Raw genomic sequence first — 144,179 nt, forward strand, 5'->3', positions numbered from 1 at the left:
ACTAAGTGGCTACTAAGAAAGACTGGACATACCCCACTTGCAATACCTCGGGTTGTCTACTTTTGCAAATGGTATGCCATCATGGGGGTAATTCTCATTCCTGGGCTACCATACGCTCTCAAAGGCAACATAACCAATCTAGCAAATTTCAATGTGAAAAAAATGAAACGCAAGCCTTATATGTGACTCTCTAACTTTCCAAAACACCATAAAACCTGTACATGGGGGATACTGTTATTCTCGGGAGACTTCACTAAACACAAATATTAGTGTTTTAAAACAGTAAAACATATTACAACAATAATATAGTCCATAAAAGTGCCGTTCATTTGTAAAAAAATGCAAAAAACTTCACTTTTACTTAAAATATCATCGTTGTAATACAATTTACCAGTTTGAAACACTAATATTTGAGTTCAGCAAAGTCTCCCGAGTAAAACAGTACCCCATATGTACAGGTTTTATGGTGTCATGGAGAATTACAGGGTCAAATATAGTGCTTGCAAATTAAATTCTCTGCACTTTCTCCCTGTGTTGTCAGGCATGTCAATCAAATTTTAATTAATCAAATCACATAATTATGTTAAACGATTACTTAAATATACATGTAGAATTTTAATATATATACATATATATGTATTTAAATTCTACGTGTATACTAATATAATCTTTTATGTAATTATATGTATTTATCTATATATATATATATATATTTGCGGTTATTTGTATTTTATATATAGATAGATATATATATAGAATATACATCTATTATATATATAATATATATATACATATTATATATATGTAACGTCATTCTAAGTGTATTTTAATGCTAATATATATACTTATATTAGTATTAAAATACACTTTGTATGACGTTACATATATATAATATGTATATATATTATTTATATAATATATATACATATTATATATATATAAAAATATTTTCAATTTATTTTTTAACATTTTTAATTTCTTTTTTTATACTTTCTTAACAGCAGGGGGACTGTCTGATATTTTAGACAGTCCCCCTGCTGGCAGATCCATAGCCAGCTATAGGGGGCCATGTGATCACTCTTTGAGAGCGATCACATGGCCCCCGGGGGCCTCATTTGCCGTGTGAGGGCTGGCTGGGCTGTCAGGCACCCCCCCAGAAGAGGATCGTGGCGGAGGTAAGTATAACTTACCTCCTGGGGCTCAAAGCCGTAACGGCGTTCCATGCCGCCGCAACGGCTTTAAAGCCCATTATAATGGGGACGGCATGGAACGCCGTAACGGCGTTAACGGGTTAATAATAATAAAAATAATAATAATATTTCAGTTTTATTCCAATGGAGATGCTTACAAACCCTGGACTGTGCTGGGACTTGAGGACTGGTTCGGGAAACACTGCCTTAGAAAATACATTACAGGATAATTTAAGGAGTCAAAAATCATAAACCATGAAAATATGGTAGCTTGTCAAGAATTAAAAGTTTTTAAATATTCCCAAGTATAGTCTAATGTGTAAAAGAGGTCACAGGATTGTCAAAATTAACATGGCAATATCAGCAAATTGTAATTGCTTGTAAACGGTAGATGGATCAGCTCTAAGTGACCAATAGATAATAAAAATATCTAAAGAAGGGGCAGCAATCTAAAAATGTAATGTTCCCTCAAAACACATCAGTAAGGAGTACAAATGTAAAAACAGAATATTAGGTCGCGCCAGAAAGAAAATATATAATCAATGCGTACTTACATAAAATGAGTAAAATTGAATAAAGTCCTGATAAAAGGTATGAAATAGAGGAAGTCAAAGTTTGATTGTAGAGATGAAAAGGTTCAGTGGGCTTTATGGAATCCAAGGGAGTTCGATGTCCAGATAGCGTAGACGCATGTAGATAAAATAAAAATTTAAATAGCGTAAAACTGTGGTGCAGAGATGGAGATATTTGTAGTAGTAGTACTCCTACTCACCTATAATAGAGCTATGACCAGCTCAGGAGTGGATCGCATTCAGTGGCATTTATCCCCCACTGGTAGGATACAGGTGCAGGTTGGTAGTACAGGTCCTTGGTGCGGGGAGAGAGAAAATAAAAACAAAAACAAATAGTGCTCTCTGTATGCAGCGGTAAAGGTAAGTATTTGAGAGGTATAGTACTCACATGAGAGTGAGCAGGATAATACTGCTCACTATAATAGCGTTATGCCACTTGATGAAGCCTTATATTGGTGAAATGCTTTTGGCTGCTTTTTAATGTATTTTATCATATTTTATTAAATGAATATTGGCCCCTTAATTTGTGCTTGTGCCATATACCTTTATATATATATATATATATATATATATATATATATATATATATATATATATATATAGCATTTTTATTTACTTTTTATTTACCTTTTACACTGAAATTCTCTGGATTATTGACTCACCCAAGAATCTTAGGTGGGGATTATACCACCCACGCTATTATAGTCAGGGCCGGTGCAAGGATTTTTAGCTACACAGGCGAAGATGCATTTTGCCACCCCCCTTGCATCCACCTGCAAAACAAAGTGCGTCTTCACCTGTGTGTCTTGCAACCGCGCCCCCCCTTTTGAATTTCTTGCTTTCTTACCCTCTTTACTGTTTCATATCCCCTCTTTAGTGCCTCCTCTGTTTGTCTCTTACTTACACCCATCCCCTTTTTGTGTCTCTTACCCCAGCCCCTTTCTTAGTTTTTTTCTCCACCACAGTCCCTCTATGTGGCTATTTCTCCCTTTAGTCCATTTTGTGTGTCCCTCCCCTCCAGATCCCTTTGTGTGTCTTATCTTCCAAGCCATGTAGACATAGATATGCAGGCAAACATACATACATACATACTTACACGATCATAGAGGCACACAGACATTGTTTTTCAGGCACACAATTAAACAATGTCATACAGGTACACTGTCATACAAACACAGACATAATCATACAGATACATACAGACAGAGTGATACAGACATACAGAAACAGTCACACAGAGACATACAGACAGTCACACGGAGACATACAGGCAGAGACATGCACACATACAGAGACATACACATATACATACAGACACATACATGCGTACAGAGGCATACATACAGAGACAGACATACAGAGACAGACATGCACACAGAGACATCCATACAATACATACATACACGCACAGAGAGACATACATACATACAGGCACACAGAGACATACATACATACATACATACAAGCACACAGAGACATACATACATACATACAGGCACACAGAGACATACATACATACATACACAGAGACATACATACATACATACACAGAGACATACATACATACATGCACACAGAGACATACATACAATACATACACAAATGCACACAAAGACACACATACAATACATGCACACAGAGACATACACGCACAGAGATGCATACATACATACAGGCACACATAGAAATGCATACATACACACAGACACATACACATACATGCGTACAGAGGCATACATACATACATGTGTGCAGAGACATACATACAGAGACAGACATACAGTGACATACATGCACACAGAGACAGCCATACAATACATGCACACAGAGACATACATACATACATGCACAGAGACACACACATACACACACAATACATGCACACAGAGACATACACACAATACATGCACAGAGAGGCATACATACATACAGGCAAACAGAGAAATACATACATACATACACAAATGCACACAGAGACATACATAGAATACATACACAAATGCACACAAAGACACACATACAATACATGCACACAGATACATACATACAATACATACATACTGTAACGGAACGCAGTATTATTAGTCCACGATATCCGTTGGTATCCTCAGGAAATCCACAGTCAAGACAGAAAGCACGGCCATATTCCCCATCCTCCCAATAACCGGACGAAACACAGTTTGGGAGTCAACTAACTCGCTTTATTCACAGACTTCCGTATTTATGCAGTTCCCCGTGCAAGGGGTTTCCTTACAGTTATTACAGGGGATTTCTCCCATCAGGCATTGCAATTATCCCAACAGGCATTGCTGCACAAGAGGGATACTCCCACTAAAATGGACGACTAAGTGGATTATCCCCTCGTGGAGCAAAACCGACAATTTATACAGAAATCCATATTTTATCCATTACTGCTCGCTTTTAGATGAATAACCGTTCGGTAGATAGCTGGGGTCGGCGGGCACATTTAGTGAGAATACCGCTCCGATCCCAGCTAAACTAACCGAACGCCGCACAAAATACATCCAAACATGGAGTTCGGTCTAAAAGTACCGAATATGTATGGGGCACACAATGTACCAAACGCGGCACTCCCAACTGCTCTGGAAGTCCAGCGGTGTTCGAATCATTGAGTAGCCGTTTTCGGCTCCAGGCTCTCGACGACCGAACACCGCTGCAGAGACAAAGGATCCAAGATGGCCGACCGCCGCATGGTCGGTAGCCGATCGGCGGCCACCTAGGAGAGCCTTGAAATACCGATTGCAACCGGGGTGCACTCGGTTACTTGGTGCCACACGACTGGTGAAGGTGTGGTCTACCTGGGGAGCCCACGTTCGTACGGCGAACGGCTGTAACATAGCATTATCACAGGTAAAGACTTGCATTATACATTCAGCCTATGGACAACCTACGATACATATAAGTCAGAAGTGGCTAGGTTTGCCACAATGCTCCCCCAGAACCAAGCCGGCATACACAGTCTGATCCCAACGGATCGGCTTGGGGATGTCCGGGGGAGTACTCACAGATCATTTTTCTAATTCCGTCTGTCTGGATAACCCGTCGGCGTTACCGTTTTGTTTTCCTGGCCGGTAGTGGATGGTAAAGTCAAAGGGCTGCAGCGCCAAACTCCAGCGCAACAGCCGGGCATTGTCTCCAGATACACGGTTTAGCCACACCAACGGGTTGTGATCTGTGAGTAAGGAAAAAGGTTGTCCATACAAATACGGCTGTAACTTTTTAAGGGCCCACACCACGGCCAGGCATTCTTTCTCAATGGCGGCGTAGCTTACTTCGCGGGGTAATAACTTGCGGCTTAAGTAGGCTACGGGATGCTCTCCGCCATCGGTTCCCACTTGGCTCAGCACTGCCCCCAATCCAAACATTGAAGCGTCTGTGTGGACAAGAAATCTTTTAGTTGGATCAGGAGCCATTAACACAGGAGCATTAGTTAGGGCGGTCTTGAGCTGTTGGAATGCCTGCTCACACTCTGGGGCCCAGACAACCAGTCGAGGAAGGTTCTTTTTGGTCAGGTCCGTCAGGGGTTTGGCCAGGGTACTGTAGTCGGGTACAAATTTCCTATAATACCCTGCAGTCCCTAGGAATGCTAGCACCTGGGTTTTGGTCCTGGGGGTAGGCCACTTGGCCACGGCCTCAATTTTGGCTGGCTCGGGTCTCTGCTGCCCACACCCTACTCGGTGTCACTTACTTGGTTTTAGCGTTAACCCAGCTTCCCCAATACGATCTAGGATCGCCCCTATATGTTGGAGGTGATCTTCCCAAGTCTGGCTGAAGATGGCTATGTCGTCCAGGTAGGCACAGGCATAGTCCTGGAAGCCGTCCAGTAGTCGATCTACCATCCGCTGAAAAGTAGCCGGAGCGTTTTTCATCCCGAAGGGCATGACCTTGAACTGGTACAGGCCAAACGGGGTGACAAACGCCGACTTGGGGATGGCATCATCGGCTAAAGGAATCTGCCAGTATCCCTTACATAAGTCAATGGTAGTGAGATACTGGCCCCGTGCCATCTTATCTAGCAGTTCGTCTATACGGGGCATCGGGTAGGCATCAGACACGGTCTTGTCATTCAGCCTCCGGTAGTCAACGCAGAATCGGGTCGTGCCGTCCTTTTTAGGCACCAGGACTACCGGCGATGCCCAGGGGCTATCTGAGGGTTCGATAACCCCTAACTGCAGCATTTCATCTAGCTCGGCCTTCATATGAGTCCGGACTGATTCCGGGACCCTATATGGTGCCTGTTGCATAGGTAGCTGTCCCGGGGTTTCAACTCGGTGGGTGGCCAGCGGAGTGTACCCAGGTAAATTAGAGAACGTAGCCCCTTTAGCTACGATCAGCGCCTGTATCTGGGCACGCTCGCGAGGGCTTAGCCGCTCCCCCAGTTGAACCCCCCGGGAGGGCTCTACCGGCTCTTCCTGTTCTAGCAGATCAGGTAGTGGCAAGTTCTCCTGATCTTCTATGGCGGAGGCACAGATTGCCGTCACATCCTCTATCCGCTCGTGGTAGGGTTTGAGCATGTTGACGTGAAGCATGCGTCTCTTCCCTACCCCGGAGCAGGGGCCAATCACATAGGTAGTGTCGCATCGCCTGCAGCTTATCTGTGCGGACAGGTTTTAAAATTAAAACCTTCTGCCCCACTTGAAAGCTGCGGTCCCTGGCTCCCCTATCGTACCATCGCCGCTGACGTTGTTGGGCCGCCTGGAGGTTGGTGTGTACAGCCTGGGTTAGCGCCTCCAGTCGGTCTCGGAACTCCAGTACATACGATACGATAGGGGTTTCGCTAGCGATACTCTCCCCCTCCCAGTGCTCCCTAATTAAGTTTAAAGGTCCCCGTACTCTTCTCCCGAACAGTAGTTCGAATGGGGAGAACCCGGTCGATTCTTGGGGAACCTCTCTATACGCAAAGAGCAGGTGGGGTAGAAACCTCTCCCAGTCTTTGTGGGTTTCCCCGAACGTCCGAAGCATCTGCTTCAGCGTCCCATTGAATCGTTCACATAGTCCATTGGACTGGGGGTGGTAGGCTGAATTGACTATGGGCTTAATGCCACACACCTTCCACATCTGTTGGGTAACCTCAGCAGTAAATTGGGTGCCCCGGTCAGATATTATCTCCTGGGGAAACCCTACTCGGGAAAATACTTTTATTAGAGCTTCCGCCACGGTTTCAGCGTGAATGTTAGAGAGGGCTACCGCTTCGGGATATCGGGTGGCGTAGTCCACCACGGTTAAAATGTATTTCTTCCCAGAGGGACTGGGTTTTGGCAGGGGCCCTACTATATCTACTGCTACCCTGCTGAAGGGCTCGGCGATAATGGGAAGGGGGCATAATTTGGCCTTGTGGCGGTCCCCTCGTTTTCCTACTCTCTGGCAGACGTCGCAGGACGTGCAATATTGTCGTACATCCTGTGAGATTCCGGGCCAGAAAAATGCGTGCGTTAGGCGGTACCGGGTACGGGTCATCCCTAGGTGTCCTGACAAGGGGATATCGTGAGCAATCCTGAGCAGCTCCTGCCTATACTTCCGTGGTACCACTAGCTGTTTGTTAGTCAAAGTGACGGACCCTCCCACGTCTTTGGCCGTGATACGGTACAGTAACTCTTTTTCCCACGTGTAATGCTCCCCCTCTAGCCCGGCCTGGTCAGCTTGTGCCCGGTCCCTATAGACTTGTAGAGTGGGATCGGTCTGTACTTCAGTGATAAAGGTAGTCGGGGTATCCCAGGATATGGAAGTCGGGTGAGGGTCGTGGTCTCTTACCTGAGCCTCAGAGTGTATCGGTGTAGCCGTGGTGCGTGCCTGTTGCCGTGTGGTTACTGGATGGGCTTCCTGGTAGGGTGCCTGTGGAACAAAGGCAGAGGTCATCTGACCCAAATCATTCCCTAACACAACATCTGCTGGTAAATTCTGCATTAGTCCCACTTCTACTGTCCCCTCTCCCGCACCCCAGTTCAAATGTACTTTCGCCGTGGGTAGTCGGTATACAGCTCCCCCGGCTACCCGAACAGCCACAGATCCGCCGGTATGCGTGCCCTCTGAAACCAAATGGGGGGCTATCAGGGTTAAGGTAGCTCCCGAATCTCGCAGTCCCTGCACTTCGTTTCCCTCAAGGGTTACCAGTTGTCGGTGATGTTGCCGGTTATCAGTGGCTCGGACCGACATGACTTCGTGTAATATGCCCAGAGGTTCCTCCGCCTGCACACTCCATAAATCCTGAGTGGCGGGGTCCCTCTGGTAATGGTGAGCAGCCGCCCTGGGTGCGGGGTTTGGACGGCCCTGATTCCAGGTGGGCCTGCTGCGATTCTGGGTGCATTCTCGGGCCATATGCCCCCATTGTTTACAGGAATGGCATTGGATGTTGGCCCGCCCGTTGTATCTGGAAGGTGGCGGTATCTGTCCTGGTGAGGGACGGAACGGGGCAGCGGTGGGCGCTAGAGGTGTTGTAGCGCTAGGTAGTCCTGGGGGTCGGGAGTAGCTTTTGGCTACGGGTCCCTGGGGTCTCCGGGCATCAAAGTGTTGATCGGCCAATCTAGCCGCTTCCGTTAGGGTAAGGGGTTTCCTGTCCCGTACCCATTCTTGCGTCTCCGGGGATAATCCATTAAAAAATTGTTCCAGCAACATCAGCTGGCGCAATTCCTCCATGGTGGTGGCGTTGCTGGCCTGGATCCACCCTTGGGAGGCCTGATCCAATTTGTGTGCCCATTCTGCGTGCGAATCTCGCTCTGGTTTGCGTAAGTGTCGGAACTTGCGCCGGTATGCCTCTGGGGTAATGGCATACCTCTCCAAGATTGCGCGTTTTACTTTGGCATAATCTTTGCTGTCCTCACTGGGTACAGCACGGTACGCTTCGGCTGCCCGACCTGCTAGTTTGCTTGCTAGCAGTTGCACCCATACGGACCGTTCTAGCTCATGCAGGTCACACAGTCTTTCAAAGTCCTGCAAGTACCCGTCTATCTCGTCCTTTTCCTCGCAAAAAGCCCTGAAGGCCTGGTACGGGATCTTGGGCTTTACTGGGTTGTAGAGGGACCCTGTGTTTGACTCGGTTCGAGCCAGGGTGTGTTGCGGGCTGTGTGCCATAACATATTCCTGCACATTTGCCATTACCATATTCAACATGGCATCTGATATCGGTTGCGGCAAAAACGCTAGCCTGGTCCTCATTTCTCTTTCATAGAGCGTTTCCTCCATAACTACTGGGGGGGTAGCGCTGCGGGCTTGGTCTCCCTCCATCAGCTCGGCAATGATTGTCGCCTTGTTTTTGCTGCTGGCTACCTTCCCTCTGGCTTCCAGTAGTTCCTTTAAAGTCTGTCGCTTCAGTATGGTATAATCAATCTCCATACGAATTGCCTTTGCTTTCCTCGTTCGGTAGTTCCAGTTACACGAACTCCGTTTTTCGGCTGTAAGGTTCGGATCCCACCGCTGCCACCAATTGTAACGGAACGCAGTATATTAGTCCACGATATCCGTTGGTATCCTCAGGAAATCCACAGTCAAGACAGAAAGCACGGCCATATTCCCCATCCTCCCAATAACTGGACGAAACACAGTTTGGGAGTCAACTAACTCGCTTTATTCACAGACTTCCGTATTTATGCAGTTCCCCGTGCAAGGGGTTTCCTTACAGTTATTACAGGGGATTTCTCCCATCAGGCATTGCAATTATCCCAACAGGCATTGCTGCACAAGAGGGATACTCCCACTAAAATGGACGACTAAGTGGATTATCCCCTCGTGGAGCAAAACCGACAATTTATACAGAAATCCATATTTTATCCATTACTGCTCGCTTTTAGATGAATAACCGTTCGGTAGATAGCTGGGGTCGGCGGGCACATTTAGTGAGAATACCGCTCCGATCCCAGCTAAACTAACCGAACGCCGCACAAAATACATCCAAACATGGAGTTCGGTCTAAAAGTACCGAATATGTATGGGGCACACAATGTACCAAACGCGGCACTCCCAACTGCTCTGGAAGTCCAGCGGTGTTCGAATCATTGAGTAGCCGTTTTCGGCTCCAGGCTCTCGACGACCGAACACCGCTGCAGAGACAAAGGATCCAAGATGGCCGACCGCCGCATGGTCGGTAGCCGATCGGCGGCCACCTAGGAGAGCCTTGAAATACCGATTGCAACCGGGATGCACTCGGTTACTTGGTGCCACACGACTGGTGAAGGTGTGGTCTACCTGGGGAGCCCACGTTCGTACGGCGAACGGCTGTAACATAGCATTATCACAGGTAAAGACTTGCATTATACATTCAGCCTATGGACAACCTACGATACATATAAGTCAGAAGTGGCTAGGTTTGCCACACATACATGCAAACAGAGACATACATACAATACATACACACACAGACAGTCACAATGACATACCTAGTGTACATAGAGGTCCTTGAGGTGCATGCTGACAGGTGACCGGCTCTGTGGAGTCCTGACTTGTAGCCCAGTCATCTCAGGACAGGGCGCCAGCCCCGCTGTGTGATACACAGGGAGCAGGGATACGATGTCATTCATATCCCCGCCCCCTCCACACAGCTTACAGCAGACACCAGTGAAGGAGGTTCCTCGGGCGGCAGTAAGCTGGGCAGGTGGTAAGAGGCTGCGCTGAGGGGAGGGGAGGCACTTGCTCTCGGCTTAATAAAGTAACCGGCTGGAGGGGAGCGCTCCCCTCCAGCCGGACAGCCTGACATTGCGCCCCCACCGCCGGTGCGCCCTAAGGCGGCCGCCTGGGCCGCCTTATGGTAGCGCCGGCCCTGATTATAGTGAGCAGTATTATCCTGCTCACTCTCATGTGAGTACTATACCTCTTAAATACTTACCTTTACCGCTGCATACAGAGAGCACTATTTGTTTTTGTTTTTATTTTCTCTCTCCCTGCACCAAGGAACTGTACTACCAACCTGCCCCTATATCCTACCAGTGGGGGATAAACGCCACTCAATGCGATCCACTCCTGAGCTGGCCATTGCTCTATTATAGGTGAGTAGGAGTACTACTACTACGAATGTCTCTCCACCACAGTTTTACGCTGTTTGAATTTTTCTTTTATCTACATGCGTCTACGCTATCTGGACATCGAACTAGCTTGGATTCCATAAAGCCCACTGAACCTTTTCATCTCTACAATCAAACTTGGACTTCATCTATTTCATACCTTTTATCAGGACTTTATTCTATTTTATTCATTTTATGTAAGTACGCATTGTTTATAAAAAATGTTCTGGTGCGACCTAATATTCTGTTTTTAAATTTTAATTGCTTGGCTGCATTCTTAAATAGTAGACTGTGGCTGGTGTCAGGGTAGTAAAACATTTTATACATCTCTTTACCACTATCTCAGCTCAGGGAGTGTATTCTGATGGTGATGTATGGACTCATTAAATAAACTACACATTGTAACTAAACTTTAGCCATCTTTCTGGGAGCCTACATTTAATGGACTTGTGATTTTCTACTTGCAGTTTTTTTTCTTCAAAGGTATTTTATCATTTTAATAAAAAGTTTGGCAATTATTTATTTTACTAATTTAATGAAAATCAGGAAGCTGTTCAGAATAATTTATTGCCTTAATGTCATTAAAATTGTCTGAAAATGCTATTTTTTTAAGTACCGTGTAGAGAAAATGAATGTCATTCTTCCCTTAAATACATTTCTGTCCCTATTCAGGTTTGGCATCATGGAACAAATTGGATAAGTATTCTATATATATTACAGAACAAACTGAATTAATAAAAAATAATCACAGCCTTAACAACCATATGATTATCTTTAATAATGTATAATCTTTTGAATATTATTTTATATTAACATTATTTGAATAGAATTGATAAAAATCACATTTTAAATAATGACAAAATGAGCTATATACTAGCAAAATGTTTAATAATCACAGACTGTTATAGTAATAGTAACAGATTCTAAGAAATATAAACTAATAAGTGAATAAAGTGGACATGTCAGTGAATTTTGAGAACTGTATGAACGCCTCTCTGCAATAACTGGAAATGTTAAAGGGAGGTTTTTGATAAAAATCAGCATCAAAGCGTAACGTTTTGTGAAGGACCTTTAACCTTTGATATTTTGGTCTCAATAAATTTACATTTAGAAACTTATTAAACATTGTGGGTTTGCTTTTCAGAACGTGTAATCACGAGTAGCTACGTACATTTTCCTACTTTACTGAAAACTACAAAACTAAGGAGATACAGTTACACTTACACTCCAGTTATCCCTGGGTAAAATATAAAGAATAAATATAATTATAATGAAATGACGTTTAAAATTAAATGACATTTAATTATTGTTTATAATTAAATGACAAATTAATATAAATACATTAACAATGTGGCATGATCCACGGCGTGACAATAGGCACCACAGAGTACAAAGCAAATCTGTTTGCGAATGATGTGCGGTTCACCCTTACACAACCACACGTCTCCCTACCGAATCTTTTAAAGAAAATCACAACATATGGGACACACTCATATTATAAATTAAATGTCACAAAGACACAAGCTATGGGGTTAGGAATACCTCACAGAACATTAGAGACCCTACAGTCCAATTTCCCTTTAGATTGGAGAGAGGAATACGTTACGTTTCTGGGTCTAAAGATCCCTGGGAATCAGTCGAATTTGTTTACCCTAAATAATGTAGCATTGTAGAGAGATATCTCTGATAGTGATGTCGCAAACATAACATTTTCCATTGGCTAACGGCAAACGCGAACTTCCGCAAATGTTCGCGAACGGGCGAACCCGGCGAACCGCCATAGACTTCAATAGGCAGGCGAATTTTAAAACCCACAGGGACTCTTTCTGGCCACAATAGTGATGGAAAAGTTGATTCAAGGGGACTAACACCTGGACTGTGGCATGCCGGAGGGGGATCCATGGAAAATGACATAGTTGATGCAGAGTCTGGTTTTAATCCATAAAGGGCATAAATCACCTAACATTCCTAAATTGTTTGGAATAACGTGCTTTAAAACATCAGGTATGATGTTGTATAAATCAGGTAGTGTAAGGGTTACGCCCGCTTCACAGTGACAGACCAAACTCCCCGTTTAACGCACCGTAAACAACGACAAACAGTCCATTTGCACAACCGCAAACTCCCCATTTGCACAAGGTTGGATACCAAGCTAGCCATGTCCCGTTCCTTGTCCTCACTGATGTCATTGAAGGTCTCTTCCTCCACCCAGCCACGTACAACACCAAGAGTCCCCGAAAGGTGACAACAAGCCCCCTGTATTTTTTTTTTTAAATGTACACTACTGTTACACCAGATATGAGTTGCAATGGTGTGACACTGTGCCTTGGCAGGCCCTGAAATGCACACGTGTGAAGGAAACTGACTGCTATTATTTCACAGTCAAATTTCTAGTTTTTTTTTTTTTTTAATGTACACTACTGTTACACCAGATATGAGTTGCACTGGTGTGACACTGTGCCCTGGCAGGCCCTGAAATGCACACGTGTGAAGGAAACTGACTGCTATTATATTACAGTCAAAAAAGTTTTTGTTTTTAAATGCAAGCTATTGTGACACCAGATATGAGTGGTGGCATTGGGCAAGTGGGCACAGTATACGCTGTGAGCCTAACACACACGCTGGCAGACAGGCAACTGCAATTAGATTACACAGGGGGAAAAAAATGATGTTCTAGCCCTAAAAAGGGCTTTTTGGGGTGCTGTCCTTACAGCAGAGATCAGATGAGTCCTTCAGGACTGTAGTGGACACTGAATACACTAGCCTAGCTATCGATTTCCCTATTAAATCAGCAGCAGCTACACTGTCCCTCCTCTCACTAAGAATGCAGCTTCCGGGGGGCGGGGCCTAGCTGTCATGGAGGAAAGACGCACTTCATGTGAGCTCCCTCAATATCTCACTTTAAGCAGCTATCAACAAGCGAATTTCACCCCAGAAAGGGGATGACCCAGCAATGTTGCTCCTACCTGACCGACCCGACATGCTTAATAGCGGTCAGGTAGATGGTAATCAGTCACACGGGCAAACAAGACAGGAAAGGGTTAAAGATAAATTCAGAGTCAAGAACAAAGCCATGGTCAATACCAAAATAAAGAAAATAGATCAAGGAACGCACCAAAGGGTACTGACACAGAAACCACGATAGGACAAAGTGCATAGGGCTAGGGAAGTTTAAATATCCTTTAACATTTGATTGGCCCACGTCATGCCTACGCCCCCAAAACTTTTGTGTGTGGGGGTGCTGGAATGACGTGGGCCAATGGGAGCCTGAATCAACTTTTGGCTCCCACTGCCCCTTTAAGAGCGAGCTCGTGACTCGAGCCGTGCTCCTAGTGCCAGGCGGGCCATAGAAACATAGAAACATAGAATGTGACGGCAGATAAGAACCATTCCGCCCATCTAGTCTGCCCAGTTTTCTAAATACTTTCATTAGTCCATGGCCTTATCTTATAGTAAGGATAGCCTTATGCCTATCCCACGCATGCTTAAACTCCTTTACTGTGTTAACCTCTACCACTTCAGCTGGAAGGCTATTCCATGCATCCACTACCCTCTCAGTAAAGTAATACTTCCTGATATTATTTTTAAACCTTTGTCCCTCTAATTTAAGACGATGTCCTCTTGTTGTGGTATTTTTTCTTCTTTTAAATATGGTCTCCTCCTTTACTCTGTTGATTCCCTTTATGTATTTAAATGTTTCTATCATATCCCCCCTGTCTCGTCTTTCCTCCAAGCTATACATGTTCAGACCCTTTAACCTTTCCTGGTGAGTTTTATCCTGCAATCCATGAACCAGTTTAGTAGCCCTTCTTTGAACTCTCTCTAAGGTATCAATATCCTTCAGAAGATATGGTCTCCAGTACTGTGTACAGTACTCCAAGTGAGGTCTCACCAGTGTTCTGTACAATGGCATGAGCACTTCCCTCTTTCTACTGCTAATACCTCTCCCTATACAACCAAGCATTCTGCTAGCATTTCCTGCTGCTCTATTACATTGTCTGCCTACCTTTAAGTCATCAGAAATAATCACCCCTAAATCCCTTTCCTCAGATGTTGAGGTTAGGACTCTATCAAATATTCTGTACTCTGCCCTTGGTTTTTAAGTCCAATATGCATTATCTTGCACTTATCCACATTAAATGTCAGTTGCCACAACTCTGACCATTTTTCTAGTTTACCTAAATCATTTGACATTTGGCTTATCCCTCCTGGAACATCAACCCTGTTACATATCTTAGTATCATCGCAAAAAGACACACCTTACCATCAAGACCTTCTGCAATATCACTAATAAAAATATTAAAGAGAATGGGTCCAAGTACAGATCCCTGAGGTACCCCACTGGTGACAAGCCCAAGCTTTGAATATACTCCATTGACTACAAACCTCTGTTGCCTGTCACTCAGCCACTGCCTTACCCATTCAACAATATTGGAATCCAAACTCAAAGATTGCAGTTTATTGATAAGCCTTCTATGTGCAACAGTGTCAAAAGCCTTACTGAAATCTAGGTAAGCAAGGTCTACTGCACCAACCTGATCTATAATTTTAGTTACCCAATCAAAAAAATCAATAAGATTAGTTTGGCATGATCTCCCTGAAGTAAACCCATGTTGTCTCTGATCTTGAAATCCATGTGTTTTTAGATGTTCAACAATCCTATCCTTTAACATGGTTTCCATCACTTTCCCCACTACTGAAGTAAGGCTTACTGGTTTATAGTTGCCCGACTCCTCCCTATTACCTTTCTTGTGAATGGGCACAACATTCGCTAACTTCCAATCTTCTGGGACTACTCCTGTTAACAATGATTGGTTAAATAAATCTGTTAATGGTTTTGCTAGTACACCACTGAGCTCTTTTAATAGCTTTGGGTGTATTCCATCAGGTCCCATTGACTTATTTTTCTTTACTTTTGACAATTGAAATAGAACCTCTTCCTCTGTAAACTCACGTGTAATAAATGACTAATTTATCCTTTTTCTTAACTGAAGTCCCTCTCTTTCATTTTCATCTGTAAATACCGAACAAAAATATTCATTGAGGCAGTCAGCTAGACCTATATCCTCATCTACATACCTTCCTTCTTTTGTTTTTAATCTAACTAATCCTTGTTTTACTTTTCTTTTCTCATTTATGTATCTAAATAAGTTTTGTCCCCCTTTTTTACTGACTGTGCTATTTTCTCTTCTGTGTGTGATTTGGAAGCTCTTATAACTTGCTTAGCCTCTTTCTGCCTAATCTTATAGGTCATTCTGTCTTCCTTACTCTGGGTTTTCTTATAATTACTAAATGCTAACTTTGTTTTTTACTATTTTGGCCACATCTGCAGAGTACCACAGTGGTTTCTTGAATTTTTTTCTTTTACTGACAAGCCTAATGCAATTTTCTGTTGCCTTCCGTAGTGCAACTTTTAAATAATCCCATTTCTCTTGGACTCCATTTAAATTGCTCCAGTCTGATAATGACTCATTTACACATATTCTAATTTTAGAAAAGTCTGTTATTCTAAAGTCTAAAACTTTTGTTTTTGTGTGGTGTGACTCAGTCACTGTTCTTATATTAAACCACACTGACTGATGATCACTGGATCCTAAACTTTCACCTACAGTAATATCTGATACCAAATCTCCATTTGTTAACACTAAATCTAGTATGGCCTCTTTACGAGTTGGCTCCTCAACGACTTGTTTTAGAGACAATCCCAGTAGGGAGTTTAGAATATGTGTGCTCATGGCACAAGTAGCTATTTTTGTTTTCCAATTCACATCAGGAAGATTAAAGTCACCCATGATGATAACTTCCCCCTTCATTGTCATTTTAGCTATTTCTTCAACTAGTAGATTATCTAACTCTTCAATTTGTCCTGGGGGCCTATAAATCACACCTACACGAGTTACTGTGTGATTACCAAATTCTAACGTAACCCAAACGGACTCTATGTTAGCCTCACTAACCTTTATTAGGCTTGATTTTATGCTATCCTTCACATACAGGGCCACCCCTCCCCCTTTCTTGCCTTCCCTGTCTTTTCTATATAAAGAGTACCCTGGTATTGCTATGTCCCAGTCATTTTTCTCATTATACCATGTCTCAGTAACAGCGACTAAACAACTAAAACAACTAAATCTACACTATCAGTTGCCATTATTGCCACAAGTTCATGGATCTTATTCCCTAAACTGTGAGCATTTGTAGACATGACTCTAAGCTTATAATTTTTTAACACACTTGCTACAGGCACCTTCTGTCCTTGTTTTGGGGGACAATTGGATTGATGTTTTATCACCCTTTTGCCCCCCCTCCTAGTTTAAATACATCCTAGCAAAACCTCTGAACTGCTCACTGAGAACATTTGTTCCCTTTTGAGAAAGATGCAAACTATCTTTTTTTGTACAGTTTATTTCCATTCCAAACAGAGCTACCATGAGAAATTAAGCCAAATCCTTACTCCCGACACCATTCACCAAGCCACAAGTTAAAGTCCCTAATACGCATCCGCCTGTCATTCTGAGTGTTATGCACAGGCAGAACTTCAGAGAATGACAGTGTGGAAGCAACCTGCCGGATATCATTGGCAAAAACATTAAAAACTTCCATAACCTCTGAAACCTCATTGCAAGCCAAGTAATTTGTCCCTAAATGGACAAGTACATCCAATTCCCCTTCCTGCTTTGCTTGCTTAACAATATTACAGATACGTCTCCTGTCTCTGTGAGCAGTAGCTCCGGGAAGACACCTCACAAGACCACCATTGTCCATCTCCACACCTCTTATGATGGAATCCCCCAACAACAACTGCTTTCTATTAGGCCTCACTATAGTCTTCAAGCCTCTCTGCACAACAACACTAGAATCAGTGCATCTCTGCACAACACCACTAGCCTCAGTGCCTCTCTGCACAACACCACTAGCCTCAGTGCCTCTCTGCACAACACCACTAGCCTCAGTGCCTCTCTGCACAACACCTCTACCCTCAGTGCCTCTCTGCACAACACCACTAGCCTCAGTGCCTCTCTGCACAACACCACTAGCCTCAGTGCCTCTCTGCACAACACCACTAGCCTCAGTGCCTCTCTGCACAACACCTCTACCCTCAGTGCCTCTCTGCACAACAACACTAGCCTCAGTGCCTCTCTGCACAGCAACACTAACCTCAGTGCCTCTCTGCACAACACCACTAGCCTCAGTGCCTCTCTGCACAACACCACTAGCCTCAGTGCCTCTCTGCACAACACCACTAGCCTCAGTGCCTCTCTGCACAACACCACTAGCCTCAGTGCCTCTCTGCACAACACCACTAGCCTCAGTGCCTCTCTGCACAACACCACTACCCTCGGTGCCTGTCTCCATGACACCATTACACTCTGAAAGTGCAGAAAATGAATTATGTAGAGCAACAGACTGTGCAATATGCCTTTTGTCCACAATTCTAAGTCTACCAGATCCTACAGTGATCCATCTGCCATTCCTATTATGTCTCTGCGGCAGTGGCTTTGCAGCAGTACCTGCCTGAGGTTGTTTACCAGATAATTTACAAATCCCAGACTTCAAAAATAAAATCTCCTGCCGCAAAATAGAGAACTGTCTAAAGATTACACAACAACCAAACCTCCAAAAAGTGGAACGTGAAACAAATTCATAGCAACTATTACACTGAACTAAGTCTGCCATTCCAATGAGGTGAATACTTTAAATCAAACGAATTTTTACTTTTTATTTATCCTCCTGAATACCTCAGATTACCTCCATGTTATCTCCAGAATATCTCCAAACACACACTTAGAAGCAACACTCTCCAGAATATCTCCAACCACACACACTTAGAAGCAACACTCTCCAGAATATCTCCAACCACACACACTTAGAAGCAACACTTAGATGAAGCAACCAAGCTATATTAGCCAAGCTAATGACACCAACACTTATATACTCCTAAAATCACCACCCACTAGGAATGTTTAACACCTGGGTAGGCCTCTGCTTATTTGCAAACAATAGCTAATTTAAACAGCAATCAATAGCAAGTAGCTAACTAATCAAATCAAATGCCTTATAATTACCAACAGGAAATCAAACCTTGTCCAATCAGTAACCTTTTCCTACAGATGAATCTTACCTGTAACAGTAAAAAAGAAAACTCTTAGCACAAATCTTAGACAGTTGAAGCTTCTGTAGAACTCTCCAGAATATCTCCAACCACACACACTTAGAAGCAACACTTAGTCAGTGCACACGGCTAAGTCAGAAGAGGAGATCAAGCTGCATGCGGCTCGTGTGGAGGCAGGAGTGATCCAGCCACGCGCGGCTCAAGCTTAGGAGCCAGGTCGGTCCCTGGATAAGGTAAATACAGCCACAACCACTTATCCCAATCACACACCTTTCCTAACGTCCTATCCCATTAAAAGCATATTACCGCGTATTTAATAAAACAGATAGACCCCCTACTTCATCCAGGTTACCGATCGATGGTTCGATATTCTGAGCCCTCTCTGATTTACTGTACACGACTATTCGATATTCCCACAAATTTTATATAGCATTTTATGTTTGTTTGAGACCACCTTAAAAATATTGGATATCGCTAAAAATCATGATCACTATATACTTTCTCTACAGACCTCTAAAATGAACCAAACTACTCATCCATCCGCTATACCACTTTATCCCACCTAGAACTAGTGCCCAGTTAAAATATTTGACTCTTACTTACCCACACTCAGTCATGCCACACACATTTCACCACTACTCTCACTGAATCCCTCTGACTACGGCTAAATTCATCTTCTACATCAGAACACTACTCCTAAGATTGTGTTGTATCCATGTCTCGGGTCTTTCATTTAGAATAGGGGCAGCTTCGGTCTCCTTCAACACTGACACTCCAGTGCATATTATTAAAAGATTGGGCAGATGGAAATCCTCAGTCTACAACCGATATATTCCTCATCCCGAGAAAGAAATGAGGAAAGCTTTTAAAAGTTTGGCTTTGCAAATTTGATGCAATAAGTGTGTTTTTCTTTAATACCTTTTCACCCTCTTTGCATGAACCCGATTTACATATATTACTAATATGTTTCTGAACATATATATTATATTATTCACTCACTCACTCACTCTCTGGGCCAGCCTAAGACATCATGCTGCCTAGGTCCAACGATAAATTACTATGGGGGATAATGTATAATAAACACAGGTTACTGGCTATGGGGGGATAATGTATAATAAACACAGGTTACTGGCTATGGGAGGGATAATGTATAATAAACACAGGTTACTGCCTATGGGAGGATACTGTTTAATAAACACAGGTTACTGGCTATGGGGGATACTGTATAATAAACACAGGTTACTGGCTATGGGGGGATAATGTATTATAAATACAGGTTACTGGCTATGGGGAGATAATGTATAATAAACACAGGTTACTGGCTATGGGGGGATAATGTATGATAAACACAGGTTACTAGCTATGGGAGGATAATGTATAATAAACACAGGTTACTGGATATGGGAGGATAATGTATAATAAACACAGGTTACTGGCTATGGGGGATAATGTATAATAAGCACAGGTTACTGGCTATGGGAGGATGATGTATAATAAACACAGGTTACTGGCTATGGGGGATAATGTATAATACACACAGGTTACTGGTTGTGGGGGGATAATGTATAATAAACACAGGTTACTGGTTGTGGGGGGATAATGTATAATAAACACAGGTTACTGGTTGTGGGGGGATAATGTATAATAAACACAGGTTACTGGCTATGGGGGATAATGTATAATAAGCACAGGTTACTGGCTATGGGGGGATAATGTATAATAAACACAGGTTGCTGGTTGTGAGGGGATAATGTATAATAAACACAGGTTACTGGCTATGGGGAGGATAATGTATAATAAACACAGGTTACTGGCTATGGGGGGTAATGTATAATAAACACAGGTTACTGGCTATGGGGGATAATGTATAATAAACACAGGTTACTGGCTATGGAGGGATAATGTATAATAAACACAGGTTACTGGCTATGGGGGGCATAATGTATAATAAACACAGGTTACTGGCTATGGGAGGATAATGTACAATAAACACAGGTTACTGGCTATGGGGGGATAATGTATAATAAACACAGGTTACTGGCTATGGGGAGGATAATGTATAATAAACACAGGTTACTGGCTATGGGGGTATAATGTATAATAAACACAGGTTACTGGCTATGGGAGGATAATGTATAATAAACATAGGTTACTGGCTATGGTGGGATAATGTATAATAAACACAGGTTACTGGCTATGGGGGATAATGTATAATACACACAGGTTACTGGTTGTGGGGGATAATGTATAATAAACACAGGTTACTGGTTGTGGGGGGATAATGTATAATAAACACAGGTTACTGGTTGTGGGGGGATAATGTATAATAAACACAGGTTACTGGCTATGGGGGATAATGTATAATAAGCACAGGTTACTGGCTATGGGGGGATAATGTATAATAAACACAGGTTGCTGGTTGTGAGGGGATAATGTATAATAAACACAGGTTACTGGCTATGGGGAGGATAATGTATAATAAACACAGGTTACTGGCTATGGGGGGTAATGTATAATAAACACAGGTTACTGGCTATGGGGGGATAATGTATAATAAACACAGGTTACTGGCTATGGAGGGATAATGTATAATAAACACAGGTTACTGGCTATGGGGGGCATAATGTATAATAAACACAGGTTACTGGCTATGGGAGGATAATGTACAATAAACACAGGTTACTGGCTATGGGGGGATAATGTATAATAAACACAGGTTACTGGCTATGGGGAGGATAATGTATAATAAACACAGGTTACTGGCTATGGGGGTATAATGTATAATAAACACAGGTTACTGGCTATGGGAGGATAATGTATAATAAACATAGGTTACTGGCTATGGTGGGATAATGTATAATAAACACAGGTTATTGGCTATGGGGGGGATAATGTATAATAAACACAGGTTACTGGCTATGGGAGGATAATGTATAATAAACACAGGTTACTGGTTGTGGGGGGATAATGTATAATAAACACAGGTTACTGGCTATGGGGGTATAATGTATAATAAACACAGGTTACTGGTTGTGGGGGGATAATGTATAATAAACAAAGGTTACTGGTTTTGGGGGATTATGTATAATAAACACAGGTTACTGGCTATGGGAGGATAATGTATAATATACACAGGTTACTGGCTATGGGAGGATAATGTATAATAAACACAGGTTACTGGCTATGGGGAGGATAATGTATAATAAACACAGGTTACTGGCTATGGGAGGATAATGTATAATAAACACAGGTTACTGGCTATGGGGAATAATGTATAATAAACACAGGTTACTGGCTATGGGGGGATAATGTATAATAAACACAGGTTACTGCCTATGGGGGATAATGTATAATAAACACAGGTTACTGGCTATGGAGGATAATGTATAATAAACACACAAAAAAAATAATGCAGCTTCAGAATTAATCTAAATTGCATGCTGTCTAGGAGGTGGAAGGGTCTGGGAGGGAGGGTCTGCTGCTGATTGGCTGGAATATGTCTGCTGACTGTGAGGTATAGGGTCAAAGTTTACTCAATGATGACGAATAGGGGTCGGACCGAACATCGCATATGTTCGCCATCTGTGGTGAATGCGAAAAAGCGATGTTCGCCAGGAACTATTCGCCAGCGAACCGTTCGGGACATCACTAATCTCTGACAAATTACACTCATGGGAAAACAAACTTCTAACCTGGTTGGGGAGAATGGCAGCTGTAAAGATGTCCCTGCTCCCCAAATTCCAGTACCTCTTGCGGACATTACAAATATATCTCCCTAAATCATATCTAGAAAAAGCTTCAAAAAATGTTCACACACTTAGAAACATAGAAACATAGATTGTGACGGCAGATAAGAACCATTCGGCCGATCTAGTCTGCCCAATTTTCTAAATATTTTCATTAGTCCTTGGCCTTATCTTATAGTTAGGATAGCTTTATGCCTATCCCACGCATGCTTAAACTCATTTACTGTGTTAACCTCTACCACTTCAGCTGGAAGGCTCTTCCATGCATGCACTACCCTCTCAGTAAAGTCATACTTCCTGATATTATTTTTAAACCTTTGTCCCTCTAATTTAAGACAATGTCCTCTTGTTGTGGTTGTTTTTCTTCTTTTAAATATAGTCTCCTTCTTTACTGTGTTGATTCCCTTTATGTATTTAAATGTTTCTATCATATCCCCCCTGTCTCGTCTTTCCTCCAAGCTATACATGTTAAGATCCTTTAACCTTTCCTGGTAAGTTTAATCCTGCAATCTGAACTCTTTCTAAGGTATCAATATCCTTCTGAAGATACTGTCTCCAGTACTGCGTACAATACTCCAAGTGAGGTCTCACCAGTGTTCTGTACAATGGCATGAGAACTTCCCTCTTTCTACTGCTAATACCTCTCCCTATACAACCATTCATTCTGCTAGCATTTCCTGCTGCTCTATTACATTGTCTGCCTACCTTTAAGTCATCAGAAATAATCACCTCTAAATCCCTTTCTTCAGATGTTGAGGTTAGGACTCTATCAAATATTCTGTACTCTGCCCTTGAGTTTTGACGTCCAAGATGCATTATCTTGCACTTATCCACATTAAATGTCAGTTGCCACAACTTTGACCATTTTTCTAGTTTACCTAAATCATTAGCCATTTGGCTTATCCCTCCTGGAACATCAACCCTGTTACATATCTTAGTATCATCAGCAAAAAGACACACCTTACCATCAAGACCTTCTGCAATATCACTAATAAAAACATTAAAGAGAATGGGTCCAAGTACAGATCCGTGAGGTACCCCACTGGTGACAAGCCCAAGCTTTGAATATACTCCATTGACTACAACCCTCTGTTGCCTGTCACTCAGCCACTGCCTTACCCATTCAACAATATTGGAATCCAAACTTAAAGATTGCAGTTTATTTATAAGCCTTCTATGTGCAACAGTGTCAAAAGCCTTACTGAAATCAAGGTAAGCAATGTCTACTGCACCACCCTGATCTATAATTTTAGTTACCCAATCAAAAAAATCAATAAGATGAGTGTTGCATGATCTCCCTGAGGTAAACCCATGTTGTCTCTGATCTCGAAATCCATGTGTTTTTAGATGTTCAACAATCCTATCCTTTAACATGGTTTCCATCACTTTCCCCACTACATTATATGGAACAATCACAAAGTCAGAGTAGCCACAATAATCTTACACAAACCCATACAAGAAGGACGTCTAAACCTAACTAATATAAAATAATAATAATGATAACTAGTATTTATATGGCGCCTCTCTCCCAGTAGGACTTAAAACACTTTTCAGTGCATGCTCTTGGAATCAGACCAAATCGACAACTGAATAGTAATAGATGTTATTATTACCCAATTGATGGTACTCATTTTATCGACCTTGGAAGGATGATGGGCTGAGTTGACCCTGCCAGGATTTGAACTTGTGACCTTGCATTTTTGAACAGGCTTTGTAGTCAGGGAATTTTCCAACTGAGCTGCCTCACTATACTTCCAGGCCGCACTTTCATCCACTATAGTCTTAGCACATAGTACAGTAAGTCCTCCACAATGGATCAAACTCAAATCCCGAAGGGTATGAAATACCTATTCTGGGTGCTGGGATCCAAACGACACAAGACAACAAGCACTTTAGAAACGACAGACCTGCTCCTGACAATGTGAGACAACTTGAGAAAACATACGGGAAGTTTACACTATTGGGCGATAGACACCCCACTTTACAGCATACACATCACCAATCGAACATTTAACTATCAGCTGTGGATCCAGGGAGGGTGTACTACAATTGGCCAACTCTTTGAAAATCAAACCATACTTACCTTCCCCGCCCTCCAAACCAAATGTAAACTACTCTCAAGAGCTCTCCAGCTAAAAGCCCTGCTATTGCCTGCAGTGGAATACACTGCCTTGCAGATAATCTCATATGTTGCACAGCTGTGCAGACATCCTCATACTCCCAAAAAGATCCTATCCTCCATATACCACACACTAAACAAAACACAGCCGTCTGAAGCCAAAAGACACCAGGTAGCATCGCACTCAGAGCTGAACATGACCTTCACCAACGACCAATGGACCAGAGCATTTGTAGCACACAAATGTAGAACGAGCTACGCCTCCCACCTAGAGCTCATACGTAAACTTCAATACCAATGGTACATGGTGCCTGCCAGACTGTCCCGCATCTACCCAAACACCTCTTATGTTGGAGATGCCAAAACGGAATTGGCACTAGGCGCCATATAAGGTGGTCATGTGAAAAAATGCAGCCTTACTGGTGCATGATAGAAGAGGAATTAGCACACATAATCACACCTAAAATAAAAATCACACCAGTAGTAGGCTTTTTTTCATGTTGCTGGACCAATTCCCCATTAAAGTCTTTAGCCTGATATTCCAGATTCGTACAGCGGCAAATCTCCTAATAGCTAGAGCTTGGAAAACAGACACGACACGTACGAAATCTGCCCATAGACAACAGGTATCTCTGAACTTAGATTATAAAGCCATGGCCCATAAGCATCTCTAACCTAAGAAACATTTAATAAAAGCAAAAAGAAAATGGGAGGAACATATAAAGGACCCGAACAACCAGTAGAGCTGGTGGAGAGAGGTGGTGTACGATAGGGAGAAAGGGAATACCGAGAGGAAGAAGGGAGAATGAAAATAAAAATCACACACATGGCTCCCAAATCACAATGTCAGAGGGGTCCACCATCCCATCACCCCATTGGGGGTATGGTGTCTCAAAGATAGAAAAATAAGCTGGGTAAATTAGAAGACAAGAATAAATAAAGGGAATTATAGCTCTAATATTCCCACCTCAACAGGCAAGGGCGCCAAAGTGTTTTATAGTATTACATGATTGGACTACTGCAAAAAAGAAAGAATATTGTAGATGAGGACCAAATAATAAAAATAAAATAAAAAATCATGGTGTTTCTGTTGAATTACTCAGAAAGAACAACTAGGTCCTCCAAACCTTCAGTTACGTCACCATCCTACCTTTTTTTTAGAGTAGCGGTCTACTCCTCCATCTGGCAGATCACCACATAGCCCAACCAAATGTGATATGTTGGTACAGGTTATTGCATCTGGAGAGCAGGGTTTAAAGAATTGCATGTAGTGAGCACATTCTTAAATAGCATTTTATATATATATATAGTTTGATATGGGAGGCTTAGTGTTGTTAAATAGCATGCTTGCTTGGTGGTACTTCACTTTTGTTTATCTACTATAGAAGTCATGACATCATATACCCATCTTCAGAACCAAACTATAATAATGGACACTCCCAAAATAAATGCAAATGTGATCTGATCGCACACTGCATCTACAGTACTGATCAGAATTCTCATTCTGTTTACTTTTTGAGGGATTTCATACCAATTAATCAACTGAAGTTTAGATGAAGATTCATAGATCATTCTTGGTCCAAAAAGGTTGACTGCAAGTAGACTTGTGTGCACCAAGAATATTTATCTTGGCCAAATTAAGTTGTCTAAAAGGGAAACATCTTTAAGTACACCTGAATTTCAGCCATATATTGGTTTGGCTTTGACGAATTTCAATACCAAAAACAGGTCAGAAACTGAATCAGAAAAACCTAAATGATTCAAAGATTAACCAACCATTAAGTATGATTATGAATTAATTTTAATTATATATTTTGCAGTACACTAACAGGAGCACTTAGATGCCATATGGTTCACTTATATGAGAAACAGGAGGTGTAGTAAAAAATTCTATATTATAAAGCAGCGGTAAAACATCTGGAGGGTTGAAGGTTGCCTCTCCCTGTTATACAGTATATATTTTATATATATATATATATATATATATATATATGTTTAAGGCTGTAAGGCCTGTATTTTTGGGAGGAGTTAGCGTTCCTATATAAACGCTACTCCCCCCCTTCCTACCTTGCCGTACGCACGCTGTTCACGCTGTCTGTGACAGCCGAACTTCCGGTCCTCGCTCTTTCGGTCCTCACTCTTCCGGTCCTGCGTCTTCTACGTTCCCCTGCTCCTCCTTTCGGGCAACGAAACATACAAATGCAAAGGTGATCTGCAAATAGCCGCGTTCAGGCTATTTACCGTTCGACAATTGCCAACCAAATGTGGATATATTGTGCCATTTACCATAATTCGTATAAATTGCTGCAAACTAGAGCATTAACCTCCCAGCTGCCATTCCTTTAACCCTTTACTTGGCATGATGTTCCAAATGCCTGAAGCCTCGCTATGGAGCTGCTTGCTAATTACAGATCACTGGGTACCTTAGTGGGGTATCTGAAATTTAAATGGTTCCTCTACTTCATACAATCATAAATCCACTAAGTTTGTGACATAATGCAATTACTATGTTGGCTGGAGACCATTCCTTTTTAAATTTGCTTAACATCACGTCCTGTTTTCAGGTTCGTTAAAGGTGTATCTACAATTGGTGCATCCCATGTAATACTACTCAATGTCTGACATTGCACTGTATATCGATTGTTCAATATATTATTTTTCATATCATCTTAGTGATATTTTGCATAGTAACAATACTACCTCTAACTCCTGGCACACAAGTTCCTTTCCTCCTTTTCTGCTACCTCAATTAGATTTCACAAAGGTATTTACTACAACCCGGTCATTACTCCCATAGGTTTCGTGTTTTTCAGGTACTAATCTATCCAAATTCACGTCTCTATGTACTGCCTTCAAGACCACACATCATTATAAGGGGTTCTTAACATATAAGGGGCTTGATTTCTCGCCTTGCCTCATCAGGCCACAGCTACACACTACTACTCTACTACACTACTACATGCGGTACCAACATCTCACTATCTCGCTATAACCATCCTAGACTCCCTTAACTCCTTTTATTTCTTCACCATTGTCAACCATTAAATCCTACCACGCTTTAGCACATAATCCTCAAAGATAACCTTATAGGGGAATAGTTACTATCCTTAGTCTCTTCAGCACACTCAGGAGCTATGATTATAATTCTATAGGCAATATCACGGTATTCACTAAATAGATATTACCTACTATTGTCTACTAGTACAACCAACTGTGTTGCCCTTCTACATGTCTGCGTAATCTGATACTGTTTAGAAGCCACTTATATTTTAAGGTTGTCTTTTCCTTTTTTAAACTGCACCTAGTGGCACGAGCCCCACGCCTAAATCATAGGTAGAGCCTCTCACCAGCTGCTTGGCAACTAGCAGGGCCTCACCTGTCACGGGGTAGAGAGCTTTTCGCTTCAGCACTAGTTAGCCAGCAAGTTCTACGCTTATTCAACTGTTTTGTTATTAATCAATTCTTTGTTGCTGTGATGGTTTTTTTTTAGCACGTCCCAAGAAGGTAATATGGGAGACAAACCATTCCTCCCTTGTACGACTACTGAACCAAACCCGGAGGATTCTGTGTTGGGGATCGGCTCACAAGGAGAAATTTCTGCCATAATAGGAAGTCTAAACATCATTCTGGCCAATCTTCAGTCCTTCAACGATAGACTAGCCATCTTAGAGAACACCAGCCCGGCTCGTATAGGCCCTCCACACACGCTCATTCCCTCCACCCCACAGAGTTGGCCCCCCGCATCACCTTTCACACCCCCTCGGGGTACTCACCCGCTTATTTGCAATGATTTCAACTCTGGCAAATGTAGGTCTACTAACTGTGGGTTACTTCACGTATGTGCTATATGCCTCAGGACTCATGTCAAGACCGTCTGCCCATACACATTGTATCGAAGATCATGAGTTCAGAACTTTCAAATTAACGTTGTCGGGAGTCACGTCCGTCCGGCACTTGGTGGTATATTCATTACATGGGTTCTACACTAGGTGGGGGTCACTCTCACTGTGCACCCTTAATGTCCATATCTCCTCAGATAATAACGTATTTAATGTGCACCACCGGATATACTAATAAACATCGCCTCAGCATTATTCTGTCTGCTCCGCTTTCAGTCGCATCCTCTGCCTTAAATATCATCACCCAATTCTCTCAATACTATATCACTAGGGATTGTAGCAATTATGGGCAGGCATAACTACTTGGAGTAGCAGCTAGCAGGACGGAGATCTCCAACTCCTCCACGTGACCATTCATCCCTACAAACTATTGGTTGGAGACTGCCGGTTAAGTGGCGCTCAGTCTATTGCAATACCGGCCTTAGTCGAGCTTACCAATAGCGGTAGCTGCATTAACGGACAGACCCCCAGTCAAGCAGGCTAGTTGAAGGTTAGGCCGACTGCATGGCGGTCTGCAACATATTCAATACAATCATTCACCTTCTTAACCTTTGGGTAGATGGTTCACAGACTGATGGAAACAGGGTTAGAAGGTCCTTCGGCATGGCAGTCCTGGTCAGGTAGAGGGAGTCAATAGAGCTCAGAATTGGGCTTATGAGTTCATCTGCCTGGTTCCGACCAACTCCCAATTTGTACAGTTAAACCACTATCCTGGGTGGAAGCATCCACATAGCTATTAGGGATTCCTGGTCAAGAGTCAATTGGCCTAGTACCTCACCCAACTTACACCACCAGATTCCTTGTCATCACACGGTTACTTTCCGCATTTCATTATCTGCATTTTAACGTCCTCATTCGGTCACCCGGCTATTGGGACTCGACAACAAGTTATCACATATAGCGTTTTTGATTGCACTAAGAATACGTACGACAGAACGTGACATTCTTCCAAGACTCAGTGGTACACAACATTCACAGGCATACCGTACAATTGTAGTCTATTCTGCTTTTTGCTACCTTTTATTCAAACCTTCATACAACACTATTGCACTATACCGAACTGACATACAATAACACGTTCTGGCAAGCCTTTCAAATCATACCCAGTCTTAACATAAGATATCAAAAGAAAAATAATTGGTTTATCACTATACAGTAACGTACATCCACAGATGGCAATTCCGGGCAGTATCAGACTCCCTAAGCAGCATCCGCACCACACAACCAGGTCTTAAACCTCTGTGCCTGCAACCGTACAAGGGTTCCGGAACCCTACAACTCCTTGATCACAACTAATCAGACTGGCAAATCATGTCTCCTCTTGAAAAGCCGCTCACAGGCGAAACGCGCGTCGGGGCTTTGTTTCGTGTAGCTGAACTTGACAAGCTGTATAAATTCCACTGAGCCAGATTAATTGAGCTGATCTTTAGAAATCTCTAGAAATCGTTAGAAATCTTTAGCAATCGCTGCAGTATGTACTAGCGGGTCTTCCGACTTTGATTCATTGTTGAGAAGTTATTTAGCTCGTGTTAAGCATTATACCAGTGGTTTCTCACAGCCAGATGCTGACAAGCTGTATAATCCTACCGAGCCAGACTAGTTGATCTGCATTTGAGTAATCTGCTGGGGTGCTAGCCAGATTAGTTGATCTGGACTTTAGTAATCTGAAAGAAACCTTAGAACTCTTTGCAGTATGTACTAGTGAGTCTTTAGACCCTCATTTATTGCAGACCCGCTAACTAGCAGGAGTTAGTATTACACTAACGGACTCCCACAGACAGACGCTCTGCTCAGCTCTCCCTATCTGTATCTATATATTGTGGGGACTTCTATGCTCTTATATACTTGTCCACATTACCAGATGCTGTTAGGCAGAGGCAGGGACTTCTAGCCTATAAAGTTACACCATTAAGAGTCAGTACAGGCCAGTCCAGAGTATTGGTATGATCTGCCTGTTCTGGACAATGTATGTGGTCCAGACTTGATACTTATCAGAATATCCCAACCCCTTTGGGATTTAGACAGAATACTTACCTAGCTATACCTTTGGCTTAACCTTTCTGACTATCTATTTGTACATATTATCTGTATATATTTTTTCTTTCTCTGTCCCTATTATTATCTCAGTACTGGCTGGTGCCCGTTATTCTGACACTCTCCAGGGAGCTTCCCTGCTCGAGTTTCTGCCAGTACTCTGTATGTCTCTCCTATTAGACTCAGTCACTCTGCTCAGATGATTCTGTGTCACTACTACATTGAGACCAGATATCATCTCTCAGCGTAACCATTCAGTATAAGTCTGCACCTGCAGTCCGAGAGACTTATTATCCTAGTAGAGACATATACGTTTATTGACGTTTTCTTTCTCTCTTTCTTTTATGTTACGTCCGTCTAGAGCTCGATATCTCTCCAGCTCTTATTAAATTGAGAACTCATTAAAAGTTATATTTTATTACATCTAAGGTCACTGGACAGTCCAGTTCTTTGTTTCTCCTCAAGGAAGATTTAAAAAGGTACAGACACTACCTCATGTCACGCCAACATTTAAACCAGACAATCAAGACACTTGACCTACTAATCATTCCCTAACTACTTCTAAATGTGGTTCTACATTCATACTTCTGGCCAGGGCCGGCCTTAGGGGTGTGCGAGCTGTGCGGCCGCACAGGGCGCCATGGAGCAGTGGGCGCCGTGCGGCCGCACAGCCGGCCGGGTTTAAAAAAAAAAAAAAATATATATATATTTTTTTTTTTTTTTTAAATTTGCAGCGGGGGCGGAGCTTACCGTGCGGCGGGGGCGGAGCTAAAAGCGCCGGAAAACTGCTGCAGGGGAAGCAGGAAGGAGTCCCTGCTTCCCCACCAGTCACCAGGAGCTGCACTGCCTCCACAGGTAACTGTGATTGTCAGGTGAGTGTGACTCTCTGCCTGTGTGTATTACTGTCTGTGTGTGTGTGTGTGTGTGTGTATGACTGTCTGCCTCTGTGTGTCTGTGTGTGTGTGTGTATGACTGTCTGCCTCTGTGTGTGTATTACTGTCTGTGTGTGTATGACTGTCTGCCTCTGTGTGTCTGTGTGTGTGTGTATGACTGTCTGCCTCTGTGTGTCTGTGTATGACTGTCTGCCTGTGTGTGTCTGTGTGTATGACTGTCTGCCTGCATAGGCGTGCGCACGGGGTGTGCCTGGGCACACCCTAATCCCCGCAGCACGCCTATGTATTGAGACCGGCAGGGGAGATCTCAGGATCTCCGCTGTCGGCTCATGCAGAGCCGGCGCTATCCGAGCGCCGGCTCTGCTCTCAGCCTTCCTCCCCACCGACCCACAGGCAGGGAGGGAGGCAGGAGAGGACCGGCGGAGCTCTTGCCAGCAGCTCCGCCGGGTTCCTCTCGCGAGATTTGAGCGTTGCCGCAGCAACGCTCAAATCTCGCGAGAGTGAACTCTAGCCCCGCAGGGTAGAGTTCACTCTCCACTGGACCACCAGGGATGGCGGTAGCATGGTCCCCCCTCCCTACATAAGGTAACAAGGGAGGGGGGATATTAACTAAACGGCACCTCACCTCCACTGGACCACCAGGGAAGGCAGCAGGAACAAGAATCCCCCCTCCCTACATAAGGTAAGAAGGGAGGGGGGATATTGAGTCATGTACCCCCACCTCCACCCCCCACAATCACCCACACACATACAGCACACACACCCACACACACAGCACCTACACACATACAGCACCCTCACACAGCACACACACACATACAGCACCTTCACACATACAGCACACACATACACAGCACACACACACACACAGGACCTACACACATACAGCACACACACATACAGCACCCACACATACAGCACCCACACACACATACAGCACCCACACACACATACAGCACCCACACACATACAGCACCCACACACATACAGCACCCACACACATACAGCAAACACACACATACAGCACCTACACACATACAGCACCCTCACACAGCGCACACACACACATACAGCACCTACACACACAGCACCTACACACACATATAGCACCCCCACACACACAGCACACATACAGCACACACACAGCACCCACACCCACATACAGCACCCACACACATAGCGCCCTTACACGCACACACACACACACACACACACACACACACACAGCAGTGTGTGTGTGTGTATAAATAAATATATATATATATATATATATATACACACACATACATATACACGCGGCGTGTGTTTGTGCTTTAGGGTGCACACCCTAATGCATGGGTCGTCAACCTGGTCCTTACCGCCCACTAGTGGGCGTTTCAGGATTCCAGGTGGGCGGTAGGGATTTTCAAATTTTTTTTACAGATTGGGTGATTGATTGATTGGGCAGGCAGGCGGGCGGGAGCCGGCGGTACCCCTGTGACTAGGTACCGCCATCACCACTTGCGGCCCCGGCGGCAAACCGCCGGGGCCGCATATGGAGGGGTCTATCGGGTGGCCCATGCTGTCAGGGCCACCCGATGGATGTGGATTGTGAGTGGGCCTGGTCAGCGCTGTGCGCTTTAACAGCGTGACCGGGCCCCCTGTGATGACATCATCTCTGCTGGGAGGAAGTGATTCCCGGTCACTCCTCCCAGCATACTGAGAGCCGCGCGGGAGGAAAGAGGAGGAGGGAGTCAGAGTGGGAACTCTGACTCCCATCCACCTGAGCCACCACTGGACCCCAGGGAAAGTCACCCTCCTGCACTTTAAAGGTAGGAAACAGGAGGGTGACTTAAATATAATGTGTGTTTGTGTCTTTGTATGTATGTCTTGTGTATGTCTGTATGTATGTGTCTTGTGTGTGTATGTCTGTATACATGTGTGTCTTGTCTTTGTATGTATGTCTTGTGTGTGTCTGTATGTGTGTCTTGTGTGTGTGTGTGTATGTCTGTATGTCTTGTGTGTGTCTGTATGTGTGTCTTATGTATGTGTATGTCTGTATATATGTGTGTCTTGTCTTTGTATGTATGTCTTGTGTGTGTCTGTATGTGTGTCTTATGTATGTGTATGTCTGTATATATGTGTGTCTTGTTTGTGTCTGTATGTGTGTCTTATGTATGTGTCTTGTGTGTGTGTGTATGTCTGTATATATGTGTGTCTTGTTTGTGTCTGTATGTGTGTCTTATGTATGTGTATGTCTGTATATGTGTGTCTTGTCTTTGTATGTATGTCTTGTGTGTGTGTGTGTCTTTGTATGTATGTCTTGTGTGTGTTTCTTTGTATGTATGTCTTGTGTGTGTGTCTTTGTATGCATGTCTTGTGTGTGTGTCTTTGTATGTATGTCTTGTGTGTGTGTGTGTCTTTGTATGTATGTCTTGTGTGTGTGTGTGTCTTTGTATGTATGTCTTGTGTGTGTGTGTGTCTTTGTATGTATGTCCTGTGTGTGTCTGTATGTATGTCTTTGTATGTGTCGTGTGTGTGTCTGTCTGTATATATGTGTGCATGTATGTGTGTCTGTTTCTTGTGTCTGTCTGTATGTCTTGTGTGTGTGCCTGTCTGTCTGTATGTATGTCTTGTGTGTCTGTATGTATGTATGTATGTGTGCCAGTCTGTTATAGTGGGATACCTAGCTCAGCCTTCCTACTGGGCATTGCTATAAGGAAGGTTAAAAAAAAGGGGAAAAAAAGGTGGGGAGGGGAATTGAGGAGGGAGAAGAGGGGAGCTGACGCACAGATGAGAAATCATATTATGCGCAAACAGAGAAGTCGTCTGAATATCACCGAAAGAGGAGACCTTCGTTTGTTCCTTAAGAAAATCGAACCAGATATCAAATATTTAGCCTTGCAGCATCAACCTCAAGGATCTCATTTATCACTAGTAAAGGTAATTTCAATTTACTTTATTGTTTTCTCATTAAACTTTATAAAGTTAAAAACATTATGAACATGCATTAATTGGAAATAAAAAGATAAATGTACGTACATTTTTTTTAAAACACCCTCCTTTCGAAAAAAATATTCCGCACTTGCGCGAAAACTGGTGGGCGGTAAGGACATTTTTTTCAACCAAAAAGATGCATTAGTGGGCGGTAGTTAGAAAAAGGTTGACTACCACTGCCCTAATGCAATAGGCTGCGCACGCCTATGTCTGCCTGTGTGTGTCTGTGTGTATGACTGTCTGCGTGTGTGTATGACTGTCTGCCTCTGTGTGTGTCTGTGTGTATGACTGTGTGTGTGTCTGTGTGTATTACTGTCTGCCTCTGTGTGTGTGTGTGTCTGTGTGTATTACTGTCTGCCTCTGTGTGTGTCTGTGTGTATTACTGTCTGTATGACTGACTGCCTCTGTGTGTGTCTGTGTGTATTACTGTCTGTGTCTGTGTGTATGACTGTCTGTGTCTGTGTGTATGACTGACTGTCTGCCTGTGTGTGTGTGTGAGACTGTCTGCCTTTGTGTGTGTGTGTGTGTGTGTGTGTATGACTGTCTGCCTGTGTGTGTGTGTGTGGCCGTCTGACTCTGCGTGTGTCACATACAACCAATACACGCATATCACACACTGTTAATACACCCATTACAAATATCACACATAGCATACATATCACACACAGTCATCACACCTACTATCACATACACAGACAACACAAACATTACAGCATACATGGATGACGGGGGGGGGGGGGGGGCGCTGTGAAGATTTTTCGCACAGGGCGTCTAAATGCCTAAGGCCGGCCCTGCTTCTGGCATTAGAGTAGGTTGGGACCACTGGCTCATATTTAGAACATCCTTTCAATAAGCACGGCATCCAGTAGCAGTACCCCGGTACACATACTAATAAGAGTCACTAGAACTCTAGTTCTATTATACAGGAACATTCCTAATGCATAAGAAGTAAGGCAAACAGATTTTATGTGATAATTATATTGAAATAAGTGTGTTTTTCTTGCATTTCCTTTTGCCCTCTTTTACAGGCTTTGGCTTTTTACGATAAAGAGGTATGAACACTCAGACTCAAAAGTGTGAGTGTCCTAGCATTACGATGTAATCTACTTTTGAGGGTAATATAGTCAACTTTTATATTTTTCCAACCAATCAATTAAACTTTACTTCTACTATAAAATTCAAAGTGACCTCATATCTGTCTAAATGTAAATTTTGCCAACAATTCCATTTCTGTTTAAGCCAAACCTTTTCAGAGTAAAGTTTATCCATTTTTGTTTTATATGTCTGCATAATGCAATAATTTCATGTCTTTACAAGTTTTCTCCATAGAGCAGATTTTCTCAGTTCTTGATAATGCATTTCATATTTAAAGTAATTTAACTATGAACAAACCTGCCAAGCTTTCTACTGTAAAGTCATCAATGGATTGCATAGCTTTTTGAAGCCACATATGCATTCTTGACACTTAATGTAACATTATTGCTTTAAAATAGGTAGTATATGCATGGAATAGCCTCCCAGTACTTATAGTACACGTAATAAAGGCTAACTCAGTAAAATAATTGAAGAATCTTGGGTAGTGCACAATCCTATACTGAAGAACAACTTGTGGCAGAACATACTATATTTTCGTGGAGTTTACTTTTACCGCTGCCCGTCCTACTTCTCGACCAACTATGTGAACGACGTCCGGGAGATGGGAACTACCGAATGGAGGGAGCATTCAATCCCTGAAATCAAGAGAATCCCTTGTATGGTTTTCGCACAGGAACCCACGAACAGAGACCAGCCGGGGCACCTATTTCCCTGAAACTGTTTTAGGCCATCGCCTCATGTCCAGAAGGTAAAAAAAAAAGTTTACCCCGGTGGCAATGCAATTCTGCCAAACGAATCTGAGTGAGATTTCGCCAATTTGGACAATTAGATCAGAGCTATCCAGGGATGTAACTTTTGTGGAATTCCTGATTATAATTGGGGTACTTTTGGGCTATTGTATATTTTGTGCATGTTTTACTGTACCTGAGAGATGATTGAGTTACAGTTTTCTCACACAATTTTCTCTCAGGCACAGAGGACCCCTGGAAGGAAAATCCGGTAATTTTGTGTTGGAGACCCCATATTAGGGATCAGTGCATAAAACCATGGGTGTAAAGAATAAAATCATCATGTCTTGTCTAGTTACTGGGGAAATGGATGCTTAAGTGTTTAATGGTTCCAGTCTGACTGAGAGGAGAAATTAGCAGAGGTAACCAGTCGGGTGGATCAAATGGTTCTTGTCTTCTGGCATTATGTATTCTTCTGATGATTTTTTATCTTAACATATCTATTTTATTTACATCAAATAGTGTATTTTTATTATTGTATAAACATTAGTCAGTAGACATTTGTCCTCTGATGCGCACAAAAATGAAAATAATTGATTAGCCTAGCCTTGGTGAATATTTGCAAATCAACACAATGTACAGTAATACAGTATGTACTGAAAGTCCCATGGTCACCATCTTGAAATGACAATACACCACAAATGCATTGAGGCATCTTAAAGTGATGATTATAGACTGTAAGCTCGTTTCAGCAGGGCCCTCTTCAACCTATTGTTCCTTTAAGTTTTTGTAATTCTCTCATTTATTGTTAAATCTAATCCTTTGTTAATGTAGAACATTGGCTTAAGGATAGAGTACAGCGAGTTGTCATAAATGGTAAATTTTCAAGCTGGACAAAAGTGGTAAGTTGTGTCCCTCAGGGTTCTGTTTTGGGACCGCTTCTATTTAACATATTTATAAATGATCTTGAAATGGGCATTGAAAGCCATGTATCAGTGTTTGCAGATGACACAAAACTTTATAAAGTAATAAAATGTGAGCAGGATATTTCCCTGCTGCAGAAGTATTTGGATAGATTGGGGGACTGGGCACTAAAATGGCAGATGAAATTTAACGTAGAAAAATGCAAAGTTATGCACTTCGGGGTTAAGAATGCACAAGCAATTTACACTCTAAATGGTAGTGAACTAGGGATAACCACACACGAGAAGGATTTGGGAATTATAGACAACAAATTAGGTAGCAATATGCAATGGCAATCTGCCGTTGCTACGGCCAGTAAAGTTTTGTCATGTATAAATAGGGGCATAAATTCTCAAGATGAAAATATAATTTTGCCTCTTTATAAATCGCTGGTAAGACCACACCTTGAATATGCTGTGCAATTTTGGGAACCTGTTCTAAAGAAAGATATCATGGTACTAGAAAAAGTGCAGAGACGAGCTACAAAATTGATCAAAGGAATGGAGCATTTTAGTTATGAAGAAAGGTTAAAAAAATTTAAATCTCTTCAGTTTGGAAAAACGGTGCCTGAGAGGGGATATGATAACATTATACAAATATATTCGGGGCCAGTACAAACCATTATCTGTAAATCTATTCATAAACAGGGCTATACATAGGACACGAGGTCACACATTTAGGCTTGAAGACAGGAGATTTCATCTAAGGCAAAGAAAAGGTTTTTTTTACAGTAAGAGCAATAAGGATATGGAAATCATTGCCTGAAGAAGTGGTTTTGTCAGAGTCTATACAGATGTTTAAACTGCAATTGGATAAATACTTGCAAAAACATAACATACAGGGATTTAATTTCTAATTAGTGGGGTAATAGCTGCTTGATCCAAGGAGACATCTGCCTGCTATTTTGGGGTCAAGAAGGAATTTTTTCCTAGTTTAAGCAAAATTGGAAGCGCTTCAGACTGGGTTTTTTGCCTTCTTTTGGATCAACAGCAAAAGCATATATGAGGAAGGCTGAACTTGATGGACGCAAGTCTCTTTTCAGCTATGTAACTATGTAACTATGTAATGTTATAAAGCGCTGCGCAATATGCTGGCACTATATACCGTATATACTCGAGTATAAGCCGACCCGAATATAAGCCGAGGCCCCTAATTTTACCCCAAAAAACTGGGAAAACTTATTGACTCGAGTATAAGACTAGGGTGGGAAATGCAGCAGCTACTGGTAAATTTCTAAATAAAATTAGATCCTAAAAAAATTATATTAATTGAATATTTATTTACAGTGTGTGTATATAATGAATGCAGTGTGTGTGTGTGAGTGCAGTGTGTATGAGTGCAGTGTGTGTGTGAGTGCAGTGTGTGTGTATGAGTGCAGTGTGTATGAGTGCAGTGTGTATGAGTGCAGTGTGTATGAGTGCATGCAGTGTGTGTGAGTGCGTGCAGTGTGTGTGTGTATGAGCGCAGTGTGTGAGTGCAGTGTGTGTGTGTGTGTGTGCAGTGTGTGAATGCAGTGTGTGTGTATGAGTGCAGTGTGTGTGTATGAGTGCAGTGTGTGTATGAGTGCAGTGTGTGTGAGTGCAGTGTTTATGAGTGCAGTGTGTGTATGAATGCAGTGTGTGTGTGTGTGTGTGTGTGCAGTGTGTTGCAGAGCCTTGGTGGGGGGTGGGCATTTTTATTATTTTTTATTAATTATAATGGTAATATTTTTTTTTGTTAGATTAAATTTTTTATTATTTTAATTTATTTTATTATTATTTATTATAATTTATTATTATTATTATTTTAAAAATATATTTAAAATATTATTTTTAAAATATAATTTTTTATTTTATTATTATTATATTTTTTTTCGTCCCCCCTCCCTGCTTGATACATGGCAGGGAGGGGGGCTCTCCTTCCCTGGTGGTCCAGTGTCATTGGTAGTTCAATGGGGGGGAGAGGGGGGCTGTCAGAGCTGTAACTTACCTTCACAGCAGCTCCTGTCAGCTCCCTTCTCCTCCACGCCGTCCATTCAGTTCTTCTGTCAGCTCACAGTGTAAGTCTCGCGAGAGCCGCGGCTCTCGCGAGACTTACACTGGGAGCTGACCGAGGTGCTGAACGGACGGCGCGGAGGAGGAGAGAGCTGACAGGAGCTGCTGTGAAGGTAAGTAAACTCTCTGACAGCCCCCCTCTCCCCCCTGTCTGTATTATGGCAATGCAAATTGCCATAATACAGACTCTGACTCGAGTATAAGCCGAGTTGGGGTTTTTCAGCACAAAAAATGTGCTGAAAAACTCGGCTTATACTCGAGTATATACGGTAAATACCAGTAATAATAATAATAATAACAATGGGGCAAAAGTCCCCAGTCTTCTTGTGGATAAGAAAAATATTGTTGGCGAAAATCTTTTCCCGGCTTGATGGCCCCATTGTTTCATAGAGCCAGGAGCTCCTTGGGGATTAGCAACCAGTCTGTTGTTGATGTGAAAATCTGAGTCAGCATATGGTCCTGAACCAGAGGGCTGATGAAATCTATAATGTAATTGGTCACCGTCTGGAGGACCCAAGCATCCAAGGTGATGTCTTGCCACTGTTGGAATAAATTACACAGACAACCGACAATAGTCAGAGAAGATACCAGATGTGATCTTACCTGAATTGTACCATCCGTTAAAGGGGAAAGAACTCCTGCCATAGGAGAAACCTCTCGAGAAAAACTGCCTGTGGATATATCTTTGTGAGGCAAGGTGTGATGAGCACTGGGGGTGAGGCCTGTAGTGAGTGAAGGCCGCACATCTGGCCAGCCCTGGTGGAAAAATGGTTCGCATAAAACACCCTCTTCAAGAAGACCTGAGAGAGGAATAGACAGCCACATTACTGTTGAGCTCCTTAATGAATTTGCCCTTGAAGAGAAGGTAAGCCAGCTTGGCATCCAATACAAGGCCGCTTTTCTGTGTTCCACAGAAATTACCGTATTGTCATTCCACAGAAGGCTAATGGCCTTCTGAGCCCATTCTCGAAGCGCAGTTCCATGTTGCTCACTGCTTCTCATCTGCCATAAAGAAAATCTGGATAAAGGGCCCAGATGCATCAAGGAACTTGTCCTGAGTTTACTCGAGAATTTTTTCCAGACCCTTGCGAGGATCACTTCCTGCCTTATAAGTGAAGGTCACCAGCAAGGTATCAAACTCCGGAGTGCATGCAACCTTTTGGGGGACAGTGGGACCTGGTAAATCGGCCCTTAATTTATTGCCGACTTTATTACCCAGAGGACATAGGAGAGCGCGCCTGAAGGTCTGCTTCAGTGTGAGAATGTTACTATGGAGGCAAAGAGTCCTCGTGCTCTGAGGGAGTATGGTCACAGATCCTTGAAAAAGTATGTGAAACTTACAGACTTCCTCGAGTCCAACTCTCTGCTAGACCCACTTCAGTCTGGATTCTGTGCTAAGCACTCTTTGGAAACGGCACTGACCAAAGTATCCAATGATCTACTCACTGCAAAATCTCATGGTCACTACTACTCCAATTCTCCTTGACCTGTCTGCAGCTTTTGACACTGTTGATCGCCAACAGCTTCTTCTCATCCTCCACAATATCGGTCTACAAGATATTACTCTCTCCTGGTGCTCCTCCAATCTCTCCCAGTGCTCTTTCAGTGTTTCTTTCTCTGGCTCTGCTTCTTCTCCCCAATTCCTCTGTGTTGGTGTTCCCCAAGGTTCAGTTCTTGGTCCCCTACTGTTCTCTATCTATACTGCCTCCCTTGGTAAACTCATTAGGTAATTTTGCTTCATTTCTATGTGGATGACACACAAATATACCTGTCCTCTCCTGATCTCTCCCCGTCCCTCTTGACTAGTCTTTGACTGCCTCTCTGCTATTTCTAACTGGATGGCTGCCCACTTCCTTAAACTCAACTTGACCAAAACTGAAATTCGGGTCTTTCCTCCCTCAAGTATTGCTACTCCTGTGTCTGTCTCCCTCCAAGTCAACGGTGCTACCATCAGCTCCACCACACAGACTCGCTGCCTAGGTGTTCTCTTTGACTCCGACCTCTTCTTCAAGCCTCATGTTCAATCTATCGCCAAGTTCAATCTATCGCTTCCATCTCAAAAACATTGTGCACATCCAACCCTACTTAATGCCAGATGCGACTAAGGTGCTGGTCCATTCCACCGTCCTTTCTCGCCTTGACTACTGTAATCTGCTTCTCAGTGGTCTTACGTGCTCCCAACTACGTGCTCCCAACTTGCGCCGTTACAGTCCATAATGAATGCGGCGGCGAGGCTCATCTTCCTGTCCGCTCGCCCATCCCATGCTCACACAGTCTTCACTCCTTCAAAAAATCATTTAAAACCCACTTCTTCATAAAAGCGGGAAATAAGTATAAAAACAAATTAAAACCAATGTGGCTTAGTAGAGAAGTAAAACAAGAGATTAAAAATAAGAAAAGGGCATTTAAAGCATTTAAATCAGACAAATCAGATGCATCTTATAAAAGATATAAGAAAGCAAATAATGCGTGCAAAAAGGCAATTAAACTTGCTAAACTTCAAAATGAAACAATGATAGCTTAAGAGAGCAAAACCAACCCCAAAGCATTTTTTAAGTACATAAATTCCAAAAAACCCAAAAATGAAAGTATAGGTACACTTAAAACTGAAACGGGGGTGTTAGTTAATGAAGACCAAGAAAAGGCAGGAATTCTAAATAACTATTTCTCCTCCGTATATATTAAAGAAGAACCCATGGCAATAGATGTGCAAATGATTGCTACTAAAAACTTGCAGAATAATTGTAATTGGTTAACTCAAGACAATGTGCTGCAGCAACTAAAGAAAGTTAATATAAACAAAGCTCCAGGGCCTGACGGTATCCATCCACGTGTACTTAAGGAACTAAGTGTAGAAATAAGTGAACCTCTGTTTTTAATCTTTCAAGATTCTTTTCTTTCAGGAAGTGTTCCGGAGGATTGGAGGAAGGCAGATGTGGTTCCTATATTCAAAAAGGGTTCAAAATCCTTGCCTGGAAATTATAGACCTGTGAGCTTAACTTCTGTGGCTGGTAAAATATTTGAAAGGTTATTAAGGGATAATATTCAAGAATTCCTTGAGAAGAATATGGTTATCAGCAAAAATCAGCACGGTTTTATGAAGCACAGGTCATGTCAAACTAACTTGATTGCGTTCTACGAAGAAGTAAGTAGAAGTATAGATCAGGGTGTTGCAGTGGATGTGATCTATTTGGATTTTGCCAAGGCATTTGATACAGTTCCACACAAAAGATTAGTGTTCAAACTCAAGGAAATCGGTCTCGATGAAAATGCTTGTTCTTGGGTAGAACATTGGCTTAAAAACAGAATACAAAGAGTTGTCGTTAATGGTAAATTTTCAAGCTGGACAGAGGTGGCAAGTGGTGTCCCTCAGGGGTCTGTTCTGGGACCCCTTCTATTTAACATTTTTATAAATGATCTTGAAGACAGCATTGAAAGTCATGTTTCAGTGTTTGCAGATGACACAAAACTTTGTAAAATAATACAATGTGAGCAAGATATTACTTTGCTGCAGAAGGATTTAGATAGACTGGAGGACTGGGCACTCAAATGGCAGATGAAATTTAATGTTGAAAAATGCAAAGTTATGCACTTCGGCGTAAAGAATACACAAGCAACGTATACCCTTAATGGAAGTGAATTAGGGATAACAACACACGAAAAGGACTTGGGAATTGTTATAGACAACAAACTATGCAACAATGTGCAATGTCAATCAGCAGTGGCCAAGGCCAGTAAGGTATTGTCATGCATGAAAAAGGGCATTCATTCTCGGGACGAGAATATCATTTTGCCTCTCTATAAATCACTGGTAAGACCACATATTGAATATGCTGTGCAATTTTGGGCACCTGTTCTAAAGAAGGATATCATGGCACTAGAAAAAGTGCAGAGGCGGGCTACAAAATTAATAAAAGGAATGGAACATATCAGCTATGAAGAAAGGTTAACAAATTTAAACCTATTTAGTTTAGAAAAACGTCGCCTGAGAGGGGATATGATAACATTATACAAATATATTCGGGGCCAATACAAACCATTGTGTGGAAATCTATTCACAAACCGGACTTTACATAGGACACGAGGCCATGCGTTTAGACTGGAAGAAAGAAGATTTCGTCTAAGGCAAAGGAAAGGTTTTTTTACTGTAAGAACAATCAGGATGTGGAATTCTCTGCCTGAAGAAGTGGTTTTATCAGAGTCCATACAGATGTTCAAACAGCTACTAGATGCATACTTGCAAAGACAGAATATTCAAGGATATAATCTTTCAATGTAGGGTAATAACTGCTTGATTCAAGGATAAATCTGACTGCCATTGTGGGGTCAAGAAGGAATTTTTTGTCCTAGCTTGTTGCAAAATTGTGCTTCAAACTGGGTTTTTTTTTTTTTTTTGCCTTTTGGATCAACAGCAAAAAACAGGTGTGAGGAAGGCTGAACTTGATGGACGCAAGTCTCTTTTCAGCTATCTAACTATGTAACTATGTAACTATGTATCAATTAAACTGTTAATAGCTCCCGACTGATTCCTCTCTTGCAACTTTCATTAGTCTAATACTATCCTTACCTTTTGTGTCACTTTACCCCACTCCCTCTATCATGTAAGTTCATTGAGCAACCCCTCTGTTCATGTGTGTCCAACTTGTCTGGTTACAACTACATGTTTGTCCGTCGACCCACTGTAAAGCGCTGCGGAATTTGTTGGTGCTATATAAATAATAACATAATAATAATGAGGTGTGTCTGATGTTTTTGACCATGAATCAGCAAGAGTAAACTGTAGCCACTGCTTGAAGCTTTTGGGTATAACACTGTTATCCTAAGCCTAGTATGCCAAATTAGGTCTAAGAGACAAAATGGGGGAATAATTGTTAGGATATGAACATGGCATTATTCAAACAAGTTGTATAATGATGATAAAAAGGTAGGGGTCATTGCAGAGAGGACCCTAGCCAAAGCTAAAATGGAGAAGAGGATTGGTCACAGGTGGGTCACCCCTATGGGGAGTCACAGTTTCTCCCAGTAGGCCTGAAGAGCCCTTAGTAATCAGAGGTGTATAACCTCAGTATACACAAGGTAGGTAAGGGGCAACTGAGCAGGGACTAAATATACATTAGAATAGAATGCCACTAATATCAAAACATAATTATCAAAAAAGTTTTCCAGGGAACAGGGTTATAATGCATGTGCCTTAAAACATATTTAAATACAATCACATATAACAGATATGAGCATAAAAAGGTATAATATGGGGGTCAATACTCTCTATTGAGTCTTCTAAGAACAAGTATTTGTTAGTAATGGCATTATTGAATTGTATAGGAGGTTTAGATAGCTATCAAGAAATGGGAGAGAGATTTAGCTATCTATGGAAATTCAGTTTAATCACTGGTGTCACTCATATTTAAGGATCAAAAAACATATTCATTGTTTAAATATTTTAGAAACGTTTATGAAATGTTATAGATGGTAAATGGTCCCTAGAAGACTTAACAAAATATCGCAGAGTAATCCTCTGAATTGCTGGAGATGCTTTCATCCGCATGGTTCAATGGTGCATGTAACGGAGCTCCGTGTACTCCGACCGAGTACCCTCCGTTGATGGATGCTCCTAGCGCTTACAGAGGACTCCAAGCACTGCAGACGACACCACAACCACCGCAGGCTCCACAACCGCCGTAGCTTAACTGGAGCCGCGCCGTCTTCCTTCCACCCTGGATCGGCTTCAGTCCTCCAGGACCGTGTGGGGAAGACCTCTCCTTCAGGAGAGCGTATCCGGAACAAGCTCTTAAAAGAGCTAAGTGATTAAGCTCAGGGGAATATGCAGAGCATAGCAATCCCCAGTGTGATACAGCAATTCCCTCCAATAACGAGACAAGGCTACGAAGGGTCAAGAAGAACTGAGGACTGGGACACCCAGCCCGCCCCTCACTACAAAAAGGTACACACAGGACACTCCCAGGGGGAGGATGAAATTAACCAATCACATACATGGTACCACCCCCACGTCTCCTCCCCTCAGATAAACATATAACATAATTATAGCATACAGTAAAAATACAGTTTTCACACATACACTGTAACTTTAAAACTATACATTCAATCTTCATAAAAATTACATATTCAGACTCAGCATACATCAAACATAAACACTTCCAAATCAGTGTTAAATCAGTCAAAAGTTAGCTGGAGGTCCCTTTATGACCGACCGCAAGCACAATTTCCTGCCCAAAACAGTTCCATAGATTTGGGCTGTGCGGCCGGTCAATTTCATGCCGAAAAAACGACTAAGTCCCATTTCAAACGGGACTCAGTCTCTGGAGCTGAAAAACGAAGTCTAGGAGAAGGTAAGGGTCAGCGGTGTTCGGTAAAATGTGTAGCCGATTTCAGTTCCACAGAATCTTTAGCATACACTGCTGACCACATTCGAATGAACAAAGATGGCCGCCGCCACGTGTTCCTTTGCACGAACTGCGGCCACCCAGCGGTCGGCAATTAACCTGCAGTAACCTCACAGCCTGGGAGGTAAATTGCCTGCATACTTTAGCTTCTGGGTGGTCCGCCTGTGTGGTACTTGGTTCAGTAAGCCCTATTTACTGAACCAAGTGGGAGAGAGCCAGGGGGGAGTTATTTTACAGGTCTGGGGACATAGTCTTAAAGGGACATTGTTCAGCAAAGTACCAATATGTCCCCAGACGGTTCTTAAAGGGCCATACACACCTAATAAAAGTTAATAAGTTTTCAGGGGCACAATCTTCCAGGGGCCATAGTCATGAGGCAGGAGGCTGGCAAATAGGCTTCTCCACAATCCAGGGAAGCAGGGCAATTTTCCATTTAAAGGGCCAGTTACAAATAGCGATTTGTAACAGTGCATATTTAGTGGAACTGTCCAAGAATTAGACTACTGTGGGACCTTTCTTTCAATCTAATTAATAAGATAGGAGTTATATTCCTGGCGAATAAACCTGAAATAGCCTTACTACACCTGTATGGAATCAAGCCTGACAGGAAAATAGAGATTCTGATAATTCACTGTCTTATGGCAACTAAATTATTTATTGCTAGGGGATGGAAACAAACTGCTATACCAAATAAGCTTCAACTTAAAGGGACACTATAGTCACCTGAACAACTTTAGCTTAATGAAGCAGTTTTGGTGTATAGAACATGCCCCTGCAGCCTCACTGCTCAATCATCTGCCATTTAGGAGTTAAATCCCTTTGTTTATGAACCCTAGTCACACCTCCCTGCATGTGACTTATTACACGTGAGTTTACAGAGGAAGAGGTTCTATTTCAACTGTCAAAAGTAAAGACAAATAAGTCAATGGGACCTGATGGAATACACCCAAAGCTATTAAAAGAGCTTAGTGGTGTACTAGCAAAACCATTAACAGATTTATTTAACCAATCATTGATAACAGGAGTAGTCCCAGAAGATTGGAAGTTAGCGAATGTTGTGCCCATTCACAAGAAAGGTAATAGGGAGGAGTCGGGCAACTATAGGCCAGTAAGCCTAACTTCAGTAGTGGGGAAAGTGATGGAAACCATGTTAAAGGATAGGATTGTTGAACATCTAAAAACACATGGATTTCAAGATCAGAGACAACATGGGTTTACTTCAGGGAGATCATGCCAAACTAATCTTATTGATTTTTTTGATTGGGTAACTAAAATTATAGATCAGGGTGGTGCAGTAGACATTGCTTACCTCGATTTCAGTAAGGCTTTTGACACTGTTGCACATAGAAGGCTTATCAACAAACTACAATCTTTGAGTTTGGATTCCAATATTGTTGAATGGGTAAGGCAGTGGCTGAGTGACAGGCAACAGAGGGTTGTAGTCAATGGAGTATATTCGAAGCTTGGGCTTGTCACCAGTGGGGTACCTCGGGGATCTGTACTTGGACCCATTCTCTTTAATATTTTTATTAGTGATATTGCAGAAGGTCTTGATGGTAAGGTGTGTCTTTTTGCGGATGATACTAAGATATGTAACAGGGTTGATGTTCCAGGAGGGATAAGCCAAATGGAAAATGATTTAGGTAAACTAGAAAAATGGTCAGAGTTGTGGCAACTGACATTTAATGTGGATAAGTGCAAGATAATGCATCTTGGACGTAAAAACCCAAGGGCAGAGTACAGAATATTTGATAGAGTCCTAACCTCAACATCTGAGGAAAGGGATTTAGGGGTGATTATTTCTGATGACTTAAAGGTAGGCAGACAATGTAATAGAGCAGCAGGAAATGCTAGCAGAATGCTTGGTTGTATAGGGAGAGGTATTAGCAGTAGAAAGAGGGAAGTGCTCATGCCATTGTACAGAACACTGGTGAGACCTCACTTGGAGTACTGTACACAGTACTGGAGACCCTATCTTCAGAAGGATATTGATACCTTAGAGAGAGTTCAAAGAAGGGCTACTAAACTGGTTCATGGATTGAAGGATAAAACTTACCAGGAAAGGTTGAAGGATCTTAACATGTATAGCATGGAGGAAAGACGAGACAGGGGGGATATGATAGAAACATTTAAATACATAAAGGGAATCAACACAGTAAAGGAGGAGACTATATTTAAAAGAAGAAAAACTACCACAACAAGAGGACATAGTCTTAAATTAGAGGGACAAAGGTTTAAAAATAATATCAGGAAGTATTACTTTACTGAGAGGGTAGTGGATGCATGGAATAGCCTTCCAGCTGAAGTGGTAGAGGTTAACACAGTAAAGGAGTTTAAGCATGCGTGAGATAGGCATAAGGCTATCCTAACTATAAGATAAGGCCATGGACTAATGAAAGTATTTAGAAAACTGGGCAGACTAGATGGGCCGAATGGTTCTTATCTGCCGTCACATTCTATGTTTCTATGTTTCTATGACTTGCACAGTCTTCCATAAACACTTCCTGTAAAGAGAGCCCTATTCAGGCTTACTTTATTGCAAGTTCTGTTTAATTAAGATTTTCTTATCCCCTGCTATGTTAATAGCTTGCTAGACCCTGCAAGAGCCTCCTGTATGTGATTAAAGTTCAATTTAGAGATTGAGATACAATTATTTAAGGTAAATTACATCTGTTTGAAAGTGAAACCAGTTTTTTTTTCATGCAGGCTCTGTCAATCATAGCCAGGGGAGGTGTGGCTAGGGCTGCATAGACAGAAACAAAGTGATTTAACTCCTAAATGACAGTGAATTGAGCCGTGAAATTGCAGGGGAATGATCTATACACTAAAACTGCTTTATTTAGCTAAAGTGATTTAGGTGACTATAGTGTTCCTTTAAGGCCCAATTGATAAAGCAGTTAGAGATGGAACTGGGAGTGATCTTATCCAATCCCTATGCAAATTGTAAAATTACAGGTATATATCCAATTCTCATTGCAGACATTAAACAGTTCTAAGATAAACCATGTGTAAGGGAACTATTATGAGTTCAAAACTTTATCCCTGCCTGACCTTGCCACTGAAAGTGCTGAATTAGCAAATATCAAAACGCATTTCACATCTGAGAAAGACCAAATCGTTTTAGAATGTTCGTATTGTATTGTTAGGATGTGATAGCCAAACTGTATGAATTTTTCATTTTTTTTTTTTTAATTATATGATGGAAATGAGTGGGAAATAACGAATTAATTTTTGTCTACTATTGTAATATGCATAAATATAAAGATGCCTCTAGTTCTACTGTTAAATCTGTCAATATTAGTTGGAAACTTGTCATTTTTGTACATTATTGGCTATTGTTTGTCTTGGGCTTCTACAGGAGCCAATATATTTGTATAAATGTTTTATAATTTTTTTTAATAAAAAGTGAAATAAAAAAATAAAAATAAAAATGTATAATATGGGGGTCACCCCAGTAAATAATAAACAGGAGAAAAACACTCCTATGATCAACTCAACGATGCATAGCGTTATGCAGATGTGCAATAGGTAAAATACTAGAATAAAATGTGCAATAAATGTGCATAAATGTACAAGAACTAGCTCACCTAGATCACTTAAAAAGACACAAGGCAATCTCGATGAAGGAAGAGCCAGGCTGCAATTGTTTGGATCCTCTCACGAGGAAGATCTCGTGAGAGAAAAATGGGTGCCCCAAAAGGACGGCAGCTATGAATCATCCACGAGTAAGGGAACTCTGATTGGATGGGGTGAATAGCACTTTAACGTAATTGAAAGCAGGGAGGAAGACAGCCCACTGGAGTATCGGACCATGGCATGACGAAAGGGGATTACAAAGAAGGAACAAAGAAGGCATATGAAAAAACAGTAAAATAGAAATAGGTTCAGGGGCAAAGAAGTTAAGCAGACAGTGTAGGTAAATAGAAATATCAAGTGAAAAATATAAACAAAAAAAATTAAAGAGAAAAACTGAATCTAAAGAGGCAAACTAAACAAAGAACTAATAAGGAATAAATAATGAACAGATAATTAACTAAATAGTCAATGTTAGCAAAAAAGGAAAACAAAGATCTAGGGCCACAGATTTAGAGAAGATTCACCAGGGAGGCAGCAGCAAATAAAGAGGATGTAGGAAGGGCCGGTTATGGTTTTGTTGCGCTATTCAGTTTTTTCATTGGTTATTGGTTTCTTAAACTTAACTCCTTATTTGGTGCTGGGAGATTTCAGTAAAGAAAGGTTAAGAAAATATGAAGTCTCCTATCTTGTATTAAAATTATAATTTCGTATGTTATCGTATCTCAAATCAACACAAATGAGTCCTTAGCTTCCAGTTACTAAATTACACGCTTGGTCTTTTTTCTCAAATTCTTTTTTAGGGTACAATTTTTAATGCAAACATGGAGAAACATGATATGTCATTCTATATATGCAGTGTCACATACCATATCACAACCAAATATATCTATCTTTAATATCGTTACCCTACTGAAATGATAGCACAGACATAAAACAACACAAATATTAAAATATCATCTTCAAAGTGCTAAAGCTTTTTACTAAATTAGAAAAAAAAATATTTTAATCAAATAATCTAATGTTGATCAAGATAAATAGCAAAAGCCATTAAAGTTAGGAGAAACAGAGCACATCAATATCACAAAATCAGTGGGAAAGATAGATAATACCAGAAGAGACAAGATTCTGATAATCACTTTTATAATGATGAATTGTAGAGGGTTTAATGAGAGAAATGAAAGAGTGAAACTCATTAGCGTTTTGTTTTATTTTTTTTTAGAAATGAACTCTAATTCTTTGATGACCTCTTTTATATCTACTCAGCCAAGTTAAAATGACTGAACATTTCCAGTGTATTTTTCCTCTTCCTTTCTGAGGCTTATTAGATAAAAAATATTGCATGATATGTTTCGTTTTATTGCGTTCTTTTTTGTCAAAAATATTTTTTTGTGCAGTATCATTTAAATATATTATATTATATCACTTACTTCAAGTAGTATAAATACAAGCTAAAATATATCCAATGAAGGCACCGAACACTTTCAGTGCTCCTGGAATTATGCCGATAAAGTTTGATAAGGACATTTATAAAGGTACACTCAAATGAAAATCTTTTGGCGACATATAAAAGAAAAATGTCAGAGATTGAATAGGCAGACATTTTTGCTGTACTGCTTACATTACTTCAATAAAGTTAAAGAGAATGAGAAAGAGAAAATCTAACACTGCAACATTTTTTATTTAATTTTTTTGTTTTGTTTTTTTCAGGTTAATATATTTGTAATCCAAGTTATCGGTAGTGAGTACTATGTTGTGCACCATTACTTTGTTCTTGTTTACAAGCATGCATAAAATGTTTTAAATGATCCAAGATAATTTTTCTAAAAATAATAATGTGTGTTGATTCGATATGGAGTTCTTAATCAATATTGGTGTTCACTATTAATATTAATATTAATATTTATCTGAATAAATGTCCATACTTAGGAACATTGCATATTTATATGAGAGACAGCAGGGATCCCCCCCACTCCCTCTCTGGACATTTACTTGTAAACAGACATCATGCATCAGAAGTCAATATAATGCCATGTTGACATTGTTTTATTGATACACAATGCATTACTAATGTTAGATAGAAGTAACCTAATCACCAACTATGGCCAACATTAGCACCAACTATGCAAACTATAGACCTTGCCTGTATTAGGAAGCTTTGCCATACAATGTGTGTCATTGTGCATGTATGACTGTTCTGCTGCAGTTTGTTTGTGACTTATTTACTGGTTTCTTACTGGTTTGGCAGTCGAGAATGTGTTGTTATCTACACTGTTCAGTTCCAGGGCCTGAGGTTCTCCAAAAAAATATTTTTGAATAATGCTTATAAATATCTCCTCCATCATTCATATATATAATGTTCATACAGATCTGAGCACCATAACCCCTTCGATGAACAACACTGCAGTTATATACAATGTATATGTTCATATCTGATGTATGTGAGATGTGCATAAATACACGTGATAATGATGTTTGTAGAGGGCTTTAACATGTATCAATCCCTGTCCACATTGTGTGTTTATATGTGAATGCATGACTAACGTTTGAAAATGGAATGTGTCAATGCGTGCGTGAGAGTTACATGTTCACCCTGCCTCTCCCATTTTTGTACCATAACATTTCTTTCAGCACTAGTAGATGGATTGAGCACACTGTACACTGGATAACTGGGCGGAAATGATTCTCTTTGGAAGCACTATCTAGCAAGGCTTTCAATCAGCTTTTTGTATTCTGCGCATGACAGCATGAAGCACTCAACTTAACCTGTAGGTACTTGCAGAGAGTGCTACAACTTGACCATTACATATGGACTTGCCGATTATGCCTAATTGGAAATTTGACACCAATTATATTATTATTATTACTATTATTATAGAAATTGTATAAACAAACAAAAAAAAGATTGGTCAGCATTTGATAAATTTAGTTTTTTTATTTCATATCTACTGCGTAGAGGGATCTAATTTGAAAATTGCCATCACATATCCAGGGGCACAGCTTTATATATGTCGAGTTTGTCCTTTCTGTCAATCATTTATATCTCTACTTTCAAATCCTTTTCTATTGCTCACTATCTGGTGGAAAATATAAATAAAACCCAAATAGTATCGTTATATCAAAGAGCTAGTATTTTATACCTCATTTAGTAAGTCTAGATTTCTAATATGATTTTTTTTTTATTGTATGGTGTTAAATACACTTTCTTAGAACTGGTAATCAATTAATGTTTCCTTTTTATTTTTTATTTTTTTTAAATGGGATCAGTGTGTGCAGAGTCTAATAAAAAAAGTACTGTGCATGCTTATGACATAATTGATTTGTGCTTATCTTTGACTTTATTGGCCTTTCATAAATCTCAATAGAGGGCCTTGGATAAGGTAGCAGCAGTAGACACGCAGACTAAAAGAATTTGTTCTTAAAAGAAAAAAAAAAAGACAGTAAGACCCCTATAATTTGCAGTCACTCCCTGCAGAGCTTGATGTTAAAAGATTCCATTTAAATCAATTACAATATTGAAATAAGAATTTTGCTATTATATCCATCAATCACCGTTACATGTTGGCATAAATCCCTTAAAATAATCTATCTGGTGGCACTTACCAATTATGAGACCACATGGTGCTTATCGCATGCTGGGCTGTGAGAGTAAATTTGAGGTTTGACAAAGTGTCAATTCTACAAACATTCTGAAACCATATTACTCAGTTATTAGTGAAAGTGGTACTAAAGGAGAATTAATGGATATATCAAAAGTGAATGAGGATCATATCTGTCTCAATTTGTATGTGTGGGTTAAAAAAAAAAAACCTGCAGTGTCTTGAACTTGTTATACATTCAGCACATTCGCCTTTCCCATAGCTAGATTAAGGATGTACTACTATTTTTTTTTTAAAACATGGAAAAAACCTGCACACGGTAAATTTTACTTTTAATAAAGTAAGCTTAGCTTTCAATTGACAGTACATTGCTTGTATGTGTACATTTATACTATTTTCTTTTATGAGTACTCGTGTGGGCGATGAAAAGAAGCATATGTAAAATATCAAATGGAATACAGATGGATAGTGTTCTAACTTGCAATTTTGCACTAACTTCTTTAAATCGATTTACAACTCTGCTTATCTCTTTTCTTTGCAAAAGACAACAACAAATACTTGCTAAATACAGCATAATTAACTAGCTTTTATATTCCAATAGCAATCTTAAAGGGGAATTAACAGTTTTTATATAGTGACAGTCTCTGAAGTGTTTGCAAGGTAAGAAGAGCAGCAGATGGAAGAATACCGAGACTTGACAAAGGCACGGGCTGGTGCAAAACGTTGTCTTTCGTTTTGTTCTCCAAATAAAAAGACTGCCTGCTAAAAAGAAACTATCTTATGTGCCCAAATGTGTGCACTTATTCATTAAAAAGGTGGCATATGTGCACATGACACTTAATAGGTCCATCTTGGGATCAAGGTTATTTGCTCTCTATGTCAATCTTTCAGTCCAAAACATTAACCATTAGTTTGTTAGCTTTAGCTGTGTGCAAACCCCACAGTAGGAATAGTACCCCATTATAAAATTGCAAATAAATGTTGTGTAAACTGGAATCTGAGCAAAATAAGATATGCTAAACTCTCCAATTAAAAAAAATAATAGAATGATGGCAATTGGCAGACATTAAACTGCAGTAATTTGGCAACTGTTGTCATAACAGAAGTCCACAAAATCTGACACACAACATGACACACAGGCTTTCCCATTCATTACATGAGCTACCTTGGTAGAGGAAGATGGGACTTCACATAGGTCAAATTCTGTTTTCACACTCTTCAGCAACATTTGTAGGTCAAACTTCACGTGATCAGTCTAACAAAATTGGAAGGAGAACAAGAAATTACTTTTAGCACACCAAATACACTATAGGGATTATTTTAGATTGCAATAGCAAATCATAAATAGTTTATAATATAAATAATACCTTATCAAAATAAATTTAACAGCATTTATGTTTAATTTAAAGTTATGAAATTGGTTTTAAGAAAAAAATTATTGAAGAGAGATGTTTTTTTTTTAACTGAAAATATAAAGCTTTTGCAAAATATATAATAGGATATGTAGTTGCATGACAAAAAATAAATTAACCCCTTAAGGACCAAACTTCTGGAATAAAGGGAATCATGACATGTCACACATGTCATGTGTCCTTAAGGGGTTAAGGTAGTTGCCATTGCAGATAGCAAGATAAAGTATACATTAGTTGTATAAGTTGACAACCACGACAGAGAGTACATGCCAATATTTCAGTGGGAGTTCTTCAGGAGGTAGGTCATGTAACTGTCTTGTGTGTTGTTTAGGTCAAAAATGTGCTTTGAGGTGTGTAGATCCTTTCCAAGTTTTGCGGATAGGTGACTACATTCTATTGTAAGATGGCATATTGCTCTAAACATAGCTTTTTAAATCACAGAGGACCAATATATTGATGATATTATATAGTACTTACAAAAATGTCAGGTTAGACCATCTCCCTCAGCACATCAGTACAATATTCAGAGCGATTTTTCCCAAAACATTGTGGATACTTGCCTAATCTAGAGGGGGGGTGACCTTTATTTTTTACAAATGTCATTGCTAAGATTTACCACAGCAACAGAATAACAAAATCTAAAGTGAATAAAGAAGAAAGGATATTTCTTTAGAACTGACCTTTAAAATGTCTGTTCTAGAATTTTATTACATCACTTCTTTCAGAATGAATTGTATGATTTTATTGCTGTTTCAATATTATAAGGCTGTATGTATGTCAGCTACTCATTAAGTTAATCATATGTAGGAGTAGCACTGCTCATTAAGGGGTGCATGCAGGTTTTCTTTTAATTTTTTTTAAATCAAAATATTTATTGAATAGACAAAAAGGCAGAAAAGTGTTTTTTATTACTTAAACATTACAAAAAAATAGTGTTTTTTTGTATGTTTCTTTTTTTATAAATAAACTTGGATTCTATTTAATGTCCTTAGTTTCCAAAATTATATGTATTCTGATTGGGAATATTTCCCCTTGGAATTGTACATTCTGATACTACTACTATTTTTTTTTCTATTTTGGTTTCACCATCACCATTTTAAGGAATAATATGAGATTAACTAGCATCCCTTGACTGAAAGAGTTATTGTGAGACTGACTAATATTCCAGCACAGAAAGGCTCAATGTACAAATCTCTCTCTTAGTTATCAGTAATGTCCCTGGTGTCCATTTTTTATAATTGTTTCATGTACCAAGCTTTGTTTCCTCGAAATTTTCAGCTTTTCTTAGCAAGTACGCACATAAGACCTATCCTTTTTAATATTAACCCCTTAAGGGCACATGACGGAAATATTCCATCATAGTTCCCTTTTATTCCAGAAGTTGTGTCCTTAACGGGTTAATAGACGTAACCAAAGCACAAGGTGTGACATGCATTTCTACATTACATATTCATCTTCTATTGGTTCATGCACCAAGACAGCTCTTTTTCACGAGACATAAATAATGTAATAATTTATTGACGAGTATAATTGTTTTTATTGGTGTGCCTGGGATCCGCCTAGACACACAATCTTTGTATAAACCCTTTGTTCCTCCATTATAGGGGTGGAGTAAGTTCTGAACTATATGTTGTCTCAGGGAGTTTGTTCCCCAAACATGCTTGAAATGGTGGTGTTCCTGTCCGGGCAAAAAACTAAGCCCATTGCAAAGATGAGCTTTTTGAGTGATCAATCACTACTTTCTGGGATGGTTTCCAACTTTTCTAGCAACCATTTTTAAGCAGAGGGAGTATAAGATGAAGCACATGGTAGGAGGGAAGCATATACCCATTTTTTTCCTCGGCAATGGAGTTTTCAAGTTGAAGGCAGTATAGAGGTATGCTTAGAGAACCCATTTTGAGTTTTTCACTAAAGTGTGAGTTGTCACGAATTTCAAATAAAATGTTTATATGTTCAGCTAAAATAGCTGAAATAGATGCAATCTCAAAATATGTCTGTTTTATTCAGCTGTTCTCACTTCCAATACAAAACTGAACATTCAAAAAGAAATATGAGTTCCTGACAATTCATACTTCTGAATAGTATTGTGAAGAGAGGAGTGGGTGAAGGAATGTGAGAGGCAGGGGTGCCATCAGAAATCTTGAGGCCCCTTAGAATGCAAGTTTTGTCCTCCCCATACAAACAAGATACATAATCTTGGACACATAATATGCTGCGGTCAGTTCTTAGCTGATATATATGTACATGGGGGTTATTCACTCAAATGCAATTGTTGTGTGTTAACAGGTGACTTGCAAACATAGGATAATATAATCAAGTTGGGGGAAAAAACTACCTACATTTGCAGAATCTCCTATTTTTCCAATTGGTTGTCAACCCATAAGTGCAATATTTTTCTTTATTACTATCAAGCAATTCAACATACTACACTACAGGGAGTGCAGAATTATTAGGCAAATGAGTATTTTGACCACATCATCCTCTTTATGCATGTTGTCTTACTCCAAGCTGTATAGGCTCGAAAGCCTACTACCAATTAAGCATATTAGGTGATGTGCATCTCTGTAATGAGAAGGGGTGTGGTCTAATGACATCAACACCCTATATATTAGGTGTGCATAATTATTAGGCAACTTCCTTTCCTTTGGCAAAATGGGTCAAAAGAAGGACTTGACAGGCTCAGAAAATTAAAAAATAGTGAGATATCTTGCAGAGGGATGCAGTACTCTTAAAATTGCAAAGCTTCTGAAGCGTGATCATCGAACAATCAAGCGTTTCATTCAAAATAGTTAACAGGGTCGCAAGAAGCGTGTGGAAAAACCAAGGCACAAAATAACTGCCCATAAACTGAGAAAAGTCAAGCGTGCAGCTGCCAAGATGCCACTTGCCACCAGTTTGGCCATATTTCAGAGCTGCAACATCACTGGAGTGCCCAAAAGCACAAGGTGTGCAATACTCAGAGACATGGCCAAGGTAAGAAAGGCTGAAAGACGACCACCACTGAACAAGACACACAAGCTGAAACGTCAAGACTGGGCCAAGAAATATCTCACGACTGATTTTTCTAAGGTTTTATGGACTGATGAAATGAGAGTGAGTCTTGATGGGCCAGATGGATGGGCCCGTGGCTGGATTGGTAAAGGGCAGAGAGCTCCAGTCCGACTCAGACGCCAGCAAGGTGGAGGTGGAGTACTGGTTTGGGCTGGTATTATCAAAGATGAGCTTGTGGGGCCTTTTCGGGTTGAGGATGGAGTCAAGCTCAACTCCCAGTCCTACTGCCAGTTTCTGGAAGACACCTTCTTCAAGCAGTGGTACAGGAAGAAGTCTGCATCCTTCAAGAAAAACATGATTTTCATGCAGGACAATGCTCCATCACACGCGTCCAAGTACTCCACAGCGTGGCTGGCAAGAAAGTGTGTAAAAGAAGAAAATCTAATGACATGGCCTCCTTGTTCACCTGATCTGAACCCCATTGAGAACCTGTGGTCCATCATCAAATGTGAGATTTACAAGGAGGGAAAACAGTACACCTCTCTGAACAGTGTCTGGGAGGCTGTGGTTGCTGCTGCACGCAATGTTGATGGTGAACAGATCAAAACACTGACAGAATCCATGGATGGCAGGCTTTTGAGTGTCCTTGCAAAGAAAGGTGGCTATATTGGTCACTGATTTGTTTTTGTTATGTTTTTGAATGTCAGAAATGTATATTTGTGAATGTTGAGATGTTATATTGGTTTCACTGGTAAAAATAAATAATTGAAATGGGTATATATTTGTTTTTTGTTAAGTTGCCTAATAATTATGCACAGTAATAGTCACCTGCACACACATATATCCCCCTAAAATAGCTATAACTAAAAACAAACTAAAAACTACTTCCAAAAATATTCAGCTTTGATATTAATGAGTTTTTTGGGTTCATTGAGAACATGGTTGTTGTTCAATAATAAAATTAATCCTCAAAAATACAACTTGCCTAATAATTCTGCACTCCCTGTATATTAGTGTCTTCTCCTCTCTCCCTTATATTTCACCTAGCCTGAGAAGACTACTATAGGCGCTGCTTCCTGACATTACCTTGTATACCTACCATTCCGCCAGAAAAGAAGAGACTCTGGTTCCAGGGAAGTTCTAGCAGCCATATTACAAGCACTGATACATTCCATCCCCCACTTACTACCCATATACCTCATTGTTTAGTGAATAAACCTAGCGATTGATACATATATACAAGATATATCACTATTTAGCATGAATATTGCTATAGACAGAGCTGCGTCTTGTGGAGCTGATGCAAAATCATGACCCAGAACACAGAATATATTTTTCAGATTATATATTTGCACATTATTCATAAGAACACGCAGATTGAAAAAAAAGTTTTTCTTGATCAATTATTTTGTGTTTATTTACGCTTCATCTCGGCTGCCTTCATAAAACTTAAAATGGAAAAATGGTTTGCTTCTGCAAAACAGGAAAGTGCAGCAATGAAGTAGTTTAAGTCATTTATTTCATTAAAATACCATGCATCTTATCATTTCCTACTGGATTTCAAAACAGCATGACCTTCTGAAAGTGAAAAAATGAATATCATATTAAGTATTAACTCTCTATTAATCTTGCATCATTCTTCCTTTAGGAATATTATATGAGTTAAGGTTTAGTTGTACATAATTAAAAATACTAGATACTAATACTTGATATAATATCTAGGTCTCACATCCACTTAAAAACGGGAATTAAAAGATCGTTGTTTAAATTACCATAATTGATTATAAACTATAGTAAATATGGTACATTAACTCACTTATCAGAATAAAACTCACATTTTGAATTGTGTGGTTTCATTTTCAAAACATGTACATTTTAGTTACTGCTTCAATGCCAATCTAGATTTATAAAGTTCCCTTTTATATTTAATAATTTATACCAGCTTTTTAATTATTTGGCAAGGCGTTTGACAATGGGAACATACATTCTCTTGAAAAGTCTTTAATGGTTTAGTGTTTTAATGGAAACCCAAAATACCATTACCCCTATAGCTTATTGTACTGGTTATGGCCAAAGATAGTATTATTATCACATGCTTTTTGCTTTTTGTTTTTTAAACTTTTGTCATGTGTTTTAGTTAAAATATTTCTTCTTTACACCACACATCATCCTCTGGAATTTCTGCATTCTCACCTAGGTCCTTAAATAGTGTAAGTGAGTAGCCTAGAGCAGTAATAGTGTCAGGTCCGGAGTGACAAGTTGTCCATGACCCCAGCTTTCTGATATGGTCAAAGAGCATACTTGCACACCCTACAAAACATAGTTGGAAAATGAGAAAGTGATATTTGCCTAGAATTATGTCAAGGTTGGAGAAGCTCTTAAACAGTATGACCGTATGCCTGGAGGGAATGCCCGCCTGCCAGGGCATTCCCTCCAGTGGCCATTGGAGTAACTAAATGACCCCCATTTGTTTAAATATACATAGGGATTAAGGAGAGAGCACGGGTAACTTTTTTTTCCTTTGGTTTTTACTATATGTATTAGCTGATGTGTACTGTGGAGTGATGGGAATGAGCGCAGGACTTTTCTTTATGTATTTGTATCGCTTAGGAAATAATGCAACACTGCTCTACAATTGCACTCTCAAGAAATGGTGTTAATCGACGTACTTCTTGCTGAACAGCGAACAGTGCAGTAATTATACTACAAAGTCCAGCGAGCAATCAACTGAAGAGCAGACAACAAGCTGTTCTCTGATGACAGTACTATGGAAATGGCAAATGGATTTTGCAAGAAAACCTTAAGTCCAGACCCCATCCCCTATCTACTGGCTATCTTGCTGTACTTTGATTTTTACCTTTATTTTTATATTTGAAATATTTTTAATAAATTCATTGGTTTTATTCACATCACCAGCTGTTATTTACTTTTTATAAAGTGATACTGAAATATATATATTTTTAGCAATCAATTCCTCATACTGATATGCTTTGTCATATGTGGACATAATACTCATCTTTTATATGTGTATACAAGTATACTATTCGCCATTAGTACCATCAGCCCTGTGTTGTCTTCACAAGCAGGGTTACTCATGCTATATATATTCCTTTAGGACTTTTATATTCTCTTGAACATTTTACGTTTTCAGCGATGTGCTAAATATATAATTAACTATTTGCATTTTATTCATTATATGTCTTAGCTCCTGGATACTCACACTGTATTTTATAGTGTGCTTTTGTTTATGTTTTTAAGCTTTTGGTGAATCCCTTTTTCCAGTTTTAGAGCTACTCACCCTGTTCTGTCTTATTCCCTCTTTTTTCTGAAATATTCATTTTTGAATATCAGAATATCTACATTCTATATCTATTTATTACACTGGAGAGTAAGGACAGATTAAGGAAGTAGGCACAAAAATAAATATATTGGATACATAAACTTAACACAATGGAACCTTTTGGTCTAAACATAGATATATAGTGTGTTGGTGCTTCTAAATATATGTGAGGGTATTAAAATGTGTTTCCCCTATCACCTTAAGATATAAACAAGTCAATAAATAAGTAGACAAATAAACAATACACCTCACCGTGAATAAATAAATATTTATTTTAAGTATAAGTATTCTTTGTGTGTATTAACAGTGAGGTGTATATTTATAGATATTTATAGATATAGGCTTGGCCTGCTTTATGGAATACATAAGGCGGTATATCTTAACCCTTAAAGGATCACTATAGTCAACATATAAAAGCAAGAAAGACAGGTCCCCTAGCCTTCTTTTTTGCTTTCATATTAGTTTGCCATTAAAAATAAATAAATCCAAGTCCTTTTTATCATATAAACTTACCTCCGTTCCAGTGTCGAGCTCCTTGGCATGCCACGCCCCGTTTTCAAAATGACGAAATAGCAGGGTTCAATCAGACGCTTCTCTTTGAGAAGCGTCATCACTCTGTGGTGCACATTCGCAGCTTCGTGCTGCACCAATCAGGTTCTTGAATGCCGCTCTATGAATGAACTGAGCGCTCTACCGCACATGTGTGTGGTATGCTCTTTCGCGAGCTGAGCTGACTGACAGCTCAGCTCGCTGTCTATCCCTGCCCCCCACACACATACACATTTTAAATAATATTGTTAAACACACACACACACACACTCTTTTTATCTCTATCTATTTATCTCTATCTATTTATCTCTATCTATTTATCTCTATCTATTTATCTCTATCTATTTATCTCTATCTATTTATCTCTATCTATTTATCTCTATCTATTTATCTCTATCTATTTATCTCTATCTATTTATCTCTATCTATTTATCTCTATCTATTTATCTCTATCTATTTATCTCTATCTATTTATCTCTATCTATTTATCTCTATCTATTTATCTCTATCTATTTATCTCTATCTATTTATCTCTATCTATTTATCTCTATCTATTTATCTCTATCTATTTATCTCTATCTATTTATCTCTATCTATTTATCTCTATCTATTTATCTCTATCTATTTATCACACTCTCACACACACTCTCACACACACTCTCACACACACTCTCACACACACTCTCACACACACTCTCACACACACTCTCACACACACTCTCACACACACTCTCACACACACTCTCACACACACTCTCACACACACTCTCACACACACTCTCACACACACTCTCACACACACTCTCACACACACTCTCACACACACTCTCACACACACTCTCACACACACTCTCACACACACTCTCACACACACTCTCACACACACTCTCACACACACTCTCACACACACTCTCACACACACTCTCACACACACTCTCACACACACTCTCACACACACTCTCACACACACTCTCACACACACTCTCACACACTCTCTCACACACTCTCTCACACTCTCTCTCTCACACTCTCTCACACTCTCTCACACTCTCTCACACTCTCTCTCACACTCTCTCACACTCTCTCACACTCTCTCACACTCTCTCACACTCTCTCACACTCTCTCACACTCTCTCACACTCTCTCACACTCTCTCACACTCTCTCACACTCTCTCACACTCTCTCACACTCTCTCACACTCTCTCACACTCTCTCACACTCTCTCACACTCTCTCACACTCTCTCACACTCTCTCACACTCTCTCACACTCTCTCACACTCTCTCACACTCTCTCACACTCTCTCACACTCTCTCACACTCTCTCACACTCTCTCACACTCTCTCACACTCTCTCACACACACACTCACAATTACTCTCTCTCACACTCCCTGCCTCACTCACTCACACATTTACTCACACACTCAAAATCACTCTCTCTTTCACTCACACTCTCACTCACACTCACACTCACACTCACTCTTAATTTTTAAAATAAGTTAACTTACTGTTTGAAGTCAGTAGACCCTCCTGCTCGGTCTCCTTCCTCCTGCCTTCAGCCTGTCAGCCCGAGCCCAGGCAGTGTGCAGGAGATCGTTATCTCACTGTCGGCTCTGATTGCTGACAGGTGCAGGAGGCACGTTCACAGTGCCTCCTGTCTCCAGTTATCATGTTTGATGTTTTGACCCATGCGTGAAGACGGCAAACGTGATGAATGCAAGTTAGGCAGCCCTGAACTCAGAAGTCTGAGAGACTGGCACTGGAGGTGTTTCTAGCTTCCAAGGTAAACACTGTATTTTCTCAGAAAATACAGTGTTTACATGAAAAAGGCTGCAGGGAGCTATTGTTCTCACCTGAACAACCTCATTAAGCTGAAGTTGTTCAGTTGATTATAGTGTCCCTTTAAATTGTATATATACTTATTTTTATTCATATTCATTTTATTTACACAGACGATAAGATACTAATTTGCACTTAAATATTATAAGGCGGTATATTCATATTTTTTCCAGAGTATACCCACTTATTTATATGTTTTTTTATTCATTTTTATTCTTATCTACACTCATTCATTTGTAAAAAAAAAAAAAAAATGTAATCAATTGATCAGTTTGGCATTATCAGTATAATACAATAAGATGCTACTGTGCACTTAAATATTATAAGATGTTATATTTACACCCTATAGTAGTTTAAAGGCAGATTCTTTAAAATGAAATGCATTTTTCACAACTATTTTTGAAAAATGGAGATTACATCAGGCGGAGTGGACGGTACATTTTTTTAAGTACAAAGAGACCCATTTATGAATGTACTACACATAATGATTTATTGTATTTAATACATTATTCTGTTAAGTTGCTGCTGATGTGTTTTCATGTTATTGGGTTAAAAGGATACCAGAAATACTTTATTTGCATATGGTGGAATGCACACCGATATGCATGTGATCATATGACTAGACATTTCGGAGAACTAATAGAACACACATTATGTTTGGTGAAATGCAAGAAGATGTGCCAAAGCACATGCACATTAAAAGGAATGCACACCAACAGATATTTCCGGCACTGTGGAATGCAGGAAAGGGACTAACAATGGTGAAATGATTCTCAGCTGTGAAGAGAGTGACATGTCAAGGATTGGAACATACCTTAAGTGGATGCAAATACACTTGTGGATGGACCAATGGAAAACCAAAACCCGAGAGGTGGGATATGATGTTTAGTGTTCCTACCCCTTTCTCTCACAGTGCTCGGAGCTCCATTGACAGACGAGGCTTATACTCATCCTATGCTCTATTTATTAGTATGCTATTGGAAAGTATCTAACAAAGAAAAAACAACTTAATAAAAAGAAGAATCAGCTTCCCCACTTATCACCTCAGGCATAAACATATGTTTATCTAGATTCTCTGCTTGTTCATCTTAATATCCTTTATCTAATGGATGGAAATCCTAGCATTTTGAAGGACATTTGCTTTGTATGCCATAAAGCTGATGGACTCAACTTCATAATATTATATTAATATGTTAGAGACAATAATTTACTGCAATGTAAATATTTCATTCACGTGTAAATGAGTCCCTCCTTCAGAGATAGAAGTCATCAAATCCTATAAATCACAAATAAATACATTTATTTATTGGAACAATAAATCACTCTGTAAACTATATTGAGTTTGTGGCTTTCGGAAATCTCATGAAATCATTGGGGTCCGTTAAACAATGACACTTGTGAATTTGCTTTCAAAATGTAATTTTAAAAATATATGTAACAATAATTTGCGAGAGGGCATCTTTGGAGATGTTTCCAAATAATGTTAATGGCCTTAATTTGGCACGGTAATGACAGCCTACCCTGGAAATTTACATTCCTAATTTTAGTCAAATTGTAAAGTCTCAAACTCCTCTATTTTGAGCTAAAAATTTTAATTTGTAATTTCTCCATCAATTCTCTAAATTTCTCCTTGTTTAGCAAATACACAGAAGTACATTTTAAACGCAGAGCAGCTGTGGTACGATGCAATTTAATGAAATATCAATTTCTTTTAGAACTCCTCAAAGGCGCTGAGGATTTTCAAGGAATTGTGACCGAATATAATCAATTAAATATCCTATTGATTGTATCAAAAGCTGCCATCCATTTTAAAACCTATAGAACAAAAAAAATAAAAAAAATATATTAAACGGACGATATAAAGGTCAAAATCATGTATAGAGAGTCAACTTGTTTTTGATTGGTGTAACAATGCTGAATGTCCCTCAAAAGACACAAAAAGATATGATAAAAGGTATAAAGGTCAGGTTTCTTACTATTTGATATAAAATATTCTGGTGAGAGAGCAGGGGAAAATAAAATCCAAACAGTTTTTATTATTATCATCATAATCATGTTATGTGCACAATAGGTTCAAAGAGGATGCCAGAGTATTTTACAATTTGTTCATGAAGAATACTCAAATACAACCTAAGTAGAGCTGGGATGGAAAGTAAGTTAAGATAATGTTTATAGGGGAATGGGCACTTTTCTGGAATTGACACCATATAATGAAACATTAAAATTCACCTGCAACAAACTGACCCCTGGCACCATGTCCCTTATCTGGTGACAATGTTAAACATTAGAGCACTTTTGTAAACAAGTCACTATACTGATCGAATCATGCACTGCCCTTAAAGTGCCCATGATCCCTGACACCTACATACTATTATTACTCCTAAAAGACTTTGAGAAATCAGACCGATATCTCATTTTCCATATTATTGTTTTCTCTTTTACATTGATGGCGCATAAGTGGCTACCTACCTTTCGAAAAATGAACTACTTGAACTAATAAATCAAACTAGCTGTATGGAACAAGCTGTATCTCCCCAACCAAACCTTTTGGAGACTAGCGTGGAAAACGTTTGCTAAAATATATTACAACGCAATTACCTCAGCATAGTGTATTAGCTATATACTTACTGCATTGTTAGGACATGCGACACCTCACAAACATGAGTCAACAAGTGATTCATGTCTCTTTTTCTTGCAACCGATAAAATTACCTATTTCGAGTTACAGCTCAGATAAATTAACACTTTAGTACGTTAGTCTTGTTAGACTCTTCATCTGACCTATTCTATGAGGAGCATCTCAATGTACAGATGAGTACAGCATATCTACCTCCGCACATAACCCTTTCTTGTCCTTAATCCTTAGTCTCCTTTGTATTATCTCCTCACCATTTTGCTCACAAAGTTCAATTGACTTAGTACTAGTCCCTTGAATGTTTCCCATGTGTATGAAAACATGGGGAGTGTTTGTTTTTAACTTTTTTTCCCCATACCTGCTAAGTTGTAGCAGAATGTCCTTATGTAACATATGTACAGGACCATGATTGTTCATTTACGCTGTTATCTAAGCAAATTTTGGCCTTGTGCTCCTACGTGGCACCAGAGGAAACTAGTGTGTACTATATTTGTCTTTTCTGCTTCACCAAAAGAATAAATATAATACAAAAAAAAACAAATCACCTGCAATTCGTGATAACCTTTTTTTTCCATGAGGTGCTCAGAGATTTACCAAATTACATGATAATCCAGTTCAGACAAGGCAAAGTCAAAGCAACATTGCAAATTAAGAGGATAAATAGAAACAATGTTTCATTCCATCTTTCTCTGCTTTCTCTATACTGATTGCCAGATGCAAAAGACATAGCTTTTATCAATGATCGACAGGGAGCTAAGTTGGGGCACTCAGTTGTAGAGTAAAGATGTGTGGATTTGTATATCTTATTTTAACTTTCTCACCTCACAAATACATATTTTTTGTATTTATAAGGATAAATGAATATAATTTAAAAAAAAATCACAGGAAGTGACATTCCTCTTTTCAGGGAAGGTAAGTCAGCCGATGAGAGGTTTACACTTCCTACGGAATAGTTGTAGGCTTGTGGCAGATCATACCTCTGAGGAGAAAGAGATCCTTCCTAATTTCTAGTTCCATATGTAAGGAGCCATGCTAGAGAATGACCTACATCTAGGGTGGTATGGTCAGTTCTTGATTAGCAAAGGTCACTGTCATGGTATAAACACCAACACACAGTATATGAACTCACCATTAACTAGACGGGAGCATATTACTGGTCCTTAGAAGAGGCCGGGCTTAACATATAACAGAGAGAGAGGAATAACCATTAACAGGCCAAAGTCAGAGAGAACCAGAGATCTGATTAGCGAGGAAACAAAGCCGGGCAGTGGATGCCAGATTTATCTTAGGTCAAGGACAAGCTAAGTCACACATGGACGCACTATTGGGGCCTAATAGAAATGACAACACGGCACAGATTAGCAGTTGGAACAAGATTACAAAGGCCTCAACATAACATATCGGTCAGTTTTGCGTAATTTCTGTGCTCCCAATATGTGCATGAGCATCTAAAACATAGTGACACAATGTATGTCATTATTTTGATGCACAGATTCTGTATCATAAAAAGATGCCCTTGTGTAGGGTCCAACCTCAGAACTGACGCATGGATGGTACAACAAATGAGTACTGACACTGAAGTGTGGTAGGGAGACAGGACTGGGAACATCCTGTGACAACTATAAGTGGTGGCCACTCAGTACTTGTGTAAGCAACTTTATTGCTAACATATTGGAGCTCTATACTATGTAGTGTCTTGTAGATCATTAGAGTAAGTTTACTTTTTACCCAACAATTGAAAATTATTTTAAAATGATAAAAATGCTTTTGGATAATAATTGGTGTGCCTGGTCCTTCTCTGTATACCATCTGCAGTGAAGACAGTTTGGGATCGGCTAACAGTTCTTTTTACTTGAATGTATGCTCTCTCATTAGTTTGAGCTATATTAGAGCAACTAGATTTGAAATCTCAGTGGGTGCCATTAGAGGTTCCACAGTAGCAAATACATTGATGGGATGTGTTTGAAGCAGGTGTTCTATATTATCTAAGCATTGCTATATGTAACACCAGCTTGCGTCACTTAGTAAAAATGTGTTGTACATCTGGGCATGGAGCCACTGTCAAAGTTGTATAGGCTACATTTGGTGATTCAGTTCTTCTGACTTGCAATTCGCTCAAATCTGAGCAATGGAAATGTTCAATTTGATTTGGTGTTTAGAATGCTGCCTGTGTTGCCAGAAAAACAGACGATTCATGGAAAAAATATGATTGATGGCTAGTGGACAGCTACTAAATGTTGATTTATTTTCACAGATGATTTTAGAAGTGACCAAATTCAAATCACTTTAGTTTGGAAAAACAGTGCTTCAGAGGTGATATGATAGAATTATACAAATATATTCGGGGCCAATAAAAACCATTGTCTGGAAATCTATTCATAAACAGTACTATACGTAGGACACAAGGTAACACATTTAGACTGGAAGAAAGGAGATTTAGTCTAAGGTAAAGGAAAGGGTTTTTTACAGTAAGAATAATAAGGATGTGGAATTATCTGGTTTTATCAGTTTATACAGATGTTTAAACAGCAATTGGATGAATACTTGCAAAATTATAATATTCAGAGATATAATTTGAAATGAGTGGGGTAATAGCTTCTTGATCCAAAGAAAGATCTGATTGCCATTCTGGGGTCAAGAAGGAATTTTTTCCTAGTCTGTCGCAAAAATTGGAAGCGCTTCAAACTGCGTTATTTGCCTTCTTTCTGATCAACAGCAAAAACAGATGTGAGAAAAGCTGCACTTGATGGATTCATGTCTCTTTTTTGGCTATGTAACTATTTAACTATGTTACTTTTTGTCACTTGATCTGTGAACCAAATGACGGAAACTTGCACCTGTCAGTGTACTTCCTGTCAGTGTATAAACATAAAATAATATATACATAATATTTATATTATGCATGTATTTTTCAGTGCACTGATTAGCCCATTTTTCCACTCTTTAAGTTCACCTGATTCATTTTTCTTTTAACTTTGGGCAAACCAAACTGAGTTATTGTTGAAACCCGGGCGTCTTTATTTTATTTTTTTTATTTTTGGATGAAGTATTTCAGCCAAAACAAATCTTTTTCACTGTGCACAGGGTTAACATAGGATTTACATAATGAACTCCAGATGTATCAGATAAAAACAATAAGGGTGCCTATTTAACACAAGTTATTGACACTGTAAATTTTTGCCTTGTGCATTCACTAAGCATTGCTTCAGTGGAGCCTGGCATAGCTAACAGTGCTAATAGTGAAATCAAAGTCTCCAGGTTTGTTTTGGCTCACAACAACGATGAATATTTGCCATTGCTTTTAAACTCAAAAATAGACACAGATAAAATATTCTATGCACAAAATATGTAAAATTGCTTTACTGGCTTTCAGATAAGATACCAGACTTGCATCTCATCAATGTTTAATGGTGTTGTTCTCCAATGTAATTTTATAACCCTTTTCGTTTTATGCTTACTGTGTTCTTATATTTATACATTTATAAGGAAGACAAATTGAAGCCCTCACAAAAAAATGTCATGGAAGGTAACATTTTCTTGACATACAACTCCATGGAAATAATTTAAAAAATGAGTGCAATTTATTGTATTTACTGCTCTTCACCCTGGGATCATCAGTACAAAGGTAAATTAGAGATAACACAGCTTTGTCTGGAATTATTACTTTAATTTCCATCCTTTTTATTTTGTTAAATATATATCTTTCTTTTACTGCATATTTCTTCTTAATGTTCTGTTTTGTGGTCTCTGATCTCGACGGAGCTTTGTCAATGATCTGTAAGGCAGTAGCATTCATTGAACTGGCTGCCTTACAGCTCCGCAGAGAGCACGCATGAATGAGCACATCACAGTCCGTATTTAAGCAACTTTCATCTTCCCATATATTTATTTATATGTTTGTGCGTAATAGATAGAAACATAGAATGTGACAGCAGATATGAACCATTCAGTCTGCCAAATTTTCTAACTACTTTCATTAGTTCCTTGCCTTATCTTATAGCTAGGATAGCCCTACTATCCTAGCTATAAACATGCTTAAACTCCTTTACTGTGTTAACCTCTACCACTTCAGCTGGAAGGCTATTCCATGCATCCACTACCCTCTCAGTAAAGTAATACTTCCTGATATGATTTTTAAACATTTTCCCCTATAATTTAATACTATGACCTCTTGTTGTGGTAGTTTTTCTTCTTTAAGATATAGTCTCCTTTACTGTGTTGATTCCCTTTATGTACTTAAATGTTTCTATCATATCCCCCCTGTCTCGTCTTTCCTCCAAGCTATACATATTAAGATCCTTTAACCTTTCCTGGTAAGTTGTATCCTGTAATCCATGAACCAGTTTTGTAGCCCTTCTCTGAGCTCTCTCCGAAGTATCAATATCCTTCTGGCGTTAAGGTCTCCAGTACTGCGTACAATACTCCAAGTGAGGTCTCACCAATGCTCTGTACAATGGCATGAGCACTTCCCTCTTTCTACTGCTAATTCCTCTCCCTATACAACAATGTTTTCTGCTAGCATTTCCTGCTGCTTTATTACATTGTCTTCCTACCTTTAAGTCATCTGAAATAACTACCCCTAAATCCCTTTCCTCAGATGTTGAATATTGAATATATTCTGTACTCTGCCCTTGGGTTTTTACATCTAAGATGCACTTATCCACATTAAATAACAGTTGCCACAGCTCTGACCATTTTTTCTAGTTTACCTAAATCATCTGCCATTTGGCTTATCCCTCCTGGAACATCAACCCTGTTACATATCTTTGTATCATCAGCACAAGTACATACCCGATCTTTAAACTTCTCATACACAGGTTTAGTATTAATAGTTCTTCCAAGAACCATCATCCATCCCTGTATGTAACAGTGACAGAGGCGTATCTAGGTTATTTGAGTGCTACAAGGTGATAAATACTTCCACTAATTAATAAAGTATTGTTATAAAAGTACAGCAACAAATAAGTTTAGTGCAATTTCACTTATATGAGCAATCAAAACAATATTAATAACAACACTTAAAGTTTAGCAACCATAATGTGCAAACATCAGTCAAATTAAAAAATAACAAAAAATGATGCACAATCAAAAAATATACTCATAAACTTTCCTTTTTTTCTTCCACTAAAATCCTCTTAAAAATGCACAGGCAACTTACACCTTAAAGGACCACTATAGTGCCAGGAAAACACACTCTTTTTCTTGGCTCTATAGGGTCCTTGGGCCCCCCTCACCCTCGGGGCCCCCCTCCCGCTGGGCTCTAGGGTGAGGAAGGGGTTAAACACTTACCTTTTTCTCGGCTCCCTCGGCGCTGGGGAATCTCCTCCTTCGTCTGCCGTCATCGGCTGAATGCGCATGCACGGCAAGAGCTGCGCGCGCCTTCAGCCAGTCTCATAGGAAAGCATTCTCAATGCTTAACTATGGACGCTGGCGTCTTCTCACTGTGAAAATCACAGTGAGAAGCGCCTCTAGTGGCTGTCAATGAGACAGCCACTAGAGGCTGGATTAACCATAATGTAAACATGTTTACAGCAGAAAGGGTTAATCATAGATGGACCTGGCACCCAGACCACTTCATTAAGCTGAAGTGGTCTGGGTGCCTATAGTGGTCCTTTAAACAGTGGTGAATTAGGGATAACAACACATGAGAAGGATTTGGGAATTGCTATAGACAACAAACTAGGCAACAATGTGCAATGTCAATCAGCAGTTGCCAAGGCCAGTAAAGTATCGTCATGTATTAAAAGCAGACCCGGACTGACCATCGGGCAAACCGGGCAAGTGCCCGGTGGGCCGCGGTGGCAATGGGACGAGGCCGGCAGGGGAGATCCCATGATCTCCCCTGCCGGTCTATGCAGGGCCGGCACTATCCGAGTGCGGGCCCCGCTGTGTTCCATGACGGGCTGGTGGGTAGATCAAAGATCTCCCTCACAGGCCCATATGCAGTGAAACGCGGTCGACGGCTCGGGAGGGAGACAGCCAGGAGAGGAATCCGGAGGAGCTCTATCTTGCAGCTCCGCCGGGTTTCTCTTGCAGGACCCACAGGCTAGAGTTGACTCACCACTAGGACCACCAGGGATGGATGGCAGGTTACAGGTAAGAAGGGAGGGGGGGTATAATTTTTTTTTTTTTTTACATTTTATTATAAAATATATATAAATACATAAATCTCACACACACAGCACCCTCACTCACACACGGCACACCTCACACATACTGCACCCACACACACAAACACACTGCACCCTCACACGCACACTATACTCCTCACAAATGCACACTACCCCCTCACACATACACTCACAAATACAGCAGACCCCAAACACGCTGCTGCACCACTCACACACACACACACACACAAACTACTTCCAAACATATATGTTTATATACTACAGAACCCCTCACACACATATTGTACCCCTAAACACATTATATTCCAGACAAACACTAGATTCCTTACCCAACTCTGGATCATCTACAGATATACACACGCTAGATCTCTATATACACTCTGAATCCTCTATAAACACACACTCTCACACTGTCACACACTCTCAAAATACACATGTTGGGTTCTTCAAACACACATTAGATACCCAAACACAGACGCTGCACCACCTACACACACTACATTTCAGAGATACACACTCTGAATCCCCTATGCACACACTAGATTCCATGTAAGCAAACACATAGTGTCTCCATAAATGGCACACAGTGAGTATCCCAATTATGTAAACTCCTGCGACAAGTTTCAAGCAAACACAACACAAGCATGTTATTAAATTTGCTTGCGCTGCGCAGAATACAGGGCCCTTTTCTCATGCTAGAGCTCTTCAGCAGAGTTCTGTGCATGGTCTGCCCTGGAAGAGCATTGAACAAACATGCTTACTTTGAGATGGGGCGTGCTTGTCATTGGGGATGACAAAACACACCCTATCTGGCCCAGCCCCCTTTTCAGTGGGTCGCTGTGGATGAAAAATGCCTGGGCCGATATTTTTCCTAGTCCGGCTCACATTAGAAGGGATATCAATTCTCTGGATGAAAATATGAATATGCTGTGCAATCTTAAGAAAAACGAACTATATAACTAATAAAATGTCGGATGATGCTGAGACTACAAGTTTAGCAACAATTACAGAAATCAGGTAGACACCCTGCAACACTATCCATAATACTATATATTTTTTTTATTTTTTTTTGTCAATCTTTCTTTTATTAAAGGCATGTAATACGGGGTACAGAAGAGAAATTGGAGGAAACGTTTGAGTGAATTACAGTATAGGGTTGATACATACATACGCAAAATTAAATTACATTTCCAGAGTTGCAATGCCTCATTTTTTAAAAATTTTTGTTTTGTCGTTAAACTTTCGTAGATAACACAAGTTATGGACCATAAGATCCTGTTGGTAACTTGCTAAATAATGATAATCCGCCATCTGGTGACACATGGGTAGGTAGCAAGCTAACAAATTAAAGTAACATAAGAGACAAAAAACGAATAAAATATTAGGCAAACATGTTAGTTCAAGTAAGATTAAATGGGAACAGGCGATCTGTCCACATGCCTACGGAGTGCTGCAGAGGAATAAAAAGCATAAACGTACATTATAAAGTATTCCTACTGGGTCTGGGTGAAGAGCCTAGTTTTTGTTTTAACTTGACAATAACTAAGAGTAAACAGGTTATGGGACATCTGCCATTGCAATAGATACGCCAGGATATATGTGCACATAGCAAAAACGTTCTCACTTGGTGGCATGGTTAGGTGTGCTGCCCTGTTAGTTATGATAGTTTAGTGTCTCGCTGTGTTAAGTACGTGTGCTACGTTAAGTCCTGCTGCTATGTGGACGCTAGTGGTGTGAAATGATTAAGCAAGGGGCATGCTGGCTGACTATTTGAGGGTGAGCCTATCTGGTAATGTGTATGTTTGACATATGATTTAGGAAATAGACATACCAGCTGACTGAGTGCTATACAAGTTTCACGAACGTCCGGTTACTAAGAAGGACGTGTGTCGCTTTTATGCTAGGGCTAGTTAGGGCATTGTGGAGACGGTATGTGAAATAAAGCTATTCCTTGCATCCCTAATGCTCTGCTCTGTATCCGCAGAGCTACCTTCTGCACCTTCAAAGCAGAACTGTGTGTAAAGAGTATACTTGAGAACACAGAAGCAAAAAGTTATGCAGGTGAGGCTGTGCAGGGTTCCAAACTAGGAACGAGTAACGCAGTTGGTTAGCTTAACAAGCATGGCATGAGAGGAACCTTCAGGTGTGAGCAGAGACAGGCATGCCAATATAGCACCATTCAAGTTATACATGCTGCCTAAAACAATGTAAGTCGGGGCCAATTTACAGGTTGGTGTAAGTTGCCTAAACCAAGTAGCTATGTGCGTCCCGCCGTTATATAATTACAGTCGGACTGAGCATTACAGGTCAGGGCTGGCCTGAGAAAATAGACAAGAATGGGTCACAGAATGAAAGTGTGTACTGTCGGTATTTTAGCTTGCTTAGTGAATTAGTGTTAGATACTACATGTTGTTAGGTCGTGTCTACATAACGCACAGAACGCTTAGCTAGCCTAAGAGCGGATCTAGACAGTTAATACAGAAGTATAAACGTTAAACCAAGAGACTAAAACCGGCTGAGTGGTCCTAGTGGCGTCTACAGGTGATAGCTGGTGTCTCTAGCTAGCCTGAGTCCAGCTAGGTAGCATGCTGAGTGGGCCAGAAGACTGACGCACATGAAATTAGCGATTGCCTGCTCAGGGTGTGTAGGAGCGTATCCTGCCAGGTTCAGGGCACCCATCCCAGGGGGCCCAGGGCATCCGTAACTAGGCTGACTTTCTCAAGTGATTGGTGGTGTTGCTAAGGTGAATTGTCAGGGCAGTCAATTAATGGTATAAGGTGTAGTGTATTAGCCAATAGATGTCTTAGCGTGGGTGTAACTGGAAGTCAAACGGAAAGCGTGACTTACTGTGTATAGGGTAATTTTAACGCAAAGCATAGAAATAAGCTTGCTTTGCGCCATGTGGTAAACTATGTCATCTGCTCTAGTGCCGGATTGGCCGAATTCCCCCAATGCATGTCAGTGTCACAGAAGGCGCTCGAAACAAAACAAAAACACAACAAAACAAAACTTAACTTATGTAGCTGAACAACTCTCTCGCATGGCAGCGTTTTGGGGTACCAGCCTGGCTATTGCTTGACCAGTAATAACTGAGGATACCCGAAAACATGTCCTTAACATTAGCAGTCCTAATAAAAGTCCAACTCAGAGACGATGTCCCAGGGTTGCGCGTTTAGATAGTGCGGCCAGAACATCGGTGGGTAGCGTAAGTCCCTGCGAGTGCACCCCGCCGTCGGCCGATGCCTTCCTCGGTGGTCTAGTATGCCAATCTGATGTCGGGACGTCGTTGCAGGCGAACGTTGTCAGGAGCAGGAGCAGTCGATCTGTGTGCATAGTGCGCTTCCGAGTTGTCGCTGTCAGGGGATAAGGGAAAACTGTTTGTGGAGTTGGAGTTCACTGGTTTTCGGGTAAGCTGCGTTGTTCCGTGGAGGCCGATGCCCACATAAAAAAAAAGGTGTTGCTTGTAGGTCGGTGGACAGAGGATCAGGTCTCCGCAACTGGATATTGGACAAGTGGTGCGTCCGAGAGTGTTGAGCTCTGGAAGGTAGTTCACTGTTCTATGCAGGCGAGTGGGATAGCCCATGCCTCTCCATTCAAGTGGTGATCGAGGCGTAGGCGTCTGGTGTATTATTTCTCGGCACAAATGCGGGGATTCGTGCCGGGTCCCATCTGCGGTTTGGGGAGGTAGGCTCTTGGGAACTCACCTGGGTATGTGTAACCTGTGGTAGGCCCAGGGTTTGTAGGAGGTTGGCTGCTTCTTGAGCATCGTGGATTTGGTGTGTTTTGTCCCCTTGTTGAACGAGGAGTGTTTGGGAGGGTCGCCAGCGGTACCTTATATTATTGCGTTGAAGCAAGGTTGTGAAGGGACGGAGTGACCTGCGCCATGCCAGTGTTGCCCCGGACAGGTCGGCGTAGAATGTCAGGCTCATGCCTTCAAACTGTAGTGGGGTCTTGCCTCGGAGTGTGGCGAGGATCGCCGTTTTGTCATTCCTGTTGCGGAAGGTGAGGATGGTATCTTTGGTGGCTGTGGCCGGGGCCCCGGAAGGTTTGGGGACTCTGAAAAAGTCAGTGGGAGTGACGGGTTTGGCCTGGCTGGCGGGTTGTATGGCCGTCAGCATTTTTTTCAACGTTTGAGGTAACTCCGTCTCTGGCAGGTCATCAGGGACCCCTCTGACCTTTAGATTACAGCTCCTTCTGCTATCCTCTTGGGCAGCAAAGCGCCTTTCATATGATAAGTTTTGGCGTTGTAGGTCTTGTACGGCCATCTGGAGGGAGGATATATGCTGCTGGTGATCTTGGGAGGAGGCCTCCAGTGTTGTTATGCGGCCTGTCAGGCCCTGCAGCTCTCCCCTCAGTGCGATGACGTCCGTGAGGATATTCCTCTGTAGGTCGGCTAGCAGTGCCTTCAGTACGCCGGTAGTAACTAGGTAAGCATCTTTGTCCGCTGTGGGTTTATTAGGTTTCGCCGGCTGTTTAGGGGCTGGTGGTGGGAGGAAATCCTCCTCTGCGCCTTCAGAGTAGTCGTCTGAGTAGAAATCCGAGCAGCCTCCGTGGAGGGCCGCCATATTGGATTCTCCCGTGTTGCGTGCTTGCCGCCACATGTCTCCTATCGTCAGCCCTGGAGCAGGTTTGTCCGCCCCTAGTTTTTTATTTTTTTGTCCCATGAGGACAGGATAGTTCCCCTGGTCGTGTGGTTGTCTTTAGGAGTGAAATATTCCGTTTTTAGAGGGTTTTTTCTCGATTGTCGATCGGAGCTTCTGCAGTGTGCGTCCGTTCGTTTCAGCGGTTAGGCTCCGCCCCCTCTCCATAATACTATTTAACACTAATTCTAATACCAACCCTGGCTAACCCTAATCCATACCCTAATCACTCCTAACATCAAGCCTCATACTAAAAATCAACACTAACCTTACACTGATACCAACCTCCAACCCTACATTAATCGTAACCCACCATTAACCCTAACCCTACACTAACACCAACCCTAGATCATCACCAACCCTAACCATACTTTAGACCTAATGAAAACACTAACCCTAAAAACAACCATAATGCTGACGCCAACCCAAAATCTAACACCAGCCTTAACCTGAATACAGGGATTCCTTCAGCTGATGTCACTACTAAGAAGTGCTATGTATTGTGGAATTCAAGCACTGTTGGAGATCCAGATGGGGCCTTCTTAAAGCCCATGTCTCCCTGCATCTATCAGGGATGTTAGTATCCCACCAGATTCTGAGAGAATCACTATGACTGAAAACGATCATTCTGCCATTGTGATTTAAATGGCGGTGTGAAGCCCTCACGATGAGTGTTGTACACAGCTCATCAGTCAGCACTAAATATGGCCCAAACTGAGAGAAGGGAGCCCCAGGAATCAAATTATACCTGGCTCTCCCTGTAGAAGCAAGAATTTAACCCTGTTCACTCCAAAACCGCAGGACATTCTGTGTGACCATAAAGGACTTTAACAGCTAAATACTATATTTCTATAAAGGACATTAAGAGGCTAAACAAATATGTAAAGCTCTAAATACAGCCTTACAGGTGCTGTTTTATTTATTCAAGTCTATTATATACGTATATCCAGGGCCGGCCTTAGGGGTGTGTGAGCTGTGCGGTCATGCCCACAGGGCGCCATGCCAACAGGGGCGCTGGGCAACCGACACAGCTCGCACAACCAGGTCCTGCCTTACCTCAGAGCGCCCTGGTGGGTGAAAGATTGCGCCCTGGCCACCCTTACAGAGTGCGCTCTGCTCTGGTATTGGCCGGTGAGGTTATTGAGGACCTCCCTCACCGGCCCGTTGTTTGGATGATGGGAGCGAGCAGTAAGCGCTTCCTCTCGCGAGCTCGGCATTTGGAGTGTTGCCGCGGCAACGCTCTCATACGATCAACGTGGAGCTCGAGAGAGGAGGGCTCCTGTTCTGCAAGGTGCAGAACTTCATGAGCTGTCAGAGACCGCTGGACCACCAGGTAATCGGTATTCTCCCATCCCTGCCCAAAGGTATGCAAGAGGGAGGGGGGCAGAAGGAGGGAATCAACATTAATTAATTTAAGAAAACAAAACCTAAAATTGCTCTCCCACCTCCTAATTTAAAGCCTTATGTCACCCCCTACCAACAAATCATCACTATCCCACCCTTACTGTGTTAACTGCACACACTCCATAACACACACACACTACATAAGCTACTCACACACTACATAATCTACTCACACACACACACAACATAATCTACACACACACACACAAACCACATAATCTACACACACACACACTACATAATCTACTCACACACACACTACATAATCTACACACACACAAACCATGTAATCTACACACACACTACATAATCTACAAACACACTACATAATCTACTCAAACACTACATAATCTACTCAAACACTACATAATCTACTCACACACTACTTAATCTACTCACACACACACACTACATAATCTACTCACACCCAACGCCCCCTATAAACACACTATGTTTTGCCCACCCATACACACTACATTCCCTATACACACACACTATGTTCCCTAAACACATACACACTACATCCCCTTTACACACACACTACATACCGTATACACACGCTGTTTCCTACACACATACACACTACATCCCCTTTACACACACACACATTACATAACCTACACACACACACACACTACATCCCCTATACACACACACACACACACACTACATCCCCTACACACACACACACACACACACTACATCCCTACCCCACACCACACTATTTTCCCCACACACACTGCATCCCTATTCCACACACAACATAATGGCATGGCAACTTCAGGGAGCTTTCTTGTTAGAAATTTGTTTTTACTCCTAATGCAAATCTATACATGTGGGAGGAATTCTTCTAGCCCATATATATATAGAATGTTCTGCTCTTTAACCCATTAAGACCCAACTTCTGGAATAAAAGGGAATCATGGCATGTCACACATGTCATGTGTCCTTAAGGGGTTATAAATACCAGAAATTGTGTGTACCATAATAAGTACAATTTAACATGATTTCTGAGAGTAATATTTAACCCCTTAAGGACCAAACTTCTGGAATAAAAGGGAATCATGACGTGTCACACATGTCATGTGTCCTTAAGGGGTTAAATATACATGTATATTAATATGGGTGTATTATTATTTTTATTATATGTGTTATTACGCCTATAACATTTACAAATGTATTAATATACGTGTATATGCATGATATGCCCAGAAATCACATTAATACGTAACATATGTAATGGAGGCTTAGCACTTTTTACAAGATGGACGAGGGCATGTGACCATGGAGGGGCGCTGTGAATATTTTTCGCACAGGGCGGTGTATGGTGTATTACCAACAAAAGAAAAGCTCAATAATAGGGGCAATTTTCAGTTTTTTTTTGGAGGGAGATCATTTGTTTGATTTCTAAAGAGACATTTGAAATAAACTCTATTTCAATCAATATAACAGATAAAGTAAACATACAGTCCACCAAATGATACATAACAATCACCACTCTAATTTACTGTGGCATGCTGTCGTTTCCTTGCTTCTTCAATACATTTTACCTACCAAGATTACTACTTTCAACCTCTATGCCTCTTAGTATTGTCATCAACAACTGCAAATTAAGAGATTCAGCAATAGTTACTCAATTTCAAAATAGTGAGCATACCAACTTTTTTCTGTTTGTTTTTAGTTGCACCACATTCTTTCTCAATGTATCTAGTAAAGTAACAAGGCTGCTATTGTTAATACATGTTTTTACTTTTTGTACATATATTTTAAAGGAACGCTATAGTGTCAGGTTCATATACATGTAATCCTGGCCCCCTTTATATCACAGTAAAAAGGTGTTTTTACTCACCTTTTCTCCAATGCCTTGCTGGTCTCGCCACAGTTGGCTATGCCTCCATGGTTGAAATCATCAATGTTGATAATCTCGGCCAGTACTAAGCTTTCCCATAGAAAAGCATTAGAAGGCTATTGTGCATGTATAGCAAAATGCTGTGCCAATCAGCATCTCCTCATAAAGATGAATTCTATCACACTGTTCAACGCTGGCACAGGAAGCACCTCCAGTGGCCTTCTGAGTGACTGAGAAAAGATGTAACTAGCCAGCAATGTAAAGGCAACATTTACAGTGCTAAGGCTGCAGGGACATGCTATGGACACCAGAACCATTACATTAAGCCGTAGTGGTTCTGGCGACTATAGTGTCCTTTTAAGTATTTGTTAAAGAAACATTCCTGGCACCACTACAGCCAACTGGGGACAAGAATGCCCTTGCACCCGCCCAGAGTAAAAAGTCAAACTGTTAAGAATCATTTGACAACTTACCTGGGGTCACTCGTTTGCATATGGAAGCTCTGTCAATGAATGAGGTCCCGTCAGCAGGTCTACAGTAATTTCCTAAATGGGCTCAGCTGATGCTCGCAGACAATGTGTCTTCCCCGCACAGAGATTCCAGCAGCAAGAGAGGCAGCGACAGGTGCCCAGAAGACTCCAGTTAAGTTGTCAAACCTTCTATTAAGTTTGTACTTGGTTTTGCAAGAAGAAATGTTTTCTGGAACAAGAATTATTTAATCAAAATCTGAGCGGCTGCAGAATTGAGACAGGTCCTGAACACCAAGTTAAAAATAATTTTACATCTCCCTAGAAGATGTTTGTCCTAGAAAATATAATATCTGGACCAGCACGTATCATAAAACATTAATAGAGTGATGTTAAGTGGAAGACATGTTGCTCGATATATTGATTTTAAAAAGTACAGCAAACCAAGAATAAACTTGAGCAAGCAAAGAATTCAGCCATCTGGGTGAAAAAATATATACTTACAAAAAAATAAAAATAAATAAGCAAACAAAAAAGGCAAAAATCTTCGAATGATTTAGAGTTTTGCTTTTATGGATATTTAGAATGACAATCATAGGTAGTTAAATCACCATTTCAGATGCAAAGCAAGGTGGAACTAAAACAAATAGGTGAACTGGTCTAAAATTCAAATGAAATGTTTCAAAACATTGCCAGGGACTGATGGGCAGAACTATTACTTGTCACGGTTCTCACCAGTTAGACAGCCAGCCAGACGTGGTCACTCCTGGAGTTCCCAACAGGGGACTTGAACTGGGGAACTTCTCAGTCCTGGTCCTGCTTGCTGCCTCTGAGCCACAGCAGCTTTATACAGTGATAAGGTGTGTTTCACCTGATCCTGATCAGTCATCAGCAGGGTATTTAAACCCAGCCTCGCCCTGTGCTCAGTGTCAAGTCTTTGATCTTGTGATCCTGTTTCGTACCTGTGTTCCAGTTTCATCTGCTTCATATTATTGACTCCGGCTTCTGACTACGTTTATTCTGACCTCTGGCATCCCTTGACTTCGGCTACTCCTCGTTGTTCCTGACCTCTGGCATTCTTTGACCTCGGCTATCCCTCGATATTCCTGCTGGTTCAGTCCTTGTATTTGGTTCTGCATCCTGCACAGCCCCCGTGCACAGACCCACAGGCCGGGTGAATTCTTACCTGACCACCTTGGCCTGTGGCTATCTGCAAGGGTGAGCAACATATCTGCGCTACAGACTCCCAACTCAGGTAAGACCCTGACAAAAGACTTGACCAATATGGAGTCCGCAGAGATGTGCTCACCATCGTCCCAGCAAGTGTCCACCCTGGCCCAGACTGTTTCGGAGCTGCAGCAAGAAATCTTATTTCTTAAAGTCGCAGTACACCCAGCCCCGGAACCAGCTTATCCTGAACCGTTTGTCATCATGCCCGACTGTTTTGATGGTAGCCGCACATCCTTTCAGTGCTTCAAGATGGATTGCGAGGTGTTGTTTTCTTTAAAGCCTCGAACTTATGCCACAGAATTCATCAGGGTCAGAGCGGCTATCAACCTGTTGTCTGGACGCATCAAAGTTTGGGCTCACCAAATGTTGCAGACGAAGAGTCCTGTCCTTGTCAGCTGGGAATCCTTTATTACTGCTATGGACTCACAATGCAAGACCACTATGCCCAAGCCAGCTCCACTTACTAAAAAATCGCGGAGTCTTCGTAACCAAGGAACCGAGTACCATCACCACACCCCAGTGATGCCCCCTTATGATCCAGTTCCCAGGAAAACTCCAGAGGTATCCTGTGTTCCACTTGACCCTGAGGAACCTATGCAATTAGGACTTGTCCACTGCAAAGTGACACCTGAGGAAAGAGACCGAAGGAGAAGCTATGGCCTATGTTACTACTGTGGAGAAAAAGGGCATTTCATCACGCTTTGTCCTATTCATCCTCCTAGACCTCCTGCTCTCCGACTGGGTACTACTTTCCTTCGCCCTGTGTACACTGCACACCAGCCTAAAAAGCTACATAGAAGCCGTTGTTCCTGCCCATGCTTGGCTTCCACGGGAAAAACTACATCCCCTGCTCCAGAGCCACCTGCATCTACTCCCGAAGTTACTTCCTGTGATACCATCACTACTTCCTGCCCGCCTGAAAAGGATTTACCTGTGGATTGTGCCATTGCTTCTAATGGCACTACCGTCCGTACAGAAGACCTTGAAATGTTCGAAAAGCATTGTTAGCTATGAACACTGCTCCTGCTGAAGTTGTGGAAGTGCTTGCCACCTGTACCCAGATCCTGAAAGACCTGGACAGTTCTTCTGCCGTACCAGAAGCTGGTACTGGAAAATCCCAAGCTGTTAAGGGATTCCACACTAGGGACTTTGACTATGGGGACTCACTGGATTCAGATAGTGACCCTGGAGAGGGGTATTATTACGATGGAGAACCTACTTACGCCCGGAGGTTGTTTTTAAAGGGGGGGGGGGTACTGTCACGGTTCTCACCAGTTAGACAGCCAGCCAGACGTGGTCGCTTCTGGAGTTCCCAACAGGGGACTTGAACTGGGGAACTTCTCAGTCCTGGTCCTGCTTGCTGCCTCTGAGCCACAGCAGCTTTATACAGTGACGACTGATTCCGGTCCTGTTCATCCTGGCATGGCTACTACTCTGGGGGGCTGCACCTTGACTTGGCTGTGTTTTACCTGATCCTGATCAGTCATCAGCAGGGTATTTAAACCCAGCCTCGCCCTGTGCTCAGTGTCAAGTCTTTGATCTTGTGATCCTGTTTCGTACCTGTGTTCCAGTTTCATCTGCTTCGTATTATTGACTCCGGCTTCTGACTACGTTTATTCTGACCTCTGGCATCCCTTGACTTCGGCTACTCCTCGTTGTTCCTGACCTCTGGCATCCTTTGACCTCGGCTATCCCTCGATATTCCTGCTGGTTCAGTCCTTGCCTGTCCTGCGTATTTGGTACTGCATCCTGCACAGACCCTGTGCACAGACCCACAGGCCGGGTGAATTCTTACCTGACCACCTTGGCCTGTGGCTATCTGCAAGGGTGAGCAACATATCTGCGCTACAGACTCCCAACTCAGGTAAGACCCTGACATTACTCCACAATCACGTAAAGAGAATATTATACGTAAATGCTATAAAGGTAACCATCTGTCCTATCCAGGATCTCACTGCTTTATTAAATGGGATTGGTTACTTTTCTGAAAATTATTTCACTGCATAAAAGAGTGCAAATTTCCCATAACTTACTTTAACCTTTTTAAACAGATTTAAGAAATAACATCATAATCTAAGGGGGCGGCAAGTGATGCAATTGCATAACTCTCCCCACTAAGAAATGGGCAGACCCGCCATATTTACTGGCATGCCAGTAATACCGTGGAATTTCCCAGTGGCATGCTGCACTTGTTTGGGGGCTGTTTGGGGGCTGCTGTAGGCTGGTACACAGACAGAGGTGGCAGCCACCTGCAGCAGGGAGGAGTAAGAGTCTCGCATACATTGCCAGCTCCTCTGCACAGTCAGTCTGGAAGGCTCCAACCCCCACACTGGAGCCCCACCCCCAGCCTCAGCCTGGTTAATTTAAGCATAGGAAGAGGAAGCACAGCAAGCACCTCATGAAGAAACCTCACACTAAATTTAGAATTCACACTGCCAGTGACAGGTATTTGTATGATTGATACTGAAAGAGAGAGATAGTTTGTAGTGTGCTTGTGTGGGTGTCAGTGAGCTTGTAGTAAGCTTGTGTGTATTAGTAAGCTTGTAGTGTGATTGTGTGTGTGTCAGTGACCTTGTAGTAAGCTTGTGTACATCAGTGAAATTGTAGTGAGCTTTTGTGTATCAGTGAGCTTGTAGTATGCTTGTGCGTATCAGTGAACTTGTAGCGTGCTTGTATAGAGAGCTGCTGTATGTCAGCAAGCTTGTGTATGGATCAGGGAGCTTGTATGTGTCAGTGAGCTTGCCTGTAGTAAGCGTGTGTGTGTGTGTGTGTCAGTAAGCTTGTCTGTTGTGAGCTTGTGTATGGGGCAAGGAAGTTTACGTGTATTTGTGTGCTTGTCTGTAGTGAGCTTGTGTGAGTCAGAGAGCTTCTGTGTGTCAGTAAGCTTGTGTGGGTTACGGCACTTCTGTGTTTATAATTAGTGAGCTTGTGTGGGTCAGAGAGGTTTTGTGTGTCATGGGCTTGTCTGTAGTGAGCTTGTGTTTGTCACTGAGCTTGTCTGTAGTGTGCTTGAGTGAATGTTTGTCAGTGAGTTTGTGTGTGACAGTAAGCTTGTCTGTTGTGAAATTGTGCATGGGTCAGAGAGTGGTTGTGTGTATCGGTGAGGTTGTCTGTAGTGAGCTTGTTTGTGTCAGTGAGCCGGTTCATAGTAAGCTTGTGTGTGTCAGTGAGCTTTTCTGTAGTCAGTGTGTGTGTGCGTCTGTGTGCCATTGAACTTGTGTGATTTATTAATGTGGAACATGCTTTTTAATATATATATATATATATATATATATATATATATATATATGATGAAATTATACAATTGGCGCACTGATGCTGATATCGGCAAGGAGGATTGCCCTGCTTAAAGAATTGTCTCCAAGCAAGGCCAATCACAACAGACAGGGGGCAGCCTGGAGGGTGGGTGTTACAGCACTGTAACACCCATGGATCATCTGGAGCGAGGGACTGCAGGTAAGAAAAAAATTATTCCAAAGCACATAAAAATAGAACATACAAGCATACTATGTGACACAATGAATTAGAGGGCTAGAATTATTTTTTTTCCAGGGCTACATATCAATCAATCAGGCCAGTCCACTGAGAGTGAACCATGCAGGGAGCACTGTATTAGTGTTGCCTACAGTATCCTTGTGCCCTGAGTGTAGTGTAAGGGTATTTAATGATGCACCCCCGCTAAACATTTTGAGACTGTTCCCTGTTGTCCCATATTGTTTATAAGAATGACATACAGGGAGCCAAGATGGATGAGAGAGTTAAAGGAACACTCCCAAGCAAACCTTCCTGGTTTGGACAGCTACTGGAAGAAGGAACAGAGGAGGCAGATCTGCTACTGGAGGACCATCTTCAAAAATGTTTTAAAGCCTGAAGGTAAGATGATGATCAGGCACTCCAACTATAATAACAAATTAACTGCAATTAAACTGCTATGAGGGTGGAAGTGTTGCTTTAACTACAACAGTGTAGGTGCTTACATTTTATTTTATTTTTTAGGGCCTACAAACACATCTGTTAAATATAAACATAGCAGTAAACCTAAAATAAAAAAAAAAAACAGAAAGTGACAGTTCCTCTTTAATAATGTCAGTGCAAAAATTAGAGTGTTTTTATGTTTTTATTTTTTTATTTACCACAATAGGAAAGTCATACATAAGAATAGTACTGGACTATATAAGCAGAGTAACAAGTAGTCAGTTAAGAACATATCTTATCTATGGTTCTACAATAAAACCAGTTTATTATTGTAGTCATTAAATATATATAATTAGTAATTTACATCACAATTATTAGTTTCATATTTTATAATAATGTCTCTTTGAGAATTTGAGCAAGTGGATGAAATTAATGCAACCTGAATTTAAAATGTAATTAAAAAGGGGGGGGGGGGCTAAGCGATTGAACTGCATGGACGCACGGTCTCAGAGCTCCGACACAGCGAGATATTTACAAACTTTACCCGCAGTATAGCCAAACCGAGACAACAGGAGAGGCAGGCGGTAGACCCACACCACAATATGGGTCGAAAATACAAGACAATAAAGCCCGACAGACCCCGGTTAAACCACGACATTGGCGTGCTCCTAAGGCAGGCTCAACAGGCCGACGGGCCCAAAATGGCCGACATGCCTGAGGCCTACTCAGACCTGTCTGACGAACTGTCCCTGGAGGCCGACGAGGACGAAATGCAGACTAGATCAGCACCAGCAGTTAAACCGGTCAGCCCAGCCAAGGAGCCGGTAACGACAGCGTTGCTGAAAAGCCTGCTGGCGGAACTACAACATAATATCCTGGCGGACGTGGCAAACCTACGTGCAGACCTCCAGGGCCTGACGGGCCGGATCGAAGCTGTAGAAGCATCCACAGAGGAGCATACACAACAAATTGCCTCCATGCAGCAAAAGATACGGGGGCTTCAGAAACAGAACGCAGCGTTCGATAATAGATTGGCGATACTGGAAGATATGCGGCGCAAAAATAATTTAAAAATCAGAGGTATCCCAGAGGCTATACCTACAGAGGAGCTACCACATATGATGAGGCGCCTTATGGTAGCATTGTTATCTCCACGACAGGCCAAAGCTATGACTATAGAGGACTGTTTCTGCATACCAAAAGCACCGAAAGCTCCAGCAGCAGCTCCGAGGGATCTGATAGTCCGCTTCTGCAATGGCAGGGACAAGGCGGCTATGCTCATGGCCCTCAAGGACCGGGACTCTTACAATTTTGAAGGAACGCACCTCGTCTTTTATCCAGACCTCTCGGGAGGGACACTGGCATGGCGGAGATCCCTCAGACCAGTTACCTCCATCCTCAGGCAGAAGACCATTCAGTACAAGTGGCGGCTGTCACGAACACTAATAATGCACGGAGAAACCCAGCACACAGTCCATGACCTCACTGAGGCTCAGGCTCTACTGCACACAATGGGACTTTCTATGGACTCACTGCCACCAGACGGATCCCAAAGGCCCAATCCTGCACCTCAACGCTGGGACCCGGCGAAAGTGACGGCATTCGTACCACGGAAGACTCCTCCGGCCGGAGCCGCAACGGTCACCCCTTGAACCCCTGAACTCGTGCCTCTATTACGGAGTACTCCTCACTCGAAGCTGCTCTAAGTTACCCCTGGCTACTATGGACGCAGAAACATAAGCACACGTAAAGCGACCCTCTGACCGCACACCACCCCCCCTATACCCGACTGACTCGCACTAACGAGTGACACAAGCAGCCCCTTAACCGGGCGCCAACCTCCTGGCCCCTGCGGTAGCCCAAGCTAGACCAGCAAACTCTGACAGTTGACACCTAGAAGACTAGTACCTGGAAGGTACCATATCTTCCGCGCACACCCACATCTGTGGCTCTAAGGCAAGCGCTTAGCTGTCCCGACATCACCCTCACACACAGAGCTCGCGGGTGGCATAATTCCCTACAACTGCCACGTAACATCAGCAGCATACCCGACCCATTAGTCACCCAATATGACCGTCACTATATTGCATATACCCTGATTGACATAGCGACGCCTCACTTATCCCTTTAAACAAAAAATTTGCAGAATTACTGTTAGCCACGTTGGAACTGTATATTAATGTTTTGCCCTGGACTGCTATTGTGGCACCAAGGGCCCATTTGTTATTAACCGCACAGCAAAAATAAAGAATAAAAAAAAATAAAAAAAAATTTAATTGAATATAGTCAACTACTGAACATTTTACTTGTCAAAACTAACCAATGATCAAGTTATCAACCTATGATAAAACTAAACCGAACAAGAAAATGTCCACAAAACAATAGAAAGCATTCTGTAATGGTTAAAATTATCTCAGTAGACCAAAGGCATTGTGCAAGATTTCTTTTTGCAATAAAGCTTGCTTGAAATTCTTTCACTATGCTATAAAGCTTTATCTGCCAGAGCCAGAACACAAATCTGTAGCACTCTGAATCTGTTATGACTCACCATAATATTTGACTCTTAGTCATGCAAGTGGTTGTCACAAAAAAAAAAAAAAAAAAAAAAAAAGGCAAAATAAAATTGGCTGCCAGACATGGGTGTAGGAACCAGAGGGGATGGGGCATATATTTTTTTTTATTAGGGGGATGAAATCAAGAAGATCCCTCCATTCATTCATGATCTGCTAGTTACAGGACAACTGTCACCTCAAAACTATTTTTATTATAATAATCCTTTCATCAAGTTTTCAAAGGAAATAAAAAAATGTTTTAAAGGAGAACTATAGGGTCAGGAACACAAACATATATTTCTGACCATATACAGCCAGCTCCCCTGGCCTCCTCTTGCCACCATAAATATAGTAAAATCTTACTTGTATTCAAGTCCGCAGTTGCTACATCTGTCCCCGTCTTCTGACATCATCAGAAGTGGTGGTCTGAGCCAGGGGTAGACTGACAACTTGGGCACATCGGTCATGGACCGAGGGCCCGAGACAACCAGGGGCCCAGCCGCACAGCCATGCACCAGCTGGAAAGGAAAAATAAAAAAGATCTCTTACCATCAACCTGCAAAGAAAGTGTTATAAGGATGGAAAAATAAGGATGGAAAAAAAAAAGTGTTATAAGGATGGAAAAATAAGAAACTTCATTTTAGAGAGATTGAGTTTCAGAAAGATGAAAGACATCTAGTCAGAGATGGAAGAAAAGCAATTGGTGACACATTGATAGACAGCGGGGAGAGGTTAGGGGAGAAGAGATATGTTGGGAGGCATCAGCGTACAACTGGTAGCAGAATCCAAACAAATTAATCAGTTTGCCAAGAGAGGCAGTATAGAGAGAACAAAAGGGGACCAAGGATCGAACCTTGAGGGACCACAACTGAGACAGGACAAGGGGAGGAGGTGTCACTGGAAAAGGAGACACTTAATGAATGTTGGGAGAGATAGGAAGAGAGCCACAAGAGAGCTGTGTCACAGAGACCAAGAGAGTGAAGAGTTTGGAGAAGGAGTCCATGATCAACCGTGTTAAAGGCAGCAGAGAGGTCAAGAAGAATTAGTATGGATTTAGCCACAATTAGATCATTTGTAACATTAATCAGATCAGTCTCCATGGAGTGGAGCTAGCAGAATCCAGACTGGAGAGGGTAGAGGAGAGAGTTGGAATTGAGGAAGCAAGTCAGACAGGTAAAGTCAAGTCTTTCCAGAAGCTTTGAGAAAAAGGGGATCAGGGATAGTTGGAAGGGGAAGCTTGGTCATGACATGTCTGTTTTTTTAGGATGGGTACAACAATAGCATGTTTAAGGGGAGAGGCATAATACCAGAAGAGAGCAGTTTAAGATGTGTGTTAAGGATGGCACAAGACAAGGGGTAAGATAACTGATAAAGTGATATGAGTGATGGGACAAGAGGAAAGGAGAAGCACAGCCACTTCCTGTTCAGTAGCTGGAGAGAAGGCGTGAAGGTTAGGGAAGGTACGGTCCAAGTGAGGTTGAGATATAGAGGAGTGAAGGGCGGAGAATTCATTACTTAACTGTTTAATCTTGTCTGTAAAGTAACATGCAAAGCTATCAGCTGAAAAATTAGATTGGGGTGGCCGCAGCAGGGCAAAGAAGAGATGCCTAGGAGTGAGACTGTCTAGCAAGGGTGAGGGCTGCGCTGTATGAACACAAGACAAATTTATAATGGAGAAAGTCTGACAAGGTGCATGACTTCCTGCAGCAGCGTTCAGCTGAACGGGAGCATCTCTGCAGGTAGCAGGTTGACTTAAAGTGCAACGGTTGGAGGTGCGTCCTTCTTAAGGTGCGTGCTTGAAGTGGAGCTACAGCTTTCAGGCGGAAGTGAGGGTAGCTACTTACATACAGTCACATATTCAAGTTAGCTCTAAAACCATCTGACTCCAGTTTAATTTAGACCTAGCAATATATGGCTATTTCGGCATAAATACACAAAGAAAAAGTCCTGTGCTCAACTCCCACTACCCCTGGGCGGCAGCAACAACCATAGCCATCAGCCACAATACATATAATAAACCCCCCACCCCCAAAAAAAAGTTACCTGCACACTAGCCCAAATCCCTATGTATATTTAAATAAATATAGGTTATTTAGTAACTCCAATTGCATTAGATGTAAGCCCACCTGCCACGTGAAGGTCAGTCCTGCATTAACAATTGCTTCTTTCAGCTTCAGTCAAAGAAATCTCTAATGATAAAGGGAGGGGTATTTTTCTAAAACCCAACATACTCATTAAACCTTAATAGGGAACAAATGGGATGGGCGGCAGCACATGGCTGTGTGATACAAAAGTAAATACAAATACCCAAAAATAAGTCCTGTGCTCAAACTCCCACTACTCCTGGGTGGCAGCAAGGACCATAGCATGCATCAGTCACAATGCATACAATAAAAACAAAAAGAAAAAAAAGTTATCTGTGCACTGTCCCAAATCCCTATGTATATTTAAATACATGGAGGTTAAACTCTCTTCTGGTATTATCCCTAATCCCTCCAAGTCAACGGCGCTACCTTCACCTCTACCTCGCAGGCTCGCTGCCTGGGTGTCCTTTTTTACTCCACTTCACCCCTCATGTCCAATCAATCGCCAAATCCTGTCGCTTCCATCTCAAAAACATTGCGCGCATCCACCCCTATTTAACCCCGGATGCGGCTAAGGTGCTGGTCCATGCTCTTGTTTTCTCTCGCCTGGACTATTGCAATACTCTTCTCAGTGATCTTACGTGTTCCCAGATTGCACCATTACAATCTATAATGAATGCAGTGCCAAGGCTTATTTTCCTGTCCGCTCGCACTCCACACGCCTCCCTGCTCTGTCAGTCTCTGCATTGGCTTCCAGTTAGATATAGGGCTCAATTTAAAATTCTGGTGCTTGCTTACAAGTCCCTACATAATGCTGATCCTCCCTAATACACAAGTATGTCCCGTCGACAGGGCCGCCATCAGAAATTTTGGGGCCCCTAACACAGCTCAAAGTCTGGGACCCCGGGGGCCTGCTTCAAGCCCGCCCACAGGGCCCGCCTCCAAATTCCACCCGCAGGAATACACACACAGACACAAACGGACACAGACACACACAGAAAGATATACACATACTAACATATACAAATACTGAAACAGACATACAGGCATATTGACACACACATACTGAGACACACACATGCATAAGAAGATACAGATACACAAACACACTGAGATACATACATACACACATACTGGCACACACACACTGACACACACACACACACATATATATATATGCAGACATACATACTGACAGACATGCATACATACACACTGATATATACATACGTACATAGACATACTGGCATGCATACAGACAGACAGACATACATACATACATACATACACATACTGGCATACATACATACAAACATAGATGCATACATAAAGACATAGATGCATACATACAGGCATACATACAGACAGACATAGATGCATACATACAGGCATACATACATACAGACATAGATGCATACATACATACAGTCATACATACAATTCATTTTTCAGCCACCCTCCTCTTCCTTACCTTTGCATTGCAGGAGGGTGGCTGGGGATGATGGGCGAAGGCTGCGTCCTCCTTCCCGCGCGGAGTAAGCTGGGAGGAAGTGACCGGCCATCATTTCCTCCCAGTAGCACTTGCATTGAGGCTGCATTTTTTTTTAAACGGGCCCGGTAGCGCTATTACATGGCCGTAGCGCTGACCGGGCCCCTGAAAATAGTAGGACCCATTGGGTGGCAGTTCCGCCACTCCACGTGGGGCCCGGGCCCCCCAGGGCTGCCGTGCCCATCGAGGCCCCTACGCTCTGCCAAAGACCTACGTATATCCTCTGTCCATACTCCCACCTATAACGCTCGCTCCAAGACTTTTCCAGGGCTGCACCTCTTTTTTGGAACTCCCTTCCCTCCTCCATAAGAATTTCACCCAGTCTCCACTCGTTCAAAGAAATCATTGAAAACTCTCTTCTTCACGAAAGCATAAAAATTAAACTGTTATCAGGTTTTTATCCCCCACCCCCATGACTCGTCTCCTGTAACTTTCAAAAATTACCTACTAAATGCTCAGTGAATACTTTTCTAACAACCTACTTCGTACCCCTACATTTACCCTTTGTGTCACTATACCCCACTTCCTCATTGAGCAGGGCGCTCCACCTCTCTGTTCCTGTACGTCCAGTTGTCTGGTTACAATTACATGTCTGTTAGTCAACCCATTGTACAGCGCTACGGAATCTGATGGCGCTATATAAATAAAAAAATAAAATAATTTAGTAACTCCAATGGCCATTAGATGTAAGCCCACCTGCCACATCAAGGCAAACCTCTTAGGTGGGTCCTACACTAACAATGTTTGCCGTGTTGACTAATGTATGCAAAGGCAGGATGTTCACTTCAGAGCAAGTGCACTAAACGTTTAGAGACTTGTTTTGGCATAACATCCATTTTACCCTGCTGGGGTTTTCCACCCATTTTGTGTAGTAATTAAACCTGCAGATAAATGTGATAAGTTAGATAAAGCTTCTAGTCAGGGCCGGCGCCACCTGTAAGGCGCCTAGGGCGCAACTTAGCAGGGGGCGCCGGATCCCTGTGCCCGGTGTGGCTCCTCATGCTGCGCCGCCTGAGCGCTTTTACAAGCCTCAGGTGGCGCAGCACTGCTGCATGGAGGGCGGCCGGGTTTGCGTGACCGGCAAGAGGGAAGCGCAGAGCGCTCCTTCCTGCCGGTCTCTCCATGTAGCGTGGCCGGGCGGCGCGGAACGCGGGACAGGAACCTCTGTTTCCTGTACCCGGCCGCCGGCTTCCTGTCATTCTGCCGGCGGCCGGGTACAGGAAACAGAGATTCCTGTCCCGCGTTCCGCGCCGCCCAGCCACGCTACATGGGCAGGAGGGGAGGGTAAGGACCACTATGGGAGGGAGGGGGGGATAAGGACCACTATGGGAGGGGGGGTATAAGGACCACTATGGGAGGGAGGGGGGATAACGACCACTAGGGAGGGATAAGGACCACTATGGGAGGGGGGATAAGGACCACTATGGGAGGGGGGATAAGGACCACTATGGGAGGGAGGGGGGGATGAGGACCACTATGGGAGGGAGGGGGTATAAGGACCACTATGGGAGGGAGGGGGTATAAGGACCACTATGGGAGGGAGGGGGTATAAGGACCACTATGGGAGGGAGGGGGGTATAAGGACCACTATGGGAGGGGGGATAAGGACCACTAGGGGGGGATACGGAGCACTATGGGAGGGAGGGGGGATAAGGACCACTAGGGGAGGGGGGGGGGATAAGGACCACTAGGGTAGGGGGGGGGATAAGGACCACTAGGGGAGGGAGGGGGGATAAGGACCACTAGGGGAGGGAGGGGGATAAGGACCACTAGGGGAGGGAGGGGGGATAAGGACCACTAGGGGAGGGGAGGGTAAGGACCACTAGGGGAGGGGAGGGGGGTAAGGACCATTAGGGGAGGGGAAGGTAAGGACCAGTAAGGGAGGGGAGGGGGGAGCAAGGACCACTAGTGGAGGGGAGGGGAGGGGAGGGTAAAAACAACTAGGGGAGGGGTGAGTCAGGACCACTGGGGGAGGGGGGTGAAGGAACACAGGGGGAACAGGGGTGGGGAGGTAAGGACCACTGAGGGAGGAGGAGGGGAGGTCCACTAGGGGTTTAGGAGAGGGAGGACCACTAAGGGGGGGGAAGGACCACCAAAGGGGGGTAAGGAGGGTAAGGACCACTAAGGGGGGGGGGGAGATTACCACTAAGAGGGTGGGTGGAGTAGGGGAAGGTCTACTAAGAGGTTTGGGAGAGGGAGTGACCACTAAGGGGTTTGGGAGAGGGAGGACCACTAAGGGGGGGAGGGGGGAGTGAGAAGACCACCAAGGGGGGACTACAGAGGGACAGGGGGCCAAGGGAGAGCACTAAGTGACAGAAGGGGAGAACACGGAGGGACAGAAGGGAAGGGGAAATCAATAATTTACCGGAGGGGAGAGCACTATGAATTTAAAAAAATTTAAAAAATAAAGAGCTGTTCCCCTCTCAGTCCCTATCCTACCCCACAAACCCTCTCTTTTACACTACACACATACACAATGCATCCCCCCCCCACACACACACACAGAAACATACAATGCATTCCTACTCACACACAGACACACCCGAAACACACAATGCATCCCTTACGTTCTCTTACATAATTAATGTACCCCTTACAGACACACACTGCATTCAATTACATACACAGAAACAAACCTTGCACCCCTTACACACACACACACAGAGAAACATACAATGCATTCCTTACACGCAAACACACACTAGATCCCCTATAAACACACTACATCCCTTACACAAATTGCACACATAAAACATCCCCAACTCATGGATGGGCCATGTAGGTGGATTTATGGGTGGGCATTGTAGGCGTATGCCCCCTGGGGGCCCAGACCTTGAGCTGTGTAAGGGGCCCTAAAAAATTGAGCTGCTTCCTGTTCGTTAATTGTTGTGAGCACTGTTAAAAACAGTCTCCAGAGAGCCTCTTCTACACCAGACCTGTGGAGCCAGACTGAGCCCATCATCAGCCTCTTGTCCTCATCTGGTGGTAAGTAGGCAATCCAATATATTATTAGTGGCACTAATCTCTAATTTACCTCACATGAAATGGATACTATAGTCACCAGAAGCACTACAGCATAATGTAGTGGTTCTGGTGTCTATAGCCTGTGCCTGTAGGCTTTTTAATGTAAACACACTTTCATATAAAAGACACTTTGTGAAGACTAGCGTTGGCCCACATGGCAGAGCATATGGGCGGGGCATTGTGATGTCACATGGTGGGCAGGACATATGGGGGGGCGGCAAAAAATTTTTTGCCTAGGGCGGTAAAAATCCTTGCACCCGCCCTGCTTCTAGTAGGCGTCTGAGGTCAAAAATGAGCAGGGAGTTTGGAATCAAGATAAAATTGCAACTATAGATTCCCATTGCATTCCTGTAATTCATAGACTGTAATCCGTCCCTATGTATTAGCACATCAATCGGGATTCTATTTAGTCAATTTGGAAGCTCTAACCAGTGGAAAGGAAGAATCCATTCGTGTTATCTCCTCCTGTCCTTAACAAAAAAATGTTTAACAACATTTTGAAGCCCATTAAGCAGGTTTGTGAATAATTCAAACTCCAAAACAGTACCGAGGGGACTTATACACCCACTTATACATACTTATACACCCCTATAAAAAGACCAGTTTGGGCACCATAAAAACTTTATCAATCTGAATTTGTTATGGTGCCTGGAGGTCCCTGGCACTGGCTAACCTTTAATAGTTACACCATGCACAAATGCTTTAAACACAAACTCTATGCTCCAGCCAGGGCCGTCTTTAATTTTGATTGGACCCTGGGCAAGCATTTACTTGGGCCCCCCTGACTACATATAGATACACACAAATACACTACCTGACACACATGCAGATACACACTGACCGCATATAGATACACACAAGAACATACAGATACACACAGACACTGACACACACAGATACAAACACTGACATACATGCAGATACAAAAGGTACACACACACTGACACACATGCAGATATACAGATACAAACACTGACACATACAGATACACACACACACACACACAAACGCAAATGGACAACATACAGATACAGAGACACATTCTGACAGACGTACTGACACAGACAGCTATACTGAAACACACATACACAAAGACATACTGAACCACACAGACATACAGATACACTGACAGACATACTGGCACATATACACACAGACAGATGGACATACTGAAACACACATACACTGACAGACATATTGACAAACACAGACATACAGAACCACACGGACATTGACAGACTCACACAGACATTCTGTCACACATACACACAGACAGACAGACATACTGAAACACACATACACACAGAAACTGACAGACATACACATATACAGACATTTTGACACTCACAGACAGCCATACTGAAACACACAGACATACAGAACCACAGGGACACTGACAGACTCATGCACACACACATACTGACACACTGACAGACATTCTGGCACACATACACGCAGACAGACATACTGAAACACACATACACACAGATAGACATACATATATACTGACACACACACACACTCAGACATTCATGCAAAATTCAAATGCAACAGTGCTCCGTTTTCCAAAATTCAGTAAACGATTTTACATAATCAGTTGCAATGTGATTATTTTATTTTTCCCAACCCTCTCTTCTAATCAAAAAAAATGCTCAAGTTATTTAAACGTTTGATATTTAGGTATGACTGCACATAAAGCACATGATGTATGTATTAATGTGTTTCATCGCAGTGGGTTTACATATCATCCAAAATGGTGAATAAAAAAATACATGTATAAAAAGAGTCAATGACATCTCAATGTTGATAATGATGTCAAATGCCAGGGACAGAGATTTTGCTCTAGATTTACATAACAAATGCTGTTTATTTCGTTTAGTGAAAGCCCGAGAAGTAAAATGGTAACTGATTGCTTGTAGCTGTTTTTAGACTGTGCAGCCGTGGATATGGTTCTCCTGTACATATTTCTGCACATAACAGATTTAATCATTAATCATATAATACATACATTCCTAAATGTTTACATAAACACTCGATCAATGCAGTGCAGTGTATTTTGGCATGAATCATTTTATGCCTCATAAGGAGTATGTGGATTTCAATAAGTCCCTTCAGTTAAATCATTGTAAGATGAAAACACTTTTCTTTATTCAAACCGAATAGCTTGCGCAGTTAATTATTTAATTTTAACTACATCACTGCAGCTTTAAAATTATATACACATTTACAAAAAAAAAACAACAATTTTTTCAGACATTCTGGCACACATACACACAGACATACTGAAACACACATACACCAAGATAGACATACATATATACTGACACACACTCAGACATTCCAGACTCAGACTCAGAGTTTCTTACCTTTTCCTGGAGGTGGATTCCCTGGGGTCCAGTGGGGTGGCTGGGAGTTAAGCTCTCGCTCTCTCCCGGCCTGGCCCCCTTCTGAGCAGCTGGTCCTCCTTCCTCCCGCGCGGTTCCGGTTTCTGTGGGAGGAAGTGACGCGCGGCGGTCACTTCCTCCCAAACGGCTGCCGAAAAGCAAGGGCCCGGTCGCGCTGTTAAAGCGCCACAGCGCCCCACCGGGCCCCTGCTGACACAGGCCCACCGGGTGGCCCTAAGTGCATGGGCCACCCGATGGGCCCCCATAGTCTGCGGGCCGGGGCAAACGGAGCAGCTGTCTTGGGCCCCCCAGCAGGGACAGGGCCGGGGCAGCTGCCCCGTTTGCCCCGCGTTAAAGACGGCCCTGGCTCCAGCAATGGATCACTTTGCTCCCCAGCACTTCCACTTATTAAAATTCTAGATAAAGGATGGCACAAGACATCAGGCAAGGGAAGCTCTAAGCCAGTAGTTCCCCATTCATAGAAACAGAACGTACTGTGAACAGTTTAAATCCTAAAGGTAAGCCAGCACCAGACATCCTGGCATAATAATAACTTAATTTCAATTACCGGTATGTTGTTATGGCGCCCAAACTGGACCTTTAAGTGCCAAGATCTGTGGAGAAGATGCACATTTCTTCTGCTTTCAAATTTTATAAACCCTTACATGGAATGCTATCAGGTATTAATTCAGTTAAAAGGTTGAGGAATCTCAAAATAATGATTCCAAGCCCAGAACATGAACAACAGTACATTGTATTTTGAATCTTGCAAGTCAATATGTCCTGCAAATGTTCTGGAATCGACAAGCAAGGGCTGAAACCTGTTAACTGAACCGTACCAGTTTGGATTACAAACCTTGTTTGCAGCAATATTTGATAAAAGTAAACACTAAATATATGATTTTTTCCCTTAGCAGCCCGAGGAAAGAAAATAACCGTAGTCAGCTGTTTGTTTCATTTCAATGCATTTAATAACTAAGCTATAAAGATCAGATCCTGAGAGATTGTTATTAAACAAATTTATCTGTGGTCTGACTGCACAATGACTGGCATACATAATTTTACACAAGACTTGCTCTGTTTGCAATACAACCACAAGCCATTCCAGTTCTTCTGAGAGGGCTTTTTCTTCTCAAATTGATAAAGGATTGCAGATTTTCAAATTACTTTGTCTTGCTCGAGGCCTAAATGCAGACTTGGCCGACAAAAAAACAAACTTATTTGGTTTATTTCAAATGAATAAAATGGTAGAAACAATATGTTTCATTCAATTCCAGGAAAAAATGAGAGTGAAAACGGAATATTGCATTCTATTCATTGAGGGTACATTTCTTAAAATCATACTACATCAACTTGCTTTTTTTGTATAACTCAAGGGTGGCTGAATGGTAGATATTGTTCTTTTAAGTTTTCATTAAAATGCCAACAAAGCACATTATTTACATTCCAAACAGAGAAATACAAACATGAAAACATCATCTACACACAGCATTTGCATATCATGTTTATTGCATTACACCAGATACTAGACACTTGGGAGGTATGGCTGTTTTAGCGGTTTTTGTCCATAAGATTCTGTAATTCCACCCATCACAATCATCAGCACCAGGTCCAATAGGCTCTTAATTAAGCATTGATGTGCAGTTGATTTTAGATGTGAACTCAATATTCAGTAGAAGCAGTGTTATATATGCCTGAAATATAGTGATTCTTCTTTTCTACATGACGGCAATATACACTGCTCAAAAAAATAAAGGGACCACTTAAACAACACAATGTAACTCCAAGTCAATCACACTTCTGTGAAATCAAACTGTCCACTTAGGAAGCAACACTGAGTGACAATCTATTTCACATGCTGTTGTGCAAATGGAATAGACAACAGGTGGAAATTATAGGCAATTAGCAAGACACCCCCAATAAAGGAGTGGTTCTGCAGGTGGTGACAACAGACCACTTATCAGTTCCTATAATGATGTTTTGGTCATTTCTGAATGCTGGCAGTGCTTTCACTCTAGTGGTAGCATGAGATGGAGTCTACAACCCACACAAGTGGCTCAGGTAGTGCAGCTCATCCAGGAAGGTTTGCTGTGTCTGTCAGCGTAGTTTCCAGAGCATGGAGGCGCTACCAGGAGACAGGCCAGTACATCAGGAGATGTGGAGGAGGCCGTAAGAGGGCAACTACCCAGCAGCAGGACCGCTACCTCAGCCTTTGTGCAAGGAGGAATAGGAGGAGCACTGCCAGAGCCCTGCAAAATGACCTCCAGCAGGCCACAAGTGTGCATGTGTCTGCTCAAACATAGTTACATAGTTACATAACTATGTAACTATGTAACTATGTTTGAGCAGACACATGCACACTTGTGGCCTGTGGGAGGTCATTTTCAGACTCGGTCAGAAACAGACTCCATGAGGGTGGTATGAGGGCCCGACATCTACAGGTGGGGGTTGTGCTTACAGCCCAACACCGTGCCGGACTTTTGGCATTTGCCAGAAAACACCAAGATTGGCAAATTTGTCACTGGCGCCCTGTGCTCTTTGCAGATGAAAGCAGGTTCACACTGAGCACATGTGACAGACGTGACAGAGTCTAGAGACGCCATGGAGAATGTTCTGCTGCCTGCAACATCCTCCAGCATGACCGGTTTGGCAGTGGGTCAGTAATGGGGTGGCATTTCTTTGGGGGGCCGCACAGCCCTCCATGTGCTCGCCAGAGGTAGCCTGACTGCCATTAGGTACCGTGATGAGATCCTCAGACCCCTTGTGAGACCATATGCTGGTGTAGTTGGCCCTGGGTTCCTCCTAATGCAAGACTATGCTAGACCTCATGTGGCTGGAGTGTGTCAGCAGTTCCTGCAAGATGAAGGCATTGATGCTATGGACTGGCCCGCCCGTTCCCCAGACCTGAATCCAATTGAGCACATCTGGGACATAATGTCTCGCTCCATCCACCAACATCACGTTGCACCACAGACTGTCCAGGAGTTGGCAGATGCTTTAGTCCAGGTCTGGGAGGAGATTCCTCAGGAGACCATCCGCCACCTCATCAGGAGCATGCACATGCATTCTAGGGAGGTCATACAGGCATGTTGAGGCCACACACACGACTGAGCCTCATTTTGACTTGTTTTAAAGACATTACATCAAAGTTGGATCAGCCTATAGTGTGTTTTTCCACTTTAATTTAGAGTGTGACTCCAAATCCAGACCTCCATGGATTGAAAAAAATGATTTCCATTTTTTTTATTTTTGTGTGATTTTGTTGTCAGCACATTCAACTATGTAAAGAACAAAGTATTTCAGAAGAATATTTAATTAATTCAGATCTAGGATGTGTTATTTTTGTGTCCCCTTTGTTTCTTTGAGCAGTGTATTTATGCACATTGACACCGGACATTGTTCTACTAGACAAGCCAAATGTCAGAGTTTATCTGCAAATGGATCTCAGTAGGATTTATTGACTAACATGAGACTATATTAGTAACATAGATATTGTTATTAGCATACTGGTTCAGGTAAGGATAACCTCAGCATAGTGTGAAATATTTTGATATGATATATTTAGGAAGTGTTCTATGCAAATTATTTTTTTATTTGCACAGATTTGTTTGTAGATATATTACCAATTTATTTGTGACATGTCTAGAACCTTTTTTGTTAGCAACTCATATTGTTAACCTGCCTCTTACCTGTGGTCAGGGAGGGGGGGGGGGGGGCTCTAGATTATCAGGTGGTCAGGTGTTACAGCATGCTTCTCCTGTGAAGATGGGTCCTGGGAGTCTAATCATCCCCTCCAGCACAATCAGCTTCACTCGCTAGCTGTGAGACCATTACCGCAGGTTGCCATGTCAAAGCTCTGTGCGGCATTCAAAGCATGAGAGAAGCTGGTTGTGTTGGAGGAGAAAGTACAATCCTGTGCGCCCTCTGCACATGGCAAACTTGCATGGGCCAGGATCTGCATGTATATATAGCGGCACATGATATGTATGTATGTATGTATATATATATATATATATATATATATATATATATATATATACACAAAAATAGATCAGCAAGGCACTCCTCCTGTAAATCTCTAAACAAAAGTCAAGACTGCCTAGGTGCAATCCCGCGTCCCAAATATATACTAATAAATAAAGGGAGCACACTAGGACTTCTAAACCGTGGAAAAATAGTCTTTACTGTATCAAAACATAATACAAATCCTGTGCAAAAGAATCGACGTTTCGACCCTCCTGGGGTCTTTATCAAGATCACAGTGAAACATTCTTATCGTGTACAATATATACATATAAGTGTAGTAACGCTTACCAATTAGAGAATCAGATAGCCGACAAGCTGAAGAACCCGGAAGTGAGGAAGCCACGTGGGGAGTGCATACGAAAACGTGCATGTGACCTGGTTGCAAGGCAACCTAGTAAACAATCAAAATATACACAAGGTGTATAGTTGTGTAGGCGCTTCCAACTTAAAATAGACAATAAAAGTAAGTGTGACAGAAAGGTGTAATCCCTTAACACCTAAAGGTAAAGTGAAACAATTAAAATAATTCACACCCACTTAGAAAAATATACAGAGTAAAAAGGATATACCACCTATTGTAGATATAGATATGGTGGTTACATCTGTAAAACAAATGAGACATACATAGTGTTTTCCATATAGGTAAAAACAAACAATTGTATCATATGAGGATTGAACTCACAAGGATGGAGCCTCTTAGGCTCTATGTACTTCGCTCTCGGGTGCCTATTCAGGCTTTCGATAATTTTCAGTTGAAGACCCAGACTCCACGAATTCAAGAGTAAATAAGGGTTTATTAATTGATAAAATATTATATTAAAATATTAATAATATAGGACAAAATAGGCAGATATATGTATAAAATACAGCGTGGTATGGTACTGCAATAATGGCCAAAATTAAAAGCAGCAAAGCACCACAGCATATACACAAAATAACAATACCGCCAAATGAAAGTCCCAGTAAAAAGTCCAGTAAAGTGCAAACGCGTTTCAGCCCTAGATAGGGCCTTCCTCAGTGCTAAATTCCTGGAGAACCTTCAGGGCTTAAGTAGCCCCCTTGATAAGTCCAACTATATAGTGGTTGATAGGGATCCGTTTTCCACTGTGGGGGTGAGCAAATGTGGTTCCAGTAAGCATGTGGCTGCAAGTAACGCAGCCACTGCATTTGTAGCAGCCCTTTTTATGGATTTTGGGCAATTGGGCATAACATTGTCGAGGGTCATTTTGCACCAGTAGATCCCTAAGGTTTCGATTCCTTCTGAAGCTGAAGATGGGTCTAGTTTTAAATCTGTCAGGAAGATTATGGTCTACCTGGAACATGTTCCAATGCTTGTAAATACATTTTTTGAGGAAAGGAGTTGCAGTGTTAAATGAACACCTTGTCCTCTCGATGTTTCTCTAGCGTATTTTCTGTTACGTCCACAGTTTTCTGACATTTCTTTGACATTTTTTTGACACTTTTTCCATTTTTTATCTTGGTCTGTTCGTACAGACTTGGAAAAGGAGTGATCCTATTTCGACATATACCATGTAACTCATGGGGCAGAAATACTAGTTAATGGCTAGCTCCTTTTTTGCTTTGTTTTTTGACATTAGATAGACTACCATGATCCTATAGGTGTGGGATGTGGACATTGCCAGTTGATATGCTATGACGTTAATTCAATAATTGTGTACCACATATAGACATATGCCTAATAAGAGGAATTTGATTTCATACTGTATGGTATATTGTCTCCCTCCCACATTCAGCAACCGAGAGGATGGAAGCTGATGCTTCTCTTTTAAGTAGAACGGCATTGATACATTTGCTTAGAATATAAATATATATTTTGTTTGTCTTTGTACAAATTGCACTGTATATAGTAACATTTGGTACACTATTCCATATGATATGCATTGTATGTTTGCAGTTTAGTTTACTGCTCCCCAGATATTTATTTGATCTATCTCTCATTTTAGATTACATTTTGGTCACATATTTTTCACGTTGATGCCTTTTTCTGCACTTATGTACTGTTAGGTCACTGATAGATCTTTTATAGCTTGGGGTCTTATATGATCTTGTCCTTCATCATTGATGCTCATGTCCTATTCTCCGTTTTCGCCGGAGATAGGAGTTTTTTGCACTGTTTGTTTGGTTGCTTAGCAACCCGGTCACATGCACGTTCTTGCATGTCATGTGTAAGTTCCCACGTGGTGTCTCTACTTCCGGGTACCCCGGCTCGCCGGCTACCGGATCTTCTCACTGGAGTATTGACATTGTTTACTAGGTTGCCTTGCAAGCAGGTCACATGCACGTTTTCGTATGCACTCCCCACGTGGCTACCTCACTTCCGGGTTCTTCAGCTTGTCGGCTGTCTGATTCTCTAATTGGTAAGCATTACTACACTTATATGTATATAGTGTACACGATAAGAATGTTTCACTGTGATCTTGATAAAGACCCCAGGAGGGTCGAAACGTCAATTCTTTTGCACAGGATTTGTATTATGTTTTGATACAGTAAAGACTATTTTTCCACGGTTTAGAAGTCCTAGTGTGCTCCCTTTATTTATTAGTATATATATATATATATATATATATATATATATATATATATATATATATAATTGAGAAATATAGGCGCACACCTGGATTTAAGTGATATTCAGTTTACTGTGTCCGTAATATCAAGATTCAAAAGATCAACGTTTCGACCTATTCAGGTCTTTATCAAGATCAGAGCAAATTTTTAATTTTCAAGGAAGAGTGCCAAACCTATTTTTATATATATTTATATTTATATATATATATATATATATATATATATATCTACCAGCAGGCTGGTTAAATGCAAAATACCACCCCTCAAAGTGCTGCCTGGAGTCATGGCCCCAATGGGGACCTGTGGACAGGCTTGCCCTGGGTAGAGGTGTACCTGAGAATTATGTGCCTACAGATTTGCTAGATATGAATCTGGACCTTCAAAATAATAATAATGGTTTTTACACCGTGAATTGTGTGTTTTTTTTCTAGAGGTTTTTTTTTTTTTTAGATTATCTATTCAATTTATGTTGATTGAGTTTAGTGAATGATTGGTTTAACTAAACCACATAAGTCGAAATGTCAGTTTAAACTCCCTGATGCTTTGTAAGCATTGTATCCATTTTGAAATCAGTGTTTGGCGCTTTTCCACTTTTTACTACTTACCTGGGGTCCAAAAAATGAGGAAAGCAAACAGAAGTTCCTGCTTCAAACTTTCATTACTAATGTAGTGGAGCGGGGAGCAGTGCCCAGCTAAGAAGTCAAACTGGTTTAAAATGGTTTAATTACTTACAGTCGGGGTTGGAGTCAGGCTACACTTGGCACTAAAATCACATCGGTGTGCTCTAGTATAAAGAATCCTGTGTTTTGTAATGTAATATTTTTTTCAAAATTTGAGCGTAAATAGATTTTTAAAAATTAAATATATGGAATAAAATGCTACATAACTTTACTATATACATGCATCTTGGCTTGGACAGTGTTTCAAAACCGACAATTAGTCTCTCTTGTCTTCCCTGCTTCTGTGCAAAAAGTGAAGCAGGGAGGACCACTGAGACTTACTGTCAGTTTTCAGACACTGTCTGATCGAAGGTGCCTATATATATATATGGCTGAAAGATCTTTTAATATACAAAAAGGTAGGGATCTCTTTCCTTAATTTTTTTTTTTTTACACATACTTCCTAAAAAAAGTGTCATCATATTTAAAAATAATACATTATACTTTTTGTGTCTAATCCCCACCCCTCCTAAGTTTCCTTTGGCTTAGGAGAAACATAATCAGAAGAGAAATTTAATTAAGTTTAAAAAAGCAGATGCTTCTCATTTATTGCAAAGGTGGAACATATTGAGCCTCTTTCTTCTTGTCTGCTCACTTTAAACCATACCAGCAGGGATAACTAATTCATCCCGGACTCTTTGTAGATGTTGTAATGTGCTCATTTTTTGATTCAGCATGAAACTTATTCTAACACACAGGAAATACAAATCATATTCACATTTGGAGCTAATATAAAGTATACAATTCTCAGTTCATTACATTTCACATATCAGTCGTTTTCTATTCCTCAGTCTTTTCAAAGAGCTAGATAAATCTCTAAGGGATTGCATAGTTAAAGATAAATTCTATAATATTGCCCTCTGGATGTAAAAATCTAAGGAGAACTGAAGTGTTTAATCAACATTTAAAATGGGAAAATGCTACGAACCTGATGAGTTATGAACTACAGCCAGTCATCGAAAATACATATGGGGAAGAGCAATTTCACCAATAATCCATTTTACGGTTACATGTAATAAAGTGCATTGTATTTACTGCTGCATGTTAAAGGGACAGTCTAACCACCAACACCACTATGTTTTTTTTTGTCAATCTTTATTTTATTGAAGCATATCAGATGGGGTACAAAACAGAGAGAGGGAAATGCAATATGTGGTTACATTACAGGGTGAATACATCGGTAGCTTAAACAGTTGCATTCCCAGGCAGGGGATGCTTAATTTTTTCTTTTTTAATGTTAGCAAAAGCGTGTTACAGTTAACAACAGTGGTGCCCATTCTGATAAATAGTTAAAGGGTGACAGTAGGCTATGTAACGCTGATGAATAAAAGATGAGGTCATATTAGTTAAAGTAGCGGTATGAGATGCCATTTACTAAACATCAGAGAAGGTAAAGCAGGTACATATCAGAGGGGTCGTAGCTTATGCGTTGCGAATATAACATGGCAGTAGCTTATAATCACATACTTATCTAATCATGCTTGTTCGGCTGCGAGGAGTGACAGTATGCGAATGTTTGATAACATGCCCTCTGAGCAATCACCTAGCAGGGGTCGCACACGCCAGGCAGCTGAAGACAGAGTGGGTGTAAGACGGTGAGGTTACATTTTAAGTTAAAGACCTGTACATATAAAATCGAGTATCATGCAGTAAGGAGGGAGATATGAGTGGTAATAAGCTTCCAAGCAGTGTCCCTTACAATACCGGCAACTTGACAGTGCATGAACCGAAGAGAGTTCAGGTAAAAATAAAAGGTGTCGTGAGTCCATAAGCCGGTCCCTTTCAACTCAACTTGGTTACGGGCATGCAGGGTTTCGGTGCCTGCCTACAGGTGTGTTTGCGGTGCGTGTCTGTGGCTGGTTTCTGTATCTCTCCGCAGAGCTGGTGTTGGTGGGGGTGAGTCCCTTGTCCCGGGAAAGTGTGCATGCTTGCGTCTTCTTGCTCTAGGCTTGGTGGCCATCTGGGTCTACACTCTCGAGGGGGATGTAAAAGCGGTTCTGAAGTGATGGACTTTTGAGTATGTAAGTACCGAGCAGCTGGCACAGGTGGATAATTGCTGGTGTTTCTTAGCGAAGACAGGTTTAGTGATAGGCATGGTCGGTGCCTCTGTTCCTTTAACGGTCGCTGCAGGCAGGTGCTACAGTGTCCTATTCCCCGCAGTGGCTCCTCTGCGTCCGAGGGCAGCTTATCTTCGGCCTGAGGCCTGTGTAGGCGCTCGCGCCTTTTGCCATTGGACCCATCAACAAGTCCGTGAGCCCAGGGTTCTGCCGGGACCCAAGCTTCTCCCTGGGTGTATGGCAGGCTGTGGGGGGGGGCTCCTCCCCGTGAGCGCCCGGCTCAGAAGAAGGGTGTGCGGGCCTCTCGGCAGCTGTGTCCACATGCGAGGTGGTCGGCGGGCAGCATATGCCAGGAGTTTCTCTGGGTGTGTGAGGCTATGCGTGGTATAACCCCGAGTGCCCGGGTAGGCGATGGCCGCCAACAGATCTGTACCTGAGGGTACATGCTCTGCGCACATGGTCTCCGCCATCTTGCGCGCGGGTCTCAGGCTGCTTGTCGGTGGCGTCCCGGAGGGCCGTTTGGTCTGGCTTAGTTTTTGGCTTAGCTTAGCGTAGCTTGGACCGGGATCACCCCCCCGGTCCAGTGGGGGGGGAACAGGGCCGGGCCGGTAGGCTGTCAACGCGTGTCGGGCCCCATCAGGCAGGATAGCATCGCGGCGGCCGTCCGCTTCACTCACCGCCAGCATAGGTCCCGCCTGTTGTAGCAGGCCCCATCCTCCGAGGGACTAGAACTTCGGGAGCAAGCCTCTCCCCGGCTCAGGCAGCCCGAGTACATTGAGGGTCGCGGTGAATCGACAGTATTTCTTGCGGAAAGTCTCGTTTTTTAAGCTGTTTGGGACCCCGTTTGCAGGAGCCGAGCTGTCCCGCGACCACTCAGCTCGGCGGCCCGGCCCCGCCCCAACACCACTATATTTTATTGTCTACTTTCTCTGAAAATATTAGACATTGTTACTCCTGAGAAATTGCCAAAAACATGACTTTAGTGGCTGCCACACTAGAGGTAATTCCCTTTGACATCCTTCAATTTTTGAAGGACTTTACATTCAACATCATCACACAAAACATAATGATGCTGAGATGGGTAGTGTGTCTCATTGGAAAGCAATGAAACCAGTGCCCCTCTATTGGAAGCATTGACTTGGCATACTTCACTGATTGTCATGGGTGGGTAGGCTCTGACATGAGAAAAGGTTTTAAGGTGATTTTAATTATTAAAAAATAAATAAAAAACAAGGATATAATTTTAAAGGGAGTATATCTAATGAAAAAAGCAAACTACAGACCTACACACCCATGATAACCAGTATGTGTAATAAATGTCATGAGCACTGTCTCAGCTCACCCGGTGGTCATTTGGAAAATACCACCAGGGACATTATAAATGCTGATCTTTGTGATGTTTTTAATTATAACCTGGATTTTGCAGACCATTGTGACATTTTAGTGAACTGTTAAAATTGCGATTTTAGACCACTGGTAAAGGCAGCACAGTAGTAACTGTAAGGCAGCTTTAACTGCAAATAATGAAGTTCATAGCATAATAGAATCAGGAATAATAAATACGATACTATACTGATCCTTTGAGAACAGGAGCACATTTCTTTGTTGATCCATTGTTTTCAACAGTTTGGTGTCTCTACTCCTTCGGGGGAAGTATACCAATTAGCTGTTGCGAGGTATGAAATCCAATTGCTTGGCACTAGCAGCACGTGATAGCAGAAATGAGGAGAAATAAATCAAGAAAAAGAGTATAAAAAGGTGGTAAGGGTTAATTAATAGACAATCAAAGTATCTAGTAATGTGCTTTTGTCAAGATGTCAATGAAGGGTGGTGGACGCATGCTTGTGAAGCTCCTAAGTTTCGGGTGCTACGGAGCTCAAAATCAGTCTGCAAAGCACTCATATACCCTAAAAGTAAGAAACAGCTACACTATGTCACAGAGACAAAAATCCAAAGCTGCAAAATTGGAAAGAGCATCCTTTTTTCTGGCTAGGACCTCCGCATTGAAAGCGCGGGAAGGCCGTAGCCCTTCTAAAGATGGTGACGAGACCTGTTCCGAAGAATGGTCACTTTATCCCCGAGCTTCTCCAGGCTCATTGCCAGATGAGAGACCCCTAACAGCAGCAACCATGCGCCAGATGTTGGCAGAATTTTTGAAAAGTATACAGGCTAATCTAAAAACTCAGATCCACACGCTGACCGCGAACCTGCGCAAGAAAATCCACAACATGGGTCAACGTATATCCCACGTAAAAAAAAAAAAATGGATGAGCTTGCCAAGGCCCAAAATAGCCTGGCAGACAAACTACAGAAGATTGATACTCTACTTAATGACCACAGGCTGAAACTCGCTGACATCGAGGATCGGGCTAGAAGGAATAACCAATGCATCTCAGGTATACCCGAGACGATTCTGGCTCCAGCCCTCAACAATTACCTATTGGATATGTTTCAAGCACTAACGCCGGAGATCCACCCAGACCAACTACTTATTGACAGGTCCCACAGGTTCTGACGGCCTAAACACTGGCCAAGCTCCACTGCCATGGACGTTATCATGGGAGTACACTTCTTTCACGCAAAGGAGAAGCTGGTGCGATATGCCAGAACCATACAACGCCATTAAGATCTTTACGGATCTCTCTGTCATGACTCTCCAATTCCGGAAGAACATGTCACCTCTCACAACCACCCTGCGAGTTTAAGGGATCACTTATAGATGGGGTACCCAGCAAAACTGCTACTCTACCACAAAGACACTATCCACGGAGTGTCTTCTCTTGAGGCTGGCATAGCAAAACTCAAGGAGTGGGGATTGCCAACACCTGATGCCACGCAAGCGAGACCCACAAAGTTTCCTTGGATGTCCCCGGAATAGACACCTTTAGACATTTCAGGACTAAAAATATTTTTCTTTTTTGGTTACCTGAGAGTTTTTACCTTCTGTCACCAAGTGAGTTCAGCCTCTCTTCCTTGGGAAGTTTTAAGTACACGGCCCTGTGCTAAAGTGTCTCCCTGGAGAATCCCCTTTAGTGACCAAGGGTTATCTTGCAGTGTGAAAATTCTCCGCAGCGCCCCTCCCCGTAATTTCTTTTATAGTGTATTAAATAAATAATGATTCAAAAACAAATATTAATTCCTCCATTTCTTATCACTTGGTTTGTTTTTACAATGCATTCTTTAGCTCCGGCTAGGATAGTCACAGAAAGGATAGAAACATTTTTTTGTGTCTTTGTCAGTTTGAAGATAGCAAAATGGAGTCTGCTCTGTTCAAAGTGATTATGACAATATACATTTTAATTTTTATCATAGCACAAAATGTCTGCCGATATAAATACCCTGACAATTTTCAACAAAGCTACTGCTTATGGGTAACAAGTTGCATATTTTAGGTGGTACAAGGCTTGGCTATGGGTCTATGAATATCAGTTATGATCCTGCAAAATGTTGTTTCTTCTGATAGGTGTGCAGTCCAGGATGGTCTTCAGTTTGTTCCCACTGTGTGCACCACTCTCTGGCTTACATCACATAAGCTACAGCAGATTTGTATGAGGCTGCAGCCCACGACTGATGTATTTCCGTAATTCGGTTCAATTACCCTTCTTGCCTGATTTCCCATGAATCATTCTGCATTTGGTATAACGACTTGTTTCCCAGTTTTTATTTTTGTTAAAATGTTTTATATAGCTGTGAGTGTTTAGGTATCTTGCAGTATATCTATACACACATTCATACATACATACATTTTTTTTTTTTTTAAAGCAGGAAGAAAGAAAGAAATTATAACAAAAAAATACATTATTTACAAACGGGACACTTGTCCGAACCAGTTTATAGCCTTACACAATTGATCTGAAGCTGCTATTTCAGTTCATATTTTTTTCTAAATACTTTGACCTCAAACAATACTGAGTCTATACTTTAAAGCAGGACATTGGGTGGGTACAGCGGAGGCATTTGTTCATGGCAAGCATATATCTTACAAGCATCCCTCATGTTACATGCATGAGATGTCTCTCCCTGTGCTGTAACTTCCTGTCAGGAGCAGGTTGAAACATAAGACTCACATTCTATTGTTTACTTAAGTTTGTGTTAATATCTTCCCTTTAGATGTAATTCTACATTAAGCCTAAAACCCTCTCCAAGTGCTTGTTAATTGGCGTAATTAGTGTTATCATTTAGAATAGGAACTAGCAGATATTGCTGATTGTAAAAAAACAAACAAACACAAATTACACTTTTCTAGAATGCGCAAGAACCAAGAAATATCATTCAACATATAATCAGATCTCAGATAGATGCATCACACCTCAATTAAAGAAAAAATTAAATCCGTGTTGTGTGAGTTTGTGGATCAATGTGCAAATTGGTATTCAAATTATTTAGTACTAAATCCAGTTACTTCAAGATTTTTGGGTCATTAACCTTAACAATGTCATTGAATTGTCACACTATCCAATTCAGTTAAACTGCAGAATGAAGGACATCTAAGAGCTTTACCCAAAACAATGTATTCATTTAACTTTCAGTAACTTCGATCTGAGTTATTTTCTTGCAATGATACAATTTACGCCAGCACAGTGTTCCCCGACCAACACACTCCAGCTTCTGGGTAAGAGATCGATGCCTGATTTCACGACCAATTTCCTGCACCGGTTTTCCTGTGGCAAACAGATTTGTGCTATTTACTTCATGAATCCTTAGGATTGCGCAATTAGCACAAATGACAGAATTAATGCAGTAGACACAGTTGGAAAATGCAGATGTTGATTGTTTGTATCACTTCTACTTCTTCCAATGTTCGGCATGCTAGCTGCACAAACTCACAGAAACCAGGGTTGATAGATGGATAGACAACCTAAACGCACTTTAGATTAATGAAATTCGAACAGTAGGAAAAAAACATGACAAAATAACATGACAACATGAAATGAGAAATATTATTATTATAAAGGTTTGAAACATATTTCTGAATAACAGTGAACACAAAACATTGAGCAAGGACATTTATGGGTAAGTACCATGACCCTAGTTGTAATAATGTATGTGGTTGTAACCTGGTCATACCTAAATCTGAATAGTAAATGACAGTAATTTAGATGTAAAATGATGAGTGGCATCTTATATAGTGATGGTTGTGAGCTATATTTGGCAGAAGAGAGGGCAAAGTCAAATCAAGTCAAATCAAGATTAGATCAGATGGCTCCCTGTGATTCTCCATGGAGTATTATTGATCTTGATTATTTCAAAAGTATGATTTTGCGTTTCTATAATAGAAGTCTATAATAGAGTCTCCTATTGCACCAACTGACAGACAGCACAATGCCTGTTATATTGTATATATAGAATCTCACTGGCTGTCTCATTCTGTAACATATAACAGGACGTGATCAAGATAGCCACACATCTCCTACAGGTAGACTGATTGATATTTTCACTTATTACTCACTACTTATCAGTTAGTATGCTGATACAATTATACAACAATACATTTATTGCACTCTAGAATATAATTATGTTTGATTAAAATAAGTATATTCCCAATAAATACTATATGAGAACCTTAGCCCATAAGTAGTTGTTGGGCCACTTAATTTCTACATTTTAGAAGAAAGCTATGCTTTATTAATAATATTACATAGATGACCCTAAAGGACTCACTAGTGCCCATCTTTTTCCATCATACCCCTTTTCTCCCAGTGAATATTGAACATTTTCAGTGATTCACCTGTTGAATATGGATACATAGAGTGTAGGCTACCTAGATACTAAAATAACTTTGTCTCTCACTCAAGGACCACGATCTAACACATTGGTGCACACAGACTGCTGAGACTAACTTCTTCAACTCAAAAACATACTAGTTTACATAGATACTGCCACGATCTATTACCTTACTCCTTTTTGCCCACGATGTGCTGGATGCTGGAATCACGCCCCTTTTCATGACGCGGAGCATACACGCCAATGTCATGATGCCAATGACGCATCCCTGCATCATCAATACTGGCCCAGACCATTTTGTGGGGATAGTCTTAAAGTAAAAGACGCTCCCTTATGAAAGGGTGACTTTTGCTTTGTTTCTTGCCCTATTGTGGTTTCTTGAGTTCCCCTTAGTGCTATTCGGTTCTCCTTGCGTTTATATTGTTATTTCTGTGTACTGACTTGGCTTGGCTTTTCACTTTCCTGACCTGAAGTTATGAATAGCCGGAGTTCTGAATTGCCGAAGTTCTGAAGTGGGTTAGGGGTAGGTTTCAGGTCCGAATTACCAAAGTTACAAATTGCCGAAGTGCCGAAATCCCGAATTTTGTAAGTGCCAAACTGAACCGAATGCCATTGGTCCGAATTGTCGAGGCAGACAAATAATTTTTCTTACCTGAATTTCTGAATTTTTTGCCCATGTACATCCCTAGGAGAAATATCTTTTTGACATTGAGGAAGTAACATTTTTGGGATACATAATATCCGGTACGGGCTTTAGAATGGACCTTAAAAAAACTCATGGTTATATTAGATTGGCCTTTGCCGATAGGATTGAATGCAATACAGCGCTTCTTGGGTTTTGCTAATTATTACAGGAGATTATTTAAAGTGGTTTCCTCCATAACATCCCCAATTACTTCCATGATAAAAAAGGGAGGAACCCAACAAGAATGGGCACCTGAGGCCATTACTGCCTTTAATACACGAAAAAGAGCTTTTGCTCCTATCTTGGCACACCCTGACCCTTCTCTACCTTTTTTGTTCTCTCACAGAGATCGGCTGCTGATTTACCCCTTCACCCCTGTGATTAGTTTTCTAAAACATTAACAGAAACTGAAACTGAAACAGTTAGGTAGATACGTGAGACCTGGCAAAGTGTACAACAGATCTTAAAGCAGAAGGCTGTTGTACAAAAAACATGCGCTGATAAATGACGATCGGTAGCTCCTGTGTACAGGGTGTGGTTGAGCACTAAGAATATCAGGTTGCAGGTCCCATCTATGAAGCTAGTTCCCCGTTACATTGGCCCTTTCAGGGTACTTAGGAGACTCAATCCTGTTTCATAGAAGTTACTCTTACCTTCTCTTAATTAAAGATAACTAATGCCTTTAATTTTTCTTTGCTCAAACCTTTGTTGTTTAACGATTACACAAAACCTTGAAGCCTTCTTTCATTCCTGTAAATGGACAAGAAGAGTATAAGGTTTAAGTCTATTTTGGATTCCAGGGTTTCTCGTGGTAGGCTCCAATATCATATGGATTGGAGAGATTACAGTCCCGTAGAGAGAGATCATGGGAGGATGCTCTCAATGTCCATTCCTTCCATAATCGATTCCCTAATCGACCTGGTCCATCCCGCCTGGTGGGAAGTTCTGAAGGGGGAGGTATTGTAACGATCTCTTACCTTACTCCTTCGATTCCTGTTTTCTGGTTCCCTGACTCGGCTTGTATTTTGACCTCCTGATTTCTGTTATCCTGACCCAGCTATTGTTGTATCGTTCTCCTGATTTCTGTTATACTGACTTCTGGTTACTCTTTGACTACTCTTTTTTACCTACGTTAAACCCGATCATTCTAAGGTTCGGTAATACGTGTTTGGGTTTTCTGTGGGTTTACTGCGTGTTGGGTTATCACACGACCCTGATAGATACATAGTTACATAACTGAAAAGAGACATACACCTATCAAGGTCAGCCTTTCTCACATCTGTTTTTGTTGTTGATCCAAAAGTAGGTTAAAAAATCAATGTTGAAGCATTTCCAATTTTGCAAACAACTAGGGAAAAAAACCTTCTTGACCCCAGAACTGCAGTCAGATATCACCTTGGATCAAAAAGCTATTAACACAGTAATTAGAAATTGTATTGCTGAATATGATGTTTTTACAAATGTTTATCCAATTGCTATTTAAACATCTGCATAGACTCCATTTTGTTCTTACTGTAAAAAAAAAATATTTCCCTTAGACTAAATTTCCTTTCTTCCAATCTAAATGCATGACGGCGTGTCCTATGCATAGTCCTGCTAATAAATAGATTTCATTAAGCTAAAGTTTTAGCAGTTTCCTGGTCTGGAGCCTTCAGGTGTGTGTTAACATAATGCCAAGGAGGAAAGACATCAACACATATCTAAGAGAAGCAATTTTTGCTGCCCATCAAACTGGGAAGGGTTTTAAGGCCATTTTCAAACAATTTAAAGTCTATCATTCTACAGTGAAAAAAAATATTAAAAGTGGAAAACATTCAAGACAGTTGTCAATCTCACCAGGAGTGGACATCCCTGCATTCCCATTTTCAGATCGCAATGCTCTTTGCAATGCGCAGAGAAATAGCAAAAAAAGAGTTACATTTTAGTCTGTACAGGTCTCAGTTAGCATGATAAATGTCATGACAATATGATTAAAAAAAAAAGACTGAACAAGTATGATTTGTTTTGAAGGGCTGCCAGGAGAAAGCCTCTTCTCTCTGAATAGAACAGCATGGCATAGGTTTGCAAAGTGGCATCTGAACAAACCACAAGACTTCTGAAACAATGTACTTTGGACAGATGAGACCAAAGTAGAGACATATGGCCATAATGCACAGCGCCATGAAAACCAAATACAGTTTATCAGCACAAACTCCCCATACCAACTGTCAAGCACAGTGGTGGAGGGTTGATTATTTGGGCTTGTTTTAGACCCACATGACCTATGAACCTTGCAGTTATTGAGTCGACCATGAACCAAAATATTCAAGAGTCAAATGTGAGGCCATTTGTCCAAAACTAAAGCTTGGCTGAAACTGGGTCATTTAACAGGACAATGATCCCAAGCACACCAGCAAATCAACAACAGAATGGCTGAAGAAGAAAATAATCAAGGATGCAATGGTCCAGTAAAAGTCTGATCTTAAACCAACTGAAATGGTGGACCTTAGAGGGACACTCTACTGCCCAAATGTTAAATGAATACAAATCACTCCTAGATACACTCTCAATGAAAACTTGCATGCATTTAATTATGCATTTTCTATTGGAGTTACATCTAAAAACAGCTTGCAAAAAATTGCAGATCTCTTGACTGCTGCCTTTGCAAGCCCTCCTCTTTTAACCCCACCCAGACTTTATTTGACTGTCCAATCACATACTTCCCAATTGCAGCTCAATGAGAAGTCTTTGCAAGGCAGGTGCTCTGGGCAACTGCTGCAAATAAGCTAATCAGACCCGGAATTAACAGGACCTGTGGCCTGCTTAAAATGTTGGGGGGGAACAGATGATTGTTATTATGTCCTGATATGTAAAAACATAGTATTCAAAGAGGGTGTACTTTCATTTTCACATAACTGTATGTTCATTCCTCTGTACTGGTATCTCAATGGGTTAACCTGACTCCTTTTAAATGTTGTCTACTTTTTTTTCTTGTCATGAAAAATTTATAAAACACCTGAGAATCCACAGGCATGAGGACACAGGCTGTTTATACTAGACAGACAGTACTTAAAAAAATCAATAATGTAAAAAATCATAGGGATCCGTAGTGTAAGCAATTGTTCCTTTGGATTTTACTGTTCTGAACCCACCTTCTATTTTTTTTTTTAAATGGTTCTGCTTGTTTTAAAGTTAAACATTACATTGGCTTGATACTTAGCAACCTATTATTATGTATTTTGAACTTTAGAAACTTCGTAAATCGTATCTAAAACATCAAACCACTCGAGCCTTCCTGAACAATCACAGGATGATAAGGAACCTTTTTTAAGTAAAAATGTTATTTATTGACATTTGTTTTTTCATTTATGTTGAGGTGAGTTCAGCGAGGGAAGCAACATTGGCCTTTTGAAGACCAAGTCACTGATCTGTCCTGTATGTTTCTTCTTTTAATATACAGAATGTACATTTCAGTGTAAATTCAAATCAAAGGTTAAAATCTCCAGGATCTTTGGTTTGTTAATGCAGCATGTACCCCTGGGAGGTATCCATCACAGCTAAACTTGTTAAAATTCTTAAGCTCCCTGAAGCAACCACTTCACAAGAATTCTAATAAAAAGCTACATTCTGGTAGCTTTGGAAGTCAAGTATAAAGCGGGTGAGAAATGATTTTCATGCTTTTCACAACATGATTCAAAACTGTGAGGAAAGCCAAGTCATTAAGTATATACTTAGATATTTTTCAGACTCTAATTCTGACAACCTGATCAAAAGACCTCACAGTTCTATAATGCATGTCGTACATTTCTAGAATTAATATAAGTGCAGATTAAGCAGCAATTTTAATTATTTTTTTTTCCTTTTTTGTATCCACTGAGGGTTGTTTTACCAAAGATTCCAAATTAAAACCTGATTGAAAGAAAACTGCTGCATAGTTTTCTTGTGTAATATGTTCCTTTGATCTTTCTGGATATTTAATATTTTGTTTATCTTATTGCATTTTGTGTATTTTATCATACACAAGATCCAGAGCATTCACTCATCCACTAAACAGCAACTTCAAACATAGAAACATAGAATGTGAAGGTAGATAAGACCTGTTTACTTTCGTGCCGCGAGCATACGAATGCTATCTTTCGCATATAACATAGAATAGGGAATACGGACAGATTCAGGCAGTCTTAAAGCAACCATATTACATGAATGCAAATACAGTCTTAAGTGGCCAGGTTTGCCACAAAGACCATCACCAAGCAGCTTGGTGAGAAGGTGACAACAGTTGGTGTGATTATTCGCAAATGGAAGAAACACAAAATAACTGTCAGTCTCCCTTGGTCTGGTGCTCCATGCAAGATCTCACCTTGTGGAGTTTCAATGATCATGGGAACGGTAAGGAATCAGCCCAGAACTACACGGGAGGATCTTGTTAATGATCTCATGGCAGCTGGGACCATAGTCACCAAGAAAACAATTGGTAACACACTACACCGTGCAGGACTGAGATATGGACGGGGCCATGTACTGTAAAATCTTATGTGAGAACATCCTTCCCTCAGCCAGGGCATTGAAAATGGCTAGTGGATGGGTATTCCAGCATGACAATGACCCAAAACACACAGCCAAGGCTACAAAGGAGTGGCTCACGAAGAAGCACATTAAGGTCCTGGAGTGTCCTAGCCAGTTTCGAGACCTTAATCCCATAGAAAATCTGTGGAGGGAGCTGAAGGTTGCCAAACATCAGCCTCAAAACCGTAATGACTTGGAGAAGATCTGCAAAGAGGAGTAGAACAAAATCCCTCCTGAGAAGTGTGCAAACCTGGTTGCCAACTACAAGAAGCATCTGAACTCTGTGATTGCCAAAAAGGGTTTTGCCAACAAGTACTAAGTCAAAGGGGTCAAATACTTATTACACTTATTGACATGCAAATCAATTCATAACTTTTTTGACATGCGTTTTTCTGGATTTTCTTTTTGTTATTCTGTCTCTCACTGTTAAAATACACCTATCATTAAAATTATAGACTGATAATTTCTTTGTCAGTGGGCAAACGTTCCAAATCAGTAGGGGATCAAATACTTTTTTCCCTCACAGTACCTTATTATCCTACCACAAACCCTGCTATAGTTTATGCAGTATCTTGTGACATGGCCTGCAATAGTTCATGCAGTATCCTTCTACAGCATCTACTGCCACCTTGAAACCAGTCCTTCAAGACTGGCCATTATCTAGATACTCATTTTATCCTCTAACATTTTATATCTAGCACCCTTATTGGGGATGTTTGATTGGACTCCTTGATTCTTAGAATTTACGAACTGCCCCAAGACAATGGTGAAATCCTTCAAGATCACTAGCTTTACCACCAGTGTTATAGTTAAACATCCATCCTCTATCGTGACTCACAGAGACATTAAGTTAATAAAGATAAAAGGTTGCCAACTTCAATTTCATGCATCTATTGCTGTAACAATGTATGTTCTTTGCATAGGTTACGGTGCAAAGAGTTCCCCATTCCTGTCTTGTTGTACATTATGTATTATAATTACAGAAATTAAGAAAATTCAATGTAACATTAAGTCTGCTCACTCATTCAGATAAACATATATGTCTTCCTAGGTCACCCCTGAAGCTGAATAGCCTGGTGCATTACAGTTAATGCTGGTGATGGTCTTTTATTCTTTAATTATTTTTATATATATATATATATATATATATATATATATATATATATATATATATATATATATATATATATATATATATATATATATATATAAAAGAAAAAGGGTAATAGGCGCTCACTATAGAAACCAGGCAGCAGTATACAGGACAAGGATTCCCCAACCTTGTGAGTGAAATAGTTGAAAGAGAGAGGGCGTATACCGCGCTTATAGTATTACAAATAAAATATACAAAGATACATACATATGTTCTTGAGTATTTCAATTAGTCGTGACCTCAAAGGGAAATACAAATAGAAAAACAATAATAGCGCAATACAGCAAATATATTTATAGAGATAAATGATAAGAAACTAAGTACAGTCCACTCACATGAAGTAGAGCTATAACAGAGCTCTACTGTGAAAGCGCTTGGACGGTACAATCCCCGTCTTGGGATTCGTGGTGGTTGCCGCAGTTGTATTCAAAGGTGCCAAATATGGAGTTGGTATAAAAAGAAAAAATAGCAGCAATATGGTGAAGTAAGTCCAAGTGGTAGAATAAAATAGTAAAAAGTAATGTACTTACACTTTCTAGAGCATGAAACCTGCTCTAGTGTGAACAGCTTGGGTGGTATGATCCCCACCAAGGATATACAGGATACCAGGAAATGAAGATAATAAAAAAGTAACTTAAAAGTATACTTTAATAGAACAGACTAGACAATGAATATAAAATATAGATATAAAATATAATATATAAAATATAGTCCCACTTAAGTGGGACTATATTTTATATATTATATTTTATATCTATATTTTATATTCATTGTCTAGTCTGTTCTATTAAAGTATACTTTTAAGTTACTTTTTTATTATCTTCATTTCCTGGTATCCTGTATATCCTTGGTGGGGATCATACCACCCAAGCTGTTCACACTAGAGCAGGTTTCATGCTCTAGAAAGTGTAAGTACATTACTTTTTACTATTTTATTCTACCACTTGGACTTACTTCACCATATTGCTGCTATTTTTTCTTTTTATACCAACTCCATATTTGGCACCTTTGAATACAACTGCGGCAACCACCACGAATCCCAAGACGGGGATTGTACCGTCCAAGCGCTTTCACAGTAGAGCTCTGTTATAGCTCTACTTCATGTGAGTGGACTGTACTTAGTTTCTTATCATTTATCTCTATAAATATATTTGCTGTATTGCGCTATTATTGTTTTTCTATTTGTATTTCCCTTTGAGGTCACGACTAATTGAAATACTCAAGAACATATGTATGTATCTTTGTATATTTTATTTGTAATACTATAAGCGCGGTATACGCCCTCTCTCTTTCATATATATATATATATATATATATATATATATATATATATATATATATATATATAAACTACATTATAAAGAAAAAAAGAGCAAGTCAATTATATCATGGAGTATCTGTTTATGCTTCTTATTTGAAACAAGCTACATTGATACAAGATGTGATCAGTATCAGTTAATTTAACTGTGGTTATATATTCCTACTAAACTTTGGAATATCATGTATAAATATCAGATCAGATCATGGCTATAATTTTTCAGCTCCTATAAATACTGCAACCCTGTTGATCAGACCAAAAATATGTAAAATGTTCAGAATTTAGAATTTTCTTTATTTAAGTAATTGCATGAAAAAGAATAGACTGATAAAGGGGAAAAATACATTATATCACAGCATGCTAGAGCATTCGCATATTAGCTATTGTGATCTCAGGGTACAAGGTGACTTCAAGAGAAAACCTTTTAAGATTCTTTTTAACATTGTTCTTCCAGCAGATGCTTTTAATTTCTTTGTTCTGAAGTGCATCACTGTGCTGTTATAATGCTCTCTCTGTCACGAACATGGTAGGTGCATGAAAAAATATTAGATCGTCAAATGAAAGATTATAGGTTTCTGAAAGAATCGAGAAGGTCAAAATGTAACGTTCTCGTTCTTATTTTATAATAATGACGGATACAATGGGAAGATGCTCTATATACCTTACAAACTGGGGAGATTGGACAAAATGAAAAGACTTCTTAGTCATTATTCTGTCCATTTATAGTAGCTAGATTAAATTCTTATATCCTGTGTCAAAGAAACTCAATATTTTTTATTTTTTATTTTTTAAAAGACTTATTTCTCTAGAGCTCACATTTCATAAACTATGCATTGGTTATGAAGTTGACATATGTGATATTTCGCTATTGTGTACAAAATGAAATCGCTAATAGCACTTATTCACGAAAAGTAAAACTGTGGTCATTTCAAAACTAAATTACAGATATTTACAAATTGGCTGTTGTGGTACTTAACCCTTTCCTGATGTTAGGGCATGCTAGGCGAAGCATGCCCTAACAATCTGTCCCTTCCTCCACCCAGATACGTACCCCTCCGGCAGATCACGATTGGGGAACCTGTCTGACAACCCAGGCAGTCCCTCGGCAGCAAATCCAGTCAATCAGAGTCATGTGAACAAGGTGGCATTGCAATCACATGATTCGGATAGACGTGATTGGGAAGTCACTGGAATAGTGTGTAATAAGCTCACCTCTTATCTATACTCGATTCTGTGCAAGCTTGCCTCTCATCTTCCCTCTATTTTGTACAAGCTCAGCTCTCCTCTATGCTCAGGACCATTTTGCAGTCTTAATTACTTTATTGTTCACCTTCAAAACGTCAGGGATTCATTTCCCTCCTGTTTTCCTCCACCCTTGACTCTACATATGATATCTTCTCTCTTATCTCTAAATGTGGAGTTGCTTTTCATGTTGCTATGCAAGTTCTTGGAGTGAACTTGGAGAGCTAGATCCTTGACTTGCACTTTTCTTTTTTTTTTTTATTCTTTATTTTCACAAGTTGCCAACAATTTAACATTGTACAATAAATGTTGCAAATACAATATGGACTCATAGATAACTTGGCAGTCTACTAGATAGTAAAACTACGTACAAATGACCGTTACAATAGGAAAACATCAACTTCATATAGGCAACATGGATAAAGACAAGCTGTCAACAAGGTTTTTATGTTTTTGTATAATAAGGAACTGAATAAAGGAATAAACAGAAAAAATGTTAGGTAGAAGTATCATCGGTTTGAGTCACCTTTCCTTCCTAGTGAACAAATCCGGGTCACTCTGCTGCTGCTCACTATAACAGTGGCAATCTCAATAGTTTGTCTACTGCTAAGCCCTCAGTATCCCCCATGTCGATAACTGTCAAATCCGTGTGGAAAGAGAGGTGATAGAGAGGAGGAAGAAAAGGGAAGAATGTGGGGGAAGACAGGAAAAAAAGAAGCGGGGTAGGGAGTGTGGGGGTGGGGGTGGGTGGGTAGGTCGCCACTTGGGGGCCGGTCGTAATTTAGAGTGACTTGCACTTTTCAACAGGGTTTCTTAAAAACGGAAAATAAATATCCCTCAAATATCACTAAGTGGAAACTAAAGAATGGTAAATGTAGTGAAGATATATTGTATATCATTATATATCATTCTAAGTATATTTATATATAATTACATTATATTTGGGGGAAACCCAGGTAGACATTTTAGAGAATTTTATTTGCAAGCCTTAGATTTGACCCTGTAACTTTCCAAAACACCATGAAACCTGTACAAGGGCACATTGTTGCAGTTGTAGGACATTACCTTATTCAATGTGTGTTTTATTGCAGTAAAAGCCAACAGTATTATGACATTCACAGTTAAAGGAACACTATAGTCACCTAAATTACTTTAGCTAAATAAAGCAGTTTTAGTGTATAGATCATTCCCCTGCAATTTCACTGCTCAATTCACTGTCATTTAGGAGTTAAATCACGTTGTTTCTGTTTATGCAGCCCTAGCCACACCTCCCCTGGCTATGATTGACAGAGCCTGCATGAAAAAAAACTGGTTTCACTTTCAAACAGATGTAATTTACCTTAAATAATTGTATCTCAATCTCTAAATGGAACTTTAATCACATACAGGAGGCTCTTGCAGGGTCTAGCAAGCTATTAACATAGCAGGGGATAAGAAAATCTTAACTAAACAGAACTTGCAATAAAGAAAGCCTAAATAGGGCTCTCTTTACAGGAAGTGTTTATGGAAGGCTGTGCAAGTCACATGCAGGGAGGTGTGACTAGGGTTCATAAACAAAGGGATTTAACTCCTAAATGGCAGAGGATTGAGCAGTGAGGCTGCAGGGGCATGTTCTATACACCAAAACTGCTTCATTAAGCTAAAGTTGTTCAGGTGACTATAGTGTCCCTTTAAAATGCCATGCAGAACTTGGAAAATAGCATTTCTTAATTACCCACACATTTTTTTAGATTTTATCCATATTAAATTATATTTCATACATAAATATTTGATCCCTGTTACTCCTGAACAAAATAATATATAATAAGTGTAGGTGCACTTAATATAAAAAACATAAATTATGGTTGAACAGACATATAGCGCAAATTCTAGGTTTTGTTTTTGTTCAGAATGTGAAGGACAATTGCCACAGTCCTTAACCCCTTAAGGACACATGACATGTGTGACATGTCATGATTCCCTTTTATTCCAGAAGTTTGGTCCTTAAGGGGTTAAGGGGTTAATTGTGTAATTTGGTTTTCTTTCACTACATGGATATTTGGCTGGCTGATTAGCTGGCTAAAATTAATAATAATAATGAAACAACTCCCCATGTACTAACTTATTTACAGTTCATAATAAAGTGTCAGCGAGTTCCTGACAAAGGAGTGAGAACATTTCCTGCCAAAAAGAGTGCAAATAATGACATCTAAGATTTGCCCACCGATTTTAGTAACATTCTTTTCTCCAGGGAAAATATAAAAAATTAAACAGATTTAATTTTTCATTTGTGACAAAAGGTCATAAAAAAGTTCATTGTATTTTCCTTTTTTTTTATGCTATGCATTCTTGTGCATATATCATGTACTCCTCCATATACATGTGCAGAAGTGCATACCCAGTAAGAAAAAGCAGTAATTTTTGTTTATTGATATTAATATTATTGGTATTTATATAGCGCTAGCTTATTCCGCAGCGCTTCACATTGGAAGGGGAATTTAGCGAATGAGACAATAATTAAATGTTACATGAACAATAGGTAGATGAGAACCCTGCTCAAGCAAGCTTACAGTCTAGAGGAGGTGGGGAATAGAACACAATAGAAAGGCTATTGGAGAATTGGAGGTGAGCGTGGTGTGTCGCCCTTTTGGAGAGAGCAAGAAGCAGGTTTTTGAGGTAGTAATTACTGTGGGAGGCCATAAGCTTTTCTGAGAAGATGGTTTTGAGGGGCTTCTTAAAGGATTGAAGACTAGGGGTAGACAGGCTCTGAGAGGAGTGAGAGGAGAGAAAGATCAGTTTGGAGAAAGAATCAATGATCAACAGTGTCAAAGGCAGCAGAGAGGTCAAGAAGAATTAGAATGCAGTAGTGGCCTTTGGATTTAGCCGCTATTAGATACTTTGTAACTTTAATCCTCCAGGGCAGAGGTGAGGTGGAAGCATTATATGAGGAGATAGCCAGAGAGAGACAGGAATTGATGAGAGTTCAGAATGGATATCAGTTGAGAGCTGCTGGAGGTCAAGAACATTTAGGTTCCTTCTAAAGTTGAGGGGGTTAGGCTGACAATGTTGGATGTGGAGGCACTCAAGAACAAATGATAGGAGGTATTGGTCTGAGGAAATGGAGTGTTACAGACATTGGAGACTGTGCATGCATTTAAAAAAATAAGATCTAGGGTATTGCCAGCTACATGCATGGGCATATTATCCCACTGAGATAGCCCAAGGAGGTGAGGCTACTGAGATCATGGGTGAGTTAATGTTGAAATCCCTGAGAATTAGGGATGGAATATTACTTGAAAGGAAGTAAGGAAGACAGGCAGCAAAATAGTCAGGGAAGAGGCAAGGGGAACCAGGGGGCTGATAAATAACTGCAATGTTTGCAGATGTGGCTTTGAACAAGCACATTGAGTGAATTTCAAAGGAGGAGAAAAAGAGGGAAGGGGAGGTGGATAACGATTTGAAGGAGCAGTGGGGTTAAAGTAAAAACCCTACACCACCAGCCTTGTAAGTATACCATAGACCAACACAGTATAATGAGGCAGGGTAGCTGTGTCAGAGGGATAGAGTCAAGTTTCAGTTAAAACATGTAAGTTTAGGGAGCATGAGATGAATGAGAAGTAGATTTAGTTATGTTGCACACAGAGCGTACATTCCAGAGGGTAGAATGGAAGGAGGCCTAAAGGGAAAGTTACGTGGGATGGATATAAGATTGGAGGGGTTTCTGGAGTGGACACAAGGTAGGTAGGGAAAGGAGGGACCAGGTTTGGAGAGATATCGCCAGCTGCCAAGAGCAAAAGCATAGAAGGGAAGAAAGATTAAGAGTGGGAGTAAGATTTAAATATTTTGGTTGAAAGTTTGTATTTGGAGGATTTAGAAGGATTTGGTGGAGAAAGGGTGTGTAGGTATGAGTATAGTGCATGTAATACACATGTTGTTTATTCAGAGATACACCAAACACCTGTAAATGTTTAATACACTTAGAACTTTATTCTTACAAATGAGAAACTCTGCACCTCGTTGTTACTCAAGTGTAACACACAGAACCTTACTGTTACTTAGTGATACATTGAATATATAACTGCTATACAGTGACCAGTGGTGTAACTACCATTGTCACAGGGGCCTGTCACTCAAGGGGGCCTAGCCCCTGCTTTGACCCATGCGACCACTGGCTGCCAGCATACCTTCAGGGCCTGTACACTGTCACACCAGTCTGGGACCCACAGTTGCCAGGTGAATGGCAGGAGGGGAGCGCTGTGCAGTGCCGCTACCCTCCTGCTCTCCGTGAGTTCTTCCTGCCAGACTGGACCAGGTTTCGTGTTGCGCATGTACAGGAAATGAGTGGGGAGAGACACAAACAGGGGCTGGGGGTGGTGGGGGGGGATAAGAAACCTGGGGGTAATGGGACACATTGATGGGCTTGAGGGGGAGAGAATGAGAATCATGGAGAGGCTGAGGGTGGATGGGACACATGGAGGGAATGGGACACATGGATGGGCTTCAGGGGCGATATGAGACACATGGAGGGGCTCGGGGAATGGGATAAGTGGAGGGCCTTGTGGGGGAATGAGGCACATTTAGGGACTTGGGGGGGGGGATTGAGACACATGGAGGGGCTGGGGAGAATGGGACACTTGAGGCAGAATGGGACACATGGAGGGGCCTGGGGGGGGGGAGGAAATGAGACACTTGGGGGAGAATGAGTCACATGGAGATGCCCGAGGAGAAATTAATCACATGGAGGGGCTGAGGGAGAGGGAATGAGACACAGAGAGCCCAGGGGGAAATGAGACACATGGAGAGGATGGGGCTGGGGGCTACAATTAGAGGAGTTGGGAGGGAGGTAATGAGACACATGGAGGAGTTAGAGGGAAAAGAGACACATGGAAGGGTTGGCAGAGTGAATGAGATACATGGGGGCTGAGGGGATTGGGACATATGGAGGGGCTAGAGGGATAAGAGACACATTGAGGGATTTGGATGTTGGAAATAAGACACATGGAGGGACTGGGTGGGAGGAAATGAGACACTTGGGGGGAATGAGTCACATGGAGATGCTTGAGGAGAAATGAATCACATGGAGGGGCTGAGGGAGAGGGAATGAGACACATAGAGAGCCTAGTGGGAAATGAGACACATGGAGGGGCTGGGGGGTGATACAATTAGAGGAGTTGGGAGGGAGGTTATGAGACACATGGAGGAGCTAGAGGGAAAAGAGACACATGGAGGGGTTGACAGAGGGAATGAGATACATGGGGGCTGAGGGGATTGGGACATATGGAGGAGCTAGAGGGGTAAGAGACACATGGAGGGGTTAGGAAAGGGAATGAGACACATGGAGGAGATGAGGGGGAATGGGACATATTCAGGGGTTTGGAGGTGGAATGAGATACATTGAGGGACTGGGTGGGAGAAAATTAGACACATGGAGGGGCTTGGGGGAATGGGACACATGAAGTTGCTTGGGGGTAGAATGAGATACATTGAGGGGCTTGGGGGAGAGGACATGAGACACATGGAGGGACTGAGTGGGAGAAAATGAGACATTTGGGGGGAAGGAGACACATGGAAGGCCTTGGGGGTAAATTATTATTAGTTTTACATAATTCCAAAAAATTCCATAGTGCTTTACAATGGGTGGTCTAACAAACATGTAATTATAACCAGACAAGTTTGAAACACAGGAACAGAGGGGTTGAGGGTCGTGCTCAATGGGCTTACATACTAGACAGAGTGGGGTAAAGTGACACAAAGGGTAAGGATAGTATTAGGGAAGTAAATTGGTAGGATAGTATTCACTGAAGACTTAGTGTGGGTTTGTTTGTTTTTTTGTTTTTTTTTAATTACAGTTGCAGGAGAGGAATCAGTTAGGAGCGATTAACAGTTTAATTGATATGCTTTTGTGAAAAAGTGAGTTTTTAATAATTTTTGGACGGAGTTGAGACTGGGTGGGTGTCTAATGGAAAAGGGAATGGAGATCCACAGGAACGGTGCAGCCCTAAAGAAGTCCTTTAACAATCTCAGGATATTACAATTCTTTCGGCAGAGCATAGGGGCCTAGTCAGGACATACTTGTTTATTAGGGTGAATAGAATAGAGCCAGCGCCAGCAGATTGGAATAAAGGTAAGATTTGACTTTATCAATCTCAGGATTTTACAATTCTGGCTTCAAATGAACACTGCTGGATGCCAGAACTCTGCTGGATGGCAGTTATCTGGGCATGGATGCTTGAAACATTCCAGTTATTTGCCCACTGGCAGCAGCAGTGGGTTAAGTTACATAGTGACTAGCCAGCGCTAGTTAGTTAGTTAGCCACAACAAAAATAAATAAATTAAATAAAAATTACCCCAATCTAACAACTATAGACAGGTTTAAAACATCCCTTATGACAACACCAATTTAGTTTGTAAATCTCGGTGATTTGCCAGTGGGTGTCCACCATTTAGAAGATATGCCCTTACTGGCAGCATGTAGGACAAATACCAAGTGAATTACAAAGAGCAAATGTGCCACATGCAATCTGAATCTACCACATGCATTTGGTCTGAATACAGTTTCAATTGGTTGTTTTTTAAATGTCTGGAACCTGCACTTTATATAAAACAGACACCGAATGCATCTGACCCTATTTGGCTTTAGTAAATACGAGAATTTCATATCTAGTCGGAATCAGTCACTTTCATCAAAATACATAGCATCTCGAATACCTTAACATGTTAGCATACATATTTGTACTTTTAGCACAATACTCTTAGACAAGAACAAAGAAGTTACTTTTACTCAGTGACAGATCCAGCACATCACTCATAACACTGACAGATTCAACACGCCACTCTTACACTAAGCAGTCCACTTTTGTACATTAGCTTACTTGAGCAATCTTTGAATTGTTATTTAACTTTGCTATTATCTCCACTGACAGTGTATCCTGAAAGATGATTGTCAGTCTGTAGGTGGGATGATGATGACAATGCTCTCTAATCCTTATTATGAAAGGACTGTGCAGCTCTCCATCCGACTCTATACAGATATTCAAAGCTCCCTTTCTTGCAATGAATAAATAGGCTGTCAACGTGTGCATTTCACACTTACTTTTCCAATTTAAAGTGTTTCTCCTCACATCTTTTGTGTCAGATGAAAATGCCCTGAAGATTTTATACATTATTCTAAGTCAATACTTTGACATATATATTATGTTCAATGACGTTTCAGGTCACGGGCAAAACATTGTTCAAAGCATTTAACAAGGTGTTCATCACACATAGCAAATGTAATTATATATATATATATATATATATATATATACACACACACACAGAGTATATTTACAGTATATCTGTAAATCTATACATGTCGATCTATCTATGTGTGTGCCAGGGTCATTCACTAAATGAAACAATGAGCGTATTTCAACCACAATGGCAATTATTATATTAAGTAAACCCAAATACAGTCAGAATTTGGTTAGCCTGGATGCATTTGGTGTCTGGATTAACAACAAATTAAAAAACAAAAACACTTGGTGATACAAGGGTTAATTCTTTGGTGGCTTGCCAGTGCTTGCAAGCCAGCTGCCATATTAAATAGTTTAAAAAAATAAAAAGCTTATGTGGGTCAATAGGACCCTCATATTCTATAGGGGAGGTTAACCCTTCCTATTTTCAAAGCTGTCATGCTGCAGGTATAGGCATGTATACTAAATGGCTAAAACTAGAAATTTGCTGAATATTTGGGGGACATAAGGTGAGGGATATAAAACAAATTATTAGGGGGAGGACAGCTCACTGTCCATCCCTCCAGAGCCGTCTTTCCCCATGGGCTCGCTGGGCAGTTGCCTGGGGGCACCACAGGCATGGAGACCCCACTGCGCTGACCAGCGTGCCCAGGCCGACAGTGGAGATCCTTTGCTCTCCCCTGCTAGCCCATGGAGTTTTCTGGCTGTGAGCCCTTTCGGGCCAGTGAGGAAAAATCTCCCTCACCGGACCAAAGGTCCTTCGATCGGGGAGAGAGGGTGGGAGGACCCGGAGGCAGGAAGAGGGACTTGGGAGGCAGATCGCTCCTCCCGCGAGCAGGCAGTGTGGAGCATTGACGCATGTTACCATAGCAATGCTCCACATAGCATTCTGCCCACAGGAGGACAGGAGAGCCTGCAGCAAGGCAAACTGCAAGATATAGGACAACCATAGCTGGCTGTGCCCCCCCCCCCCCTTCACCAAAGGTAAGAAGAAGGGTGGGGGGTGGGGTGTTTTATTAATGTATAGTATAACAACAAAAAAAGAAAACACATTTGCTACCTGCACCCCTCAAACTCTGCAGCACACACACAAGCCCCCCCACACACATCACCTATCAAACAAACAGATCCCCCCCAAACACACACAGCACTCCTCACACATAGCACTCCTCACACACACAGCATCTCCCCACACACATACAGCTTACACACTCACACACACAGCACCCCCCAACAGCAACTCCCAAACACACAGCACCCCCCAATACACACACACTGCACTCCTCACACACAATACTCATATCACACACACAGCACCTCTTAGACACACACACACAACACTTCTCAGACACACACACATGCAGCACCCAAGGCACACACAGCATCCCCCACACACAGCACACAGCACCCGTAAACACACACACACACATACACTGCACCCCTCAATACAGTATGTGTGTGTGTGTGTGTCTTCAGCAGTCTGTATGTATTCAGCAGTCTGTGTGTGTGTGTATTCAGCAGACTATGTTTGTGTTTGTGTATGTGTATTTAGCGGACTGTGTGTATGTATTCAGCGTACTTTGTGTATGTATTCAGAAGTCTGTCTGTGTGCACTCAGCAGCCTGTTTGTGTGTACTTAGCAGTCTGTCTGTGTGTATTCAGCAGCCTGTTTGTCTGTGTATTCAGCAGTGTGTGCATTCAGCAGCCTCTCTGTGTATTCAGCAGTGTGTGTATTCAACAGTCTGTATGTATTTAGCAGTCTGTGTGTTTGTGTATTCAGCAGACTGTGTGTGTCTAAGTATATATATATACACTTACACATACATACACATAACTGTGTATGTGTATTTTAACTGGCCTCTAAAAAAGACTGGACATACCTCATTTGCAATACCTTGAGTTGTCTACTTTTGCAAATGGTATACCATCATGGCGATAATTCTCATTCCTGGGCTACCATACGGTCCCAAAGGCAACATAACCAATCTGGCAAATTTCTATGTGAAAACAGAAATGCAAGCCTTATATTTGACCCTGTAACTTTTGAAAAAACTGTACATGGGGGGTACTGTTATACTCAGCAGACTTTGCTAAATACAAATATCAGTGTTTCAAAACAGTAAAACAGTAAAATGTATCACAACAACTATATTGTCAGTCAAAGTGCCGTTTGTGTGTGAAAAATGCATAAAACGGCACTTTCACTGATGATATCACAGTTTTGATATGATTTACTGTTTTAAAACACTAATATTTGTGTTCAGCGAAGTCAAACACAGATTTTATAGTGTCTTGGAATGTTACTGGGTTAAATATAGGGCTTGCAAACCAAATTCTCTGGGCTTTCTGCCTGGGTTGTCAGACAAGTCCCTCAAATTGTAATTAATTATATGACTTAATTATGTAAAAATATTATATAAATATATATTTAGAATTCTAAATGTATTTTGATTTAAATAGATATGTATATTAATATTAAAATACAGTTAGAAAATAAACAGGTATATAATTGTTTTTTCATTTTTGTTTTCATTTTTTAAATGTATTAGCTATTTTTACATTTATATATATATATATATATATATATATATATATAAAACGAACGTCATTCTAAGTGTATTGCAATATTAATATATATGTAATTACTTTTATTTACTTTATTAAACTTTTTAATCACTTTACCAACTTTTAAAACTTTTTTGCAGGCCTTAGATGGACAGCCTGAGAGCTGCAGGCACTGCATAAGCCAGCTATTCCGGCCATTTGACCGTGAGGATACCCGCAATCACATGGCCCAAGAGGGCCGGATCAAGCAGAATGGTGAGTACAATGTGAGTATAAAATACGGAGGGAACGTTCTATGCCCCCGGCATTTAGAGCCACTCCAAAAAGGGTGGCATAGAATGCCCGCTGTCCTTAAGGGGTTAATGTGTTCAATTCAGTGATGGGTAAAGATAAATACAAATATTTACATATAAACTTGTGTTTCTCTTGGTATACAAACACTTATTTTTGATACATATAATTTAAAAAATCAACAACAAACAAACAGGAAAATCATGCAAACATCTGTATTGGGTGGGAGGGGTTCCACATTTTGACTGTGAAATGCAAAAATCTACTTTCACCTCCCATGGGAGTTGTCTCAAATGAACGTGAGTAGTACATCTGCAACCATCAGTCAGACAGAAATTGATCAACAAAGGTTTTACATATTTACAGAACAGAAAAAAATATTATTTCCAAGTGGGAATGGGAGTGATATGTTTACCTATACACCTTCAGATCATGGAAGTATTTTTATTTGATTCTACTAGTTTTTCTTTATTTAGCAAACAGCGCCACTACCATGTAAGGTTGAAATATGCATTACACCTTAGATTCTGACATATGCATTAGCACAGGTTTTAATAAATTATTTAACCAAAATAAAACTGAAACAAAGGAAATGAGATCAGTTGATATCAAAGAAAAGACCCTAATTTATCCATATGGCATGTACCTGACATAGTTGCAAAAAAATGAAATAATTTTTTTTTTTTATTATATATATATACCGATCTTGAAAAAGACCCTGAGGGGTCGAAACTTCGTTTTTTTTCACGGATGTATTGAAGATTTTTTCAATCTATTATACCATCTATTACTCTATTTAAGACCTGTGAGTGCACCCCTGACTTTATTTATATATATAATGGAAAATTCCTTCATACTTACCGTAATTTTCTTTTCCTGATAATTATACATGGCAGCATTTACTCTTGGGTAGCTCCTCCCCTCACAGCAGAAAGGACAGGAAACAGAACTCTGAAACTGGTATATATAGATCCTCCCCCTACCCATCAGGCAGTCTTTGTAACTAGCTTCACCTCCTATAGTATATGGGTGGGACCGTAATGCTGCCATGTATAATTATCAGGAAAAGAAAATTACGGTAAGTATGAAGGAATTTTCCATTTTCCTGACCAATTCTACATGGCAGCATTTACTCTTGGGGAATACCCAAGCAATACATAGAGGGAGGGACAGAGTTCAAAAACAGCCAATAGCTATAAAACCATTATTGAGCTGTATAAATCGTAGAAGACTTTACAAAGCCAAACAAGAATCAATAGGAAATCGTCATAAAAATCTGCTCAGACAAGACAAATTTCCCCTAGAGGCTGCAAGGTCAGCAACCTCCTGGCATTCAATACCAGAAATATCCTGAATAGATATAGAGTCAGATAGGAATTAAGGCCATAAAAGCATAAACTAGAGAAGAAAAATGTTACTGATATAAAACCGAATTGATATCATCAAATCAAAACCTCAACAAAGGCATAACTTCCAGTGATCATACTGTAACACGCAGATAAATGTTGGATGAGAACGGAGACCCCATGTTATTAAACATGGGGAGAATAACACTGAGAATCTTACTACTTTCTGGATGTATTTAATAAAGATGATTCACACCGCTTCCTCTTGCCTTGTGAACTACTTACCTGAAGCAACAGGAACAAATCAATATCTGCCTGTCAGAAAGGGGCAGAGCCTAGTAGAGAAATAAGAGTCGGTCATTAAAACACTGCAACAATTACCCGATGTTGCTAAATTCAGATTCACAACCTCACACAGTGGACGAATTGATAGAGCAATGATCAGCCACAGGAGATAAACTAATCACATTACTAGGCAAAAGGCAAGAAGAACCATATACAGATTAGTTGAGGAAAATGAAGAAATATCGGTATGAACCATAGAATATGTGGCAACTAATAATCAATAAGGAGGCTAACCATGTCAGTACCTATATTTGTAAAATAGTACAGGTTATGCCAAACAGTTTAATCACATTTACTAGAGACTGTTGTGCAACATAAGTAAGATATACATGGTAATAGAAAATATACACACACATATTAGGCAAGATACTGATGGGAAGGTGGTAACCAGAGGCACATTATACATTGTGGCAACAGACACACAATAAGCAGGGCAGTAGAAGATATTCAATTATCCCTAGGAGAACAACCACATACTTCCTCTTACCTTATCCTCAGACAGTGAAGAAGGACTTATGGCAGAGCCTATGGTGATAATAAGCAGCTTGTTATATCTGCAAGATATCAACCCCAATCCAAACATATAATCCACAGGTTGGTCGCAATTACAGAACCTGTTTAGGGATTTCCACTATTGTTCAGGTAGCAGGTGAATTTTTACCTAAAATAGAAAACCTGGTAGGAAGGACTGGGGACTGGAAAGACCTTAAAATACATGCAATTCACAGCATCAAAGTTACCTGAGCATATGAGCCTAAAATAATACCATTATTGCAGAAAGGAATTTATAATGTTCCCCTTCACAACAGGGGAATTGGTCAGAAGATTCTGATCATTAACACATTAAGAACCAGAAGCATGACACTCCTGACATATACGAAAGGGATTGCCAAACTTTCAGGACCCCAAGGGATAAAAGATAAGATTTATGCTTTAAGGAAATGAATTCAGATTTAAAGACTAAAAGGTTATGAGAAAAAACCAATATTAACAGCTTTTAAATCAGGTAATGGCTTCAGCGTTACCTACTTGTGAGATCAATTAGCCCAATTTGTACTCTTGCAACTAGTATGATCTACTTAGCTGTGAATTAGTAATCAGCATATATCTAAAGGTAAAACACTGTCACCAATTAAAAAAACATTCCCTATCTTGGACAGAGAGGAGAGGATACCTGGTAATAGAAAATCTATTGTCTCATGAATAATTACATAGATGTGCACCCACAAAAAAAAAAAAAAGTAATTAACATTGATTCTGTGAAACAGTACCATGCTACATTTTGGAAAATCAGGTCTCCTTCTCTCCTGGGAGAGGCACTCAGACAGGTTCAGTAACACCTGCAATCTACCTGAAGTGATAAAAATGTGTTAATTGCTTATCCTGAAACACCTGTGGGAGAAGGAATCTAATACAAAGCCAACAGCAGTATGTTCCCTTATATACTTCATTTAAAAAAATGAAATAGAAAATCCACAGTAGGCAATAATTACTTATCCAGTTACTAGTGCATTAGTATTTGCTAGAACTGGGCAGTGCTACATTTCAGCGCAAAACAGACCTTAGATCATTCGTATATACTAAATCTACCAATGCCGTATATAAATTGGGGTTATATAATAATACCAACCTGCATACAGATTATATGAATCACATACATTGTGAGAGTTACTAACAGCACCTTATGCACAGATATATCAGTTACATATACGGAGTCTGTTTAAACAGAAATCATACATAGCCTACCTCTGCTATATACAGTGACACTATGCCTGTACACATATTAAGATTATATGAATGAGCTAAATTGAGGCTGTGTTCTAACCGAACTTCATGCACATATTACACCAGTCATATATACTGAGGTTGCGACTCACAACCGACATAGAACCAGTATTAGCTTGGATTCATATAGCGGATGTGCCCTATATCATTCACACATATTGTGTTTCCACTAATACATCAAACACATAGGGAACAGATACACTGAAGCAATGTCTCATATAGAGCATGTAGAGGACATATACTGAGGCTGAGTTTTCACAGCGACTTAGAGCATATAAAGAACACACACTGAGGCAGAGTCTTCAGATCAACTCATACACAGCCAATATAGTGGGTACAAATACTAAGGCTGTGTCCCCACAGCAACTCACACACAGAGCATCTTTATAGTAACTCACACAGAGCCCATAGTGGGTACATATACCTAGGCTGTGCTCGCACAGCAACTAACACATAGAGCAGGCATAGGCAACCCTCGGCACCCCAGCCATCCCGGACCACACCCTCCACGATGCTCTGCCAACATTATGGGTGTAAGAGCACTATGGGGGATGCAGTCCACAACACCCGGAGCGCCGAAGGCCGCCTACCCCTGACATAGAGCATATAGTGGATACATACACTGATGCCGTGCCTATACTGAGGCTGTGTACACACAGTAACTCATACATAGAGCATATAGTGGATACATATACTTAGGCTGTGTTCTAATAGCAACGCATACATAGAGCATATAGAGGATACATATACTTAGGCTGTGTTCTAATAGTAACTCATACATAGAGCATATAGAGGATACATACACTGAGGCCGTGTTCTCACAGTAACTCATACATAGAGCATATAGTGGATACATACACTGAGGCTGTGTTCTCACAGTAACTCATACATAGAGCATATAGAGGATACATACACTGAGGCCGTGTTCTCACAGTAACTCATACATAGAGCATATAGTGGATACATACACTGAGGCTGTGTTCTCACAGTAACTCATACATAGAGCATATAGTGGATACATACACTGAGGCTGTGTTCTCATAGTAACTCCTATAGAGAGCATATAGTGGATAAATATACTGAGGCAGTGTCCTCACAGTAACTCATACACAGAGCCTATAGTGGGTACATACACTGAGGCTGTGTCCTCACAGTAACTCATACATAGAGCATATAGTGGATAAATATACTGAGGCAGTGTCCTCACAGTAACTCATACACAGAGCATATAGCGGACACCTACACTGAGGCTATGTCCCCACAGTAACCCATACCTAGAGCATATAGTGGATACAAATACTGAGGCCGTGTCCTCATAGCAACTCATACCTAGAGCATATACCGGACACACACTGTTCATACATTAGAGCATGTAGTGGAAACATACCGATGCTGTATCACCACCAGTTCATGTACAGATACTGAGGCCCGGTGGTCTCCTGTGCAGCATATTCTTCCAATGTCTGCAAAGGCCTGCTTATTTGTGATAATGCACAGATAACAGCAATCAATGCCACATACCTTGATAGAAACAAGTGTTTGTGTGGCCTTGGAGCTAGGTTTTTCAAAACCTGTCATATACATATGTGTACTTCAAACAGACACCCAGGAAGGTTCTCTTACCTTGGATATTCCTCTGACCCCAGGCTGTGGAATTCCAGCAGACTTTGTACAGCCAGGATATCCATTATTAGCACTCTTTTTCATAGCGTCTCATTGCATTATCAGCACTCCTTTGCACAATGCCTCCTTGTATTATCAGCACTCTTTTTGCATTATCAGCACTACTTTGCCCAATGCATACTTGTATCATCAGCACTCTTTTGGGTACATATACCTGCACCAAACAATATAAACTTACCTAAAATGCTCACCACACAAATCTCCTAAATGTGACCTATTTGTTAGAAGGAAGCCTAAAATAAGCAGCTGGGAGGGACTGAAAGAACAGAGACCCAGGTGCCTATACTAGTTTTAATCCAAACTACTAATGCACTCACCTGAACCGTTGCAGGACTGAGTTTCAGCGGAAAAAATGGGGATTTGAACAACTGACAGCCTAAACTGTTTAAACTATAGGCTTCCATCTGTACCCCATATGCCATTTATCATCACCATACAAGGTGGAACACAAATAATAGGTATACCCCGGCAGTCACAACTCTGTTGGGCCTCATGTAAGCAGTGTACCGCTGTCAACCCTTCAGGGAGAGTTATGGGTTAGACTCCTGATTGCTGAAGGAGGTACCCAGGCTGGTAACTCCTACACATGTACTGTTTGCTGGGTCTTCAGGGATAAAAGCTTAGACTCAACTGGGCCTCATATATGCAGTGGACAACTGTCATTACTTCCAAGAAACAGACCCCTGGATGCTGAAGCAAGTACCCAGGCTGGAAACTCTTACCGGTATGCTGTTTGCTGGGCTTCATGCATACAGTAGATCACATACATCCCTTTAGGGGGTACCCAAGCTGGCCTGTTGCTGGGTCTTCAGGGATAAGAGGCTGAACCCTGGCATGCAGTGGACCATTTTCATCCCCTTCAGGGAGAGTTTGGGTCCAACCCCCGGTCACTAAAGGGGGTACCCAGGGTAGCAGCTTTTCATCTTAGTGCGTATTGCTGGGTCTTCAGGGCTTAGAGGCTGAACCCTGGCATGGCTACAAAAATATAGCCTGGTGAGCATAAAAGAAAACCTTGGCCTGCAGAAGCAGACTCCTTCCAAACTGCTTGTGAAGGACAGGAAAAAAGACTGCCTGATGGGTAGGGGGAGGATCTATATATACCAGTTTCAGAGTTCTGTTTCCTGTCCTTTCTGCTGTGAGGGGAGGAGCTACCCAAGAGTAAATGCTGCCATGTAGAATTGGTCAGGAAATATATATATATATATGTAGTAAGGCCTTTTGGCCTGTGTTTGTGGGAGGGGCGTATGACACACCCCTTCCCTACTTAAGGGACACCCCTTACCTGGCTCCATACCTTCGAGGTCAGCGTTGCATCCTGAATCCACTTCCGGTTCACGGACGGCGCCATCTTGCTTTCGGAAACCCGCGTTTTTCTTCGGTGTTAGCTGTGTCCAGGAACTCCTTACAGGTCTTTCCACGGCCAGCCACGCACAAAAAACCCGGTCTTCTTCGCTGATCGAGTCCTCAGGACTTCTCAAACGTAAGTCCGTCGCCCGGATCGCTTCCCACGGCGTCGCAATAATTTTCAGCCTCACTTTACGGCCACACGCTTTACGGCCAAAGTCTCAGGCAAATTAACCCTCCGGTTTCCGGAAACCAAGTACTAAGTATGTAGCATTCTTATGCTTTTCTTTTTCCCTCCTTTATTTCAGTTTGTTTCTATATAAGTTTTTAGTACCTGATAGTAGGATTATTCATTTTTAATGCAGATTATAGTGTATTAAATACCAGTCTGTTTTATATACATATAACGATTATAGCAGGTATTTCATAATTTATGCTGTCACATTGATTATACCTAGGTTAGGGCTCATGTATTATTAGTTCATGATATTATCCTGGTATACATATACATAGTTTTGCTTGAACAACTTTACTTTTTGTGTACCTTCCATTTACACTTAGGAAATTTGTTTTAAACAAACGTTTTTTTTTTTTTTTCTTCTTTTCCCTGTTTAAACACACCATGTACACTTTTCATTACATGGCACGTGTCATATGCTGACTTTTCTTTATGTACTCAAATTACATACACTAGAAACTCAGATAATTAATCAGGATTAGGTATAATGTATATATATATGTGATAAGGTTTTCTCTAATTTAATTGTGTATATTACGTTGTCACTACCATGTACACCCGTTTACATGGCACGTACATTTCCTGACCTTTCTGCATATACTCAAACGATATATCGTGTATACAGAACACGGTCCCAACATCTCACACTTTCAGGTTTGAATCACACTTTTGGTTTAACCTCTCATACGTCAACTTTTCTGCATATGGTCAATTTTCATAGTTTAAACTCATACTCCCTGCACTATGATTACTACAGTAGCACGGCCATATATATATTTTAAATTTTGGTCACCAGGTATACACATTATATGTAGACACTACAAGCTAATCCTGCGTTACGGTTTTTCTCCATAACAATCAGGCGGGGTACTTCCTTACTCTAATTGTTCCCCTTCAACACATACGGTTAATAAAATCAACCACAGCATATCTAGTCTACGTTAGTATCACAGGATCCATTTCTCATACTATCATATCTATTTCTACCCTTTTAGGTTTATCCAGGTTTTCTATACCTTACGCACCATATACGTATACATACTATCAGGTACGTAAGCCTGCTCACGTGTCACATACGTTCCCCCTAAATAGGACATAGAGTACTGGCAAGTTAGGGGTATAGGCCCAAATAGGTATCTCCCCTCTTGGCATACCGCCTATAGTTTAGAGGTCCGCGAGGCCAACACCCCGCCTCAAACGTTTCGGAGGCATACACCCCTCGGGCCACACGTTAGTTAGCCGCCTCGCAAAGTTTAGAGAGGGCGTCACCTGTCACTCCCTTCCCCTGTTTTTCTTTTATTGTCACCGAGAGGCCTACGAATTCCTGCCACTACATGGGTGGCCTCAATATTCCCTCGCGCCAACGCATAGATAGAGCCTCTCATAGCCACTTGGCAAATAGCAGGGCCTCACCTGTCACCAAAGGACAAGATTAATTTTTTCGCCTCACACGGCATAATTAGCCCGCCAGTACATCCCCTGGGTTTCAACACTAACGGTATATTTTCTCATCTAGTATGTCTCAAGAAGGGGTAGAGGATTTCTCCATCCCGAGCACTCCGGCTAGACCAAACTCCCCACCACCGGAAGAAGACATGGCTAGTCCTGCATCATTCAGGTCCTGGACAATCCCTCGCATAACTAGCGAACTCAGGAGGCGACACATTCCTTTCCCTGCTACTGCCAGGAAAGCGGAACTATACAAACTGTTGCACACCTCAACTGATAACTCTGATGCAGGGGAAGGGACTAGCCAGTCTAACCCGACAGATATACATGGCATGCTTACATCCCTCATGTCATCCATGGGCAAGGTAAACTCCAGGCTGGAGAAACTGGAATCGGTCACCACAGCCCTTACCTTGGCTGGGTCAGTCACTGTGACCCCTCCGCCACTGGTCGAGTTGCCACTAGTTTCTCCAGCCACCACCTCTGACGAGCAGGAGGTTAACCCTGCCCATATGATACCTGAGCACCTTAAGAAAGACATCCTGGAAGGTAAAGATGTCAACTTAGCTGCACTACTAATTGCCTCCCAGGATGTGGTGGAGCATAAAACTTATGCGTATGAGGATATTTCTGTGGTGGTCAAGTCCAGGGATGCACGCCTAAACAGGAAACTCACCATCCCGGAATTTGTGTTGGCTTTTGGCATCTACCGGGATGTCATATGTGCCGTTTACCCTCACAGGCGTGAGGAATTTGACATGTATATGCACAAGCTGGTGGACCTGGGCAATAAATATGGTGGATCGGCATTCTACGATTACCATAGATCTTTTTCTGCAAAAGTGTCAGGCGCCTTCTCACAGTACGGGACAAGGTCCAACTGGAGTAAGATAGACACAGTGATTTTCTGCAGACACTTTGCAGGGCTAAGGACGCCGGCTTGTGCATACTGCTCCTCCATGTCTCATTCTGCAAATTTTTGTCCCACCACTGCTAACGAGCATACCCACGTGCAAGGACCTAGCTCCGCTGGTCCTACGGAGAAAATAGCTAAAGACAAACTGGGTAGACCTATCAAGTTTCTGGGCAAATCCCAGATATGTAATAACTTTAATGTTGGTACATGTAATTACAGCGGTTGTCGTTTATTGCATATATGCTCAAAATGTTTCAGGGCACATGCAAAAATCATGTGTCCCAATAAAATGTATCCCAAACAGTACCTAACGTCTATCAACATATCCCTACTTGCGACATTTCTGTCACAGCATCCATCTACACATTTAGTAGATTTCATAATCTCTGGTCTATCAGAAGGATTCCACACAGGTATCATACATATGCCTTCAGGAATCCTGGAATGTCCAAATCTACAATCCGCCCAACACAACCCTACAGCTGTTGACACACTCATAGCTAAAGAAGTGTCAGAAGGTTTTTTATTGGGACCTTTTCAATCCCCTCCTTTCACTACATGGAGGACAAACCCTATCGGGGTTGTCACAGGAAAATCTTCCAACAAGCAGAGACTTATTATCGATTTGTCGGCACCACACACCTCTACCACTCCTAGCCTCAACTCCCTAATACCATCGGAGGAATTCTCCCTGCAATATTCCACTATAGACCACGCCATTACGGCTATCTTACAGGCAGGAGTCGGTGCATGGCTCAGTAAGACCGACATAACAAATGCATTCAAACTACTACCAATCCACCCCACACTGTGGCACCTACATGGCATCAAGTGGGAAGGGAACTACTACTTTTTCTCACGACTAACTTTTGGTTCTAAAAGTAGTCCAGCCATATTTGACACATTTGCCGAAATCCTATGCTGGTTACTACTCAATATATCCAGATGCCCTACAGTCATACATTATCTGGACGATTTCCTAATGGTCGAGGAGAATTCTTCCCCTCCCACTAGCCTCAAAGAAACTGTCAGCCTATTCAACCAGTTGGGGGTCCCAGTCTCCCCTACCAAGACCGAAGGCCCAGATACCATCATCACTTTCCTGGGCATCATGCTAGACTCAGCCAACATGCAAGCTAGCCTACCACGCACCAAGGTAGAAAACATTCTGACAAACATCAACCTCTATATACAACTACGCACTTGCAATCGCAAAGAATTACAATCTTTACTGGGGTCACTCAATTTTGCCATGCGTATTATACCTCAAGGCCGTGCTTTCATATCACGTCTCCTCAGCATGTTCCCACGGTTTCTACATGATGCACACAGATTAACCCTAGATACCCAAGCCACGGCAGACCTTCTCATGTGGAGAAACTTTTTAAACTCCTGGAACGGAAAAAGCATGTTCCTCCCTCAATTGTCTGACACTTCTCCTACTGTTTGGACAGACGCGGCGTCTACCACAGGTTTTGCAGCAATTTTTGGGAACGAATGGCTTTGGGGTAGCTGGCCTTCAGAGGTGCAGGACCTGGAGTGTTTTTTCTCTACCTCAGCTCTTTTCGAGATATATCCCATCGTGGCGGCTGCCGTGGCATGGGGACATCTATGGACAGGTTCATCAGTCAGGTGTTACTCAGACAACCAAGCAACCTGTTCCATTATCAACAAAGGTCGCTCCAACTCCCTTACTATCATGAGATTTTTGAGGAAACTCACTTGGTTGGCAGCATGTCATAATTTTTTCTTGCACTGTGTTCATATTCCAGGTATTTGTAACGAGGCAGCTGATAATTTGTCTCGTTTTAAATTCCAGGCCTTTCATCAACTTCTCCCATCAGCCGCGCTCACAGCCACGGCCACTCCACTGTTCCATCAGCTAACAATGGACTAGACGTTATCATGCAACATTGCAGAACTTTGTCCCAACTAGCTCTATCTACAAATACCAGGAAAACCTACAACAGAGCTTTCAGTTTATTCAAAAGATTCCTTTTGGAACACAACATATTACAACCATTCATCATGACATCTTTTTTAGGTTTTGCCTCTTTTTGCCACCTCAAACTCAAACTTTCTTACAACACAATCAAACTATATCTTACAGGCATCCAACATCACATGCTGACCTTACAACCCAACAACTCAAGTTTCATGTCATCATACCAAATCAAGAACATCCTTAGGGGTATACAAAGATCCGAACCCCCGCATACAGCACAGAGGCTTCCTATAGATTTTCATATCCTTAAGAAATTATCACAACTACTAGATCTAAAACCCTTCTCCTTCAACACAACACTAGTCATCAAAACAGCTATTTATGTGGCTTTTTATGGGTTTCTGAGAACTAGAGAGTTTACCGCCATCAATACAACACAATCCACTCACCTACTGCTTCATTCGCACTTAACCAAACACATGGACTATTATTTCCTGACACTACCTCATTCAAAAAACAGTCAACACGCTCCACCCGTAGAGGTTAAATACTATCCGACTCACAACAGTTGGTGCCCCGTCCAAATACTGGACTCTTATACAGAGAGTCTCAAGGCACCACCATCACAACCACTTTTTGTTCTACGAGGTTCAGTTCTCACTACTACCAACTTCATGACCCACGTTAGGTCATTACTAACACAGCTGGGACTCAAGCCAGCTAACTATTCAGGCCACTCCTTCCGCATAGGAGCGGCCTCCACAGCCTCCAGTGTTAACATACCGGTTCATGTTATCAAGACACTGGGGCGCTGGAAATCATCCGCTTACACACGGTACATTCCTAACCCTGTACAAGAAGTAAGGAATGCTTTTCAGAACATGTCTTGTTAAGTTTGTATATTGGTAGTTTGTATTAAAATGTTGAAATTTCTATTTTTGCCCTCTTTATTTTCAGGCCTACCTCATCGTCGGTTTCAGCACACCACAACCGACTTGCTACTTTTATACCATCCTACACTTATTAGGTCTTATTTCTCTTTGCCATCATGAGCCCTTCACACAAGTAGTAAGGCCTTTTGGCCTGTGTTTGTGGGAGGGGCGTATGACACACCCCTTCCCTACTTAAGGGACACCCCTTACCTGGCTCCATACCTTCGAGGTCAGCGTTGCATCACCCTCCCACCCACACCTCTTTATCAACTCCTTTTTCTTACATTTCTTCTTGGTGGGCCCTCTTTATTTTCAGGCCTACCTCATCGTCGGTTTCGGCACACCACAACCGACTTGCTACTTTTATACCATCCTACACTTATTAGGTCTTATTTCTCTTTGCCATCATGAGCCCTTCACACAAATATATATATATACACACATATATAGCAAGAAAGTTGTGGTGGGAAAAAACAGTGTGGATGAAAACCGCTTCCACCTGTTGCTAAACACAAATACACACACCAGTCAAGCCATAAGACTTGCTTTTCCCACAGTAATCTCATTTTAACAGTGCTCTCACTACTGCAAGGGATTCTGGGTAGACATATGCAAATGAGCTCAACAAAGAACCACATTTTAGCCTCAAAATTCTACTTTAATCATGGATTCCTTGGCGTATGTGTCTGCTGTATATAACAGCTTAGAAACACAACTCAGGAAGACGGAGTGGTTCACTGGCTTTGCTCCTCTTCCTGAGTTGTGTTTCAGAGCTAAAACAATCGTCACTCACTGATGACAAACCTGGGGAAGCATTCTGTGCAGCATGGAACATGGAGGGAAAGCATATTTGCGATGTCTGGTCCAGTCTTGGAGGAAGGCATCCGCAGCCATGAACTCTGGGTTCGGTCACCAACTGAAGAAAAGGGGCAATTGGTGGTTCAGTCGGGATGCAAACAAGTCCAGATGGAGTGGACCCCCCAGCTGGAGAAGGCAAAGAAAGATGGAGGAGTCATGTCGCCAATCACTGGGGTCTGATAGGAAATGGGAGTTCCAGTCGGCTGTGACATTGGATAGGCCGGTAAAGTATTCCATCCGCACCATGATATTCCTGGCCTAAAAGAAATCCCC

Source organism: Pelobates fuscus, chromosome 7, assembly GCF_036172605.1.
Source record: "Pelobates fuscus isolate aPelFus1 chromosome 7, aPelFus1.pri, whole genome shotgun sequence".
NCBI lineage: Eukaryota > Metazoa > Chordata > Amphibia > Anura > Pelobatidae > Pelobates > Pelobates fuscus.